The sequence below is a fragment of the Podarcis cretensis genome (genome assembly GCF_951804945.1).
Source record: "Podarcis cretensis genome assembly, chromosome: 16".
Taxonomy (NCBI): domain Eukaryota; kingdom Metazoa; phylum Chordata; class Lepidosauria; order Squamata; family Lacertidae; genus Podarcis; species Podarcis cretensis.
In genome coordinates this window covers 25,671,470-25,774,518 of record NC_137186.1, presented here as the reverse complement: position 1 = coordinate 25,774,518, position 103,049 = coordinate 25,671,470, and the positions used below count along the sequence as shown (strand labels likewise).

Below are 103,049 nucleotides of genomic sequence, written 5' to 3'. Positions count from 1 at the left end.
ATTTGGGACTCAAAATATACTCTCCCCTTTTTGCTGCCATTTCTCTTTCTTGAAAAATAAATAATAAACTTCAATATCAAGCCAAAAAAACAGGAAAAGAGGCTCTGTCTCTGAGGACTCCCCAGCCAGTGTACTAGCGTGGCAAACTGAGCTGACCCTTGCAGCTGCTACAAGCATCTAAGAAACGTTAGGAAAAAATAATCTCTTCCTCAGTTTTGATTAAGACAGTGACAACACTTTGCAGCCGTTCCCAGAGGGACCATCCCTGAGAAGGGAAGTGGGCCCTCCCCCACCCCCACCCCTTTTTCTATAGAATTGTGCAGAGAGACTTCAACCTCCAGACGGATGCTTCCTGCAGAGCAGCCGATTCAATCATGCTGTTAAGGTGGACAAAAACAAGACCCTCACCTGTGCCCCATACTAAATAAGGAAAATGTTTGAAGTGATTGAAATTTGGCTTGCCTTGAAGCAGGTGGGCTCGGGGGAGTGGAGAGGAAATAAAGAGCTTGTGTGTTCAAAGTGATAGGGAGACATGAAATCATGCAGTACTACATCTGTCTTTCCAGAAAAATAGATAAACAGCAACTCCTGCTTTGTTATTTTCCAAGGAGGAACGGGGACCTCCCATAGGTTCACATCAGCAGAGAATTACTCGTTATTCATTAGTTTATATACTGCTTAAATGCCAGATGGCTTCTGAGCAGTTTTTGTCAAAGAATCAGCATTGGAAGGGACCCTGAAGTTCATTTACTCCAACCTCCTGCAATACGGTGGTACCTTGCTAGTTGGAACGGCTTGGCTCCCGAACAAATCGGCTCCCGAATGCCGCAAACCCAGACGTGAGTGTTCCGGTTTGCGAACGTTTTTGGAAGCCGAATGTCCGACGGGGCTTCCGATTGAGTGCAGAAAGCTCCTGCAGCCAATTGGAAGCTGTGCCTTGGTTTTTGAACTGTTTTGGGAGTCAAACAGACTCTCAGCATGGATTAAATTCTAGAACCAAGGTACCACTGTACAGGAATTCACAGCTGTCCCATACAGGGATTGAACCTGCAACCTTGGTGTTATCAGAGTCACGCTCTAGCCAACTGAGCTATCTATAAAATCAATTCTGAGATCCATGCACATTTGAAATACCCAATAACCATTTCGTCAAAGCATTAAAACATCCTTAATTTTAAAAGCAGTACAATTAAATAACATCAGAAGTGCAAGGGCAGGTTTCCCTAAACAGATGCGTCTTCAGGAGCCAGTGACATGCAAATATGGATGGAGGTGGTGTATTTCAGCAGGGAGGGCATTCCAACCACACTACAGCCACCAGTGAAGACCCAGTTCTTTGTTACCGCAGACTGATAATATCAGGCTGTGGTAGAACTAACTGGGTTCTGTCTGGTGGTCATAGTGCCCTTGTGGACTAGTTCCACAGATCAATTTTTTTTAGTGCAAACAAGTTCTAATGGTATGTCAGGGCCTAGCTATGACTTCAGCATCGTGAGGTGGTGACGCTTAGCCAGAATTTGGGTACATATTTATATTTTAATTCACTGGGTCACGGGCATGATTATGATCTGTCATTTTGTTTATATGTGTTTCTGCCTCGCCTCCTTTCATGGACCTCAAAAGCGATGCAGAGAGGTTTGCTGGCCCATTCCACCCTGGGCGCTCATCAGAGGCTTCAGCAAGTGAGGAATATCTTGCACTGTTTTCCACCTGGGCCCTCAAATATTGCAAAGAGCTGGTAAAGGAACAGACTGGAGACTTGTTTCCTGTAATACATACCAGACAAAAGGAATGACACACTCTGGAGAAGAAAGGCAGGCTTCAGACAGGTGTCCTTTACAATATGACCTGCTGCAATGCCTGCAGTGGGAGTCTCCCATTTGGTCCCGCCCAGACTGGGGCACAGAGACCTTATGTCCCTTCGCACCCCTATTGCAGCAACCAGGTGGGGAAAGCCATTGATGGAGTCAAAGAGGGGGGGGGGTGATGAAGGAAATAGAAGTACTTATTTTGCAAAATTCACATCCCATCCTTCAGCCCTTAAAATGCCCTCATGCAGATTCAGCAGAAATGTTACTTCATGCCTGCTCTGTAAGTCCTTCCTTCTGTAAGGAACAGTGTTTTCCTATCACCTGCACGGTGCTTTTATAATTTATTATTTTATTTTCCCAGGAACGACAAAAGTACAGCAGTTACATTTGCAGCATGTTAAAGATCATGGATCAGAGCAAACCAGAAGATAAGGATGAGAATAAGGATTTGCAAAACAAGGCTTTAGTGCAGGTGTGGGGAACCTTTGGCCTTCCATCCGCCCCAGAAAGCACGGCCAATCAGCAGCCTCTGGACAGCCAAGCATTGCCCACACCTGCTTTAGTTGCTCATGAGAAAGGGTTGATATTGGCTACGTCTTGGGAAGATTTAACCAGTGGGAACTTAGATCAGAGGTGCAGTAAAGCATGGCAAACTGCTTTCACTGAAAGAAGACCCTGCTGGATCAGGCCAGTGGCTCTTCTAGTCCAGCATCCTGTTCTCGCAGTGGCCAGCCAGACATCCGCAGGAAACCTGCAAGCAGAACTTAATGCCCAAGGGCGGGGAGGAAAACATGGGACCCAATTACAGCCGCGTGCTCCGGTTTTATTATTTGCACAGATGGGAGTGTGAGCAACTGAGGAGCCATGCAATTAGCTGAGATTATAGGTAGCTGCAGTGACGTAGCGTGGGGGGTGCAGGAGGGGCCGGCCGCACCGGGCGCAACATCTGGGGGTTAGGGATAGGGTTAGGGGGCACAAATCCAGGGTTAGGGGGCGCAAATTACTTGCCTTGCCCCCGGTGCTGACAACCCACGCTACGCCACTGGGTAGCTGCATCTGCCTATAAAGACCATCTTAACTGCCGTCGCTGCAAGCTGAAAGACAAATGCACAATCACTAGTTGATTGATTCCCTTTTGTAGGCTTCCCCAGCTGGGCCTTGCTGCTAAGACACACATGCACACACTCTTTCTCTCCTACCATCATCACTGTACGCTATTTTACAGTGGCTGCTGTGTCCTGGCAAGGAGGTGCAGCTGCTACAAACAGCCCTTGAACTGATGAAATAGCCCCCCCCCAACCTCCTATTGATAAGACGGGCAAATAAAGCCATTTATTGTCTGCAAATGGCAAAGTCCCCCCGAACCTGAGCTCAGCAGCAGCCTCTTCGGAAGGTAATTCTCCCCACCAACCATCCCGCTTTCTGCTCCAAGCTGCCCCCATCACCACAGCAACCTCGGGTGAAGCTGGAGGTATCTCTGCCTCCTGCCAGACATCTGGGCTGGCCGTGTCATTGAGGTTCCTTGCGGAGATAAGCAAAGATTTCTTCCTTTTTCCTACCGACCCCTCCTCCCATCTCTGCAGCTGTCTGGGACCCTGGGTTTTTCCTCCACCGGCAAGAAAGCCTCAGCTGCTGATGTTTTCACCCATGCCAGGAGGGGAGGGAGCTGTGCAGCCCCCCCTTACCCAAACCAGATTTCCTACTTCATTTTGGACACTGGCGCCTTGTTGCACCCCCTTTAAATTCTGGCGTTCCACCTCAGCTCCCTTGGGAAGATGCAGCTCAAAGGAGACAAGAGAGGCATGCAAGTGTTTCATAGGGCAAGGTTCCCAGGGAGGCAGCTTCAGAGGCCTGTTCACTGCTCTCTTCTTGATATACAAGGGAATGCCTGAATGTCTCAATAAACAACACTTGTTTTCTATCACGTAGGTATGAATGAATTTTAAAATGTTTACCAAAAAAAAAAAAAAGGTCTGTGGTGGCCAGTGGAATATACGGCGATAAGCAAGCGATCTTAACGTGGCTTTGCAACATCATTAGTTGTGCAGTATAGTTAGTTCCATAATGTGTTAATTCTCAGCGTGATGTCGGGACGGTGAGACGAACAGCAGAATGCAGCAGAAAGGAAAAGGTGCTGCATGCGACAGGTACAGGACAGAATGGGATACGATGCCAGCACCACCCACGATTTGGTTGCACGCAAGCAGACAGGCAGGTGGGAACGACTGGTGGGGCACCATCCCATTCACCACAATGGACTGGCCTCCACTGCTGAATTGACCCCTCCAACACACAAACTCCATTCACTTAGAAAAGTTGCATGTCGGAGAGAAAGGTGTCTTCCTTGACATGTTAGCTTTCAGTGAGCAAAACGTGACCCACCCACAGTCTGAAAGAGCGCAACCCAAACAGGTTTTCCTGTGGGCAGAGGACAAGTTGCTGCCCTCCCCTGAGCCTTGTGTCTACCACAATCTCTTACACCCCAACGAGTCTCCAAAGCTCCTTTGTGGGTTTGGAGGGAGCTGGCTGTCCCACCAGTTTCAACACTCCCCATCTCAGCCTGCTTCTAACTAGGCCTTAGCATCCCCCCCCCCCCCCCCCCCCGTTACCCGGCTGCAATTCCCCTCTCATTTAGAACCCATTTGCTCCCTTTGGCAGGAGTGAAAGTGTTGACACCAAACTTCCCCTTCTTCCTGCAAGCTTGCAAATGCGCACTTTGTTCTTTGATCAAGAGCATCTGGAGCTGACTGGTCCATCTAACCCAGTGCTGTCTTCTCTGACTGGCAGCTGCTGCGCAAAGTATTGGGCAGGGGTATATTTTCCTGATGACCAAAAGAAAGGGCAAAGCTCAGTAGTGGAGCATCAGGCAGATGGCCTTAGGTGAAACCCCTGAGGACATCTCCAGGTAAGGCTGAGGCGGAACAGGAAGACTCCTGTTTGAAACCTAGAGATCTGCTGCCAGTCAGTGTTCGCAATATTGAGGCAGATGGACCAATCACTAGATTTGTTACAGAAGGCTTCCTTTGTTCCTTTGTAACAACTTCAAGGGGCTAGCCTGCTGTAGCAAAATCATAAAAGCATCTTCTGGCACCTCTAAGCAGAGGTCCCAATAGGCTGTAGCTTCACATACATGCATGCAGTGCTTTTTTCTGGGGGGATGAAGGGGTACGCATACTCCTAAACATTTTGTGAATCTTTGTACTTTTGTCCATTTACTGTATTTATTTTCCCCGATTTGAACTAAAATGGTGATTTTCTTGAGTCAAAATGAGAGTACAGTGGTACCTTGGGTTAAGTACTTAATTCATTCTGGAGGTCCGTTCTTAACCTGAAACTGTTCTTAACCTGAGACACCACTTTAGCTAATGGGGCCTCCCGCTGCCGCTGCACTGCTGGAGCACGATTTCTGTTCTCATCCTGAAGCAAAGTTCTGAACCCGAAGTACTATTTCTGGGTTAGCGGAGGCTGTAACCTGAAGCGTATGTAACCTGAAATGTATGTAACCTGAGGTACCACTGTGCCCCTAAACATTTTTTTAGAAAAAAAGCACTGCACGCATGTAGTTGCTTTGAAACAATGCCAGATTTTCCCTGCCTGGTGCCCTCCTCATACAACTCCCATCGGCCCCAGCCATGGCAGCCATACAATGCTGGGGCTGATGGAAGTTACAGTCTCTAAAACATCTGGAGGGCACCAGGTTGCTGTCTGACATGTTTGTACTCTTAAAATACATAAAGGTAAAAGGTAAAGGACCCCTGGACGGTTAAGTCCAATCAAAGGTGGCCATGGGGTTGCGGAGCTCATCTCGCTTTCAGGCCAAGGGAGCCAGCATTTGTCCACAGACAGCTTTCTAAGTCATGTGGCCAGCAGGACTAAACTGCTTCTGGTGCAATGGGACACTGTGACGGGCACCAGAGTGCATGGAAACGCCCTTTACCTTCCTGCCACAGTGGGACCTATTTACTTGCACTGACGTGCTTTCAAACTGCTAAGTTGACAGGAGCTGGAACAGAGCAACGGTCGCTTACACCCATTGCAGGGATTTGAACCACTGACCTTCTGATTGGCAAGCTCAAGAGGCTCAGTGGTTTAGACCACAGCGCCACCTGTGTACCTGTTAAAATACATATAGTACTGCCTATGCAAAAACAATACAAATAAAGAAATTGTGACCAGTTAGAGCTGAGACACAGGGCTGTTTTGGGGGGAAGTGGGAGGGGACCTGACAAATGGGCCATGTTGGGTGTGGGAGGGATGCTCTGATCTTAGGTAGCAAAGGTGTTAATAGGTACTGGAGGGGTGCTTGGGAGTGAGAATCTAAGATCAATGACTTGAATTATCCTCCCCTATGCCTCCTCAGTGAGTAAAGAAAACAGAGGGCAGGGAGGGCAAACAGATAAGGCACAGGAGGAAGGAAAAGCTTGTCTTCATTCCCTGCCCATCTCCCCACAGGAGAGCAGGGAGGAAGGATTTGGAGCTGAAATTTTTTATAGAAAGACATTTTTGCTGGTATAATCAGCATCTGCTATAACCAGATGAAGGTTTCATTTTGGAATAATAAATTTTTAGAGTAGTTTTTACAGTTATATCAAAAATTACTGATTTGATTATACTATTAGAAATGCATAGATGATTATGAAATTATTGTGAGGTTTAGTAAGTTAACTGTTTATATTTGGACAACTTTTCTGCTGTACTTTATTGGAAGGAGAAAAATAACCACTTCCTTAATAACAATTTAAACCATTTATTTTACTAAAACAGTAACATTATAGCATATGTGTCCATGTTTGATAATGCATGTGGTTAAACAATTAAAAAACAAAACAAAACCAACAGACTGGGTTTTACCACACATGAAATACTTAAATCCTTATTTCCTGATGAATAGCCTTTGGACTATAATGTAACTTAAATAGAAAACTATCTTTAGAAAGATTTCTCCTACAAAAGCATTTTATTTTAAAAATCCAATTTAATTTTTTTTTTAAATCCAATTTAAATTCAAAACATCCTTGAAAAAAAATCATTGCTTTTTATCCAACCTGCCCTTTATGGAGCCGAGCCCTTGCACTAATCATAGATCCTGAGTCAAATTAAATCCTGCAGCTGAAAACCCCAGCAGAGTACTCCAGGTCTAAGAGCTGGGCAAATCTTATCAATGACACTTTCTCTCATCTGCCCAATTTCCTTATATTAAATTCAGTTCTCCACATTCCTGCATCAGTTTGAGATTCAATGAAAATTTGTCTGCATTTTAGTGTGAATTTCTCTCAATACATGTGTTTACGCAAAGCAACTTCTCCAAATATAATTCACCTTTGTGAGCTATTTTCACCGCTATGTGCACACTTTATCCTATCAAATGCATTTTTGTACATATTACCAGACTCTATAACTTCATTGGAAAATTTGGAGCAGGGCAGGTTTTGAAGGACGGTTGTGTTTTGGTTCTCATATTGTTCTGGAAAGTGTGGATTAGGTAGATTCAGCTTTAAATGCAAATTGAATCAAACTTATCCCTCCCCCATCCCTACCTGGTTCTATCTTGGATGGTGCATTCCTTAGTCTGGGTGGGGGACGCTCCTACCTCCACTTCCCAGAGTTTTCTTAGCCCTAGATTGGCTAAGACATGGGAAATCAATCTTTCTTTTCACACAAGAAAGTGACATGGCCCCCAAATCCCTGGGGAAGAGGCTGCCTTCACACCTCCTCAGAGACAGCAGGCTTTGGACTGATTTGCAGAGAGCAATTGGTGAGCTGTTAACAAAAAAGATTGCATTCAATTTACAGGCTTTGAAAAGGGTGGAGGCAGTCTTGCCTTCCCTTAGCCTTTCTCCACCTCTCGCACAACCAAATTTGTTTATGATCTGAGCTGCAAACCTTGAAAGGCAAAAAACCTGAACACCCAAAACTGTGACATTCTTTTCATTAAAGATCTACTAGCTTGGAGATGAGGCATTTGTGGTCCTAGAGATGCTATTGGACTCCCAGCAGCCAGCATGGCCAATGCTTAGGGGCTGATGGGAGTTGTTGTCCAACAATAGCCAGAGAGCACCAGGTTCCACCCCCCCATCCACACTAGAATCAAAGGTGCCTTTTCCCCAGGGGCTAAATCTGCGGGGGGGGGCAGGCCTCTCTATTTGCCCCTTGAGACTCTGCCCAGGCCACACCCTTCATTGACCCTGCCTCACACCCTACTTTAGTGTTTTTGCCTGACTGGAATGGGTCCTTGAAATCTGATCATGCCTCTTCCTTAGGTAGGTAGGGACCCCTGACCATTAGGTCCTGTCATGACCGACTCTGGGGTTGCAGAGCTCATCTCGCTTTATTGGCCGAGGGAGCCGGCGTACAGCTTCTGGGTCATGTGGCCAGCATGACTAAGCCGCTTCTGGCAAACCAGAGCAGCGCACGGAAACGCCGTTTACCTTCCCGCCGGAGCGGTACCTATTTATCTACTTGCACTTTGACGTGCTTTTGAACTGCTAGGTTGGCAGGAGCAGGGACCAAGCAATGGGAGCTCACCCCGTCACAGGCATTTGATCCGCCGACATTCTGATCGGCAAGTCCTAGGCTCTGTGGTTTAACCCACAGCTCCACCTGTGTCCCTAAGCCCCTTCCTTACCAGGGTGGGAAAAAGAGCATTTTATCAACAAAGGTAAAATTTACATTCGATGCTCCACCCACTTTTCCCTCTGTCTCCACCCATCTCCCCAACGGCACATGTTTCCTGGAAAGGAATGTGCCTCTTGGTCTGAAAATTATTCCCCACCAAATATTTTTATTTAAATGTAACACATTTATATGCCATTTTTTTCCTCCCAGGAGCTGAAGGTGGCATGGATGGCTCTCCTTCTCTGCCTTTCATCCTCACAACAACCCTGTGAGGTAGGTTAGGCTGAGAGATGATGACCTACCCAAGGTCACCTAGGGAACTTCATGGCTGAGTGGGGATTGGACCCCTGGTCTCCCAGGTCCTAGTCTGACACACTAACCACTACACCACATTGTGTGCTTGCTTTTCTTTAAATCGGGTGACTAACCTGTGGCTCTTCAGATGCTCCTGGGCTTCAGCTCACATCATCGCTGACCACTGGGAATGCTAACCTATCACTGGTGTGCTTTGACCAGTGGCAGAGTCTGCAAACTCCTTTCAATTGTGGTTGACTGAATCAAGTACTTTGGGCCCTTCTGGGCACAATACATGTTCTCTGCCATTGCATGACAGCCTTTCCCAGGCACTGAATGCCAGTTGTTGTTGTTTAGTCGTTTAGTCTTGTCCGACTCATGAGGTGGCCAAAGTATTGGAGCCTCAGCTTCACGATCTGTCCTTCCAGTGAGCACTCAGGGCTGATTTCCTTCAGAATGGATAGGTTTGATCTTCTTGCAGTCCATGGGACTCTCAAGAGTCTCCTCCAGCACCATAATTCGAAAGCATCAATTATTTGGTGATCAGCCTTCTTTATGTTCCAGTTCTCACTTCCATACATCATTACTGGGAAAACCATAGCTTTAACTATACAGACCTTTGTTGGCAAGGTGATGTCTCTACTTTTTAAGATGCTGTCTAGGTTTGTCATTGCTTTTCTCCCAAGAAGCAGGTGTCTTTTAATTTAGTGACTGCTGTCACCATCTGCAGTGATCATGGAGCCCAAGAAAGTAAAATCTCTCACTGCCTCCATTTCTTCCCCTTCTATTTGCCAGGAGGTGATGGGACCAGCGGCCATGATCTTCGTTTTTTTGATGTTGAGCTTCAGACCATATTTTGCTCTCTCCTCTTTCACCCTTATTAAGAGGTTCTTTAATTCCTCCTCACTTTCTGCCATCAAGGTTGTGTCACTTTTTGGATGACTGCCATTCCCATAATCTCTGATCAATAAACATGTCGGCTGGGGTAGATGGGAGTTGTGGTCCAAAACATATGGAGGGCACTAGCTTGCAGGAAGACTGGCATAAAGAGTGACAGCAGCCCACCAGGACCTTGGAACTAGGACTGAGGCAGGTGAAATAAGGGACAAGCAGTCGGCATAGAGCAGCCGTTCCAAAGTAGGCAGTGCCATCCCCTTTCGGGCAGGGGGATTACTGTGTGTGCGCGCCCAAGGTAGCAGGGGACCGCTGGAAGTGTAAATGACTATCAGGCTTTGGGAGCTGGTACCACTGGATCCAGTTCATCAATTATGTTGAATTAATAACCTTCAAAATTGGCATTATCAGCATCACAACCAACTGAGCTATCCAGGTTTTAATTGGATTTTGAATGAAATTATTGCTGCTTTGATTTTTTTTTTTTTGGGGGGGGGTTATTCCGGTATTCTGAACAATGCTTTTGATAGGGTATGGAGGGGGCACTGGGGACGAATTTACAGAACCAAGGAGGCAGTAGCCCAAACCTGTCCTAGGGGCTTGTTTGCAGCTTTTAATATGGTGAGGTTTGGGAGTGGTTTGATCAGGAGCCCTGGATTTAACAAACCTCATCACCAGGTGAAGAAGAGAAGAAGAGTTTAGATTTGTTATCCCGCTTTATCACTACCCGAAGGAGTCTCAAAGCGGATAACATTCTCCTTTCCCTTCCTCCCCCACAACAAACACTTTGTGAGGTGAGTGGGGCTGAGAGACTTCAGAGAAGTGTGACTGGCCCAAGGTCACCCAGCAGCTGCATGTGGAGGAGCAGACACACGAATCTGGTTCACCAGATTATGAGTCTTATCGCTTTTAACCACTACACCACACTGACACACTGGTGAGATAGAAAAGCAGAGCCTGCAGGAGCTACGATGGTGTCAAATACTGCCCAGTCACCATGAGGTCTAGAAACTTGCTTGTTTTTTTTTAAGAAGTGAAAGTAAGAACTGAAGGGCAACATGGCAGGGGATTGATTGACTGATTAATTGATTTAAACAAGCCATGTGGTGGGTGAGTTGAGAGCTCATGATTCTGGTGGGATTTTTAACCTCTCCATTGCTGCCATTTCCCAAATTTCTAAACAGCAATGAACAGTTGGAAACCTTTTCCAAACCACTGCCAATCAGATTGATAAGTAGATCCCTCCTGATCGTTCAGTCTTCAGCCCACCACTGCTCTCGTGTTGAGACCTGGCCGATGTCTTATAGAGCAGATGCAGATGGCAACCTCCCAACAGATGGACTGGTGTTTGTCCATTAATCACCACCTATTGTCCCAGTTGCTTTGTTCCCTTCCCCTCCTACCCTTTCTTGGCTTCTGGTATACCTTTTGAGGATGTGGGAGAGATTTCACCAAGGGAAGAGGCTGTTGCAACCAGTGCTTATTGTCTGTGAAGTGGGGCGGGCTCCATCTCATGTAAACACCCTGCAATGTCGAAGAAAGCTGGTTCAGCTGGCTGACTGTAAACATATAAAGCTGCCTTATACCAAGTCAGACCATCGGGTCCACCTAGTCCACTATTGTCTACACAGACTGGCAGCAGCTCTCCAGGATTTAAGACTGGGGACATACCTGGTCACACTTGGAGATGCTGTTGATTGAACTGGGGACATTCTATATGCAAAGCAAGTGCTCTACACATTGTACTATGGTCTCCTTCCTGTAAAAATAATGTAAGATTCTAGTCCTCATTGTTCAGAATAAAAGACTGAAATAAATAGCAACACCGGCAGCTGCCTTGTGCTGAGTCAGATTAGTATTGTCTCATTGACTTGCAGCAGCTCTTGACGATTCCAGGCAGGGAGTTTATCCTAGCCCTACCCAGGGAGGTGCCACTGGGGATCTGCTGCAACCTTGTGCATGCAAAGCAAATGCTCTATCACTGAGCTACAGCCCTTTCCAGAAATGCACTCTGCACATGTTCAAAGGCATTACAGTGATTACTACCACAAAGAGAGCATGTGCAACATAATAGTGATTGCATCTGACAAAGCCATAAAAATCACTATCTCTCTGAGACTACCCTGCCTTACAGGATTGTTGTGAGAAGGAAAAGGGGAGGAGGGGAACCATGTACATTATCATGAGCTCCTAGGAGGAAAGATGGGGTATAGATGTTCCAGAAGCTCCCCGGTCCCTCAGCCCAGTCCGCAACATCAGCTGAGATCACATTCGTCGAGGGTTTTTCACTGCCCCTAGCCCGTACCTTCCCAGTTTCCTTGTTTTAAAAAATGTTTTAATCAGACGCGGAGGGCTCTGAATTTGACCAAAGCAGGATCGCTAGGGAGAGAGGGGTTTTATTGGAGACAGACAGACAGACAGACAGACACACACACACACACACACACACACACCGCCCAGCAAGGACCAAGAGATTAGCTCATTTCTTTGTTTTTAAATGGTTTTGTTTTTATTTCATTTTGTATTTTGCATTTTGATGTTGTGAACTGCCCTGTGATCTTTGGTACGCAAGGGCGATATACAAATTTAACAAATAATATTAATAGTATTTTGAAGTCTCTCTGTAATGAAAGGGGCACGTAGCAGGCGATGGATTAAACTACGTACGCTTGAAAATTCGGGTTTTCGTTTGAAAAATCCCCTAAGGCGCAAAGCTATTTGGATTGAAATATTTCGTTTTCACTTAGTCTGAAATGGGTTCGGGTTGCTGCTGTGTGTATGTTTTAATGACCTTCCACCAGCACCTTTCTCTTTCGGTCCGACAAACTCTCGCTCACTCATTCCTTGTCAAGCGCAGCTCAGTCACTCTCGGTCACTACGCGCAAGTTTTTAGGCAAGAAGGGGGAAAAAAAAGAACCAGTTTGGTTTTTTTTCCTGAGGAAACAACAACAAAAAGTATTTATTGATTACAAAGGTCAGAAGCGGAGTCACCCGCCAGAGGGACCTGCCCAATCCGGGGGGATTCTTGGGTCTCGGCGGTGATGCAGAACTGTCCGACCTACTCGGATAGCACCAAAGCGCCAGTGTCCGACATAGAAGAAGCGGCGGGGTGGGGGGGGGGGGAGAGATAGAAAGAGAGAGAGAGACGGGGAAGGGGTGACATGGCAGTGTCCTGAATCGCCCCAGCCCATCGGGCGAGAAAGACGCGATGCCCAAGTGCTATCGCTGGAGAGGGGCGCCTCGCTGTCGGAAGTCCCAGGTTGCGCGCAGGCGCCTCTTCCAAAAGCGCGCTTCTCGCTTTGCTGCCTGCCGGCTCGTGGAGCTGAAAGCCGCCCTTGCCGCCGCCATCAGACGGGACTGGAGAGCTCGGAGTAGCCGTCTGAGCGGCTGCCTCGCTCTCCTCCTCCTCGCCTCTTTCTTCACACCTTGGTGCCCAAGGAGGGCAGCTCAGACTTCTGGGTCTGCCCACTGAGGGTGGAGGAGACGGAGCCGGCCTGGGCGCGCAGGGCCCGGCGCAGGCCGAGCAGGAGGAGACACTGGGCGCGGAAGCGGCTGTCGAAGAAGGCGTAGAGGAAAGGGTTGAGGCAGCTGTTGATGTAAGCCAGGCAGGTGGCGTAGGGGTGCAGGCGAGGGATGAGTTCGAGCCAGGAGCAGGGCAGGTGCAGTACCCCCACCCAGTAGAGCACGTAGAGGTTCTTGAGCAGGTGGAAAGGGAACCAGCAGGCGGCGAAGACGGCCACCAGGGTGACGATGATGCGCAGCAGGCGGCGGCGCTGGCGGCCCTCCTCCTTGCGCACGTGCTGCTGGAAGTGGCGGCTGACGGTGGCGCCGATGCAGCAGTAGCAGAGCGTCATGAGCAGCAGCGGCAGCACGAAGCCCAGCGCCGTCGTGGAAAGGCTCAACGCCGCCATCCAGTATTCTTTTTCCCGCGGGCTGGACGCCACGCTGCTGAAATCCATGTCGCACTCGACGGCGGCCTCAGCAGCCATAGCTGCAGCATCGGCATCGGCATCAGCAGCAGAGGCGTTGCCGTCGGTCTGGTGGGGTGGAAGGCGCGTACGCGTGTTGCGCAGCAAGAGCGCAGGCAGCGCTAAGAGCCCGGCCAGCAGCCAGACGGCGACCAGCGAGAGCAGCGTGGAGGTGCGCGGGCGCGCCGAGGCGGGCCGCCCGACGGAGCGGGGCAGGGCGTGCACGATGGCCAGGTAGCGCTCGAAGCTGAGGCAGCCCAGGCAGAAGGCGGACGCGAACATGTTGAGCAGCACCAGGTAGCTGCTCAGCTTGCACAGCGCCGAGCCGAAGGGCCAGTGGAAGCGCAGCGCCGTGTAGGCGGCCCAGAGGGGCAGCGTCACCACGAAAGCGAGGTCGGCGAGCGCCAGGTTGCCGATGTACGTGTCCGCCGAGCGCCGCTTCGCCGGCGGGCCGCGCCACACGGTGAAGATCACCAGGCCGTTCCCCGACAGGCCCAGGACGAAGACCAGCATGTAGAGGACGGGCAGCAGCGAGAAGGAGACCTCCCAGTCCGTCTCGGCCTCTTCCCAGGCGCACTGCAGCTCCAGGAAGCTGTCGTTCCAGGCCCCCGACGGCTCCTCCTCATACTCGTACTGGTCCCCCGCCAGCGGGTAGTTGAGAGGCTGCTGGTGGCGCTCCATGGCGCAGGCAGCCCATCGACCGGACAGCAGGCGCGAAGGGTCTCGTCTTCCGACGGCTGGCACCAGCGGCTTTCTTCTCCGACAGCTGTCTTCTGGCTAGGGGAAGCTATTAAAGAGCGGCGGGGTGGGCGGGCATAGGAGGAGGAGGAGGGGGGTGGCTTGAGGAGACACCGCCCTCTCGCTGCGCGCCCGCCGGGACAGAGCCAGCCCCTCCCGTCGGGGTTTGAGCGAGTAGTGGGTAGACGGAGCCAGTCTGGGATTTTGCGATAAGTTTTTGCTTGCCTGCTTCGCCAGGGACAGCCAGCACATCAGCCCCAGCGAAAGGATTTGCTGGGAGGGACGGCAGCCGTCCATCAGAGCCTCTTCTCCCAGGTGACAGGTCCTTTATGGGGGGAAATGCCCCTATCCATCTTGCCTCTCTTACCGTTGCAGGAAGCTGCCTTACAGTGAGTCAGGCAGGTTGGTCTATCTAGTATTTTGTAAGCCGTGCCTGGCACTGGGTTTCAAGTGAGGAGTCTTCCCAGCCCTACCTGGGGATGCCCAGGACTGAGCCCCAGGACCGTTTCTATGCAAGGCAGGTGTTCTGACCCTGAGCTACAGCTTCCCCTAAAAATGAAGCAAGATCCCACAGTCACCATAGGATTAAAGGCTGGTTTAAATAAGAACCTAGGAAACTGCCTTCGAACAAGTCAAACTGCTGGTCCATCTAGCTTAGTACTGTTGGCACTGACTGGCAGCAGCTATCCAACAGGGAGTCTCTCTCCCAGCGCTACTTAGAGATCTGGGGGATAAGGCAGCCCCTCCAATGTTCCTATGGCAATTTATGGGACAAACCTCCCTTTCCAGCTGCTTTGAAATAGGTGCGTACTCTTGGACACAGTTCACATTCATTTTAGCAAGGAAGCCTTCCTGGATCCTGACCCTTGTCCATTAGTGAGGCGGGGGGGGGGGTCTGCTTGGGGAGGTTTCTACATTGGGCAACAAAGTGTACATCTGGGCGTTGAACTGCCTCGTTGGCATTGCTGCCCCCTCCCCCTTCCCCAAAGAAAGAAGACGATTCAGCGTCGGAATAAGAGAAGCTGCTGTTTTGTTTCCCCTGGCCTTCATGTGGGAATATTCCAGACCGGATGCTTTGCCAGGGGAGCGCAATGGGTGCTCAGAGGCTCCAGCTTCCCATGAGAAAAAACCACCAGAGATTGCAAACCCTTCTCTTTCTCTCTCACTTGCAAAAAAGTAGCAGGGTTAGGGGGCGCAAATCCACGGGTTAGGGGGCGCAAATCCACGGGTTAGGGGGCGCAAATCCACGGGTTAGGGGGTGCAAATCCACGGGTTAGGGGGCGCAAATCCACGGGTTAGGGGGCGCAAATCCACGGGTTAGGGGGCGCAAATCCACGGGTTAGGGGGCGCAAATCCACGGGTTAGGGGGCGCAAATCCACGGGTTAGGGGGTGCAAATCCACGGGTTAGGGGGTGCAAATCCACGGGTTAGGGGGTGCAAATCCACGGGTTAGGGGGTGCAAATCCACGGGTTAGGGGGTGCAAATCCACGAGTTAGGGGGCGCAAATCCACGGGTTAGGGGGTGCAAATCCACGGGTTAGGGGGCGCAAATCCACGGGTTAGGGGGTGCAAATCCACGGGTTAGGGGGCGCAAATCCATGGGTTAGGGGGCACAAATTACTTGCCTTGCCCCGGGTGCTGACAACTGTAAGGATGTGCTCACAGTGATGCACAGCTGCGGGCTTCAGAATGGTGTGCAGGCACATGGGCACACCAGAGAGGAGTATTGGGGGTTCTCCTCCCCAATGCCCATTGCTTTGCTCATCACCCCAGATGGATAGGGAGGGAGGGGGGTGTCTTTGCAATCCTATCCAGATCTATCTTTGACAGAGAGTCAGGAGCTTCCCAAACTCAGATTATGGATAGCGGTTCATGCACAATAAGGCTCTGTTTGCACCATTCCAGTTTGTATTTTGAGCTACATGGGAATACAGGAAGCTGTTTATACTGAGTGGGACAACTGGTCCATCTAGTTATGTACTGTCTACACTGACTGGCAGCAGCTCTCCAGGGTTTCAAGCAGGGGACATTCCCAATTTGTACTCCCCCCCCCACTCTCATGGGTTCCCAAGCAGCAAACAGATACACAATTTAAAAACAAATTTTGGGGAAAAAATCTAAAACGGATGTAAACATTCTAAAAAAAGATTAAAATTAAAAGCAATTGCTATTAAAAGCATCCTTCTAGCCAATGATCTCGAGGTATTCTTCAGCTACCAAATGCACTTGGATAAACAGGAATGTTTTCAAATTCCTCCTGAGAATGGAGGCAGGCACATCTCACTGATCAGTTTACAAGTGCAAAACCCATTCTAAAAATTAAAATGCTCAATGAAACAACCGCATGATAAAAGGATAGCAATTAAACCAGTTACAACAGCAATTAAAATTGTTGTTGTTACAGTTTATTTATGTACTGCTTTCGGGCCAGAAAGCCCCCAAAGCAGTGAATAGCATATGAAAACATCAACAAATACCACCCCCCCAAAAAAAATTTACTAAAGAAAATGAAATGGTACAAAATTTTGGTACAAATGGTACAAATGGTACAAAAAATATTTTGCAGGTGCTATCATTAAGAGTCTCTTCCTTTAAATTCCTAGGAGTTTTTCCTTTACTTGGAAAATCAATACAACCCAGGTGGTTAAGAAAGCCCAACAGAGACTCCATCTCCTCAGAGTATTGCAAAGAATGATGTCAATTAACATTTGATGATCTCCTTCTACCGGTCAAGAATAGAAAGTGTCCTTTCATACTGCATCACGGTGTGGTATGCTGGTTTGACATCACTGATAGGAAGTGCCTACAGAGGGTGGTGAATACAGCACAAGATATTATGGGCTGTCTGTGAACCAACAGGATAAAGAACAGCTTCTATCCGTGGGCTGTTAGGCTGCTGAATGAAAAGATAACAACAGGGCAACTGACTTTCGGGTTTGGTGGGTGTGCGAGGGGAGTTAAGACTAAGAGAGCTGAGTGGAGGGTGCTCTTGTAATCTCACTGTATACAAGTTGTACAAGTGACAATAAAGTATTTCAAAATAAAGTATTTTAATTAAACAGCTGCTCAACCCTAACTTTCTCCCTGATGTGCCGGTTATTCTGACAGTGCTGAATGCTGGAGGCCCATTTATTGTCCCAGCCTTGTTTTTCCTGTCTGTAAAATGGGAATAACCACAAGTTTCCAGAGCGGGTTTTGATGAGTTCAACTGTTGAAGGCAAAGACTTTGCATTTTATTTTTGTACGAAGGAGCAAGCAATCATGGGGGGGGGGGGCACCACACCTACCTAACTTGGAGACAGACAGTCAGGTCGTGTAACCACAGCAGTGATCCAGAGGAAGAATACTGTAACCACTGGGAGGACTGCAGAGAGAAGAAAATGCCATGGTGCATCTGCCCCAGCTGCAACAAAACATGTCTTTCCTGTATTGGTCTCTACAGCCACAACAGGCATTGTAACCTTCCAATAGCTTGACTTCACCCCAAAAGCACACTCATCCATTGTCTCCCGACATGTTACAGCCACGAGACACATTTATACTTCCAGATGTCATCAGTCAATATGGTGGGGAGTGGGGCACTTATGTCCTTGTGTCCTATCAGCTTAATGCTCCTTGCACCCCCTGCTTTATAACAGGGCTAGGGGTCCAGATCAGGCCTGAGAGCCAGGTCATTTTCTCACCTGCCTGCTGTAGGCCAAATTTGATCACCTGACATCTCAGGTAATTGTGGCCCCTTATCACCTGTGCAGCTTGAGGGCTTCTTGGGCCTGATTAGGGATACAGGCTGGTTCTTCCCACCCTGATGAAAAATTGAATGAATCTATTTTATGATATGTGAGTCAGGAAGCTGTTTTGAGGCCTGATCCAGGCTTGAATTGTAGGATGTGAACTGAACAAATGGATGCTGACCTGCCAGGATTCCATATGGGCGTTCCAGTGAAGTCTGGTCCATTCTTGCTGTTGCCTTGAGGTTGCCATAGGAACAAACTAGGCTGCCGTGGTCCACCCAGTTCAATAATGTCTGTATTGTCTTGCTGCAGGGGTGTATAGGGTGTTAGGGGAGGGGGTAGAACCTCTAGTGGGGGGCATATTGTGCTCCTTCTGGGGCAATTTGTCCATTTTTTGGTCCTCGCCTTACACTCAGCTCTCATCTGTGGCTCTCAGAAGCTGTCAGCATGCGAAGGTGGCCACACCCTGGGAATGGCTTTGATTGGCTGGCTAAACCAGGTAAGGGTAACTGATGGGTCTCAAAACCTTGGTGAGTTGGTGTGGCGTTTGACCATTCTTTGGGGATACATTTGTATTGGGGGAGAGAAAGGGTTAATAGGTTGACCAAAAAGAAAGCCCAGAGGTGGAGCCTACCTGATCTTGAGGCTCAGCCCAGAGGTTTTGACAGTTAGTTCAGTTGGTTCTCTTTGGGGGAGGGGGGGAGATAGAGGAGTCAGAGTGAGTTAGAGACAGGGACAAGGCTCAGAGGGAATAGAGTGACAGTGTTTGGAATACACTCATACCTTGTGTTGCGTTTGCTTCAGGTTGAGCGTTTTCAGGTTGCGTCCCATGGCGACCCAGAAGTACCAGAAAGGGTTACTTCCGGGATTCACCGCTCGCACATGCGCAGATGCTCAAAATGATGTCACACATGCACAGAAGCAGTGAATTGTGAGCCTCACATACGCAGACGTGGGTTGCATTCTGCTCAGGTTGCGAACAGGGCTCTGGAACGGATCCCGTTCGCAACCAGAGGTACCACTGTATATTTTAAAACTTGTTTGTGTTTGAAATAAACTTTAATCTTCATTGTGAACTTTACCTAAGACTCAGTACTTCACTGGGGAGCCCTGCGTTTCCCCCCACAAAATTGGTAGCAGCGGAAGAATAAAGTACAGTGGTACCTCGGGTTACATACGCTTCAGGTTACACACTCCACTAAGCCAAAAATAGTGCTTCAGGTTAAGAACTTTGCTTCAGGATAAGAACAGAAATCGGGCTCTGGCGGCGCGGCGGCAGCAGGAGGCCCCATTAGCTACAGTGGTGCTTCAGATTAAGAACAGTTTCAGGTTAAGTACGGACCTCTGGAACGAATTAAGTACTTAACCCGAGGTACCACTGTAGTGGTGTACAAGTCAATAGTCTGGGAAACGACCGGGGGCTCTTTTCGAACGCCACAGTTGGCAACTTCCCCTGTGTGCAAAGACATGCTCTGGCGGATGAGACCACTAGTGGGCCCAATGACCAAGAAGATCATTTCTGCATGTGCTGAAGAGGTAAGTGAAGGGCAGATAGGATTTGTCAGCGTGGGAAGGTAGCCCATCTAGGAGAAGGAAAACTCTGATCCTAAACCTCCACTGCCTTGTGGGATATCTTCAGGAGAAGAAAAGGCTAAGGACTAAACCCTACACAAATCCAGAGTGGAGTCCCAAAGTTGAGTGACGCCTTGTACACCTACCGCCTGCAGCCAAGCTGGTACCAAACATATTGCTCTGCTTTCCTTTGGACCACATCAGCCAGGCCGAGAGGGGGGTCTTGTCATCTGGGCAGCCCAGGATCTCCCTATACGCTACCCAGGCCTGCGCCCCGGGGAGGTTACCTTGGTGCTCCTAACGCAGCAGTTTGATTTCACCCCCAGAAGTGCACTCCATTGTCTCTTGAGATGGATGCTAACAATGTTCTCCAGGATTGCAGGCAAGACTCGTTCTCCTACCTGGAGACGCTGAATTGAACCTGAGACATTCTGCATGCAAAGCAGGGGCTCTGCCACTCAACTGTGCACACAGAGACACCATAGGGAGCTGCCTTTTCTTTCTTTCTTTCTTTCTTTCTTTCTTTCTTTCTTTCATTCATTCATTCATTCATTCATTCAGGCTTTATTGGCATAATTTAGACAATAAGATCATAAAGGAGAAAGAAAGAAAAATCTATAAAACACTGGTAGTATCAAACTGGTAGTAACCACCATTAAATAAAATTAAGAAAATTTGACTTTAAAAATCTCAGCTAAATATCCCGAAACAATCTCAGTAGTTTCAGAAGCTGCCTTCTACTGGCTGTACCTTTTCTTTCTTTCTTTCTTTCTTTCTTTCTTTCTTTCTTTCTTTCTTTCTTTCTTTCTTTCTTTCTTTCTTTCTTTTTGTGCTGTTTATTTTTATTAAAGATTTTCTTGATTTACAAAAGCATTTGCAATGTCTCTCTCTCCTATTTTTTCCTCCCATGTAACTTTTTTACAAATCAGTTTCATTTGTTGAGACATTAGGAAGAAAAGGGGGAAAGAGGTGGAGGGGGGGAAGATGGGTGGGGTCGGGGTCGGGTGGCGATGTTTCTATTTTACTTACTATATGTGGGGTTTGGTGTCAGCGTTGCTTGTGCAGGTTCTTTGTTGTTCACTTGTGTTCCTTTGGTGGTGTGAGAGGTTGGGGTTGGCCTAGGGTGTGGTTGTTCATTTGTGGGTGGCTGTGGTGGTCTTTGTTTTCATGTGTGAGTGGGGTGGGTGGGTGTTTTGGATCAGGTTAGCCAGATTGATTTGTATGCTGTTGGTGGATTATTGTCATTGTCTTGTTGGGCTGTGTATGTGATAAAGAGCAGCCATACCAGGGTGAAGGTGTCTTCTTCTATTTGTCCCCATGTCAGTTTCAGTTTATTGGTTAATTTTTCTAGTAGGGCTGTTTCCCATACTCTTTGGTACCATTGTTGTTGTTTAGTCATTTAGTTGTGTCTGACTCTTCGTGACCCCATGGACCAGAGCATGCCAGGCACTCCTGTCTTCCACTGCCTCCTGCAGTTTGGTCAAACTCATGCTGGTAGCTTCGAGAACACTGTCCAACCATCTCGTCCTCTGTTGTCCCCTTCTCCTTGTGCCCTCAATCTATCCCAACATCAGGGTCTTTTCCAGGGAGTCTTCTCTTCTCATAAGGTGGCCAAAGTATCGGAGCCTCAGCTTCAGGATCTGTCCTTCCAGTGAGCACTCAGGGCTGATTTCCTTAAGAATGGGGAGGTTTGATCTTCTTGCAGTCCATGGGACTCTCAAGAGTCTCCTCCAGCACCATAATTCAAAAGCATCAATTCATCGGCGACCAGCCTTCTTTATGGTCCAGCTCTCACTTCCATACATCACTACTTGGAAAACCATAGATTTAACTATACAGACCTTTGTTGGCAAGGTACCATTGGTCCATGCTTACTCCTGACAGGTCTCTCCAGTGTGGCTGTACCTTTTCTTTCTCTAGCTGGAGATGCTGCTGGGGCTTGAACCCGGGGCCTCCTGCATGCAGAGCAGATGCTCTGCCAATGAGCTACTGCCCTTCCCAAACTCTGGGGACTTTTCACAGTCAGATTTGTAACCCTCCCATTTATTCCTGCTCCTTGCACTGCAGCCGAACTTGTATGTGATCCAGCTTCTCTCTAGGGAGGAAAAAAGGCTTAGGTTTTCTCCCTTCTGCAGATCAAACTGCAATCCATGTCCCAAGAAAATGCAAACACACACTCTTGGCAGGCCAGAGATGCTTCAGCCTTGCATTTGACGGGGGCAGCGTAACCTGGCACAAAACAGAGGAGGCTGTATTGTTCTTGTTGATAAACAGTGGGTCGCCCGTTGGATCAGAGACCAGGGAAGGTGGGCAGCCCTGGGGTCTCCTCCGAGACAATTCCTGGAAGGGCTGGCTTGTTTAAAGAAGATAAACAGACGGGCTTTCTGCCACTGAGGCCATCCCACTGAGGTCGTGAGTTCCTCGGATGTTGGGGAGAGCCATTAGAGACAAGGAAAGATGCTGCTTTCACTGCCCAGGACTGGCCTTATACCATCTGAGAGTTCAAGCAAAACAAGAACCCCAGGGGGTTCATCCTGCTTCTCATCCAAAATCCTTCCTTTGGAGCTGAGCCAGGAATGGGGAATATTTTTTGAGCAACCTTCCAGTGGTGGGCAGGGTTGAGGCCAAAGGGGGCAGAGCAGGGAGTGTAAATTTCACCTGTGTGTGGCAGGCTGGTTTTTACACAATGTAGGCAGCGTGGGTGGCGCTGTGGTATAAACCACTGAGCCTCTTGGGCTTGCCAATTGGAAGGTTGGCGGTTTGAATCCCTGCGATGATGAAATGAGCTCCTGTCGCTCTGTCCCTGCTCCTGCCAACCTAGCAGTTCGAAAGCATGCCAGTGAAAGTAGATAAATAGATACCGCTGCTGCGGAAAGGTAAATGGCATTTCCGTGCACTCTGGTTTCCGTCACTGTTATGTACTGAGTTGAAGAGGATTCAGAATGCAGCAGTCTGATTGGCCCTAGAACAATAGGATCCAGAATGCAGCAGTCTGATTGGTCTACAGGAGCCACCCAATCCAGCTCCAGGTGGAACTGAATCCGCAACCTGATTGGCCTACAGGAGAATCCCGGAATTAACCAATCACATGGGGCCCATTGTGTAAATAATGTATATAAAGCAGACATTCTGGGGGAACTTCCATTCCTCCTCACCACTATGAGCTGAATAAAGAGCATGGAATCCACTCTCGACTCTGAGTATATTTCAGTCACGGTGTTCTGTTGTGTCAGAAGCGGTTTAGTCCTGCTGCCCACATAACCCAGAAAGCTGTCTGTGGACAAACACCGGCTCCCTCGTTCTGAAAGAGAGATGAGCGCTGCAACCCCATAGTCGCCTTTGACTGGACTTAGCCATCCAGGGCTCCTTTACCTTTTTACTTTTACCTCTACTTGTCACCCACACCAATCTCCAGCCTCCATCCAGACAAGCAGGAATCATGATCAGAGTTCAAATACTTTCCCCAGCAAGCAAAAACACTCAGGAGGCACAGCAGGACCAGTGAGGGACATGGCCTGGGCAAAGTTCTGAGGGCCAGAGAGAAAAGATTCAAGGGCCATATTTTGCCCGAAGTTCTGCCCCTGAACTGTGACATACAGGATATGTCTTACTCCTTCTTGGTAGAATCACTGTAAACACCTTTGATACCATTATGATACACACACACCCATTCCACCCATTTTTGTGATGTTTTTTGTGACATTTCCAGATCACTTCCAGGTTTGGCGCAGTCATGCACGTATTGAACACACGTAAATCAGGAGGTTGGCTGTATATGGAAATTTTACTGATGTTTTCACTTTCCCTGTAATATCCCCACCCCAGGAAAATGTACCAGTTTGTACATTTGTACAAATATGGACTGTAGATCTGAATTCCTCTCATTTTTTTCTAACTACGGTACTTAAGAAGCAGTCACGAAACCTTTTGTGCTCAAGACATACAGAGAAACAAGGCTGGCTCTTGGTCCAAGCTGCCCCCCTCACAGCAAAGGATCTTGCCTGTCCCACAATGAGATGATGCCACTCTCACTTCCATGACTCTTCCTCTGCCCTCTCTTCTGCTTTGATACGGTGGAATTTTAGGGATCATGAGAGCTCCATGGCTCGGGTTTCTGGGCCTGCTGAATACCTTACAGCCCTGGGCAACTGTCCTACAGCGCTGAATACTGGCAGCCCATCTATTCCTCCAGCCTTGGCTTTCCTGTCTGTACAATGGGAATAACTAAAAGTTTCTAGAGGGGGCAGCTGTGTCCCCCAAGGCAACACCTTTATATTTATTAAACTAGTAACACTGGTCCATTTACCAGCTTTGCTGATAACCTGGTCCCTGCGCATCTTCGGTTGCTTGGGCCAGGCTTACTCTGCAAAGGGAATCTAGGTGGATGCTGAAATCACCCCTCCTGGAGTCCAGAGCACAGCCTTCTCCAGCACATTCTTGAGATTCCCTTAGGTTCGTCTGACTCCTGCATTCGGATGTGTGGGTGTTTGTGTTTGCATGCACACACTAACATTCATTTTGCAAAGCAGGAGAACCCTTTGGTGGGCAGTGGAATGCAAATCCTACTTGACTTTTCCATGACCTTTTAAATTGCTCAAAAGCAGTACTGCCTTCTATTAAAGGTTCTCTTCCATTGTGAAGAGAGATGCTGGAAGCTTCTGAACGTTCTGTGATGCCTCTCAGTTCACCCCTTTGACCATGGGAGAGCCAGCAAATACCCCAACCATCTTCAAGGTAGCATCAGTTCCCCAGAAGTCTCTCCCACTCCCAACTGCAAAAATTAAAATTAGAATAGACCCTTTGCTTTTTCGGGTAGGTTTGAAACTGTCCCAGGCTGTGCCCTTTCCACCATCCCATTCAGGCAGGTGGGTTCTGCTAGGAAACACCAGGCAGCTGAACAATGGAAGATTCATGATGGACAAAAGTAAGGGCAGCACAAAGATAAAAGATGGAATCTGTTCTCAGTATAAATAATGATAGCTGGCTACCAGATATATTTTGGTACCTGAGGCAAACCGAAACCAAATAACACCGGTCCTGAAAGACCTACATTGGCTTCCAGTACGTTTCCGAGCACAATTCAAAGTGTTGGTGCTGACCTTTAAAGCCCTAAAAGGCCTCAGCCCAGTCTACCAGCTTTAAAAGAGGATTGGACAAATTCATGGAGGATGAACCTATCAGTAGCTCCCAACCATGATGGCTATCTTCACTTTCAGAGGCCTGTGCACATCAATATCAGAGGACCCCAAATGGGGAAAGCTGCTGTTCTGCTCAGGTCCTGCTTGTGGGCGTTCTGAGGCAACTGGTTGGCCACCGGGAGAACAGGTTGCTGGACTAAATGGGTCTTTGGCCTGATCCAGCAGGGTCTCTGTATATTCAATAGCCATAAAAGGACACATTGTTAGCAATTAATTAAAGCCTGGAAGTACCAGTCGGTTCCCACACCCTACCGTTTCCCTTACGGTAGGGCTGGAAGGAAGGCATTTGGCAACATGACTGCTGGACCTGATGAGCTTTTTGTGAGGATACATATCGCTGTGTTGACTGATGCATTTGCTGCTGGTGCTCCCAGAAGCATCATGATGGGCAGTGGTTCCTTCCCTAAAAAATAGCAGTTGGAAGCGTGTGTATGTGTGTGTGTGCATGCACACTCACCCACTTCACTTTTTAACTTCCAGGATATTTATTTGTTTTGTTATTTTTTTGTTTGGTTTATATCCTGTTCTTCCTCCCAAAGGATACCAGGGTGGCAAACACATCACACACTTTTCAGTACATTTCCCCCTCACTTTCCTAACTGCAAAAAGGGGTTGTTTTAAAGTAGATTTGTTGTGCTAGGGAGACAGAGTGCTTTAACCCACTTTAATTGCCTCAACCTCAATTTCTAGCACCTGCTTGACTCCTTCCTGCCAAATATTATCTGCCTGGAAGGGACGTCAGGCTGTGCTTTTCTTCCAAGGTTGCAGCACACAGTATCCTGGCCATTGTAACAAGATATGATAGTCATTTTCAAATACCTGCAGGTCTGTCGCATGGAAGATGGAACAAGCTTTTTTTCTGGTTGGGGAGGACCGAAACCAATGGATTCAAATGACAAGAAAGGAGATTCTGACCAAACCTTAGGAAGAACTTTCTGATGGTAAGCGCTGTCTCCCTCAGAAGATGGTGGATTCTTCTTCACTGAAGGTTTTAAAGTAGAAGCTGGATGGCCATCTGTCAGTGATTCTGCATTGCAGGGGGTTGGACTATATCAGTGTTTCCCAACCTTGGGTCTCCAGTTGTTTTTGGACTACAACTCCCATCATCCCTAGCTAGCAAGACCAGTGGTCAGGGATGATGGGAACTGTAGTCCAAAAACAGCTGGAGACCCAAGGTTGGGAAACACTGAACTAGATGACACTGGGTCCGTTCCAACTCTATGGTTTTGTGATTTTATAGAATACAGATACTGGATGGAGGATGGAGGATGGATGGCGGCTAACAGATTGAGGTTGAATCCTGACAAGGCAGAAGTACTGTTTTGGGGGGACAGGGGGCAGGCTTATGTGGAGGACCCCCTGGTCCTGAATGGGGTAACTGTGCCCCTGAAGGACCAGGTGTGCAGCCTGGGAGTCATTTTGCACTCACAGCTGTCCATGGAGGCACAGGTTAATTCTGTGTCCAGGGCAGCTGTCTACCAGCTCCACCTGGTACGCAGGCTAAAACCCTACCTGCCCGCGGACTGTCTTGCCAGAGTGGTGCATGCTCTAAGTTATCTCCCGCTTGGACTACTGCAATGTGCTCTACGTGGGGCTACCTTTGAAAGTGACCCGGAAACTGCAATTAATCCAGAATTCGGCAGCTAGACTGGTGATTGGGACTGGCCGCCGGGACCACATAACACTGGTCCTGAGAGATCTTCATTGGCTCCCAGTACATTTCCGAGCACAATTCAAAGTGTTGGTGCTGACCTTTAAAGCCCTAAATGGCCTCGGTCCAGTGTACCTGAAGGAGCGTCTCCACCCCCAGCGTTCAGCCCAGACACTGAGATCCAGCGCCGAGGGCCTTCTGGCGGTTCCCTCATTGCAAGAAGTGAGGTTACAAGGAACCAGACAGGGCCTTCTCGGTAGTGGCGCCCACCCTGTGGAACACCCTCCCTTCAGATGTGAAGGAAATAAGCAGCTATACTATCTTTAAAAGACATCTGAAAGCAGCCCTGGTCAGGGAAGTTTTTAATATTTAATGCTGTACTGTTTTTAACATTTGATTGAGAGCCGCCCAGAGTGGCTGGGGAAACTCAGCCATATGGGCGGGGTATAAATAATAAATTATTATTATTACATTATTATTATACTTGGTAGATGAGATCATTGTGATGTTCTATTTGACATAATTCCACAAAGGGTCTCAGCGCCTAGGACTTGCCGATCAAAAGGTTGGCGGTTCGAATCCCTGCGGCGGGGTGCGCTCCCGCTGCTCGGTCCCAGCGCCTGCCAACCTAGCAGTTCGAAAGCACCCTCGGGTGCAAGTAGATAAATAGGGACCGCTTACCAGCGGGAAGGTAAACGGCGTTCCGTGTGCGGCTCTGGCTCGCCAGAGCAGCGATGTCACGCTGGCCACATCACCCGGAAGTGTCTCCGGACAGCGCTGGCCCCTGGCCTCTTAAGTGAGATGGGCGCACAACCCCAGAGTCTGTCAAGACTGGCCCGTACAGGCAGGGGTACCTTTACCTTACCTTTATTACATTATTATTATACTTGGTAGATGAGATCATTGTGATGTTCTATTTGACATAATTCCACAAAGGGTCTCCATTTCAGTCTAAGACAGGGGAAGGGCCTCAATCTGGTTCCCCTGAACGCCTTACCTTTCGACCACCTTAAGGATGGCCTGCATAAACATCTTTCCCCATTGACTGCCATCTCCTTCATTTTGTTTGAAGGACCCTCCTTTTCTAAGGAGTCACCTGCCCTCCAGCAGGTAGCAATCAGAATGATAGCAATCTCCATCACTATCCAGGTGTGAAACCTTTCCTGCCCTCTTCCCCCTGGGCATTTTTGTTTTGTTTTCGAAGCATATAATCTCTGGCAAATACCTGCATGCCATTGACTTCCCCATCCTCCTTTTCAAGAAGGGCCTCCTGGTCTTAATTGATGCCTAGCTGAAGGGAAGGCAGTAATTTCACCAACATTCATTTCCTAGGCAGAAAGTACTGTCCCTTAAGGGCAGAGCAGAGGAGCCATCCGGGAGAGTTACCTGCCAAAGGGGGTGATAGGATGAATGGCAGGTGCCTCCAAAAATGCAGCAGAATCTATTCCAAGAGCCAGTTGTTTTGAATCTAGACCTGGACACATTTGTTATTGATTCTTTGTACCATTTGGAAACTTAATTCCAATATCTTTTAGTGTGCTTTTATTTTAGAATTCAGCACCAGGCAGCAGCATTATTAGGACCATCCGAAGGTCCCACAGTCGTTGCTAAGCTTTTGGGTGCTTCAGAAGCCTTCTTCATCATGCTGCATGTCCTGAAGTTCTGGAGAACTTTGCTCACTGTTTTGAGAAGATCAGAAGAGCCTTCCTGCTGTATCAGGCCCAAGGCTCATCTAGTCCAGCTTGTAAGGACCACAACCCTCATTAAGAACCCTGATGGATGAAGATAATGGTCCATCTAGACCAGCATCTGCTTCTCTTCTGAGCAGCCCACAAGCAGGACACAAGCACCACAGCCACTCTCCCTACTTGTGATTCCCAGGAACAGGTATTCAGAAGCATATTACCTTCAACAGCAGAGGAGAACATAGACATCATGGCTAGTAGCCATCGATAACCTTCATTCATCTTTAAAATCCTCTTTTAAAGCCATCTGAGTTGGTGCCGTTTTGATTGCTCCTCACGTAGGTTTTTGTCCTTTGGTGGATTTTGATATTTTCTTAGAAGACCAGCGGAGTGTTGGCAGAGTAGCTAAACTGCAGCTAGGATGCCAAATCATGTGCAATACTGACCCTTTTCTTGAAATTAAAGCAATGTCCAAACAACCTGTTGATGTATTCAAAAGCGGCAGAACATACGACCAAATAAGAATATATGAAAATTATTTTCATTCACATGCTTCTCCAAGCATGGGCTTAGTTTTTTTTAGTTGAAGATTACAGCTTCTTCCTTAAGCATTCAGAAAAGCTGTGTTTTTCTCTCTTTCCAATACTTGCACTCAGCCTTAGGTCTATTACCCAGCTAGGCCATGCAGTTCCATCTGAGAGGTTTCCACTTTCTCCTTCCAGCAGACTTGTCCTTACTGCTTCTTTGGGAGAACATCAACTTCTGTACTTTTTTCTGTCACATTCACACAGAAACATCATCATTCCTCTCCTCTATGGCATTTAGAGAGAGTGTTATCTGATACAGTCTCTTCTTCAGTGTTCAGGGAGATGCAGCAGTTACAGTCAAGTCACTCACACACAAAACTACCAATCAATCTTTATTGCGGTCAAAGACCAGTCAGTAACACAGAGAACAAAATGGACAATCTAATAAGATGCCAGGGTTGCCATATGTCCTCTTTTTCCAGGACACGTCCTCTTTTTCATGTGTAGGGTCATCATAGAGATCCACATTTAAAAACAGACGTCGGGAAATGTGTCTTCTTTTTGGCTCTTGGAAACATGGCGACCCTAAAATACCTCCCATGTGACCAGAGTTAACCAATCACACAAGAGTTACTGTGGAACATTCCGGACACACAGTGATGCATTTAAGCATTCCCAATTTCGGTGAATTAAATCACTATACTCAACACAGGGGGCTCCCAATACTTTCTGGAGAGTTGTGAGTGTTGTACTAGGAGGGTCTGAGGTGCCTAACATCCACCTCTGATGGCACCCAAACTCTGCCCCATGAAGATTCTTCCTCCCATCTTCTGAATGGGCAAGTTTGAAACTGCACACTACTCTGATCCTAAAAAGGAGTGTGGAACTTGGGAAGCAGCTGATCTTTGTTTTTGAGGGTGGCGAAATGAATAGAAAGGGGTCTTGGATTCAAACACTCCTGTAAAAGGTGGTCCCCATTTGTGCTGCCTTTGAAATAAGCACCTATGCAAGGCATTTGGGGAGACTGTTTGGCAGGACAGAGCCCCACGCTTGCTGCTGGTGGATCCCCTCCCCTCCTTTATAGGGATCTGATTTCAAAGAGAGTTTGCCCAGGACCATCAGCTGCTTTTCCACCCCCCCCCCCCATCTGCTTTTTGATGCAGAGATGGAGCAGTGAAATTAGCAAAATAGACTCTGGTCACTTGGGATGGTTTTAAGCAGGGTTATCGACACTGAAGTAACATTTCAAGGCTTAACCAGAGTACAGTGGTACCTCGGGTTAAGTACTTAATTCGTTCCAGAGGTCTGTTCTTAACCTGAAACTGTTCTTAACCTGAGGTACCACTTTAGCTAATGGGGCGTTCCGCTGCTGCCGCGCCACCAGAGCACGATTTCTGTTCTCATCCTGAAGCAGAGTTCTTAACCCGAGGTACTATTTCTGGGTTAGTGGAGTCTGTAACCTGAACCGTCTGTAACCTGAAGCGTATGTAACCTGAGGTACCACTGTATTTTAATTCATTTACCATATTTATAGCTCAACCTTTTTCTCCAAGGAGCTCAAGGTGGTGTAAATGGTTTTCCACCTCCTCATTTTAATCCCCACAGCAACAACAACCCTGTGAGGCAGGTTAGGCTGAAAGGCAGGTCACTCAGTGAGCTTCATGGCTGAGTGGGAGGATTTGAACCCTGGCCTCCCATGTCCTATTCTGACACACTAACCACTACACCACAATACCTCTCATGGTAATGTTCACAACCATGGCTTGGACCTCCAGACCAATAAAGTGCTGAGTTTGGACAAAGTTTTTCTTCCTCTTTGCTTATAATTATACTGTATCCCCACTTCGTACATTTAAGTCAGCCTCTGCCAACCAATCTTCTGGCTTCCTGAGGTTTCGGACTACAAGTCCCATCAGCTCCAACCTTGTTAGTGAAACGTATATTTTAGCTCAGCATTCCCAGTAGTGATGTATGGAAGTGAGAGCTGGACCATAAAGAAGGCTGGTCGCCGAAGAATTGATGCTTTTGAATTATGGTTCTGGAGGAGGCTCTTGAGAGTCCCATGGACTGCAAGAAGATCAAACCTCTCCATCCTTAAGGAAATCAGCCCTGAGTGCTCACTGGAAGGACAGATCCTGAAGCTGAGGCTCCAGTACTTTGGCCACCTCATGAGAAGAGAAGACTCCCTGGAAAAGACCCTGATGTTGGGAAAGATGAAGGGCACAAGGAGAAGGGGACGACAGAGGACGAGATGGCTGGACAGTGTTCTCGAAGCTACCAGCATGAGTTTGACCAAAGTGCGGGAGGCAGTGGAAGACAGGAGTGCCTGGCGTGCTCTGGTCCATGGGGTCACGAAGAGTCGGACACGACTAAACGACTAAACAACAACATTGTCTGCACTAACTGGCAGCAGCTCTACAGGATTTGGGACAGGGGGTCTTTTCATGCCCTACCTGGACCCTCTTAGGGATTGAGCCCATGAAGTTCTGTATGCAAAGCAGATGTTTTTTCCACTGAGCTATGCCCCTTCCCCACATCTATCAGTGCTTGTCAGTTCATTATAAGAGACATTACAGCTGTTTGAGAGTTAGTGGTGGAGCTAATCCTTTTTCAAAGCCATCCAAATTGGTGGACATCAACTACCTCTCTCTGGAGAAAATGCCAGAGTTTAACCATGTGCTAAGTGAAGAAGTCTTTCCTTTTGTTTGTCTTGGCTCTTCAAACATCAAATGATGTCCCTGTTGGGTTCTAGTATTCCAAGGGAGGGAGAAAAATCTCCCTGTTCACTTTCTAGCAGACAGTAAAAACCAGCCGGCTTTCTGAGAGTGGGGTGCTGATAAAACAGAAGTGATTTCTCCCTTTTTCTTTTCAAAAGAGCTTCATTGTGATAGTCGCCATTCTCCTTAGCCAGTACAGTGGTACCTCGGGTTACAGACGCTTCAGGTTACAGACTCCGCTAACCCAGAAGTAGTACCTCAGGTTAAGAACTTTGCTTCAGGATGAGAACAGAAATCGTGTGGCGGCGGCAGCAGGAGGCCCCATTAGCTAAAGTAGTACCTCAGGTTAAGAACAGTTTCAGGTTAAGAACGGACCTCCGGAACGAATTTAGTTCTTAACCAGAGGTACCACTGTACATTGCTAAGGAGATCCAGTTCCCTATGTCTTTTTCAGTGGATATTTTTTATTTTTATGATTGCACAAACGTTTCCAATTCTGGGTTGTATGCAGACTCCTAGATATTCGACTGGACTTTCCATGGATTAAAAAAGAAAAATCCTCTCCCCCAAATCTTTATCTATCAAAACAGGTAACAAACAAGAGATAAACATAAAATAATTAAAACATCCAATGCACTGATATAGGATGGAAGACATTTGGCTTGACAGCTGTATACAAGTAAAAAGGAACTAGACCGCAAGCTCAACAGCAGTCTGATGAAGCAGCGAAAAAGTTAATGCATATCTAGGCAACATTGACAGAAGTACAGTGGTACCTCAGGTTAAGTACTTAATTCATTCTGGAGGTCCGTTTTTTAACCTGAAACTGTTCTTAACCTGAAGCTCCACTTTCGCTAATGGGGCCTCCCGCTGCCGCCGCATCGCTAGAGCCCGATTTCAGTTCTCATCCTGAAACAAAGTTCTTAACCTGAAGCACTATTTCTGGGTTAGCAGAGTGTGTAACCTGAAGCGTATGTAATCCGAGGTACCACTGTAGAGTGTCCAGATCAAGGAGAATAATAGTACCACTCTATTCTGCCTTGGTCAGACCCCCACCTGGAGTCCTGGGTCCAATTCTGGACACCACAATGCAAGAAGGATATCGACAAGGTAGTCAATTGAGTTGGGGCATTGCTTAGAGGTTTTTGTTGGAGCGGGGATTGTTGGTGTGATTGATATTATTATTTTTTTATCTTTATTTTAAAAACTTACGATTTATGTGCAAATAGTTTAATGTGGCTGTGCACTTTTTGATGTTTTATTTATTGTTCATGACTACTTTGGGTTATGTTTGTAACCATGTGACATTCCCCCCCCCCATTTTGTAAGCTGCCTTGAGCATGGTTTGAACTGTAAAAAGGTGGCATACAAATGAAATTATGTATGCTTGTATGAATGTGTTCAGGGAAGCCGACAGAGTGAGCTCCCGTTGCTCTGTCCCAGCTTCTGCCAACCTAGCAGTTCGAGAGCACGCCAGTGCAAATAGATAAATAGGTACTGTTGTGGTGGGAAGGTAAATGGCATTTCCATGCACACTGCTTTCCGTCATGGTGTCCCGTTGCGCAAGAAGCGGTTTAGTCCTGCTGGCCACATGACCCGGAAAGCTGGCTGTGGACAAATGCCAGCTCCCTGGGCCTGAAAGCAAGATGAGCGCCGCAATCCCATTGTTGCCTTTGACTGGACTTAACCGTCCAGGGGTCCTTTACCTTTACGTTTCAGGGAAGGGTGACCAAGATGAGGAAGGGTCTGGAAACCAAGCCTTATGAGCAACAGTTGAAGGCATTGGGCATGTTTAGCATGGAGAAGAGAAGGCAGAGATGACAGCCATCTTTAGAAATTTAAAGGGCTTTCACGTGGAAGATGGAGCAAGCTTGTTTCCTGCTGCTCCGGAGAGGAAGTCCTGAACCAATGGAATCAATTGACGAGAAAGGAGATTCTGACTAAATATTCGTAATAACTCTCTGAGCTGTTTGATGGTGGAACAGACTCCCTCAGAAGGTGGTGGATCCCTCTTCATTGGAGTTTAAAATGAGGTTGAATGGCCACCTTTCAGGGATTCTTTAGCTGCATTGCAAGGCAGGGACTAGATTACGCTACCTTTGGGATCACTTCCAACTCGACGATTCTATGATTCTAGCAGCACTTTTCATTAATGTTAATCCCTGATGTTAAACTGGTTCCTTAATTCTATTTTGCATATTAAATGCCACCCATGCGGATTTTACTTTCATTAATTTTACAATCAGGCACATTTACTGAATTGTTTCAATATATGGTCTTCATGGTTGACGAGAGGAAAGTTGAAGACTATCTCTTGATGTCCCCCCCCCCTCTTCTCCCCTTTCTACCTCTACTTTCCTCACACAAGGGTCAGATCCACACCATTCCCCCAAATAATACAGGGAGCTATAATTTATCAAGGGTACTGGCAATTGTAGCTCTGTGAGGGGTAAAGTACAGTTCCCAGGATTCCTTGTGCTTGAAGTGTCCCTTCAATTTGCGAATGTAACGATCTCTCAGAGAAGCTTGTGCAAGGAGTTCTGGCAAACGTCATCATTTGTGTGGTTTGATCCAACAGCCCAACCCTTTGGGAGATTATCTGAAGGCTGGAATTAACTGGGAAAAGGAGCTCTGGTCAATTTCACTATTGTCAAGTAGGTGTGTTTTGTTTTTAATCTCAAAGCTCAGTTCTTGCAAATTTATCTCGCCTGATCTCTTAATTGCAGGTCAGATGGTTTTGGAAACCTTCCTGCAAAAATAAACACATTCTGAAGCAATTTTGTTCCATTTAGGAACATGAGCAAGCCGCTGTGCTCTGAGTCAGACCATTCATCCGTCTAGCTCTGCGCTGTCTTCACTGGTTGGCAGCAGCTGTTCCAGGATCTCTGAGAGAGACATTCCAGGCCCAACTGGGAGATCCTGAGGACTGGACCTGGGACCTGCATGCAAAGCAGATGCTCTGCTACTGAGCTACTTAAATCTTGACCTCATTTCTGAAGTCCTAAATGGTACCCCACCCCTTGCTGGTCCCTAAGCATATCAAGCCTTTGGAGCTGGAGTCATTCTGGTCCTGCCCTTCCAGGTCACATGGAAATAGGCCAAGTATATAGCTTCTTCTTCTTCTTCTTCTTCTTCTTCTTCTTCTTCTTCTTCTTCTTCTTCGATCACTCCTAGCCAAGTAAGATTGTCTTCCATGAACACGGTCTTAACAGTGAGTCCATAAGTGACTGTGGAGAACAGTTCTGGATCCACACATCCTTCCACAGTGGGGACATAGGTTGCTGGATGGGAGTTGATCACGGTGAGGATTTGCCAAGTGTGCCTTCCTCTTAGCGCGTTTCTCCCCTTTGTCCTGAGTTCAAGCGTCTTCAAAGTCCATGACACCTTTGGTAAAGGCTGTTCTCCAACTGGAGCACTCACAGGCCAGTGTTTCCCAGTTGTCGGTATTTATACAACATTTTTAAAGGTTTGCCTTGAGAGAGTCTTTAAACTTATTTTGTTGACCCCCAGCATTACGCTTTCCATTTTTAAGTTCGGAATAGAGTAGTTGCTTTGGAAGACGATAATCAGGCATCCAAACAAGTTGACATCAGTTGCTGAATGCTTGTGCCTGGGTCAGTAATTTTTCTGGTTGTTGGGAATGATGTGATATATCGGCATTGCAAAAGCTGGAGTAGGTTTGTAAGAGAGCTGCATTTCAGTTTGGGTATTGTTTCAGGAAGTGACAAATTTATTCTCTACCCCTCCTCCCCCACACAATCCTTGCCTCCTTGAAGACTTCTTCTTCTTCTTCTTCTTCTTCTTCTTCTTCTTCTTCTTCTTCTTCTTCTTCTTCTTCTTCTTCCTCCTCCTCCTCCTCCTCCTCCTCCTCCTCTTCATATTTTACCTATTGAATTTATATCCTGTCTTTCCTTCCCAAGGAACCTGGGTGGCATATACCATTTAAAACCATTTAAAAACCACAAGCAAAGCCAAAACATTCTAAAACATTCTAAAAGCAATTAGAAATAAAGACATCCTTCCATTCAATGATCTCAAGGTTTCCAGAAATAGTATTCTTCAGCCAACAGATGTACCTGGGTAAACAAGAACATTTTCAAATTCCTCCAGGAAGTTAATAACGATGGACATACTTCAGCAGGGAAGGCATTTCACAACTGGGGAACAACCACTAAAAAGGCCGCGTCAGGGCCAATCCCAGCTCAACATTTTATAATTGGATGCAGGGCCAATAAAAGGATGCAACGTAAAATTATGAGACCAGAACCGGAGAGTCCCTTCAAAAAATCAGTTATAGCTTGCTGGTGGGTGAAATGGTTTATCTCCCTTATGAGGTCAAAGGTTGCAGCATTTGGGGATTTTCAGTTTAGCAAAAAAGTGAGTAAGAGGTGATGTGAGAGAGGTTTATAAAATGATGCACAGCCTGGAGAAAGCGGACAGAGAATTTTTGTTTACCCTCTCTCATAACATTAGAAATCGGGGGCATCCAAGGAAGCTGAATGTTGGAAGATTCAGGACAGGTCAAAGAAAGGACTTCTTTTAAACTGTGGAACTCACTGCCACAGGAGGTAGGTGATTGCCACCAACTTGAATGGCTTTAAAAGAGGACTGGGCTGCATCAATGCAACACTGGAAAAGGTACTATGATACATATGTGGTGGAATTGTTTAAACATCAAACAATTTTGGGAAACAATATATAACGAAATGAAAAAAATGTTTAGATATTCATTTAGGAAAACACCAGAAGGTTTTCTATTGGGAATAGTACCAGGAAGTCTAAAGGAAGAAGACAAGACATTATATTTATATGCAACAGTAGCCGCAAGGCTATTGATTGCGAAAAATTGGAAAAGTGGTATTATACGGACAAAAATAGGGTGGATTGCCAAATTATTGGAGTACTACGATATAGCCAAAACAATGGGAGAAACTGGAAGGATCTCAAAAGAGAAGATAGACAGGGACTGGAAGGTGTTTAAAGGATACTTGCAAAACCATATTGAAAAATCAGAAATCTTATTAGAATAAACAAGTTCCATTTTAAATACTGGAATACTAAATAAGATGGATAACAATGTGTAATAGAAAAAGAAGCATGAAATTAGGTTAAAGGTGTGTGAAAGAAAGTAATAGAAGTGGAAAGAAATTGCAATTAAGTAGATTGGAAGTCTAAGGGACGCAGGTGGCACTGTGGGTTAAAGCCTCAGCGCCTAGGGCTTGCCGATCGAAAGGTCGCGGTTCGAATCCCTGCGGCGGGGTGCGCTCCCGCTGCTCGGTCCCAGCGCCTGCCAACCTAGCAGTTCGAAAGCACCTCCAGGTGCAAGTAGATAAATAGGGACCGCTTACCAGCGGGAAGGTAAACGGCGTTTCCGTGTGCGGCTCTGGCTCTGGCTCTGGCCAGAGCAGCGATGTCACGCTGGCCACGTGACCCGGAAGTGTCTCCGGACAGCGCTGGCCCCTGGCCTCTTAAGTGAGATGGGCGCACAACCCCAGAGTCTGTCAAGACTGGCCCGTACGGGCAGGGGTACCTTTACCTTACCTTTAGATTGGAAGTCTAACACAAAGGTGGGGTGAGGGGTGGTGGATGGTGATGGGAAAAGGAATTATATGTGGGATTGAGTGTAGGTATGTTTGAACATTTTTAAGGATTGTATGAAATGTATGTTTGTATGTTTGCAATATGTGTGTATTAATGCTGAATTATTTTTGTATGTGTGTATTAATGCTGAATATATATTTTTTTTTAAAAAAAAGAGGACTGGGCAAATTCATCAGGCTACTAGCAATGATGGTTCTGCTCTGCCTCCATAGTTGGAGTCAATAATGCTTGCTGGAAACCGCATTAGGGGTGGGGGCTCTTGTGTTGGGGTCTTGCTTGAGGGTTCCCCACAGGCATCTTTTTACGGTGGACTAGACGGGCCACTGGCCTGATCCAGCAGGCTCTAATGTAAATTTGTCCCTCTACGTGAGTCAGAGATTTGCCCTTGTGTTTTCCTACAAATGCCCCTTGCTGGTTCATATCCTAGGCTTCCTCCTTTGCCTTCCACAGAGAGTTCGCTGATCGCAAGGTCTTCCTCTGACTGCGCTGTCCCATTTTTATCCCTGATTGCTCCTTTTTCCAAGGGCATCTTCCTAAGGACGGAGGAGCGGAAAGTGGCGATAGCCAGGCTCTTTCCTGTTTGCTGGGCTGCAGCCGACGGGGGCCCTGACCCACTTGGCCTCTGCATCAAGGTGAGTCCAGAGCAGCAGCCAAAACAGTCCCCGTCTTGGTGCAAAACATCCCTCCCACCCCCACCTGAACGGAAGATGCCCCCCTCCCATTAAAACAATGCTCTTTCCCAGCAGAAGTTTGCTCATCTCCTTCTGATGCTACAGTAGGGATACTGAGGCCTGGGGACTTTTATTTGCTATTGTTTTATTTATCAATTTTTTATCCCACCCCAGCCTTCCTCCCCAAGGACCCCAGGATGGCAAACAGATTTTAAAAACAAAAACAGCTCAAAACTACTAAAGGAAATTACAATTTTAAAAAACATCCATCTGTCCAGTCATCTCGAGGTTGCCAGAGCAGCATTTTTTGGCCACCAAATGCGCATGGGTAAACAGGAATGCCTGTTGTCTTTGTCCATGGAGTTTTCTTGGCAGGGATACTGGAGTGGCTTGCCGGTTCCTGCTCCAGGTGGATCATGTTTGGTCAAAACTCTCCACTATGACCTGTTCATCTTGGGTGCCCTGCACGGCATAGTTCATAGCTTCTCTGAGTTATTCAAGCCCCTTCGCCATGGCAAGGCAGTGATCCATGAAGGGGATCCAGTTAAAGCTGGACCATAAAGAAGGCTGATCGCCGAAGAATTTATGCTTTTGAATTGCGGTGCTGGAGGAGACTCATGAGAGTCCCATGGACTGCAAGAAGATCAAACCTATCCATTCTGAAGGAAATCAGCCCTGAGTGCTCCCTGGAAGGACAGATCGTGAAGCTGAGGCTCCAATACTTTGGCCACCTCATGAGAAGAGAAGACTCTCTGGAAAAGACCCTGATGTTGGGAAAGATGGAGGGCACAAGGAGAAGGGGACAACAGAGGACGAGATGGTTGGACAGTGTTCTCGAAGCTACTAGCACGAGTTTGACCAAAGTGCAGGAGGCAGTGGAAGACAGGAGTGCCTGGCGTGCTCTGGTCCATGGGGTCACGAAGAGTCGGACACGACTAAACGATTAAACAACAAACAGGAATGCGTTCAAACTCCATCATCAAATATCTGAAGGGCTGTCACAAGGAAGGTGGAGCAAGCTTGTTTTCTGCTGTTCCAGAGGGAAGGAGCAGAACCGATGGATTCAAAGAAAGGAGAACCTGACTGAACTTTAGGGAGAACTTTCTGATGGCAAGTGCCATTTGATAGTGGGACGGACTCCCTCAGAAAGTGGTGGACTCTCCTTCCTTGGAGGTTTTTAAGCAGAGGCTGGGTGACCTTCTGTCCATGACCCTTGAGGTCCCTTCCAATCCTATGATTTGAGGACAGGCATAGGCAAACTCGGCCCTCCAGATGTTTTGGGACTACAACTCCCATGATCCCTAGCTAACAGGACCAGTGGTCAGGGATGATGGGAATTGTAGTCTCAAAACATCTGGAGGGCTGGAGTTTGCCTATGCCTGTTCTAGGACTCCTCCTGGAATTGTAATAATGCTGGAAGCAGGCACACCTCACTCGGTGTCTGCTCAGCCAGCGCTGCCTAGACGACATGGCCAGACCTCAGGCAAGAACAGGGGGAGAGAAATATGTGTGTATGTGACCATGTTTACATGATGGGAAGTATTATATACAGTGGTACCTCAGTTTTTAAACTTTTCCGTTGACGAACATTTCGGTTTTTGAACACCGTAAACCTGGAAGCAGTGCTTTTCCCCCCTGAGGGTACGCAGGGGTATGCATACCCCTAAACACTTTGTGAATCTAAGTTTGGTTTCACTGAGGGGCAGTATTTCAATATGAGTAGGAAAATGAGAGTACCCCAAACATTTTTTTAAGGGAAAAAAAGCACTGCCCACAAGTAAATGCTTTGGTTTTCGAACATGCCTTGGAAGTCGAACAGGCCACACGGCTTCTGCTGATTGCAAGATTTTGAAGCCTAGCTGTCGGCTATTGAATTCTCGGTTTTTGAACGTTTCAGAATTCAAATGGTCTTCCGGAACGGATTATGTTCGAAAACTGAGGCACCACTGTACTTCCAACTCTCTGAACCTCTATCTATCTATCTATCTATCTATCTATCTATCTATCTATCTATCCATCCAATCTGTGACAGGGAAAGTATTTCGTCCAGAATGTATTTTGTGCTCATAACTACTGCTTTTGTCTCCAACCCTATAAGACTTGGGACCCTGCTCTGGAAGCTAGGACTCAAACCAATGGCTTCAAGTTACAAGAAAGGAAACTAAAAACCAGGAGAAACTTTCTGACCATAAGAGCTGTTCAACAGCAGAGGCTGTGAATTCTCATTCACTGGAGGTTTTTAACACAGAGGTCGGATGGTCATCTATCATTGGTGCTTTAGCTAAGATTCCTGCATTGTTTGGGGCTTGACTAGACAACTCTTGGGGTCCCTTCCAACTCTCGCAATTCTATGATTCTATGCTTCTATGAATGTGACATTTAAAACACTCAAAAACACACACACACCTTGAGGCACTTTCATTCATTAATATCAAACCTGAGACGCTTGAAGTGAGATGAGTTGAAAAATCCCCCTGAGTGTGTGCAGACTGCATTTCCAACACTACTGAACCCTCCATCCCGAGTGCAGCACAGATTATTAGGTGCAGGATTTGGCACCCCAAGAAGCTGCATGCACCTTTTAAAAGCAGGTTTCTGGTCCTCATGAGGTAGAGGTAATGCCTGATGAAGCCTCCACAATGGGCGGGGGTGGTGTTGCCAGCCAGGGCTGACGTGAGCTGTAGCCAGAAACTTTCTGGTGGGTCTCAGACTGTGGGAGGCTGCTCTGCTCCCTCCAGCACTCAGCTCTTATTCCAAGGAGCGCTCTGCTTTTTTTCTGGCCTCCCCCAGGAATTCCAGAGGAGGATGTGAGTGAGTGAGTGAGTGACAACGAATATGGGCTGGTCCCTAGATGGCCGTGTTTATCAGCGGACCCAAATAGCCAGCTGTTTGCCTGATGTCTTGAAACACTCCTCCCTCCCCCTGCTGCCAAAGCAAAATGGAGCTGGGAATGGAGCTGGGAGAGGTTCCCATGAGCGGATCTGCTCCCCAAGGCTGCCAGGTGAGAGAGTCCCCCTTGTTTAGCATCATCTTGGCATTTTTAACTCCCTGGTCCAAGCCAATAAAAGCTACTGGTGTTCAGGATGGCAGGAGCAGGGTAGGGCAGGGGGAGCCTGGCATCCTAGACAGCAGACACACAAACGTGACTTTTCAGAGGCTGACAAAGCCCATTCCCAATCTGTCGGTGGGAAGTCAAAATGTGGGAATTATTTTTGTGAGGCAGATGGAGCCGGGAGGCATCGGATGGCTCCATTTCAAAAAGGCATGTTGACAAAGAGGGCCACGAGGGAGCAAAAAAAGTCAGTTCAGTTTGCACGTCGACGCAGACCTGCATAATTCCTGCTACCCGAAAATGATATGTGTGCTGAAATCTGTGCTTCTCGGAATTTTGCAAGGCTACCCAAAACGGTGTTTGCAATAAATGCATGCGTTAGAGAAAAGTGTGCATAGATATGTATAGATCAGCGAAAACAACATGCGAAAAGTATTGCATTAGGGGGAACTGCTTGCCCCAAGAGGGTGTTTTTAAGGCAAAATTGTGCTTGAGCTGCCCCGAAGTGTTTTGCTGCCTAAGATGAATGGGGAGCAGGAGGTAAATTGGACTGCTCTACTTTTAATTGCAAATGTTTTGGGGAGCAGATAAAAGGAACTGAATTAATGCTCCTAGCCCAGGAAAGAGTAGAGGGAAAGAGACACAGGTTAGATACTCAGAGAGAATAACAGGATCAAGCACACCCACCCCTGTTGCTTCCTCCCATTGTGTAATGAAGGGGGAGTTAAGGAGAGGATGGAGCTGCACAAACACTTAAGATGCTTCCTTTGGACTTCCAGCCAACGTCCTTTAAAAAAACCCAAAAAATAAGTGGTTATGACAAGCAGGAGCATCAGCTTAGCTCCAGAACTCTATTCTCCTAAGCCAGGCGCTGCTGACTTCAACTAGTATGCAAAAAGCAGATGATTTAATTTTCACAGTGAATGTCAAACATCAGGATCAAACAGGGACTTCTTGGGACTGGTCAACCCCTTCACTCCCAAAGGAGGCCACCCTGGGTGGGTATCTTTCCCCTGCTTTTTTGAAAGCTGGGGATACAGTGACCTTTATGTCCAGCTGGGAACGGGCTGATTTCTGATTTCTTTCTGATTTCTTTTTAAATTTAAAAAAATGTTATTATTTGGATTTGCATGGTTTGTAAATCAAAATAGATCCTGTGGCAGAATAAAATGTAGCCTTTGGGTGAGATCCAGCTAAATCATAGAGAAGATCTAACAAAATCACTGGGGCTGCATCTACTTTATTGTTGTTAGCCGCCCTGAGCCCGGCTTCAGCTGGGGAGGGTGGGATATAAATAAAAAATTATTATTATTATTATTATTATTATTATTATTATTATTATTATTATCATCATCATTATTATTATTATTATTATACAGCTATTAAAAAAACTATACGGATATTAAAAAGCAAGTCTTTCATAAACTTGTTACTTTTCTTGAGTTCCCCCCGGTTTTATTCCACCATTGTCGACAATAAAGGTAAAGGTAAAGGTACCCCTGCCCGTACGGGCCAGTCTTGACAGACTCTGGGGTTGTGCGCCCATCTCACTTAAGAGGCCAGGGGCCAGTGCTGTCCGGAGACACTTCCGGGTCACGTGGCCAGCATGACAAAGCTGCATCTGGCGAGCCAGAGCCGCACACGGAAACGCCGTTTACCTTCCCGCTGGTAAGCGGTCCCTATTTATCTATTTGCACCCGGAGGTGCTTTCGAACTGCTAGGTTGGCAGGCGCTGGGACCGAGCAGCGGGAGCGCACCCCGCCGCAGGGATTTGAACCGCCGACCTTTCGATCGGCAAGTCCTAGGCGCTGAGGCTTTAACCCACAGCGCCACCTGCGTCCCTATTGTCGACAATAGATGCTTGCAAATTGGTAACTCTAGAACAATTATTCCTTTCACCCTGGAGTGAAAAGCAAGGTTCACTCCATCTCCATCTCCAACTCCTTAATTCCCCTTCCCAAAGGAACACCCAGCCCCGCCCCCCTTTCCCCCACCATTGATAGAAGAGTCTCCAGGGATAGGTCCATAACCTTGTAGAAGATTCTCAGGAAATGCCTATGGTTGCTTCTGAAACATCAGCTGCTTTCCTCCCCTGAAAACCCTCAACTCAGCACTGGAAACTTCAAGGGCACATCATAAGAGGCAGTCCCCACCCCAAAAAGAACCCTACCCTGACTAGTATTTACTGAGGAAATCAATAAAACGGTGTTTTGGCAGGTGGTCTTAAAAGTGTGTCTACTCCAGATTCCAAGGCTCAGTGGCAGAATCATAGAATTGTAGACTTGGAAGGGACCCTCAGGGTCATCTAGTCCAACCCCTTGCAATGCTGGAATCTCAACTAAAGCAAAACCTCCAAAGGAGAGGCCACAACCTCCTAAGCTACTACAGATCCCACCTGACTTCTTCAGAGCCCCCCTCTCCTCTTCAGCCCCATTGCACACACAGCTAGCCAGCAACCCTCTCCTCTGCTGACCTCTGGCGCCAGGGGCCAGCCCTACCGTCAGACAGAGAGAGGCAGGTGCCTCAGGAGGCCCAGGAGGCAGGCCTGTGTGTGTGTGTGAATGTGTTGCTGAGGTCCAATACAGGATGCTAGTGTAAGATCCAACTCCTGGTCTGGTTCAGCTTTTGCTCATGGTATAACGGGAGGTGCCATCTTTCCCTTTGCCTCAGGTGGCAAAATGTCTTAGGCCCTCAGGCTGCTCCCAAAGGGCTTTGGGGGCCAGAAGAGGAGTGGGACTGACAATCCTCTTGCTGGTATCATCCCATCACTTCAGTGGAGGGATTTAAAGTAAAAGTTCCTTTTGCAAAACCCATAGGGCACATGAGCTGGATAGGGCAAACCAAATGAGAAATGCACTCTGCACACACTCAGAGGTAATCTCCCCTTTCCTCGATTTGTCCCCGAGAGCTGAACAAGTTCCCTTATTATGGAATGCTGCAAAGGAGGAAAAAGTCTGGCTCTCCCTTACTTTCTTCTTGTCAACAGGCCCTTTCCCCTGATTATTTATAGCTTAAGCAGCTGGGAAAATTGTGCTGAGTTTTGCTCCTTTCCCCTAAATGCTTCTTGGCCCAGAGCAGCTCCAGTCAACAAGAGGAGGGAGGGGTGGTGTGCCCAGGCGCGCTGGGAATCTACTCAGGGCTAAGCAGCAGTACCAAATAGGAAGCAGATTGGGGGTCCACCCAAGGTTTAAAATAGCATTGATAAAGGCTAATTGGATAGACTCGAGACACAGTCCTGGGAAGGCTGTATTTTCTTTTTGATTAGCACATGTGCTCCATCAACGAGCGAAACCTGCATCCCACTCCACTCTTCCTCCCCCTGCCCCCCTTCGTGGTCATACTACGACCCACCAGGATCTAATGAAAGAAAAATTATCAGTTTCTGGAAGCCACATGAATGGGAACAGTTGCTCTAGGGCCAGTGTCCTCCTTGAGGGCTTCCAATTAAGGTTTCTGGGTGGCCACTGTGAGAACAGGATTCTGGATTAGATGGGCCTTTGGCCTGATCCAGCAGGGCTGCTCTTACAGTCTCATGTTAAAATATGTATCAATACCTCTCATGTGAAGTGCCCAGGGGTCTAGGCTCAAGTGAACCCAGATTCTTAATGGATGAAGGCAGTGATTCTGTGTGCGCTTCCCTGGGGAGTAATCCTATTGAACATAATGGAACTTACTTCTGAGCAAGGTTGAATGAAATCTGCCAATTTCAGAACTGCAGTTGGAAGGGGTACCGAGGGTCATCTAGTCCTGCAATGCAGGGATCTTTCATCCAAAGTGGGGCTCAAACCGGCAACCCTGAGATGAAGAGTCTTGTGCTCTGCCGACTGAGCTATCCCAGAGTCTCTCAGTTTCTCATTTTCCATGCTTCTCCACATTTCTGCATCAATTTCTGTGTGTGCGTCTGAAATTCATTGGCATTTCAGCACACATTTTATCAATCTTGTAATTTCCAGTTTTTCTTAATAGACACGTTTTGCACGTAACTTCCGCGGAGCAGAATGCCATTTGGGATGTTGTTTTCACTGATGTGTGAGTTTTTAAATGCACACTGTCTCCTAACGTATGTATATTTGCACACATTCATTTGGTTGGAAAAGCTGCATCATAAAATTTGGAGAAGTGCAGGTTCCCAAAGATAGCTGTGTTTTGGTGCACAAACTGCTTTGGGTAGCGTGAATTTGGCAGGTTCGTATTAAAAATGTGCGCTGAAACACACCTTTGCAAGGCAATAAACTTCTGTGTTATATAAAGGAGGCAAAACCGCCAGGAAATTACTCCTTCAGGAAAATTGCAAGAGGTGGGTCTCTTATTTGCACCATAATAAAGCCATACGTACTCTCCTGTGATTGTTGTCTGGGCACTTCCCCACACCTGGTTTATCTAACATGTGGGCAAAAGGTGTATAATTTTGGATGCTGCCATAAACTGTTCCGTAGCAGGAATCCCTCCCGATTGCTGCCCCTTCATAGACAAAGGGAAAAGACGACTCTTCAGCTGAAAAGGATAGAGTGCCATCATCTGGTGGAAAGTGGCATTGCTTGGATAGATGTAAAGGTAAAGGTAAAGGGACCCCTGACCATTAGGTCCAGTCGTGGCCGACTGGGTTTGCGGCGTTCATCTCGCTTTATTGGCCGAGGGAGCTGGCATACAGCTTCCGGGTCATGTGGCCAGCAGCGCACGGAAACGCCATTTCCCTTCCCGCCGTAGTGGTACCTATTTATCTACTTGCACTTTGATGTGCTTTCGAACTGCTAGGTTGGCAGGAGCAGGGACCGAGCAACGGGAGCTCACCCCGTCGCAGGGATTCGAACTGCCGACCTTCTGATCAGCAAGTCGTAGGCTCTGTGGTTTAACCCACAGCGCCACCCACGTCCCTAGATGTTGGGACTAGTTTAAAAACCTAGCCCCACCTGAGATTCCACCTGTCAGCCCTCACCTTTAAGCACCTAAGATACTTGTCTCCAACAGAGACTTGCCTTTATGCCCAGGGTGGAGGTCCTCAAGTGCCAGGACTGGATGTGGCCCTCCAAATCCCACTATCAGGCCCTCGGGGACTTTGCCCAGACCATGCCCCCCAAAGTACTGGCAGTTGTCAGCAAATTGTCCTTATGCACTAGCTAGCTAGAAAGGTGGGTGTCTGAGCATGCACAGAGGGCCTTCCGCTCCCCATCCAATTAACAGCAGCAAACCATTGCTGGAGTGCAATGGGTCTCTGCAAACCTAGAAGGGTGTATTGCTTACTTAACTGCAACTCACTGTTGTGGAAAATTCTGCGACCTCCGCAGTTGTGGGTCATGATGCAATTCACACACAGGACACTGCTTTTTTTTTTTTTAATCCCCACCCCAGAATTTTGATTTATTCATTCATTTTGAATATCAATGTTGGTTCAGGATCGCATGAGGCACTTCCGCAGGCAACCCCCCCCCCCCCGAAGACGAAAGGTCCCCGTGTGAGCTGGTGTACAATCGCAACACAAATGGTCAGGTGTCACAACCACGGGGTGCTAGAGTAGAAACAAAAGGGGTGGGGGGGCAGGGGAAGGAGGAGCCTAGGAGTCATTTTGGACTCACAGCTGTCCATGGAGGCACAGGTCAATTCTGTGTCCAGGGCAGCTGCCTACCAGCTCCATCTGGTACGCAGGCTGAGACCTTATCTGCCCATGGACTGTCTCGCCAGAGTGGTGCATGCTTTGGTTATCTCCCACTTGGACTACTGCAATGTGCTCTATGTGGGGCTACCTTTGAAGGTGACCTGGAAACTACAACTAATCCAGAATGTGGCAACTAGACTGGTGACTGGGAGTGGCCACCGAGACCACATAACACTGGTTTTGAAAGGCCTACATTGGCTCCTGGTACATTTCTGAGCACAATTCAAAGTGTTGGTGCTGACCTTTAAAGCCCTAAACGGCCTCGGCCCAGTATATCTGAAGGAGCGTCTCCACCCCCATCATTCAGCCTGGACACTGAGGTCCAGCTCAGAGGGCCTGGCAGAAGGCCTTCTCGGTAGCGGTGCCCGCCCTGTGGAACACCCTCCCATCAGATGTCAAGGAAATAAACACCTATCTGACTTTTAACAAAAAATTCCTTCCAGTAGCACCTTAAAGACCAACTAAGTTAGTTCTAGGTATGAGCTTTCGTGTGCATGAACACTTCTTTCTGCATGCACACGAAAGCTCATACCTAGAACTAACTTAGTTGGTCTTTAAGGTGCTACTGGAAGGAATTTTTTGTTTTGACTACGGCAGACCAACACGGCTACCTATCTGTAACTAACTTTTAACAGACATCTGAAGGCGGCCCTGTTTAGGGAAGTTTTTAATGTTTGATCGTGTTTTTAATATTTTGTTGGGAGCCACCCAGAGTGGCAGGAAAAACCCAGCCGGATGGGTGGGGTATAAATAAATATATTATTATTATTATTATTATTATTATTATTATTATTATTATTATCATTATTATTTTCAGTATCCATATCTAGTCCAACCCCCTGCAAGGCAGGAAACCTTTGCCCAATATGGGGCTCAAACCCAAGATTTTCAGATTAAGACCTTTGTGCTTTACCCACTGAGCTATCCCTCATGTATGGGGTCTCAAATAAGACGGGGGTGGGGAACCATAGGCTCTCCAGTTCTCTCTGGTCCTTGGGATGCTCCCCAGATTGTACCTCCTCCTCAAGTTTTCCTCAAGTGCTTTTTCCTGGCTGGGATGATTCCTTGATCTGGGATCATCTCTCTTGCTCACCTGGCTGGATGGAGGATGGAGGATGGAGGTGTGTGTGTCGAAACCTCTGTAGCCCATTGCAGATAGGTAAAGGCCACGCCCATTTCCCCACCCACTTTTGTCTCTGGCCCCGCCCACCACTGACAAGTAGACCCCAGAAGGTTCCCTGTGAGGGAATGTGGCCCTCAGACTAAAAAAACAACAACCCAACCTTCCCTGCCACTCCCTGCAACAAGGAAGTGAGCCCCTGCAGAGCAGCTTCCGTGATAAACAGGGTATCCATGGCAACCGGCCTACCTCTGCCTTGCCACAGTCTCGCTTCTGATTATCAGGCCGCTTGTAAAGACATAAGAGCCCTTTGAGGAAGAAAATGCTGACACCTCTGCACCCCAAATAGTATCGCACCCCCTTCCCTCCCCACCCTTAAAAAAATTGCATATTTCATGACACATTATCCAAACACAATTCAACATTAAAATATTCGTTTAAGTAAGAAAATAGCAGCCTCGGGCGGATTTCACGGAAACTCACAAGGACGGCAAGACAGCGTCAACCAGGAGATTAAAAACAGTGCTGGAGATTGCCAGTTTGGAGTAAGAGGCTTTTTCACAGAATTGGGCTGTGCAAGCAAAGTCCCAGGGTAGCTACATTGCTGCCTTTTTGCTTCAATGTGCAGAAACCATCAGCACTCAGGTATTGTCCCAACTACAGAGTCCACCACTCCAAGCCATCATGGGACGCAGCTATGAAAGGAGGAAAAGACAAATGACCAAATTCGGCACGGTCAGCCGGGATGCCTTCCTCCGCAAGACATATTAAACAAGACTGTGCAAAAGTCTTCTGTTCATGTACAGGAAAACATCCCAGGCAACAGAGCTTTTAATTTTCAGGTGCTTATTTGGGTTTCCCAAAGCGAGAACCTTACAACGTGCAGATCCCTCCAAGCAAGGACCTCTCCGTGCCAACGCTCAAAAGGAACAGCACTGAAGTCAAAGCAAGGAAGTTTTAGGCGAAAGCTTCTTGGGTGGCAAAAGGGAGAGCTGGAGAGAAAATGTCCAACCAGCTTAAATCCGAGCGTCGGGGAAACTGAGGCTCAGAGCAACTGTAACGATGCAAAGAGTCTGAGATGCAAGTCTTCTTTTGGGCAGGTGCAAGAGCACACCCTCAAGGGGCTATTTTGCTTTCTCATTTATTTTCTCATTTCTCGTTTATTCTCAGTCTGCACTTGGAACACAACCCCCTACCCCCGGCCCAGCAATAAGATTTCGGCCAACAGTTTGAAGCGACTACCTGGGAACCGGGAGGGTGCTTTTTTTCTGGGTGCAAAGCAGGTTGAGACAGAAGGGATGAATAAGCAGGGTGCCAGATCTATAAAGAAACAATTATCAGCGGCCTAGTCTCCCAAGAAGAGCCTGGCACGATCAAGCAAAAATAAATAAATAAAGCACATCTTGCACTATGGTGGTGCTAAGATAACCACCAGAGGCTGTGAACGCAGAGGCTTCACCCAACCTGGTGCCCTTCAGGCGGTTTGGGGGACTACAACTCTCATCAGTCAATGCAGCTGTTTTGGACTACAACTCCCACCAGCCCCAGCCAATGTGGCTGCTTTGGACTACAACTCCCATCAGCCCCAGCTGACAGGGCTGTTTTCAACCACAACTCCCATCAATCCCGGCCAATGTGGCTGTTTTGGACTACAACTCCCACCAGCCCCAGCCAATGTGGCTGCTTTGGACTACGGCTCCCATCAGCCCCAGCTGACAGGGCTGTTTTCAACTACAACTCCCATCAACCCCAGCTCACACCATCGTGCGGGCTGAGGCTGATGGGACATGTAGTCCCAAACACCTAGATGTCACCATGCTGCTGGTCTACGTGGAAGCAAGAGCCTCAGCCACATCCTTCAACGCATCGCTCCCATTTACAGCTCAGCTAGGGGCAGCTCTGCCTTCACATATTCCAAAGAGGCCTCACCAGCAGAATTTGCCTCTTCCTTGGGATTTGATGGGGGTCCCTTTCCCCCTCCCTCAACACTTCAGAGGACAATGCCTTACTTTACAGTTTGTAATGTCTGCCATTGGGCGATCTGCCCCCGAAACTCTGGAGATCGACCGATCGGCCCAAACCTACCAGTGTGGAATCAATCTCTCTCTCTCTTCTCCCCTCTACAAAGCCCAATTCCCCTTCTTTTTTTTACAGGGGGTCCTGTAAAAAACCCGAGGTCACATTTGGGGTTCCCAAGAATTCCCTGCTGGATCTTTCTCCTGCTTCGGCTCCTGGAGGTTCAGCAAGAGAAGCGCCCCCACGGAAACCGTCTTCAGGCTCAGCACACTGACAGCCTCGGGCTGGACAGAGGGGACCCCCACGCCCTGCAAACAAGGGCCCCATTCTCCGTGGGCGTTCTCCACAGGCTCGTCCTTCAGCGTGTGGATCCTCTGGTGCTTGATGAGGTTGGCACTCTGGCCAAAGGTCCTGTCGCAGTGGGAGCACTTGAAGGGCCCCTCTCCCATGTGGATCCGCCGGTGCCGGATCAGGGTGGACCCTCGCCGGAAGGTCTTATCGCAGTGTGGGCACTGGTAGGGCTTCTCGCCGTCGTGCAGCCTCTGGTGGCGCATGTATTCCTGCCGGCAGGTGAAGGTGGAGTCGCAGGAAGCGCAGGGGTAGGGCTGCTCGCCCGTGTGGATCCTCTGGTGCCAGTAAAACTCTTGCTTGTAGCGGAAGCTCTTGTCGCACCCGGGGCACTTGTAGGTCTTCTCCCCGGCGTGGCTCCTCTGGTGCCAGCTAAACTCCTGCTTGAAGCGGAAGCTCTTCTCGCACTCGGTGCACTTGTAGGGGCGGTCCCCAACGTGCGCCCGCTGGTGCCACATGAACTCCTGCTTGAAGCGGAAGCTCTTCTCGCACTCGGCGCACTTGTAAGGGCGCTCCACCGAGTGCGTCTTCTGGTGCCAGGTCAGCTCCTGCTTGAAGCGGAAGTTCTTCCCGCACACCCCGCACTTGTGGGGCCACTCGGCCGTGTGCGCCCGCTGGTGCCACATCAGCTCCTGCTTGTGGCGGAAGACCTTCTCGCACATGCCGCACTTGTAGATCTTCTCCCCGGCGTGGACCTTCTGGTGCCACGTGTATTCGTGCACGAAGCGGAAGCTCTTCTCGCACTTTCCGCACTTGTAGGGCCGCTCCTCCTTAGGGACTCTCTGGCGGACGCCAAGCCCCGAACAGTGGCTGCAAGAGCAGGGCTGCATCGTTGCGTTGTGGCTTCGCGGGTCTGCTGCGGCGGGAGTGCCCTTGTGCCCACTGCTCCTCTCGCACTCGGGGCAGACTTGCGTCACTTCTCCCACGGAGGGGACGCCGTGAGCTGAGCGGGCAGGGAAACATTTCTGACACTGGGTGCAGATGAGCAGCGTCTCCTCGTAGGTGCTAGGTGGGGGCACTGTGACACTGCCAGGCCAGAAAGCGCTGCCAGAGACCCCTGGGTGCCCCCCCTGAAATTCCATGGGGGGCACCTGCACATTCTGCCACTGGAGCTTGGTGGACCAAGTTGGCAGTCCGGCCATTCCATTTGCAGCCGAGTTGGCCCCAAGGTGGCTCCCTGGCCATGTGGAAAATTCACCGAAGGTCCCGTTGTTCGGGCCTGCCTTCAGCACCTCTGGGTGCCCCACACAGCATGGTGGCCGCTCCTTGAGGCAGGATTCTTTCTTAATAAGGATTTGGCCATCTGCAATGACAGGAGACAAGAGCGAAAGGTTGTATGTGAGCCAACAGAAAATTGGTGAGATCACAACAGAAGAACTGACTATGTTTTGATCAAGAAGGGTTAAAAACCTGCCTTTTTACCACCACCCAGTGTGGAGAGGTCCAGCCTTAGGGACCATGTTACAGTAGCATAGCAGCAAATCCAGAACTGCAAGGGCCCTTCATAATAGCCACAGCAACTCCTCCTCACACCCGAGTCCTTCTAAGGTTATACAATAACCTTCTAATTTAGGGTTGCCCTATTTCAAGAAGTAAAAGTACAGACACAGTTGCTTAGTTGCTCAGCTTTTTGCGGGGCGATTGGCAGAGGCAGACAGAGGACACCAAATTAGCCCCTATCCCCTGGACATTACTAGAATTTGCACACCATTCTCTTGAAAGTGAAGCCCCTTGTCTTTTCAGGGTTCCTAAATGCTTAGCTTTTGGAGCACACAGAACTATTTCTTCTTCTCTAAATGACTTTTCGTGAACATTTGAACCCTTTGAGCCCTGTTTCAGGAAACGTTTAATATTTGATGTGTTTTTTTCTTCTGGTCCCCCCGTATTTTGTTGGAAGCTGCCCAGAGTAGCCGAGGTAAACCTGTCAGAGGGGCAGGGTAGATGGATAAATTAATTCATTCATTCATTCCTGCACACCTTCTCCAGAGTGGCCCTAGGAGCCAATCCTCAGTGGCTGACCCACCTCCTTACACTCTGATTGGCTCTAATCAGCACAAAGGACGTGAAGACTTCATGCTGATTGGGCAGCTCTAGGGCCCTGGAGTCAAGGCCCCTGCTGCAGAAATAGTAACAGTAATGTTCCCTGAATATGATGTATTGCTATATGTTGTTTTCACTAAGGCATGCACCTGTACTGTATGCAATTTTGTACATGTCACATTGCAAAATTCAGAGATGTGCGAATTTCGAGGGGCAGGAACTGTGATTTGGTTTGTGTATTGTTGCAAAAAACACAAATTCGGAAGGGTTCCCCTTTCAAGGCAACCCAAATTTCTTCTTCACCCATTCCAGCATGTGGCCCCTGGAAAGCTGCTCTGGAAAGCCTGTTGCCCTTGAGGCAGAAAGGGGTCTCCGTCCTCCTCTTAAGCAAAATAAAACATTTAGCCTCCAACACCATTTGCTTCTAGAGACAAGGAAATCTTCAGTACACTTTTCTTCCCAGTAACGCCATGCGAGCATGCAATGTAGAGCAGATCTCCCGCCGCACTGGCACACCGGATTTGGCAGCCATCTTCAGATCAATCAGAAGCTGCCAGTATTCTGATCTATGAGCTTGGGACTCACCAAAGATGCTGTGGTGTGTAACCTCTCTTGCCTTTGAGGTCTGGAGTCTCCCAACGCAAGGCTCCTCCCCTCGCTCGATTCTCAAAATGATGTCGGGCTTCTGTAAGGCGAGGCCTAGTAAAGTGGAGATGGATAGGGCACTTGAAGACCAGCCCAAGACATTATGTAACCTGAGGCAAAGAACAAGATGGCATACCCCCTCATTTTTTGCCCCTGCCTCAGTGTCTCTCTTTCTTTTTTAAGTACAGTAGTACCTTGGTTTCAGAACAGTCCTGTTTACGAACAATTCGGTTTACGATGGGGATGCCCAATTTTTTTCCAAAGAGGGCCAGATTTGATGAAGTAAACATGCGTGAAGGCCAACTAAAGCTGTTGAGCTTTTTTTAGAATTGAAGTTGTTGATCTTTTTTTGAGATTTTACCCCAGGAAATAAACTGCCCCAGGAAATAAACTGCCAGGGCTGGATTAAACTGACCGAAGGGCCGGTGGAAGGGAAAGCATGCCTCGGTTTAAGAACAGTTTCGGTTCGGAACAGATTAAGTTCGCAAACTGAGGTACCACTGTATAACTATTGTTTCTTTTTTTAATATAATAATTTTAATTAGTTTTCAATTACAATAATCCAATAATAGCCTCATTATATCAATGCCAAATTATAATACAATTCCTATTACCAATCATTCAAATACCAAATTATATAATTTAGGTGGCTAGAATTTAGGCATGCTAGAATTGATGGTTTTATGATTTACTTTATTTCTGCATTCCAAAATCTTATTAATTTCAATCACATTCCAGTCAGAACAGTAATCCCTTATACAACAGCTGCAATCTTTATAACTCCTATTCATGTTAACACATTAAATGATTTATAAGACTACAAGTGAAGATCTCATACTGTGTCCTTGTTTTTCCTGTGTGTGACATTTATTCTGTCCATATTGTTTCTTCCTGTTCTTGTAAAATATTATGTCTATCTTTCCCCGGTTGTTGCTGCTGTCTGTCAGGCCTTGCGCAGAGCTAATATCCCGATGTTATTCCAAAAACTTCTCCCTCACTCAGTCCCGTGCTTCTTTGTTTTTGTAACTTTTAACAATAATTAAACAATTGTTAAAAGATGCCTCACTGTGTCTCATGGCCTGTGGTAGTTAACTGCCTAACCTTTTTAGGATTTTGAGCAGGCCAACTCACTGCCCCTTCTTCCCACCCCTTTCCTTAAAGTTCCTGTCAGGAACCTAGCATAAAGCAACTTCCAATGTTTCTGGTTCAAATCCTTGGTTCCATTTGTTTGTTAGTTATATTTCCCTGCAAGAAGTAAAGCTACAGGGAACAAGGCAGAGTGCCTTTTTAGTAGTGGCCCCCACCCTGTGGAACATCCTCCCATCAGATGTCAAGGAGATGAGTAACTATATAACCTTTAGAAGACATTTGAAGGCAGCTCTGTATAGGGAAGCATTTTAATGTGTAATGTAATGTTCTTATATATGTCAGAAGCCACCCAGAGTAGCTGGGGCAAACCAGTCAGATGGGTGGGGCATAATGATGAAGATGATGATGATGATGATGGTATCCCACCTTTCCTCTAAGGAGCTCAAAAAGGTGGAACCACTTCTCCCCCTCTCCATTTTATCCTCACAACAACCTTGTGAGGTAGGTCAGGTTAAGAGAGAGTGACTGGCCCAAGGGTTTTGGGGCTGGGTGGGGATTTGAACCCTGGTCTCCCAAGTCCTAGTCCAACAGTCCCAGGGGTCTGCAAACTAAGGGCTGGGCCACATCAGGTCCAATTACCTTCAGGATCCTGCTCACGGACTGTCCGTGGACCGGTGTGGGGATTCTGTTTGTTCGGGCTGCGCCATTTCATTCCCCTCCCTCACACACACTGCGGCGGTGCCTCTTCCCTCCCTCCTGGCTTCTCCCTGCCCTGCCTAGAGGAGGAAGGGGCTGGCCTGAGGTGGCTGAGCGCCATTTTAAGCAGCCCCTCCCCGGAGCCAGCCCTTTCGCGCTGCTCATCTTCCCTCCACTGTCGCCGCCGCCACCCTGGTGCTCCTGTGGGCCAGAGAGCGGAGTGGACAAGCTCCCTCTGCCTACCCATGAGAAGAAGCAGCAGCGGTGGGAAGGTAAGCGCAGCAGCTGGGGCTGGGGTGTGGGGAGGAGGACTACTTGCCCTCCCACTTCTTCTTCCAGCTCCACCCCCGTGTTGCTTCTCCAGCCCACCACAAGGTCTGAGGGACAGTGGACTGGCCCGCAGAGAAAAAAAAAATTGCCGACCCCAGCTCTAACCACTATACCACATGGTCTCTCATTGATCAGTCTAGCTGGGTATGGTCTACAGCAGGAGTAGCCAACACAGAGTCCTCTGCATGCTGCAGAACTCCTGCCATTCCCAGTCAGCAGGGACAATGGTCAGGGCTGGTGGGAGCTGTTGTAAGAGCCGCAAAACTACAACAGCACAGCTTTGACTGCTCCGGAGATACACAGCTCTGAGAGGTTTGAGGTGGGATGCCAAACCCCATCAGTCCCAAACAACATGGCCAATGGTCGGGGTGATGAGAGTTGTACCCCAGCAACATCTGGAGGCCCAAAGCTTTCAAGGTCCAAAATGGGATATTACCGTATTTTTCGCTCTATAGGATGCACTTTTCCCCCTCCAAAAACAAAGGGGAAATGTGTGTGCGTCCTATGGAGTGAATGCAGGCTTTCGCTGAAGCCTGGAGAACGAAAGGGGTCGGTGCGCACCGACCGCTCTCCAGGCTTCGGGCAGCTACCTGCAAGCCTTCGGAGCCCGGCGGGAGTTCTTGCCGGGCTCCGAAGGCTTGCAGATAGCAGCCCAAAGCCCAAAGCCCGGGGAGCGCAGTGCCAACTCCCACTGCGCTTCCCGGGCTTCAGGCAGCTATCCGCAAACCTTCAGAGCGCTCCCCCAGCCCGCAACCTTGCCTCCGCTCCTGGACCTGTTCTGGGGGCTGGAGTCGGGGGAAGCTTGGGCTTCCCCCACCCCAGCCCCACGGCTAAAAATGAAGCCACGCGCAGCCTCTCCCGGCTGGAGAGGTTGTGCAAGGCTAAAGAGGAAGCCTAAAGAGGATGGATCCCGCTGGCTGTCTTGGCTTCTTTGCTCTTTGGGGCTGGGGGGGGGGATAATTTTTTTTTCTTTATTCCCCCCCCTAAAAACTAGGTGCGCCCTGTGGTCCGGTGCGCCCTATGGAGCGAAAAATATGGTGCTTATAACTGAAGTGAAACACCTCTTGCTTTATGAGCCTTCCAAATTCATCGGGTGAGCACAACCCATGAGCCATCCAATAAACAGCAAATGGCTTACCTAATGAAACCAGCATCTCGTAGCTGGCTCTCGTCACATCCTTATAGAGATTCTTCTGCCAATCTGCCAGCTCCGCCCACTCCTCTGGGGAAAAGTAAATGGCCACTTCGTCAAAAGTCACTGGGTCCTGAAAGAGGAATTCGTTCGTTTATTGATTTATTTGCTGCATTGATATCCTACCTCTTTCTTCAAGTAGCTCAAGGTGGCGATAGCTGGTCTTCCATCTCCTCACTTAATTCCCCACAACAACCCTGAGAGGTAAGTTAAGGTGAGAGCCAGCTTCATGGCTCAGTGGGGGATTTGAACCCTGGACTCTCCCAGGTCCCGATCCGACATTCTAACCTCTATGCCACACTGGCTCTCAAAGCAGTGTCAAGCCATGCTCCACGTCTCTGTGGCGACCCGGGGGCTGGATCCGGCCCAATTGCCTTCTAAATCTGGCCCGCGGACGGTTGGGAATCAGCATGTTTTTACATGAGTAGAATGTGTCCCTTTATTTAAAATGCATCTCTGGGTGATTTGTGGAGCATAGGAATTTGTTCATTTCCCCCCCTCCCCCCAAAAATATAGTCCGGCCCCCCACAAGGTCTGAGGGACAGTGGACCAGCCCCCTGCCGAAAAAGTTTGCTGACCCCTGGTCTCAGGGTTGTGGGTTTGAGCCTCAGATTAGGCTAAAGATTACTGCATTGCAGGGGGTTGCAGGAGGAGTCTCGTGGTCCCTTCCAACTCTACAATTCTATAATTCCATGATAATCCAGGTATTTTCTAAATGTTGGGGTGTGGATTTTACACACACACACACACACACAATGTTGGGGTCTTTTGACACCAAAAACAGATGTGAAAGTGACGCCCCACTTGTATGAAGCTCAGTCGATGAGAACCTTGACTGTACTCATTGAGGTAGGGACCTGTTTGTTTTTTGCTTCCATTACAGGTAATTACAATGATGGCACTACAGACATCCTAACTGATAACATGCTGAACTGACAGAAGCTTTTACACAAAAGGGCAAGAGCCTCTTACCCAGAGTGTGGGCCCAGCAGCCTCAGCCATCTCTGAAGTCAATGCTCCTCTGAACAGGGCGGTCAATGGTTTACCTGCCTCAAAAAAACCGTGGGGAGGTCTTGGGTGGAGTCACCAACGAGGGCTAGGTGGGTCCATTTCTGCGGGACGTCCTTCAGTAGCAGAGGGGAGCATCAAGAGGAGGGCTCTAATTTTAGTTTTGATGCCTGGGGGTGGGGTGGGGGAGAGAAAACAGAGGGGAGGGAGGGTGGGGAAAAGAGGCAGGCATGACTGCAAATTGCAAGTTTCAGAAACTCAAAGGCGTTGGTGGCTTTGAATAAATTTGCATGAAGCTTATGCAAATCGCTCCCTTGCTCCGGGAGGAAGAAGAACTTGTTTGCATAAAGGGAATTTGCAAATGCTTCATTGCATCACGTGTTCTCTCTGTCGCTGCATCAAAATGATTCTGCAATGGGGCGGAAGGAAGCAGATGGAGACCGTTTCCTGGCACGCAGCCCCACAGCAGGGATGTTTCTCTTTGCAGTGGGAGGTTGCCGACTTGAGTCAAGAAGGAGCCCCAGGAAGAACCGGATCCTAACCCCAGGCGACTTAACACACTCCATGATCTTTGCTTACCCACCAAAGCCCAGCTTCCACATAGCACTATTCACAGGGCCCCCTGGCTGGCCTGGCATCAGTAGCCAGCTCCCTCAGGCATCTGCCAGGGTCCAGTTTACCCCCATGAGACCCACAGATCTTGGACCCTCTGACCTGGTCAGCTGGATCTGATTGCCACCATTTTTATTTGTTGAGATGCTATATCAGGGGCATTCTGGGAAATTAAAATGGCGGCAGTACCACTGGTGCCCCCACTAGGGGCCAGTTCACATATTCAGCTGCCCGTCATCAAGGCTGGCATAAATGCTATTTATGCATAAAAGTATTTGTATACTGCCCTCTCATAAAACTACAGTGGTATACGTCAGCATAAAAGAAACATTTTCTCAAAAATGCTAAAAGCAGTGCAGAACAATCGTAAAAAACTGGCTGCTGTCAGACATGAAAGTGCCTCTGGGCACGTAGAGAAGACTGTAGAATAAGGTGTGTCCTACTTTACAGAGAACAGTCCTCTGAGAAGGCTGCCACATGGGTGGTTCTTTAGGCGAAGGCATCCCCCATTGTTAAAGCCCCAAATGATCGATCCCCTCGGGTGCTAAGATTGGTAGAGCAGGTCCTCTTGTTTCTTCCTCCACCCTCAGAGACTTAGGGAGTAGCGGCCTGGGGGAGGGCCTTCTTTGTGGCAGCCCCCAACCTGTGGAACTCCCTGCCCACAGAGGCGCACCTGGCACCTTCAGCTTCTGGTGAATATTATTAATAATAATGTCAATATTTATATGCCGCCCATCTGACCGGGTTGTCCCTGACATTCTGAGTGGCTCCTGACAAAAGGTTAAAAATACAGTAAAACCTCAAACATGAAAAACTTCCCTGTACAGGGCTGCCTTCAGGTGTCTTCTAAAAGTGAAATTGTTGTTTATTTCCCAGTGGGAGGGCGTTCCACTACTGAGAAGGCCCTCTGCCTGGTTCCCTGTAACTTCACTTCTTGCAGTGAGGGAACTACCAGAAGGCCCTCGGAGCTGCACCTCAGTGTCCAGGCTGAATGATGGGGGTGGAGACACCCTTTTTTACCCTGGCCTTTGACACTTGAGATGTGTATGGTATCTTATTTCTGTGACTGTAAGTTGTTTTAAATTGTTTTCAGTATTATAATGGTTGCAACTTGCCCTGGGATCTTACAGCAAAGGGCAGGTAATTAAATAATAACCATAATAACCACAGTAATATGTCACAGAGGATGTGAAGAGCCATCCACTCCAAATCAGTTTTAAAAATACTCGAATGTGGGAGAGCGTAGCAGGGGTTCAAAATTGACCATCTACAATTAAAAGGTCAAGGACCCCTGGACGGAGAAGTCCAGTCAAAGGTGACTATGGGGTTGTGGCGCTCATCTCGCTTTCAGGCCAAGGGACCCAGCGTTTGTCCACAGACAGCTTTCCAGGTCATGGACCAGCATGACTAAACAGTTTCTGGCACAACGGGACACGATGATGGAAGCCAGAGCACACAGAAATGCTGTTTACCTTCCCACTGCAGTGGTATCTATTTATCTACTTGCACTGGCATGCTTTCAAACTGCTAGGTTGGCAGGAGCTGGGACAGATCAACGGGAGCTCACCCTGTCATGGGAATTCAAACCGCGGACCCTGGTCAACAGACCCATACAGGCCCACAGCGGCACCTGTCCACAGTCTTCCCTGGGAAGAATTGCATTTCTATTGAAATTGCAGTCACAGAATCCCCCTCCGAATCCTCGCCCTCTTGGATTTCTGACCCATATGTCCATTGGAGGGTGTAAACATTGTGGTTGTAGAGCAAGGCAGCGAGAAGTCTTCAAAAATAGAACAGGCAGGAAAGTCGATCGGTGGTTGGAGAGCAACTGTGGTTGCAACTTACAGCATTGGAGAAAGGGAGGACAAAGGGAGAGGCAGATCTGTGCAAAAACTGCATGTGCTAATGCATACGTAGGGATGCCAGTTTAGAAATAATGACTGTACAGTGGTACTTCGGGTTAAGTACTTAATTCGTTCTGGAGGTCCGTACTTAACCTGAAGCTGTTCTTAACCTGAAGCACCACTTTAGCTAATGGAGCCTCCTGCTGCTGCCGCGCCACCAGAGCACGATTTCTGTTCTCATCCTGAAGCAAAGTTCTTAACCTGAAGCACTATTTCTGGCTTAGCGGAGTGTGTAACCTGAAGCGTCTGTAACCTGAAGCATATGTAACCCGAGGTACCACTGTAGTTCAGGCAGAAGTAAACAAAACCCTCACCATAACAGGGAAGGCCAAAACCAAGAGGTCTCAGGCTCAGGCAGTTCAAAGCCCCCTCCTGCTCTCCTTTCTCCAGGGCTCTTTATCCTGAAACCAGACAAGCCTTCAGAGAGGAGATGCTTTCAAGGTGAGGGCTGCTCCCTGTCAAGGAGGCCACCCTTAGCAGTGTTGCAGCCCGTCTGTGCATGCATGACATGCTGTCGGGTGCACTGATATCCCCTTCAACACTCGCCTTGTCTCCTCGTCCTTCTTCCCATCACTACAGGAGAAAGAAGCAGGCGACGTTCACACATTCACATTTAAAGCGCTATGTGTCATGGCTTCCCCCAAAGAATTCTGGGAGTTGTAAAGTTTGCTGAGACCTGTCAGGAGGTGCCCATTTCCCTCCCCAGAGCTACAATTATGTAAGAGTTCCTTTGAAGAGAGATTGATTGTTAAGCCAGTTTGGGAATTGTAGATCTGCAAGGGAAACGGAGGTCTCCCAGCAATTCCCAGCATCCTTAGCAAACGACAGCTCCCAGAATTCTTTGGGGGAATCCATGACTGGTCCACGTCAGCCAGCTTTGAACTGTCAGGGCACCAACATATGAGATGTCTGCAGCAGTCCTTCTATCAGGCTGTAGGAGAAATAAATGTACAGTGGTACCTCGGGTTGCATACGCTTCAGGTTACATACGCTTCAGGTTACAGACTCCACTAACCCAGAAATAGTGCTTCAGGTTAAGAACTTTGCTTCAGGATGAGAACAGAAATCGTGCAGCAGCGGCGCGGAGGCAGCGGGAGGCCCCATTAGTTAAAGTGGTGCTTCAGGTTAAGAACAGTTTCAGGTTAAGTACGGACCTCCGGAACGAATTAAGTACTTAACCTGAGGTACCACTGTACCTCGGGTTAAGTACTTAATTCGTTCCGGAGGTGCGTTCTTAACCTGAAACTGTTCTTAACCTTAGCTAATGGGGCCTCCCACTGCTGCCGCGCCGCTGGAGCACGATTTCTGTAACCTGAAGCGTATGTAAGCTGAAGCGTATGCAACCCGAGGCACCACTGTACAGCACTTTCCGTGAATATAGCCCATGTCCTTACAGCGCTACAGATGGAGAAGAGGCAATCCTAAATTGTGAGTCTGCTTGCCACTGCCCCTTTATAGCATCAGCAAGGTGAATATGTCTTCATTTTAATAGACCTGTTTCTAAAGCATCTTAAGAAGATTGCCCTTTTTATATTAAAAAAACAAAGCTTCCATCCTTGAAAAAAAAGCTGCAGAAACCAGCCTCACGCAACCAGTCGGCGTTTCAAAAGCCGGGCCCTATGTCCAGCTCATTCATGCAAATTGCACACAGAACAGCATGAGCAATGCACAAGATTAAGCATGCAAATAAGTCACAGCTCTCTGGCTGCCAAAGCATTTCCATGGCGGCCTTCCTCCATGTGTAGCCGGTCAGCCGGCCATCACTGGGAGCTGTAGTCCACAACATCTGGAGAGAACTGTGCTGATAATCCCTGAACGGAAAGTAGAAGCAATGATGTTCCGTAGGATGCAATCAGAAGTCAAGAGCTGCCTTCTTCCATTTACTAAAGAAGCCCCCCTGACTCTCTGGTGCCTTATCTGACATCCTGCCCACCATCACCCTAACACTCCCGAAGCCAGCTAAAAAGCACATCCATTCCAGGTACGCCCAGCACCTAGACAGAATCAGGACCAGCTGTGCTTCAAACCTGCCTGACAGGGTCCCTTCCCTTCCCTCCCCTCCTTTCCTCTCCTCTCCTCGCCCATCTCAGCATCCTTGTTCAGGGAAATGTAAATATGCACCCATTTAAATGTTCTATGCCAACAAAATATGCACCCATTTACATGTTCTATGCAAACAGCAGCGTCTGCCTCCCTCTCTCTTTCTCTGGACAAAGTGGCAAGCCCCAGTCTTAGACAATAGGCTGTTTTAAAAATGTGCATACATTTAAATGAATTAACATATGCAAATAAACAGCTACTGAGTTCTCCTTTCCGCCTTGCTATTTTGGGTAAGGCTGGCAAAACCCACACATTTACATCATCAAAAGGGCTGCAAAATCGCAGGTACTGGGGATTAATCCCCGCTGAGCTCAGCGGGAGTTGTTTCTGAGTAAACCTGTTTAGGATTGCTAGAAGTGTGACATTTCCTTAATCCAAGCTTCGTTCATCTGGTGCCTTCCAGATGTTTTGGACAATAACTGCCATCAGCTTCAGCCAGAACCTATGCCAGGTTTGAGAAAAGCTGAGTCCCAAAATTAATATTATGAAAAGGCTGGAAATTGGAATATTTCGGAACATATGCACATCTTAAGATTCTGAAGTTTAATAACTGCCGCAGGGCCTGGGAATTGTAGCACTGTATTGGGAGAGGGGGTGTAATCTTCAACTGAGTTTGAAACACCCTCATCAAGCTGCAGTACCCATGAGTCTCAAAACAATTTAAATCTGTGGTCCATTCCATAAGGAGAATCTGCTGGCCAGTGGCCAATCGAGTCCAGCATCCTGTTCTCACAGGTGCCACCTTCTCTCAACAACCTTCTCTCTTCTTGTAGTTTCCAGCAACTGATCTCAGGACCTGGAGGCACAGCAAAGCCCATGTGGATAGCTGTCCCCTCCATGAATTTGTCCGATCCTCTTTTAAAGCCATCCAACCTGGTGGCCATCACTGCCTCCTGTGGTAGTGAGTTCCACAGTTTAACTATGTGCTGAGTGGAGAAATGATTTCATTTGTCCAGCCTGAATTTTCCAGCATCCATCTTTGTTGGATGTCCAAAGCTAGAGAAGTAAGGGGCCACATGTGAGAATGGTAATTTTATGAGAGAGTGTTATCAATAACATTACTGATATACAGTGGTGCCTCGCAAGACGAAATTAATTCGTTCCGCAAGTTTTTTCTTCTTGCGAGTTTTTCGTCTTGCGAAGCACGGTTTCCCATAGGAATGCATTGAAAATCAATCAATGCGTTTCTATGGAAACCTCCTTCAGACCAGATCTGGGGACAGTCTGTCCCCCGACCTCTTCTGAAGGCTGGGGGTGGGGTGGGACAAGGGCTTTTCCTTCCACCGCCAGCCTTCAGAAGGCTGTTCTGAAGGCTGGCGGTGGGAAGAAAAGCCCTTCTCCCCACCTCCCGCCCCGCAAGCTCCGGGGACAGGAGGGCTTCACTGCCGACCCCCAGCATTTTAAAAGCCCCCGGGACAGCGGAGGTCTTCTGAAGGCAGGCAGTGGGCGAAAGTCTTTGCTCCCCCCCGCCTGCCTTCAAAAGCCGTCCGGGATAGCGGAGAAACGCGCTGCGCTGCGCTTCTCCGCTATCCCGGGAAGGCAGGCGGGGGGGAGCAAAGACTTTTGCCCCCCGCCGGCCTTCAGAAGAGGTCCAGGAAGGCCGGAGGGGCGCGAAAGGCTTTGCCCCCCACCGCCAGCATTTAAAAGAGGTCCCCGGAGATTTCCCTATGGGCTTTCTTCTTGCGAAGCAAGCCCATAGGGAAATTCGTCTTGCGGAACGACTCAAAAACGGAAAACTCTTTCGTCTTGCGAGTTTTTCGTTTTGCGAGGCGTTCGTCTTGCGAGGCACCACTGTATAATCTTGGGTTAGCTATATGTCATAGTTTTCATGATGCTACAACATATAGCTCACCCAAGGGAATATAAACTGGCTGGAGTTTGTGGGAGCTGTAGTCCAAAATGTCTGCAGGACACCAGGTTGGGGAACGTTGTTCTAGGCCAGTGCCTCCCAAACTTGGGTCTCCAGCTGTTTTTGGACTACAATTCCAATCATCCCTGACCACTGGTCTTGCTAGCTAGGGATGATGGGAGCTGTAGTCCAAAAAAAGCTAGAGCCCCAAGTTTGGGAACAACACTGCTCCAGGCAGGCAGACAAAAGGATGCTTTTCATGCAAAGCATCGCTCACTTATGGCAAAGTGACAAATAACTTCATGCAATGCAATCCATCTTTTCCCCTTGCAAGTTTTCAGTGGTTCTTCTGGTTCTTTCTTTTTAATTCAAAATTTCTTTTTAAAAATACGGTGTTAGTCATTCTGGAGCAGAAAAGCAAGATACGTATCTCAAAATAAATAATGAACTGCCCTAATGGTCAGAGGCAGTAGATAACCCCGAATATTGCCAGATATTGGTATCAGACCCTATTCCCTAAAGTACCATATTTTTCGCCCTATAAGACGCAAGACCATAAGACGCACCTAGTTTTTGGAGGAGGAAAACAAGAAAAAAAATATTCTGAATCTCAGAAGCCAGAAAAACAAGAGGGATCGCTGTGCAGCGAAAGCAGCGATCCCTCTTGCTGTCCTGGCTTCTGGGATAGCTGCACAGCCTGCATTCGCTCCATAAGATACACACACATTTCCCCTTACTTTTTAGGAGGGGAAAAGTGAGTCTTATAGAGCAAAAAATATGGTAGCCTGTCAACATACGGACAGATGCTAAGAGACAGGCTTCATCAACCTGGTGCCCTCCAGATGTTTTGAAAGACAACTCTCATCAGCCCCAGCCGGAAAGTGGCTATATCAGGTTTCTCTATGATGTGTTTACTCAGGAGTAACACCTAGTTGAGTTTTTATTATTTTTATTGCATTTAGACCCCACCTTCTCTTCCAAGGAGCTCAAGGTGGCATCCATGGTTCTCCCCCTCTTCAGTTCCCACAACAACCCTGTGAGGTAGGTTCAGCTGAGAGACAGTGACTGGCCTGGGGTCATCCAGTGATTTTCATGGCTAAGTGGGGAGTTGAACTGTGGTCTCTCAGATCCAGGTCCAACACTCTAACCCACTCTAACTGCTGCAATACAGTGGCTCAGTGAGTCTTACTCCCAGGTAAGTGCTTGACTGCAGCCGATAGAGCTACAGAATTTGTTCCCAAAGACCAGCTGTCAACAATGTACAACTACCACATCCCCATAAGTGGGATGTAATTTTTAAAGGGGGGAAAAGTCAAGACGCTGTAAAATTAAAGCGACTCAAGTAAACCACACACCTTTCCTCATATTGGAGCTATAGCTGCAATTTGTAAATGAATTTGTAGGTGGGCAAGTGAGTGAGTCTTTAGACACCTACCAAAAATTAAGGTTTTTGGGTTTTTTTAAAGGTAAATTAAACCAGGTTTGCTTTTCATGTCCAGGAATGTTAAGAGATTTCTCCCATTTTGGTGGGATGCCTAACTCAGAGAGTTTTTTGGAGTGGACTAGCCATCTCTGAAAGTAAACCCAAAGTCCACCCAAAGTCGCCGACACAGCTTCAGTCAGATGCAGGCTTACTCAGGAGCAAGCCCATCTGGACTCAGCGAGACTTTTCATTTCGTTTCCTTTGATTTTAAAGAAAGCCCACCTTTGCTGTAAACTGGGGCCTTCCCGGTCTGCCAGCTGAGATGATCAGCACTTACCCACGAGTAGTCCCATTGCGCGAGGAAAAGCATCCGCTTTGCGGATCGGGGCCGCTGTAGCTTGCAACCCGCTGCTGCTGCTGCTGCTGCTATGCCAGCGGTTGTCTTAACCGCTTTTGCAAAAAGTGGTAACTACAGTATATATATAAAAAAGGGGAGTGATTGCGTTCACATCACACCGCTTGGCTCAATCCGGATCGGAATCCCGACCAGCCCTTCTAAAATAATAGCAGACCAGAGGAAGCAAGCGGCGTAAAAACCGCTCCCGATCGCTCCTCCGTCTCCCAAGCAGTGCAGGTTCAGAGTGAAAAGGCGGCGGGGGTTTTCCGCAAAGCGTACAGAGCTTTAACCCCTTCCTCCCCGGCGGCAGCAGCAGCAGCAGCACCCCGGCAGGCAGGCAGGAGATCCGCACACCGCCACCCCCTGGCCGGCAGCCCCTTCTCCCGAGCAGGAGAGGCGCCCCAAGCGCAGCAGCAGCAGAGCCGGCTTGCGGTGTTGGGAAGGGTGCGAAGTTGTACCCGTTACGTGTCTAAGTGGGGGTTAGGAGGAGATCATTCAAGTCCAGAGGCCAAAAATTGCATAAGGGGCCAGAGACAATAACGCAAACAAAATGTCATTTTTGCTGGAAAATCACCCCCAAGTGGGGACAGTTCATTTTCTGCTTGCGTTGTTTCCCTTTTGGACATCTGCTTTGGACACCGTGGGAACAGGATGTTGGGCTAGAGGGTCTGATCCAGCAGCCAGGCTCTCCATATAGGAAACCAGTCAAAGACAGGTCATGTTCTGCTGCTAAACTGGGAGAGACACACGCAAACCTCCCAAGGATTGCATCCGAGCTTAGTCCCACCCAAATCAGAGTAGACCCATTGAAATCGATGCACACGTGACTTATTTAGGTCCATTCAGTTCAATGGGTCTTATATATACTTTCAGCAGACTCCTGACCATGCCTACTCAGAGGTAAGTCTTACTGAATTCAAGGGAGGGGGTCACACTTTTAAGTTAATCCTGCATTAGTGTGCTGGCTTTGTATTTCAGGTAACCTTTTGCTGATTTCCTCTTTTTATGCTGTTGCTGCTACGAGAATTCGGGCAGAACAGTGCATTATTATTATTATTATTATTATTAGTAGTAGTAGTAGTAGTAGTATTATTATACTTGTTTTGATTCTTCCGTGCCCTGTGTTTTATTATGCAGTACGAATGTGTTGTGTGTTAGCCCGCTGACGAAGGGCGGTACAGTATAGAAACCCTAATATAATAAATAAATGGGTGGCTGCACTTACCTTGCAAAACAGCCGTGCTCTTTCCTTTTCCTATCTCTATGCCTCGCCTTTGCTTCTAATATTTTGTGGGTTCGGGGAGGGGGCAAGATAAGGTGCTATTATCCTATCACAGCTGGTGCAAAGACAGCTCCCCCCCCCCCACGATTCTCTCCCACCCATCATAGTTTTCTATTGGGGCGGTCGTGGAGAAACTCCAGAAGGAACCAGGAAGTTCCGTCTCCGGCAGAAGGCGTTGCTAATCCCTTTTTTTCTATCTATAGTATCTCTACACACACAAAAGCATCTCTACGCATGCGCCGCTTGAAGCCCCGGATGTCGCTTTGCTTCAGGGGCCGCCTCCGCTCACTTTCAGGCGAGATACCGGGAAGCCTCGCGGGAGCTGGATTCAGCGGGAGCCGGGAAGGATTGCCGCCATGACCTCCGCGTTGGAGACCTATATTAACCGTATCCTTCCGCGGGCGGCCTTTGTGTCGGGGCGGGGGGGGGGGGAGGCGCTGCATCATGAGACCGGGCGGGGGGGGGGGACACTGGTTTGAAGCGGAATTCTGCAGCTGCGCGTTAACGCTCCTGCTTTTCCTCAGTTACACGCGAGAATTTCCATCCCTTTGTGGGCTGGGTTGCCTTGGGTGGGATGCGCGCAGCCACTTCCGCTGCTCTTTTATTCTTTTTTTAAAATGGTTTTTAACCATTTGAAACCAGCCTCCATCCATCTCTCCATAAGGTTTGGGATACAGGTACTCCCCGAGCGACACAAAAGAGGAGCTGTTTTGGACTACAACTCCCATCAGCCCTTGCTACTTAATCATCCAAGATGGCTGGTCTAGCTCGGGGTCAATGGGAATTGTGGTCCAGGGTGGGCTGCACTTGCTAGGGGTCGATGGGTATTGCATAGCTGTCAACTTTCAGATTTGAAAATAAGGGATCAGCAGCCTTGAAAATAAGGGATCAGCAGCCTCACCTGTCCCGGGGACAGTCTACGGGATATCTAACAATCCGGGATAGCGGCGGGAAACGGCGCTGGAATAAGGGAATTTCCCGCAAAAAAAGAGAAGGTTGACAGTTATGGTATTGTAGTCTAAGATTTGCATCTCAACAGCAAGGGCACCCCACCCCCCCACAAAAATTCCTTAAAACAGGTGGGGCATGGGAAACCTTTTCTATCAGCTTTGGTGATTGCAAGAGGTTGAATTTCTCACTCTTTCCTCAGTTCTTTGTGTTCTGTGCCCTCCTGGTCTACACACCTCTTCAACCTCCCACTCAGCTTCTTAAAAGGCACTAAATCCAGAGGAAACTCATTTTCCTGTTGTTTATATGTATGTTGTTTCAAATATTTCTTTAACTTGAGTCTCAGGTACTGTTGCTGTAATTACTTCAGACGGCCGAATGATCGTGGTAAGAATTGCCTGTAAATATAAGTCTTACCCTGTTTTTAAATATTTAAATAATTGGAAATGTTTCGTACTAGATTATACTTACGTGGGAAAATAAAGCCCTGATCTTTTAAAGGCTGTTGAGTTGTATTTACAGGAATACACAAGTAGTTCTGTAAGCAGAGTGGCACTTAGGAACACAGGAAGCTGCCTTCTACTAAGTAAAACCATTGGTTCATCTAGATCAATACTGTCTCCACTGACCAGCAGTGGTTCTCCAAGGGTCTCTGAAAATGACAGGGATTGAATGTGGGCTTTTCTTTATTCAAACAGATGCTCCAAACACTGAACTATGGCCTTTCCCTCAGACTTTGAAGTAGATGCTTAGGCTTTACACATATCTTGGCTTTTGCTGGACTGCAAGTTTAATTGTAATACAATTCATCATACATATCAAGTAAATATGTTCTGAATTAGGTGCCACTGACCTTGGTGCTATGTGGTTATAGGCAATTTACTAGAAGTGAGTATTTTGCCCAGAACCTTGCTGTAAATAACTTAATATTACTTCTGCAAAACATGTCTACCCTAGAAGAGCTGGAACCTGTTTGAGAGTTGAACAGATGAAAATTTTGCAGGGGATATATATATATATATATATATATACACACACACACACACAGTGGTGCCCCACAAGAAGAATGCCTCGCAAGACGGAAAACCCGCTAGACGAAAGGGTTTTCCATTTTGGAGGCGCTTCGCAAAACGAATTTCCCTATGGGCTTGCTTCGCAAGACAAAATGTCTTGCGGGTTCCCCCCCCTTTTTTCCCACTTTCCCTAAGCCGCTAAGCCGCTTATCAGCTGATCCGCTGATAAGCCGCTTAATAGCTGATCGCTAAAAGCCGCTAAACCGCTAATAGCGCTAATCCGCTAAGCTGTCAATGGGCTTGCTTCGCAAGACGAAAAAAACGCTATACAAAGAGCCTCACGGAACGGATTAATTTCGTCTTGCGAGGCACCACTGTGTGTGTATATATATATATATATATATATATCAATAGCAGCAAGTTGCAAATCAATGACCACTGTTTTCAAAAGCCTTATCTTCCTACTTTTTAAGGCTGCTGTTTGGGAAAGACAAAAGAACCCATGGAAAAATGAATTGCATTGTGTCAGAGCTGCCCGAGGTCCCAGCTCACAAAGGACCAACGCCAGTTCTTGTTATGTACAAAAGTCTTTATTGAAGATCAGTTTCGATTTCAAAGCCGCGGCGCGCAGCTCTACGTCTTGGAGTCTAGACCGCTGAAGCTCCGTCTGAATCTCCTCCCCCCAGACACCAGTTTAAGACTCTAGCCTTGCTCCACCTCTTCCTTTGTTCTTTCCTCCTCTGGGTCCGCCTGTCCGCTGGGGTCTTGCCCTTTCTAGACTCTTCTGACGCTGAGTCCCCTGAGTCTTCCCCCTCCCTCCGGCGGGCTTTAGGACCTGGTTCCCAATCCGGGTTACCTGCTGTGCCGCGCGCCTGTACATTCGAACTTGGCGCGCGCGCCCAGCCGGCAACCTTCCTCCTGACCGTTACACTGCTCCTGTCGCTGCTTCCCCCTTCGGAGAGGCTAGCTGGACCTGACCTCCCCTCCGTTCCCTCACTCTGCGATGGAGGCGTGGCCAGCCCTGATTCATCTTCTCTCCCTGCTGGAGGAGAAGCTGGTCCTGATACATGGGACTCTTCCCCCCCACTACGCTCTGGTGGAGGAGCTGGTCCCGATCTCTCGCTGCTGCTTTGGGAGTCCCCGCTGGCCCCTTGCTTCTGGTGTGTCCCCCCTGGGACCCCCCTTGCCCTGGCCGTCGGCGCCCCCCTCTGGGAATCTTCTGATTCGCTGGAGAAGCTCATGGAATCTCTCGGGCCACTCTCATACTCCCCTACGCTGCCCTCAGATTCTTCCCCTTCGCTCTCCATTTCCTCTCTCCCCTGTGCCTCTGCTCCTGAGCCCCTGACACATTGATAATTTAAAGTCAGTGTAGGGAGTTCCTCTGAAGGGTTACGTAAAAAATCTTTTAATCATTAAAGTTTTATCATATTAAGTGGTGTAATGTTGTGTTTAGGACGTGTTTAGGAATCGAGATAAATGTTGAGAATTTGGAGTACTTCATTGTTTTTCAATTTACATTTTTATTTCTTAAAGGGAACTCTCAAGGGTTTTGATCAGACCATCAACCTGATTTTGGATGAAAGCCATGAAAGAGTGTTCAGTTCTTCACAAGGAGTGGAACAAGTAGTATTGGGATTGTACATTGTAAGAGGTGATAACGTGTAAGTTTGCCTCACCCTCCTTTTTAAAAAATAAAATAAAATAAGGTAGTGCAGTCTGAGCTAAAGTAGCAAAGCATTTGCTTAGCTCTCAAGGGGCCAGATTCAACTAAACAGTTGTTTAGTTAAGGTCCAGCACAAGTAGTCCCACCAGCACAACATACATTCACATACTTGTCCTCCTTCTGTCCCCCAGGTTGGCTCTGATGGGGTCAGGAGAACCCCCAGAACAGCACATGGGGTGATTGTTCCACCTGGCAAAAAGAAGTCAAGGACCTTACATGTCTGATGAAAGTGCAGTCCATTCTTTTCCAGGTGGATATCAGAATCAGAGTTGGAAGAGACCCTGAGGGTCATCTAGTCCAACCCCCTGAAAATGCAGGAATCTTTTGCCCAACATGGGGTTTCAACCCACAACCCCGAGATTAAGAGCCTCATGCTCTTACCTACTGAGCTATCCCAGCTACTGTAGCTTGACATTATTTCAGAAAGTTTCCCTTTTGATGTCTGTGTTTTATAATGCATAAGTAACGATAACAATAGATTATATATCCAACAAAAGCATGTCCAGAGTAGACCAATTGAAATAACCTGTTAAGTTTTTCTGTGCTGTATGTTTGTATGTTAGGATAAAAAGATACCGTACTTTTCTGTGTATAAGACTTATGTTTTTTTTACTCTAAAATAATGTTCAAAATCTGGGCTCGTCTTATACACGGATAGTATCTCCCCCCATTTTCTTAAATGGGAGTGTCTTATACATGGGGGCGTCTTATAGATGGAAAAATACAGTACTGTGGTACCTCTGGTTACGTACTTAATTCGTTCCAGAGGTCCGTTCTTAACCTGAAACTGTTCTTAACCTAAAGCACCACTTTAGCTAACGGGGCCTCCCGCTGCTGCTGCGCCGCCGCCGCACGATTTCTGTTTTCATCCTGAAGCAAAGTTTTTAACCTGAGGTACTATTTCTGGGTTAGCGGAGTCTGTAACCTGAAGCATCTGTAACCCGAGCTACCACTGTACTTACTGAGTGGAAGAAATATTGTTTCAGCATATCAACTTTGTTTCAGAGCTGAAGCATTTCACTTGCAGCAATTGCAATACAGTACTTTTCTTTTCTTATAGGGCTGTAATTGGAGAAATTGATGAAGAGACGGATTCAGCCCTTGACTTGGGAAATATCCGAGCAGAACCTCTGAACTCAGTTGTACACTGAAGAAAGAAGTGTGTATAAAAGGACTTCAGAAATATCTGGCTGTACAAAACTATTTATAGGACGGCATGGCTACTTTTCGTACAAGCTGAGGGTAATTTTGTGTGTTATGGTTTGATATGTATAATAAAGACTACATTTTATTGAAGCATTGTGAACTTTTTAAAAAAAAACAACCCACGACGCATTAAAATAAATAGTAACCTTTAAAGCAGTCTTGCACTACATTTCTGACTTCATACAGTAAGCATGCACCTGGTGTGTGCGCTGGCTGGGGCTTATGGGAGTTGTAGTCCGAAACATCCAAAGCACACCAGGTTGGCAAAGCCGGAAATAAAACGCAACAACACACTCTGCTTATCTCACTGTGACTAAAACTCAGGACTGGGGAAGAAAAGGGTTCCCTATCCCTGCATTATAGAGAAGAGGGTGAGCACATGACTTGGGACGATTCTTGTTTTGACATCTCCACACCTTTATCAGAACTGTAGCGTTGGAAGGGACCCAAGGGTCATCTAGTCCAACCCCCTGCTATGCAGGAATTGCAGCTAAAGAAAATCCCTGACAGGTGCCCCCCCAATCTCTGCTAAAAACCTCCAATGAAGGAGATTCCACCACCTTCTGAGGGATATCGTTCCACTATCCAACAGTTCTTACTGTCTAGTTCTTGTTCAGCATCATCAATTTGAACTCCTTTTACTTCCATTTCAAAAATTTGATTAGAAATCCTACTATTATTTTTTAAAGACACTGTAAAGGCTTATTCTGACAAATTTTTCACTACTTGCTAGGAATCTCTTAGGGACCCTTTGCCATCCTTTGGTTGCCATTCCCCCACCCCCACCCCCACAGCTACAATAGTTACTCTTTGCTTTAAACCTCTGCCCTGCTATGAAAGAGTCATAGCACAATTATAGCCACAATCACACGACTGACCAGATTAGCTGCAAACAGCTGCCCAAACTCAGCACTTTTATTTTTTTAAAAAAAGTTCCCCATCGCATCATTTTATGTGTTACATTTATATCCCACCTTTCTTCGAAGGAGCTCAATGTGGCATGAATGCTTTGACCCCTCTCCATTTTTTCCTCACAACAACCCTGTGAGGTAGGTTAGGCTGAGAGTCAGTGATGGGCAGGGAGGTTAATGGCTGAGCAGGGATTTAGAACCCTGGTTCTCCCAGGTCTAACACTAACCACTATACCACGCTGGCTCTCTGTTTAGTATTATAAAAATGAATTTCCTACTTGTAGATGGCACATGTGTTTGCGGAGCAGTCTATAGCCGATGAAAGCTTATGCCAGAATACATGTGTTAGTCTTTAAGGTGCTACATGATTCTTTGCTGCAAGAGACTAGTATCTCAGGTCCAGCTTTCAGGCTTCCCAGAGACATCTAATTGACCACCAGAGACATCTAGTTGCCCAATGTGAGAACAGGAAGATGGGTTAGTTGGACCTCCAGCTTCAGAGCTCTTGTGATGTCCTCAAACCAGCGGCTTCGAAATCTGCTCTTCCGGTCATGGTTATTCCTTCCTCTGCTGTTCTCCACACAAAGAACCATTACTGGGTGAAGCTTTTCTGACTTCCTCGCTGTTGGGACTCCTCCTCCGTCCCACTCGGACTCTTCTACTTCCAGCTGCTCTTCCTGTGCAGCTGAGACGAGGAGAGCTCTGATGTCAGGTGTCTCTGAAATACAGGAAGGGGTGTGGGATACAGGATGTGTAAGATGATGCGTATGTGGAGAAGGTGGATCAGGCAGAAAACTATGATAGCTAGAATTCAGGGCCAGTCAATGAGGTGGAATGGTGGAAAATACAGGAAAATGCAATATACTACGCACACACATGTAAAATAACACACTGCAAAATATAAATAAATGCATAATTTTTGTTTTGCTCGTCACTCAGAGCAGTGAAGTGCTGTGGATAGCCATTCAAAATCTTTAGTTTCTCAGCTCTCCACAGGCTACTTTCAAGCATGTCTTCTGCCCCATATGGACTAGAAACTTGCCTTAAAAACTGAAGCAGCTTCTCAGTAAGCCAAATAATTCTCAGTAGGTTTCCCCCCCCCCCAAGTGCTCCTGCGGAATTAAGACCTTGTCCTTTCTACTCCCCTGTCCCCCAAGAGCTGAAACAAGCTCTTACCTTGCTTCTGCAGGTGAGATCTCCCCGCAAATGGCCATAGCTACTTGTGCTGCCTCTGCAATACAGGGCATTCTCCGCCCTCAGTTCTCGGATTCGTCTCTGCAGGTGCTGCAGCAGTCTTGGGGTGCTGAAGAGGCGCTGGCTGGAGAAAGGGTCTGCATTCAGTGCCGGAGAACAGAGTGGGCCGGGGTGCAGGTATTCATTTCGGCCCTGCAAAAAGCAGGTAGGAGAGAGGAAGGAAAAGCTGTAAAATGCAGCAGAAAGGACTGAGGTCATCAACTAGGAGAGACAAACGTCAGAGGGGTGAGGCCCTCCAGGGCTCAGTCTGGCCTGCCAGACTCTCCCCAAGGATCCAGCACCCTCAAGTGCTTTTGTCTAGCTAGAGTCTGTCCTGCAACTGTGTCCCTTGGGTGGAGGGCAGAGAGTGGAAACTAACCTACCATACAAAGGTAAAAAACTCGTGTTGCCCGGCCCACTTTTGCCTTGGGCTCTGCCCACCACTGGCATGTGGCCCCAAGACATAGCTGTCAACTTACAGATTTGAAAATAAGGGACCAGCAGCCTCGAAAATAAGGGATCAGAAGCCAAAATAAGGGATTTTAGCCAACCAGCTGAAATACAAAGTTAAAAGGGACCAGATAATTTTGGAGAGCAGCGCCAGTTTTTAGCCATTCATTTCCAGAGGTTGCTGCTCAAGACACCAGCTGATGAAACACTGCAATTAAATAACTACAAGCAGCAACCACTTTTTGCGCAAAACGAAGTTCAAGCTACGAAGATGCTGCTGCAGTTCTGTATCTTTTCTCTCATGCTCCATGTGCAGCTCTCAGTTCCATCAGGAGGGGCGGGAGGAAGAGGGGGGGCGAAATAGCGCCCGAAGTAAACCCACAGATCAGACCATCTATGCTAGTCTACCACTACAAATCTATGGGAGAAGCGCTTGCGGTCCTTTCTCCGCTTTCCCCCTCTATGGTTAGCCCTTGGAACACCTGCCAGCACCTTCTTCTCCTCCTCTCTCTTGAACTGCTTTCTCTATAGTTGCCCTTGCTCTCCTCTCAAGGCTCCTCAGCAATTCATAGGCCACGCCAGACTGCCCATCTCATCCGGATCCTTCAGTGGCACAACCGCAGTACGGCCTAGCGGGAGCGGCGGGCAGAGCGGAGGCCCCAGGCACAGACGCTCAGTTTGGCGGCCGCAAGGAGGATGGCGGCGGAAGGGCCAGAGGCTCCCGCCAGTCCCGGCGGGAAGGGGCTCCCGGGCGCCGAGGCTGGTGAGAGGAGGCCGGAGGGGGGGCGGGGCGGGCAGCCAAGCAACACAGTTGGAGCCTCCCTCCTCCCTGGCCGGCAGGGAGGGAGGGAGAGGAGCTGCTTCCTTTGAAACCCGGGAAATTTAAGGGACATCATCAATAAGGGACAGCAGTGGGACACGGCGCTGGGATAAGGGAGTTTCCCGCCAAAAAAGGGACGGTTGACAGCTATGCCCCAAGATGGTTGCCCAGACTTCATACCCAGGTCAGACCAGTGGCCCATCTGGATTGGAATCCTCTGCACTGACTGGCAGCAGCTCTGCAGGATTTCAGATGGAGTCTCTCCCAGCCATACCTGGGATTGAATCGGGGACCTTTTGCATGCAAGGCAGATGCTCTGCCGCTGAACCACACCCCTTCCCTGATGCTCTAGCACTGGACTGCAGCCTTGCTGGACAAGAGAGGTGCATGGAGGCAGTAGCTCAGTGTGCACAGAGCAGGGGTCCCAACTCTCACATTGCCCAAAGGGGGCAAGACTTTGCCAAATGCCTCCCAAGTGCCCCTTCCCCTTTACCATGCAGAACTGTCTGAATTCCAAACCGGCTGCCTCCAGGTTCCTGTGAAAATCCATGGGCTTGTCCCTGGACAGGCGCCTGCAAGGGGAGAGAGAAACCGCAAAACCTCTCACCATGGTGTAACCCGTTCTTCCAACTGACGTGTACTTTCAGATAGCTCCTGGGGTCCTCACCTCTCCACCTCCGCGTCCAGCTCCTCCTTAAACTCACTGGCCAGTTGGCAGGATGTCCGGCCCTTCCCACTTCTCTGGCTTTGCTGCTCTCCATCCTTCTGCAGCTGCTGGCACAGCGATGCATCTTCCTTCCCCGCCATCTCCTTCACCCAGCTGCTCTGCAAGGTGGCGATGTCTTCCAGGTGCTCCTGAAGGGGAACCGGATTGCCCTGGCTCAGTGGCAGAGCTTTTCATGAAGAAGGGTGCTAGATCTGGAATGCCCCCCCGCCTGAAACCCTGGAAAGCTGCCAATGGTCTGACTCCCCAGCAGAACTTGCAGGCTTGGCAAACATTTTCACCACCAAGCATCAACCCTGCTCCATGTTGCCACAGATGGTGGCCGACCTTTGTCCAGAATGGTTGGCTGATGTTCCATCAAATGGGACAGGAATTGGGCTCCTGATAGCTGGGAATGGCTTCCTAGCCTTTGGAATGAGATTCCCACCAGCTTACAGGGATGTGTTCAGCCCCACCAAACAACGGCACCTCTCCCCTCCTGCTCCTTTCCTTCTGACCGTGGAGCCACCCTCTCCTCCATGAATCTGCCTAATCCTCTTTTAAAGCCATCCAAATTGGTGGCCATCCCTGCCTCAGGGCCACCAATGAAGTTGGAAGGTTCCAGGTAGAAAAGAGAAAATATCTCTTCAAGCAGTGAATAGTTAGAACTACGGAACCTGCTCCCACCAGTTCTAGCATTATAGAAGAGGAACTTTACTTCACTGACTATTTTATAATTTGTGTGTGCTGAACATTTCTTTTTCTTTACCTGTGCAGCTGTGGATAGGTGCTCTTTTAAAACCAGGTCCTCTGATCAGAAGGTTGGCGGTTCGAATCCCCGCCAACCTAGCAGTTCAAAAGCACATCAAAGTGCGGGTAGATAAATAGGTATCGCTCCGGCAGGAAGGGAAACGGTGTTTCCGTGCGCTACTCTGGTTCGCCACAAGCAGCTTAGTCATGCTGGCCACATGACCCGGAAGCTGTACGCCGGCTCCCTTGGCCAGTAAAGCAAGATGAGCGCCGCAACCCCAGAGTCGGCCACAACTGGACCTAATGGTTAAGGGTCCCTTTACCTTTACCTCTGACATTGCATGAAACACAGCGGTTTAAATCCAGAAGAAGGCAGCCACAGCTGCACAGAGCTATTGGGCGCGGGGGGCGGTTTTTGCTCACCTGGACTAGTTGCTCCTTCAGAGCATCTAGAGCCGACTGGTTCTCCAGGTGTAGCTTCTCCTGCTGCTGCTTCAGCTCCCGTTCCTGACATGGCAGAAAAGTCACAGCAGTTGGCCAATTAGAGGACTGCACTTGGAACGGATGTATCAAAAGCTGCCTCCTACTGAGCTGGGGCTATATACTCCACTCTGGTGTTCTGGGCTCTGGCTGGCAGCCAATTTCTCTCCCATCATTAATGGAGCAAACCTGTTTGATCCCACACCCTCCTTGCTCAGTGGCCCCCAGGCTGCCTTAATTATATCCCACCCCCAGGCAAGAGATGGCAGCTCAACCCCATTCACCTTCTCCCTCTGGGTCTGAAGGGCCTGGTGCCTCTGCGCCTCTGCCTCGTGCTTTAGTTCTCGGAGGTAGTGCTGAGTTTCTTCCGTCACCTCTTGCAAGGCCCGGAGGGCGTGGCTGGAGGAGAGGAGCGCTGGCTTCCTTGGGGGGTGAAGAGAGGCAGCCTCAGATAGCGGCCAGGACTTCCGGGGTCTTTGGGGGAAAGTGAAGTCACTTAGCAGGTCAAACCCCCCCCCCCAAAAAAAAATTCACACTCCAGAAGCATTTTTACTGGGCATTGTAGGAAGTGATATAAATAGAAAGGAATGTAAATTGTTTTTATATGCAACTACGGCAGCAAGAATATTATTGGCACAAAAATGGAAGCAAGAAGAATTACCAACGAAAGAAGAATGGAGGATGAAATTAATGGACTATGCAGAACTAGATAAACTAACAGGAAGGATTCGTAATCGGCTGGACCAGAAATTCACAGAAGACTGGAGTAAATTTACAGATTATATGAAAAGTATTTGTGATGATCAGACTACATTTGAAGGTTTGCAAGAAGTTTTGTGAGGAGAATTATTGGAACTACTGCAAAAATGGATTAAGGGGAAGAGGGTTAGTTAAGACAATTAAAGGCAATATGCATTTAAGAAATGCATAAAATGTGGTTAAAATGGTGGATCATCAGAGGCGCTGATGGAAGTCCAAAAAAAAAAGATTGTATAAGTGGTGAAGTTTTGTGGTATGTTTTATAATTTATATGTTAAAACTAATAAAAATTACTTTTTTAAAAAATTCACACAATCCCTTCCTCCGTGTAAACGCAACGCACGAACAGGCCGCAAAGCCACAGGCCAACGCGAGCCTGTAGAGAAAAACAAGGTACTCCCATGGTTTAGCGACTGGACTGTTGGACTCATCCCCAGCTGGCTGTGAAAATCACTGGGTGGCCCATTGGCTGAAAGAGAGAACACAACTGTCCCGGCCTGTCTCACAGGGTTGTTGTGAGGATAACATGTGGGGGGGGGGGGAACTGTGTGCCTGAACTCCTTGGGGGGGGGGTGGGATGGGCAGGCTAAACATGGGCCATAGATAAGACACCAACTCTCTGATAGCAACAAATAGTATTTTAAGGACTTCGAAACCGGATTTGGCCCCCTGGACCTGAGGTTTGCCCTCACTCCAGTCAATGGGGATTGTAGTTAAAAAAAACAACTTTTTTTAAACACCCAAAAGACCAGAAGTAAAACTGGGATATAATAGGTTTTGAATTACCCAAGAAAGATGTAAAGTTACTTTTGTATGCCACAACTGCTGCTCGAATTTTAGTAGCCAAGAAATGGAAAACACAAGAATTACCAACTGTGGAAGAATGGCAGATGAAAATGATGGAATATATGGAGTTGGCTGACCTTACTGGAAGAATCCACGACCAGAAAGAAGAGGAATACCAAGAAGAGTGGAAGAAATTTAAAGACTATTTGAATAAATATTGTAATATTAAAAATTAGAAATTACTTGAAAGTACCAAATAGGCCTAGGATTAAATTAGGAATTAGTTAAATAAATGAGATCTAGAACTTTAAGAAAAGTTAAGAAATCGGATTTTAATTGGAATATTGTGTGTTAATAATGATATTAGAAAACTGCTACATTCAAATACAAGGAAATTCAGATGGGTGGGCCCACAGGAAGTCAAAAATATGTTTATGAGGTTAGGGGATTAATTAACCAACTAATTTGTGTTGTTTAGGTGTTTGTTGTTATGTTTTTATTTTCTTTTTTGTTTAGATTTGTGATTTTGTTTCTTTTTTCTTTGTTGTAGTATGTGTTGTATTTGTAAGAAACAATAAAAATTATTTTAAAAAAAACAAAAAACCCTGTAAACTGTATATGCAGACAACAGGAAGGTGTGAAGCTATTTTGGAGAAATAAAAGCAAAGCCTCGCCACCCCCTGAAATCAGGTTGCAGAGCTAAAAAAAAACAAAACCACAAAGACAAAGGTGATGGGGGAACCATGTGCTGAGATTTCCGCATTGCAGGGGGTTGGACTAGATGACCCCTAGGGGTCCCTTCCAACTCCGCCATTCTATGAGTCCATGAAAAGCAGGAAGCTAGAAAGTGGCTAGGGCTGGTGTAGGCGAGATAAAATGCAAAGAACTAATTTCAACCCAGGAAGAGTTCCGTGTTTCTGCAAAAGCAGTGCCATTCAGCTCCCTCCCCACTGGATCCAACTTGTACCCTTGCAGCGTCTGCGGCAGGCCAGCCCTTTGGGGTAGCAGGTCCCGGAGTCTCTGGCATGCCAAGGCAACCTCCCTGGCCAGAGAGCCGTCAGCCCTTGCAGTCTGTGCCTGGGACGTCTCGCGCTGCTCGGCCAGCAGGAGGCGCTGCTCTTCCTCCGTCCGCTGCAACTGCATTCGCCACTTTTCCTTTTCCTAGGCAGAGAGAGAGAGACAGAAAGCACGCTGCCTGGATCAGAGATCGCTGATACACCCCAGGCTTGTCACAGCTAACATTTACAGTGGTACCTCGGGTTACATACGCTTTAGGTTACAGACGCTTCAGGTTACAGACTCCACTAACCCAGAAATAGTACCTCGGGTTAAGAACTTTGCTTCAGGATGAGAACAGAAATCGGGCAGCGCAGCGGCAGCGGGAGGCCCCATTAGCTAAAGTGGTGCTTCAGGTTAAGAACAGTTTCAGGTTAAGAACGGACCTCCGGAACGAATTAAGTTCTTAACCCAAGGTACCACTGTACACGGTATCAGTGTGGAAAGGCTAAAAGGTCCCAGGTTCTTTATTTTAATATATGTAAGCTTTATTAAATTTTCTGTTTTACCATTTCAAGTACTCATTTTTACATCCTTAAGATATCAGTGACTTCTCTTCTTCTCTTTCCATGGATCATTTTACATATCATAAATACTTGCATATTTTACAGAAACTATACCATTCAGTATTCCATTATTGCATCCATCATAACTTATTTACACTGTTGAATTGATCTTAATTGCTGACAGCGTTTTCAGCTGTACACAGTTATTTCCCATATATTCAACAAACGTTTTCCAATCTTCTCTAAATACATATACTTCTTTTTCTCTTATTCTATATGTTAAGCCTGCAAGGTGCGCATATTCAGTCTACTTAAGTTGCCATTCTTCTTTGGTTGGGACCTTGCTCGTTTTCCATTATGGGGCTAACAAAACACAGGCCGCAGTAGTAGCATACATAAACAACCTTTTTTGACACCTGGGAATTTCAGTCTGAATTATCCCCAATGAAAAGGACTCTGGTTTTTGGGGGGGAAAGTACTTTTAAACATTTTTTTTCCCAATTCATTATGGATCATTTCCCAGTACTCGTTTACCCTTTTACAAGTGCACCACATATGGAAGAACGTTTCCTCCACCTCTTTACATCTCCAGCACTTAACTGATTCAGTCTTATGCAAGGTCCCAGATTCAGTACCCAATGGCTAGGAATGTCCCCTGCCTGAAACGTGGGAGAGCTGCTGCCAGTCAGTGCCAACAACACTGAGCTAGATGGACCAACTTCCTATTTAATGCAACTGCTTTTTTTAAAAGAACCATAAGGACTAGAATCTTGATCTATTTTTAGGCTAAGGGCAGTATAGTTCAGTAGAAGAGCACTTGCTTTGCATGCTAAAAAGGTCCCAGGTTCCATTCCCAATGGCATCTCCAGGTAGGGCTGGGGAAAAACTCCATGCCCAAAACTTCTGGAGAGCTGCTGCCAGTCAGTGTAGGCAATACTGAACTAGATGGACCAGTGGGCTGACACAGTAGAAGGCAGCTTCCCAGGCCATATCTGGCATCAGCCCAGGTCTGTGCTCTCCTTTCTGCCTGACTACTCCTCAGGCTCCCCACTTCCATAGCAGGTTGTGGGACTTCAGGGCTGTGCTAAGGTGAGGTTTTGAGGAGGAGAGAGGCGGAACTGCAAAGCCAAACTGTTGTTGCTGTTATAAGAATTCTAAGGTCCCAAATATAAATTAAATGTTCATAAATGCACCAAGGCAAACACACACGTAAGTATATACACCACGTGCCTGAAATAGTACAGGAGAGAAATCCTGAAGCCATTTTGACTCTCCCAAATTGACCTCCAATATTTCTCTGGAAGGAGGAAGGAAATGGGCAAACCTCCCCATTGTACTTTTGCTTACAAAATCCTGTCTTAAGGGCGTATTTGTGTATGACTAGGGTGAGCCTGAGTGGAAATCAGCCCTGAGTGCTCACTGGAAGGACAGATCCTGAAGCTGAGGCTCCAATACTTTGGCCACCTCATGAGAAGAGAAGAATCCCTGGAAAAGACCCTGATGTTGGGAAAGATGGAGGGCACAAGGAGAAGGGGACAACAGAGGACGAGATGGTTGGACAGTGTTCTCGAAGCTACAAACATGAGTCTGACCAAACTGCGGGAGGCAGTGGAAGACAGGAGTGCCTGGCGTGCTCTGGTCCACGAGGTCACGAAGAGTCGGACACGACTAAACGACTAAACAACAACAACAGGGTGAGCCTGGGACCTGGGACCCCAGAACAAAAGTATTAACTATCACAAAAGAATAGCCAGGCTGCCCAGGTAATGTAATCAGCGGCCAGTATCAGGTATCCTTGCAGGATTTCTGCTGTAGACCACCTCCTTCTGTGATGTATGTATGATGTTTTAGAAGGGTGGTCTTGTTACAAGGGAAAAGAAGGGACCCTGTTACAACAGTTTAATAAAGATCAGGCTTACTAGCTGCTTTGTTTCTCAATATACTCTGGTTGGCCCCTATTATTTTCTCCTAAGGACACTGTACAGGCTCTTGGATACCCCATAAGGGAAAAGGAGCAGGTTTTCCCCTATAACATCCTGAAGCTACAACTCTTGTTTCTAGGGGAAGGGGATCTCAGAGTACACAAAGTCTTCCCCGCTCACCAACTCCAGCTCCTCTCGCAGCCTCCTCAAGGCTTCTGCTTTCTCCGCTTGCAGCAGGGCCCGGAGGTCTTCCATGGCCCCCTTCTTCTCCCGAGCCTCACCCTCCAACACCTGGATCCTCTAGGGCAGGAAAAAAAAACACATCAGGAGAAGCTCCGGGGTCACATGCCACTAGAGGGCGGGGCAGAAGGCAAAAAAGTGGATGGAGCATCGACACTTAACTTTGGACATTAGGCCATGCACAAACCAGGGGTTCCTCAGCTCTCCACTCCCCGCAAACACACACACACACACACACACACTATATATATATATAATTTGAAATGAAATCACTGCTTACAAATTCCAGTGATCATGCATGCATCACCATCCAGGCAAGCAAGCATGTAAAGGTAAAGGTAAAGGGACCCCTGACCATTAGGTCCGGTCGTGACCGACTCTGGGGTTGCGGCGCTCATCTCACTTTATTGGCCGAGGGAGCCGGCATACAGCTTCTGGGTCATGTGGCCAGCATGACTAAGCCGCTTCTGGTGAACCAGAGCAGAGCACGGAAACGCCGTTTACCTTCCCGCTGGAGCGATACCTATTTACCTGCACTTTGAGGTGCTTTCGAACTGCTAGGTTGGCAGGAGCAGGGACCGAGCAACGGGAGCTCACCCCGTCGTGGGGATTCGAACCGCCAACCTTCTGATCGGCAAGTCCTAGGCTCTGTGGTTTAACCCAATTATTTCGCAATGCTCTTTTACCCTTTTAATTGATAACGCCTCTTGGTGGTCTGGATGAAGATGTGTGTGCATAGGGGAAATATTAGCACGGCTGAAATGTTGCCTACAGAACGGAGGTACTGTTCTTCTGTCCCCCACTGGCATGCAGCTCCATAGAAAGGAATGTGCCCCTCAAGACTGCAAAAGTTTATTCCCTCCTGGTCCATGTGCATCCTTTTCCCACCATCCTGCTCCTTCTGCCAGCGGCTATCACAGAGACCACAGAATCACTCTCCTCTCTCAACAGCTACCTTGCGGAGGTCGGCTGCTTCGTCCCGCAAGGCCAGGTTGAGTTTCCTCTCCTTCTCCAGGGCTTCCTGGAGTTCCCCCTGCATCTTCCGCTCCTGCTCCTCCAGGGCCTTGCGCTGCCTTTGGAGGACGGCCCTCATCTCAGCCTCCCGACTCTTCCATTCCTGGAGCAGCGAGTTCTGAGCCTGAGAAGAACAAGGCAGAGTAATGATCCCCAGAGCAGTTTTCACCATCGCTCCCTCTTCCCAGGGAACTCTGGGGAATCGCAGTTCTGCGAGGGGAACAGAAGGCCTCACCTAACAACTCTCAGCACGCTTTAAAAAAAAATTAAAGCTAAAACGTTAATTACGTTAATTAAAGCTACAGGACTTTATTCATCATCAACAATGTGGATTTTTGCCCAAAAGACAGTTAAGAAATGTGTTAGATGTTTTGGAATATTTGAATATTTGTAGTTGTTTTTCAAATGTTTCAAACTGTTTTGAAATGTTCTTCCTTCTTTTCTATTTTAAAATATGTTTGGAGGAAGAATGGGCTATAAATGCAAAATAATAATAATAATGATGATGATGATGATGATGATGTACCCCTACCATTTCCTGAGCTTCCTGCTTCAGCTCCTTGGCTTGCTGTTCCATAGCTTTCTGCTGCTGGGCAATTTCAGCATTTCGCTCCTGGGAAGAGAAGAAAGCGGAAAATAATAATAATAATAATAATAATAATAATAATAATAATTTATTTATACCCCGCCCTTCCCGGTTCAAAAACGGGGCTCAGGGCAGCTAACAACAAATTTAAAACACTTAATTGTAAAAGCAGCATAAAATACAGTATAAAAACATGAATAACAATAAAATTCAAAGTTCAGGAATCAATTTAGGGGAAATCCATCTAATAAGCATTAGATAATCACCAGGGCTAGCTGGCCGAGTTAGTCCTAGTTGGGCCAGTGAGGAGGCCAGGGGAGAATTAGCTGTGGGGCCTCAGAGTGGGAAAAGCCCACAGAATTAAACCAGACTGGCGGTTAAACTTAGGATAGGGTCGAGAAGTCATTGCCAGCCTGAGAGACGCATTGCTATGTGAGCAATCTTCTGGGTGCTGCATGTGAGTGGTGGGCAGGGCCAGAGCAAAAGTGGGTGGGGCAAGATAGCTTGACCTGAGGGCCAGATGGATAGGCATGAGGGGCCACATTGGGTCTCTGGGTCTGCAGTTCTCCACCCCTGCCTTAAGAATCTAAGAATCCAGTTTGGACTGAGTCAGGCTTATGGTCCATCTAGCTCAGTACTGCTGGCACAGTTGTAAGCTTGTTGTGGGGTTAAAAGGGAAGACACCCCACCGAGCTTCCAAATTAACCCCTTGAGGAAAAAAGGTTGGGATACAAATGTTATTGCTAGTGCAAGAGCAGCCCAGTAGCAGTCCATGCCTCAAGGCATCGTGGGTAATAGCCACCTTTATGGTCTTGCGAAGGTCTTCTGCTTCTTTCTGAAATTTGGCCGCTTGCTCCTGGAGGGCTCTGGCTTTTGCCTGCTTCAGGCTCTCTGCAAGCTGAGAGAGAGAGAAAGAGGAAAATCAGACAGAACATGCCACATTTCACCCTGCTTTTGGTCACCACTGCAAATAACAACAACAATAACAACAACAACAACAACAACAACAACAACAGCAATAACAATAATAAATTTATTTATGCCCTGCCCTCCCTAGCCAAGACCGGGCTCAGGGCGGCTAACACCAGATATAAAAACAAGTGAAACACAACTTTAAAAACAAGATTAAAATACAACATTAAAATGCAGCCTCATTTCAGTAGAAACTCAAATCAAAAACTTTTTGGGGATGAAAACATCAAGTCTTCACCAAGGCTAACTATCCAGACTGGTGCTACGTGGGCCAGAAAAAAGCCAGGGAAGTCCCCAAATAGGAGTTCCATCACAGAAGGAGAAAGGAAAAAAGAAAAAGGGGGAGGGGGTCAAGTTAATTCCAAGCCAAAGGCCAGGCGGAACAACTCTGTCTTACAGGCCCTGCAGAAAGAAATCAGATCCAAAACAACAACAGAGAAATAATAATAAAAATATGCCACTCTGGGTGGCTTCCAACAAATTAAAGCAAAATACAACATCAAACATTTAAAACTTCCCTAAACAGGGTTGCCTTCAGATATCTTCTAAAAGTCAGGTAGTTGTTTATCTCCTTGACATCTGATGGGAGGGCGTTCCACAGGAAGGGTGCCACTACTGAGAAGGCCCTCTGCCTGGTTCCCTGTAACTTCTCACAGTGAGGGAACCACCAGAAGGCCCTCGGAGCTGGACCTCAGTGTCCGGGCTGAATGAGTCAAACAATTAATCCAATTAACTCAGTAGTGCCTACACTGGCTGCCAGCAGCTCTCTAGATTTTCAGACAGAGAGTCCTTCCCAATTTTCCCTGAATATGCTGGATATTGAACCTGGGACCTTCTCCATGCAAAGCAGGTACTCCGTCACTGGGCTACAGCCCTTCCTTCAAAATAAAATAAGTTCCCAGTCCTCAAAGTTCTGAATTAGAGGGATGATTAAAATCGGAAGCTGCCTTACACTGAGTCAGACCATCAACCTGTCTAGGCCAGTGCTGTCTACACTGACTAGCAGCAGCTCTCCAGGGTTTTGGACAGGGGAAACTGCCAGGGATGGATCCTGGAACCTTCTGCAAGCCAAGCAGATGCCCTGCTCTTCCCACCAGAAGCACCCACAAAAAGATGGTTAGCAAAGGCAGTAGTGGGGCCAGCAAATTCATGCTGTATTTGGCACTTGGGGGGGGGAGCCAACTTTATTTTTTTGCAGAAAATAAGAAGCAAAAACAACTTCCTAGCTCTAAGGACTGTAGAGAAAAACTCTGGGCACGACTCTCAGCCTACAATGAACTGCCCCCAAACACCTCCTGGCGATACCAAAGATGTTGTAAGATACAAACAGGCAGCTGCTGGTTTTAATTATATTTCGAAATGCTTAAATGTCTGTTTTTAACTTTGTAATTTATGGAGAATGTTAATGGGTGTTGGGTATTTTTAATAACCCAAGTTCTATTTAGAACCTGTCTTAAATAAAATAGCAATTAAAACGGCTTAATCCAAAGGCAGGATTTGGGTTTCATGGTTGCAGCCACAAACCACACCAAACCCCAATTACGGTTAAGGCAATAAAGCTCAGTCCGTTTCCTCCTTGCAATGGGGCTCAAGAAAGGGGAATTCTTGAGGGGAAGGAGCCAAGGGGAGCTGCCATGCCTACCTCTCGCAGGGCCTGCTGCTTTTTGCCCTCCAGCTCTTCCTGCAGCTGAGTAAGTTCTTCCTCCTGCAGGTGGACAGAAAAGATGCCTTCACAGCTGTCTAGTGAGGGGTTCCCTAAGGCACATGTGGCGGTACCACCCTTTTGCATCTACACTGGTACCTTGGTTCTCAAACGCCTTGGGTCTCAAACGGCGAAAACCGGGAAGTAAGTGTTCCAGTTTTTCAACATTTTTTGGAAGCCGAACGTCCGATGAGGCTGTCGGCTTTTGTTTCCGGGGCACCTGCGCCAATCAGAAGCTGTGCCTTGGTTTTCAAGCATTTCAGAAGTCAAACCAATTTCTGGAATGGATTGTTTGGCGCTTTGGTTTTGCTATTTTTGAGGCTTTTTCGTTTCATTTCTTTTTGTGACTGTGTGGAACCCAGTTCAGCTATTGATTGATTGATTGATTGATTGACTGTGTGACTACAGAAATGGATAAAAGCCTCCTATCCAAACAATAACTATCATCAGTGCAGGTAAGAAAAAAATAATTTTAATTTTTATCATCTACAATACTGTCTTATTTATTTTATAGTACAGTACATTGATTTTTGCTTTCATTTTATAAATTGCTGTTTTAGGGATTGTTTTTAAAAGTCTGGAACGGATTAATCTGTTTTGCATTACTTTCTATGGCAAAGCGTGCCTTGGTTTTGGAACGCTTTGGTTTTGGAATGGGCTTCCAGAACGGATTGAGTTTGAGAACCAAGGTACCACTGTACATAAGAACCAAAAAGGAGCCTGGCTGCTGCATCTGACCAATGGTCCATCTAGTCCAGCATCCTCTTCTCACAGCAGCCAATCAGATTCCTCTTCTGGGAAACCCATAGCAGGACCTGAGTGCAAGAGCCCTCTTCCCTCCTGCAGCTTCCAGCAACTGGCATTCAGAAGCATTGCTGCCTCTGGCCATGGGGTCAGAGTGCAGCCATTGTGGCTAGTAGCCATTGATTGCCCTCTTCTCCTTGAATTACAGTGGTACCTCGGGCTACAAACACTTCAGGTTACAGACTCCGCTAACCCAGAAATAGTACTTTGGGTTAAGAACTTTGCTTCAGGATGAGAACAGAAATCGTGCGGTGGCAGCAGCAGGAGGCCCCATTAGCTAAAGTGGTACCTCAGGTTTACAACAGTTTCAGGTTAAGAATGGAGCTCCAGAACAAATTAAGTTCTTAACCCGAGGTGCCACTGTAGTCCGATCCTTTTTTTTAAAGCTAGCCCAGTTGGGGCCACCCCCACCTCCTGCAGCAGGGAGTTCCCTAGTTAGACCGAGCGACAAAGTCGCCACACACACAGTTGCCAATCCCGCCCCCCAACAAAAAGCCACCTTCTGTTGCCGCAGCAAGTCCAGCTGCTTCTTGCGCTCTTCTGCCAGGCTCTCCGCAGTGGCGCTCCAAGACGCCTTTTCAGCCTCCAAGGCAGAGACGGTCTGGCGCAGCCTCGAGAGCTCCATCTCCTTCTCCCCGAGGCTTGCCTGCAGAGCCGAGATCCTCCGCTCCAGCCCCTGCACCCGCCGCACGCCGGCCTCACTGGCCCCTGGAGCAACCTGTGCTTGGAGGAAGTCACACAACAGTGGCCTCTCTTGGTGTGAGCAGGCCGCAAAGCTGGTGCAGAAGACCCCTGGGAAGATTGACACATGGCAGGTAAGACCTGGGGGAAATTTACGCAGCTGCCGCCCTTCCCCAGATGCACAGCCAACCATAGGGCTGCCGTACACCGGGATTTCCCAGATATATCCAGGATTTGTCCGTTGGAAATAGCGTCCAGGAGGAATTTCTGAAAATCGCAAAAAATGCCTGGGAGAACCCGGTTGTATGGCAACCCATGTCAGAAGTGTTGATTTTTGGGGGAAATTTCCTTAAAAATAGCTCAAAATAGTCCCCCTCCCCACAAAAAGAAAAGGTCAACAGCTTTGCCAAAAAAAAAGCTCAAAAGTCTTTGAGCTATTTTTTCTTCAATTTATTTTTATTAGTTTTCCAAATTATTACAAATCAAACCAAATTACTTAAATTTAATACAAGTTTTTTTTTTTAAAAAAAGCAGGTTTCCCACTCCTGTTGCAACCATTTCGTTTTGGGCTATTTTTAAGGGAAATTGCCCAAAACGACATGTCTGACATAGGTTGCCATACCTCCAGATTTCCCCGGACATTTTGCGATTTCCACCTGGAAATACTGCTTCCGAGTGAGTATTCTGAATATGCCTGGGAAATTCCAGACCTATGGCAACCGTAGCTTAGCAACCCTGGTGACTGGGCCTCAAAGATGGCTGCCAAGGTCCAATGGCATGAGCCCAGAGCCTGCCTAGCATTCCTACCTCCTGCAGTGGTCCTGCTCCGTCCCCTAAGGTTTCCTTCACAGAGGCCAGCTCTACTCTGGAGGACTTCAGCTGATGCTTCAAGGAAGACAGCTTGCTTTCCAGCTGGTTCACCTGGAACTTCAGCTCTTCCCTCTCAGCGGCTAACCGAGACACCTGTTGGAGAAGACAGCAGGAGTTCAAGAGGCCCGTTGCCTGCTAAGGGCATTCAGGTCCACACACTGGCCAGCCTTCCCACAGCCTGGCGGTTGTCAGCTTGTGGCAATGCAGGAGACAGCTTTCTCACTGGTGAAACTGGGCTTATGGAACACACACCTGGTGTCGAAGCAATGATTCTTCAACATCAACTTCGTTGGACTGTTCATGTTGTGCGGATGCCTGATTATCGTCTTCTGAACCAACTACGCTACTCGGAAAAGGGTAAGCGTAATGCTGGTGGTCAACAAAAGAGGTTCAAAGACTCTCTCAAGACAAATCTTTAAAAATGTAGTATAAACACCAACAACTTGGAAACACTGGCCTGCGAGCGCTCCAACTGGAGAACAGCCTTTACCAGAGGTTCCACGGGCTTTGAAGACACTCGAACTCAGGACGCAAGGGAGAAACCTGCTAAGAGGAAGGCACGCTTGGCAAACCCTCACTGTGATCAACTCCTGCCTGGAAACCAATGTTCCCACTGTGGAAGGACTTGTGGATCCAGAACTGGCCTTCAGTTACTTATAGACTCACTTTTTCAAACCATGTTTATGGAAGACAATCTTACTCGGCTACGAGTGATCGCCAAAGAAGAAGAAGATGGAAAACACTCCCTGCTGAAAGAGCATTACAGCAAACGGGCAAGTGTACCAACGATGCTCTTGTTTGCTTGCATTGAGAATATCGTGCGCAGAAACGTCTGCATGGCTGGACTGCCGCACACTGCAGAACAGGTATGGGGACAGCCATGGCCCCGCCCAGTTTTGCCTTTGGCCCCGCCCCAATGGCATCAGACCCCCTCCAGAAAGTTGCCCTTGAAGAAGCACGGCCCTCAAGCTAGAAGAAAGCTTCCCAACCCTCACTCTTCTTCTGTGATGGAACTCCTATTTCGGAACTTCCTTGGCCTTGTTCTGGCCCACGTAGGACCAGTCTGGATAGTTGGCCTTGGTGAAGATTTGACGTTTTCATCCCCCAAAAGTTTTTTGATTTGAGTTTCTACTGAAATGAGGCTGCATTTTAATGTTGTACTTTAATCTTGATTTTAAGTTGTATTTTAATCAATTGTTTTTATACCTGGTGTTAGCTGCCCTGAGCCCAGTTTTGGCTGGGGAGGGCAGGGTATAAATAAAATTTATTATTATTATTAAAGAGATTCCTGTGAAGGGCAGTCCAAATACTTGAGTTGTATCTTTGCTTGATGCCGATAGAAGAGATCCCATTGAAGGCTTTGCAACCCTTGCTACTCACGTCTGCCTGGGCAGCCCCATGCTGGCTTCTCTGGCTCCTCAGCACGCTCAGCTCCTGCTCCAGCGCCAGCAGGTCCCTCAAGCAGGCTTCCCGTTTGTACTCCAGGAGCAACAGGTCAGCCCTGAGTCACAGAGAGCAGCAGGTCAGGCGGCGGAAATGGGAAGGAGAGATGGGAAGGGAGAAGGACCTTGTGGCCTCAGGTCAGCAGCAGAGGAGGAAAGGGCGCTGGGCTCAGCATTCTAAAGTACCTCCATAATGATTTCTTATTTTGATATCTGTGCCAGTGTATTTTAACAGATGCAACTGTCTCGTATAGGGCTTTTATTGTGAAATCGCTTCAAGACCCTACATAGGAAATCGATACAGTGGTACCTCGGTTTTTGAACAGCTTAGTTCACGAACAACTTGGAACCCAAACGCTGCAAAACCGGAAGGAGGTGTTCCGGATTTCAAACTTTTTTTCAGAAGCCGAACGTGCTCCGTTATGGTTCCCCATTTCCTGTTGCACTTCTAATTTGTGTCCCCCCCCCCCCCAGTAATTCAAGTCTTCCGTTTCCAATTGCAGTGTTCTAAGGTGATACTTGGAGCTTATATTTGGCGCTTTTGTTTTTGCTATTTGTTTTGAGTTTTTTGTTTTGAGGCTTTTTCAGTTAATTTGTTTTTGTGACTGTGTGGATCCCTGTTCAGCTACTGACTGATTGTGTGACTGCGGAAATGGATAAAAGCCCCCCATCGAAGTAATGACTAGTTGTCCCTGACAACTATCATCAGTGCAGGTAATAATTTTTTTAAATTTTAATTTTTATCACCTACAATACAGTCTTACAGTGGTACCTCTGGTTACATACTTAATTTGTTCTGGAGGTCCGTTCTTAACCTGAAACTGTTCTTAACCTGAAGCACCACTTTAGCTAATGGGGCCTCCTGCTGCCGCTGCGCGATTTCTGTTCTCATCCTGAAGCAAAGTTCTTAACCCAAGGTACTATTTCTGGGTTAGCGGAGTCTCTAACCTGAAGCGTATGTAACCTGAGGTATCAGTGTATTTGTTTTATAGTACAGTACAGTACACTGATTATTAGGGACGCAGGTGGCGCTGTGGGTTAAAGCCTCAGCGCCTAGGGCTTGCCGATCGAAAGGTCGCGGTTCGAATCCCTGCGGCGGGGTGCACTCCCGCTGCTCGGTCCCAGCGCCTGCCAACCTAGCAGTTCAAAAGCACCTCCGGGTGCAAGTAGATAAATAGGGACCGCTTACCAGCGGGAAGGTAAACGGCGTTTCCGTGTGCGGCTCTGGCTCTGGCTCTGGCTCTGGCCAGAGCAGTGATGTCACGCTGGCCATGTGACCCAGAAGTGTCTCCGGACAGCGCTGGCCCCTGGCCTCTTAAGTGAGATGGGCGCACAACCCCAGAGTCTGTCAAGACTGGCCCGTACGGGCAGGGGTACCTTTACCTTTACCTTTTACACTGATTATTGCTTTCATTTTATGGATCAATGGTCTCATTACATAGTAAAATTCATGTTAAATTGCTGTTTTAGGGTTTGTTTTTAAAAGTCTGGAACGGATTAATCTGTCTTGCACTACTTTTTTATGGGAAAGAGTGCCTTGGTTTTGGAACGCTTTGGTTTTGGAACAGACTTCCGGAATGGATTATGTTTGAGAACCAAGGTACCACTGTAATGCCAAGGATAATCATAACAACTGAAACAACAAGATTCCTGCATTGCAGAGGCTGGATGACCCTCGTGGTCTCTTACTGATGCTGACTCCTTACACCTCTGTGTGATCACTGAGGTGTTTTGCAGAGTCAATGGTTCCCCACTCCCCCACCCTGCCATGCAAGTTATCTTTTATTAAATTTCAAAAGTTTCATCTATATACTCCAATACATAATAAGATTTTACAGTGGATGCTCGGGTTGCGAACGTGATCTGTGCGGGATGCACGTTCGCAACCCGCAGTGTTCGCAACCTGCAGCGGCGTGTCTGTGCATGCGCGGGTTGCGATTCGGTGCTTCTGTGCATGCGCAAAGCGCAATTTAGCGCTTCTGCGCATGCGTGACCCCCGAAACTCAGAAGTAACCCATTCCGGTGCTTCCGGGTTTCGGCACATCCGTAACCTGAAAAACAACAACCTGAAGTGTCTGTAAGCCGAGGTATGACTGTATTTTGATTTTTATCAACTTCCCACCCCATTTTCCACGGTATTGTTTATTTCTCCCCCTTTGCTGCCCCCTATCTTCTTTGAGGGAAGCAAAACAAGAGAGAGATAAAATTTCACATCCTCAACTTTGCTTGGAGAGCAACCTTCTCCAGGATTTCTCTTTCGCACATACCGTATTTTTCGCTCCATTGGACGCACAGGACCATAGGAGGGGGAGAACAGGGAAAAAATTTTTTTCTTGTTCTCCCCCTCTAAAACAAGGTGCGTTCAAGGTACATTCACCAGAGCTTGTGGGGCTGGCGGTGGGGGGAAGCGCTGCTTTCCCCCACCGCCAGCCTCAAAGATCCCTGAAGCCTTTGGAGCGCTGCCCTGCAGAGGCTTTGCACAGAGTCGTCCCCAACCTAGAGCAGCAAGACGGAGCCCTCCGTCTCGCTGTTCTGGCTTGGGAACAGCCTTGCTAGCTTCTGCAGGACAGCGGGGTGCCTTCACCCCGCTGCCCTGGAGAGGCTGTGTGCGCAGCCATCCCCAAGCTAGAGCAGTGAGACGGAGCACTCCGCAGTGCTCCGTCTTCCTGTTCTCGCTTTGGGCTTAGCGGCGCAGCCTGCATTCGCTCTATAGGACGCACACACATTTCCCCTTAATTTTTGGAGGTGAAAATGTGCGCCCTATAGAACGAAAAATATGGTAGTTCCAAAAACAGACGCGGGGGGGGGGAGGGGGGAGGAAGATTGTTTTCTAGGTTTTCCTGCTTCCGCTTGCAAATTAGCATCCCTCCAGTGCTCAGCAGCTGGACTCTGGAGTCACAAGAAGGGCCCATGGTTGGAGGAAGCCCCCCCCCCACCTGGCCAGCTGAGAGCCTCAGTGGTGCCCCTCTAGAGGCTTCACCCAGATCTGAGACCCCAGCTAGACCCGACCCCCATTAGCTACGGCCCTGCCCTAGCCACCCCTGCCCCACATACCTGGCCTCATCCGCTTGGCTCCGCTTCTCTTCCATGATCAGCTGCAGCCTCCTCGCCTCCCTCTGGCTCTTCTCCAGGGCCTCCCGAAAAGTCTCCAGCTCCAGAGCGACATGCTAGAAAGAGGAGGAAAGTCATGGGTTCTGCTCCTCTGCCGTCCCCCTCCAGGTCATGGGTAGTTTAGAGCAGGCTGTGCAGTGATTAGACCACGTCCTTTGCCTGTGGGACTCCCTCCCACTAGAGTTTTGGCTCTGTACCTTTTTCTGCTGGAGGACACTCTGCAGGGACACGTCAGCTTCGCGGATCTGGGCCCTTTTCTGCGACAATTTTTCTTCTTCCAATTCCAACTCCTGTCGAACAAAGGCTTTTATCATTATTTTTAAGCCCGTTTGCCTGCCCTACAAAAAGCAAACAAACCCATAAGTCCCGCCCTAAATGTTGGGTTTCTTTTGATCACACTTTCGTCCGTACTTTGCAGTCTTACCCAACTCAGCGCCCCCCAGTCATTTTAACATTTCAAAACTCGACTTCCTTCCTCCTCTTTCTGCGGTTCCTTAAATTGATTTTTTTTCATCACACCTATAAGCAATATTTTTCCCCCCTTGTGATGTTATCTGAGTTATCAATATTCTTCCTTGCTCATCTTTAAATAGCTGCTGTGGATCCAGTTTAGGTTTTATATACATTACCACTCCTCTCTTCTTTGTTACATCACAGGCTACAAAGTCCTTTCCCAATCTTTTATTAATCAAAACCCTTCTGTGTTTCTTCGCAATGTGTGTTTCCTGGAAGCGAATCACTTCCAAATTTAACTTTTTTAACCACATGTTCAATCTTGTTCCTTTGGGTTTTATTATTAAGTCCATTTACATTCCAAGTTAAGATTTTCAATGCCATCTTGTTCTTCATTTATTTGTCTCTCGTCTCAACCTCTGTTGATTCTTCTTCTTCCAAACCAAATGCCCTGTCTCCTACTAATTCTTTTCCATATTTTCACCAGAATTTGCCTGCTTCATTGGGATCCCGACACCTTTGTTTTCTTCCTTTATTTGTAAAAGATACTCCTTCAGGATATTCTCAGCAATAAGGGGTTTTGTTATATCTCAGTGCACCCATCAAATATTTATAATTTACTCTTTTCTTTAACAATTTCATCAGGATTTCTTTCAAATTTTTCTGCTCATCGACCTGAAGGTTTCTTTTCCTTCCCTCTTAGAATTCTAGCCCAGAGTATCCTGTAGAGGACCTTTGTGAAGGGATAACTAGTAAGTTAGAGTCTCAGACAAGTTTTCTTTAAATAAACAATAAAGATTTATTTAAGGCAAGATAGTATATAACACAAATGGATTAAACTTAGGTTATTTCAGGAATACAGTGTGATTTCACGTTAATTCGTCCTCAGTTGTTTTTGCGTTACAGGTTTGGTTCCTTTATACGGTGAGACGTTCTTTCAGTTATCCACCCTGTTTAACAATCCTGCTCCTGAGGTACTTTAAGTAATAGACCAAAGGGCTCTCCACACCATCTCCCTTCACTGGGTTTGGGAGTTTCTTCTTTTCCTTAGAAGAATCTCTCCCCTCCAGACTAGATTTGAATCCCAAGTAGGCTGTTCCTTTCCAGCTCCTACTTTTCCTGGCTCAACCTCTGCCTCCCAGTAAAATTCCAGTCTATTCCTTCTACAGGACAACACACTCTGTCCTTCACAATATGCTCAGAGCAGAAGTTGTTTTTCCAGAACCCACTCTTTCTCCCATTCACTCTTTGTACCTCAACCTGTCTCCTAACCTGTCTACCTCAATTCCAACCCTCTCACTCCCTTAACTCCTAACCCCTTAACTGTCTCTCCTCAAATCCTCTCCTTTTAAACTTTCCCTCCCAGCCAATCAGAGGCTGCCGTTCATTAACCGTTTGCTGACAGGGAAAGAAAGAAAAATGAAAAATTTATTGTTCCATTCTGTCCAGCAAAACCAATTTTTTTGTCACACCTCTCCCTTCCCAGCTGCACATACCTCAGTAGAGAGCCCCTTTCACCTCTGACTTTTGTGATGGTCTGCATCCACCAGGAGTTACCTCGAGGTTTCTGTAGCCTCCCAGCTCAGCTCTCTTCCCACCGGGTTCTGATGCTCTGCTCACATCCCACTTCCATGACTCGCTGGCCCTGCATAACCTGGCAAACTCCTCATCTTCCTCTTTGCTGCCTCCATCACTGCAACTGGGGGACCTGAAAGGCCACAGAAGAAGAAGAAGAGGAGGAGGAGGAGGAGGAGGGGGTGGAGGAGGAGGAGGAGTTTGGATTTGATATCCCGCTTTATCACTACCCGAAGGAGTCTCAAAGCGGCTAACATTCTCCTTTCCCTTCTTCCCCCACAACAAACACTCTGTGAGGTGAGTGGGGCTGAGAGACTTCACAGGTCCCCCAGCAGCTGCATGTGGAGGAGCGGAGACGCGAACCTGGTTCCCCAGATTACGAGTCTACCGCTCTTAACCACTGCACCACAAGAGCAAAGAGCACTGTGATCACCTTGCTGCCTTGCCCCAGAAAGCACACCAGAGAGGGACAGCAGAATTAAGGGCCACAGCATTTGTTGTGTGATTTATCCAGAGCTCAGAACCCCAGGTGGGAGGATTTGGGCCCAGCAGCTAAGATGGACATACATTCCTGGCCAGCATGCACTGCAAGGATGCTTAATAAATGCCACCTTATTTCCAATTGCCTGAAAGGTTATATAGGCAGGACTTGTTTGCTCTGTGCCTTATTTACACACACCGTTTAAATTCCTGCATTGAGAAAAGGCGGATTCTGTGACCTGCGTGAATCATGCAAATTGTGCACACATTTGCATACTTTATTAAGGTTTCGCTAGCTCACGGGAGGAGCAGGGATACTGAAGTCCTCCTGTCCTCGGCTGCCAGCAACTTATCCAGTCACCTCCCCACCTTTTGTGATTCCAGCAGGCATCGCCCGTAAGCTTTCGCCACCATGAGGGCTAGTGCCTTGTTCTCCAGAAGAAACAATTTAACAAAGTGAAAGTTCAGTTTCACAAGATGTGGAAATGGGAAGAACTGAATTTGAGGCAGGAAAAACGAGAAACTGAGATAGACCCCAAAATGTACCGTACATATTTGGCCATCTTTATCTCAACAGTCCAAGGCTCAATCAATATTTACCTCAGCAAATCCTGCTGCGGCGGCAAAAGGATCTTCTTGACACTGAGGCTGGTGGCTATTTAGAAGACAAGAAAAGCACTTGATCCCAGGTTTTCAGACACAACGGGGAGAGGAAAAGCGCCACCCTGTATTCCCCAGCCCCAAATCCAGCATTTTCCGCTAATGCAAATACTGACACAGCCCTTCCTGGCTCCAGGTAACCACACCTGCCACAGGTTTGCCCTGAAAGGATTCCATCCAGCCCTGGTTCAGCTCAGACTGGGGATCATGGCGCTGAGCCCCCAAACTGCCACCTAAAGAGAGGACCAAAAGGAAAAATGTCAGAGAAGTTTCAAAGTGGCCTGGCCATGAGAGTCCTGAGGGGCTCTCTCTCTCTCTCTTTTCAGAGGATTAATTCACCCAGAGTGAGCGCCCTGGGGATTTCTAGGTGTTGCTGAACTCCCAGCTCCCATCAGCTCTAACCGGTATGGATAATGGTCAGAGGGATGGCAACTGCAGTCCAGCCAGAAGTGGAGGGCTGTGGAGCCGGCACTCCTGGGCTAGGGTGTCGGATGAGGCCCTGGGAGACCCATGCTGAATAATCTTCAAACACCCACGAAGCCCACTGGGTGACTTTGGGCCAGTCACTGTGCCTCAGCCTACTCTACAGGGTTGTTGTGAGGATAAAATGGAGGGGATTGAGCCATCTACACCAGCTTGAGAGCTGCTTGCAGGAATGGTGGAATATAAACATCACAACAGAAGGTGTACTGTATTTACTCCAACGTTGCCTCTTCAAGATCAATACAGCAGATTCTTTTGCTCAAACCACTACTAGTGGAGCCAATGTCACTTTGCCAATCCACTCTCAAACTAAAGTTTAGGCATGCATCCTCACACCTTCTCTCTCCTGCAAAAAAAACCAAACCCATTTTGGATTATTGCACCAGCAGAGTACAGATATAAATCCCTAACGTGGATTGACTGGAAAACAGCAGCTGGCTTATCCAAACATCCTTGGAACCAAAAATCATGGGCACACAATGAGCACAATATCGCAGCCAGACCCGAGTTCAAGTCCCTCATCTGCCACAGACACTCTGTGGTGCTGGTCATGTCACCTAACACTTTCAGCCTCAGTTCCCCCCCTTAGTTAAAAGGCAGAGTGACCTGATCCAAAGAGTTGTTGTAAAGACGGCAGAACCCTTAAAACACACACAAATCAGGGCTGAGGGACACCTGGCCAGCCAGGTGTTGTTGGACTACAACTCCCATCATTCCTGACCATTCTAGCTGCTGGGTCTGATGGGATTTGGAGTCCTACAATATCTGGAGGGACACAGGCTCCCCAACCCTAACCTAAATGAGGCAAGGGAACGATCCTGCTCCAACTCACACTCCTTTGATTCCAGAGCCTCATTGTGCCCATCTGTGCAATGGACATCCATGATCCATTCCTTCCTGCATCCCATACAGCCATCATTGGCTGAGCCTGGAGCCTTGTGGGAATACACAGTAGCCCGAGTGGCACCACTGTCCATGCCGATCCTTGACAGAGCCAGCCTCTGTGTTTTACCTGAGTCCCAGGCTCCCTGTGGATAAAGACACAAAGGGTTTTTTGATCCACCTCCATCCTCTTCATTAGAGGGTACCAAAGATGCTCTGATGGCCACATCCAACGAACCCCTTGGGCAGCTGGACCGCTCCACGGGGTGGCCGCATCCTGCTGTTCCCACAGATGGGGACCCACCATCCAAAACAGTTTTTACGTTAGATGCTGGGAGCAGCTGGGAAGGCCTCAAATCTTCCAGGAGCAACGGGCTCTCTGTATTTTCGTGAGCATCCTGAACCCACTCAAAAGAGTCCTCTGAACCTCTTTGCTCCTGCTGTGGCCCCAGGAAGATGCTTCGTGGGGAGATGTCCGAGCCCAGAGACCCCTCCCCAGAGCTCAGGCCCCTGAGCTGAAGAACCCTCTTCCATGTCTCGTCCGTGGACCACTTCCGACTAAGCCATGAGATCTGCTCTCCTAGAGACTCTGCGCTCTTAATTCTGCGCGGAATACACAACGGTGGAGCATCTCTCGAACTGCCAGCCAGCTCCTTCTCCTGGTCCCATTCCTCCTCAGACCCTCCCTTAGGCAACTGGGCGATTCCTTGCTTCCTTGCTGAATCTATCGAGAGACAATCCGAGGCCGCTTCGTAGTGCGCGAAAGGCGAAGAAGTATTAACCGGATCTCGAGTAGCGTGTTTTAGAGGCCCCGAGTCAAGAGCCAAGACACTGCTCTCCTCTTCAGAGCCAGGCAAGGGATCCACAAGGACCTCCTTAAACTTGGCCGCAAAGTCTTCCGTGCAAACCGAGTCCGATCTGCTCCTGTCTCCTGGGGCGGCCCCCAAGTCGAGGAAACGCACCGGCCACCAGGCATAATCCTCTTCCCAAGAGGACGGGTCTTCCCCCGGAGAGGCCTCTCTGTCCCTGACCCCAGAGCATCCGTCCAGATCTGCACGGAGGAGAAAGCAAACGAAGAGAGCAGTGAGCTTCCTCCCGGATCAGAATTCATACCTGCGAAATCTCTCCCAACGATGGCGCACCTGCGCTAGCAAGGAGGCAAGTTTCTACTCCGGCAGAAGATCTTGCCAGGGTCACAGGATGGATGGAGCTCATTTATTTGGCGATCTAACCAGGGTTCAGATTTGCCCAGCGGGTGAAGGAGCAGAGCACAGCCAGTGACCAAAAACCCCATAGATTCAGGACCACAAATGAAACGTCCATTTATTGATGCACAATGCTTCATTCAAAGGGTATGATTATCTTCATCGGGAAAGTCAATTCTGTCTGATGCAGAAACTCTTTGCAGCGGGGAGGCAGAAGAAGGCACCGATTCAAGTATTAACTAAGTATTAACACCGATCCTGGCAGCAGAAAAATTCAACGTGATGGGGTGTTTCTGCTCCCTCCAATGTAGATTATTTTAGCGTTCCAATGGATTATTTTCCAAATTTGAATGTCCGACACAGGCCAGACTACTTACGTATACACTGTCCTCCCACCCCACACCCTTCCTTCCAAGAGCTGAAGTTGGTGAATGATAAGGTTTTCCTATTTTATCCTCAAACCAACCCTGCGAGGTAGACTAAACTGAAAGGAAGCTGGCTTTCATCACTGAATGGGAATTTGTGACCAGGTCTCTCCCTGGCTTAAGTCTTACATCAAAGACATACAGACCAATAAGTAAATTGTGCCCAGTTTGCAGAAGGGAAGACTGAGGAAAAGAGGCTTGGGACATGATTAAAGGTCAGCTTGCAGAGAGGGTAGGTCTTACCTGATGTGGAATTAGTGCCCGCAGTTTTCTTGAGAGAAGCCTTCCCACTGTCACCGCTGCCCTTGATTATTCCGCTGGGTTCCTGAACATAGGGGTGGAGGTGAAAAACACATTGTTGGTCTTGGATAGGGAGTGATGCAAGAAGATTCCCTATACTGTGTGAGAAAACTGGCCCATCTTGTTGAGTATTGTCTGCACTGACTGGCAGCAGCTCTCCAGGGTTTCAGACCAGGGTTATTCCCAGCCAGGGATTGAACCTGAGACCTTCTGAATGCAAAGCAGATGCTCTACCACTGAGCAATGGCCCCTCACCATAGAAGGTGGTCTTATATGGAGTCAGACCAGCTGGTCCATCTAGCTCAATGCTGTCTACACTGACTGGCAGCAGCTCTCCAGGATTTCAGGCAAAGGGACATTCCCAGTCCTACTTGGAGAAGCCAGGGATCGAAGCTGGGACCTTCTGCAATCAAAGTGGATGCTGTACCCACTGAGCTAAGCGCACGGGTCAGAAGGACAGCACTGGGACTGCCATGGATAATAGGTCTCACCCTGGAAAAGGCTCCCTTCGTAATCCAGGCTATCTTTCAGTCAGGGCTGTATAAACCCAGCGTTGCCCAACGAACAACTCCTGACAAGCCCATCCCTTCCCTACCTACTTACCTGGAGCTGGCTGAGTTGAGCATCAATGGAATCTAGCAGGTAATCACAATGATCCTTCGCCCAAGGTCCTGGTCTCTTGGGAACGGAAGCCATTTTTATCACTCCTAGGAAGGGGACAAAAGGCAAAGAATCTGGGCCCACAGGAGCAAGGAGGCTCCCTTGGCCCTACAAAGAAACCCAACGTCCAGGCCCTGGGGGACAGATTTGTTTATTTTTATTTTATTGATCAGGATTTATGTACTGCTTAATCATTGATACCTCTACATGAAATAAGACATTAAAGTTATCAGTAAAGTCGGGTGTTTAAAACAAGGCCCCCTATCGCGCAGCTTTAAGAAGCCTGCAAAAGAATATTAGGAAATGAAGTTGCTTGCAAACGAACGAGAGTTTTCAACTTTATGGGGACGATGGGGCGGGAGTTTCCTCCTGCGCGATGGAGTGGAGTAAAAGTTTCTGCCTGCGAAGCTCCTCCTTAGGAGGAAATGTGGGCCGGGTGGCAGCTCCGGGGTCCGTCCGAGGGTCACTCACGGCAGCTCGGGGCTCCGCATCACTCCCCAGCCGGGCGATCAGGACTCAGCCGTGGCCCCGAGGCCGCGCCGCGCATCCCTCCGCTGCGCCCCAGCGTGGGGCCGCCTCTCCAACAGTGGAACGTCCCCGGCCAGGGTTGCCAGGCAACCATAGAACGCTGGGCGGCCGGAGCGCTCCTATTGGTGGGGAGTCGTGCCCGTTGCCAAACAACGCGGCTCGGCGGAAAGTTGCAAGAGGCGGCGGGAAGGGGTGCGTCTCTGTCGCGCTGCAGAGACCCACCATTGGGGCGGGGGGAGGGAGGGCAGGCGTTAATGGTAAAGGGTGCCTTTGTGCACGTGCAAAGCGCTTCTCCTCGGCAACCCCCGAGTCTTTAGTATTAAGGGAAAGCAAGGCTATAAGCATGGGCGTAGCCAAGGGAGGGGGGCAGATCCGCAAAAAGTATTGAAAGTACTCAGTTACTTCCCCCTAGATGCCTGCCCTCCCCCGCGCCCTAGGAAGCTTGCTTCCCGTAATGTCGTCTTTTGGGGGTATTTTAACCTGTGACTGCCCCCCCCCCCACAAAAAAGCGCAAGGACTACTTGAGGGGGCGGTATCTCCTTAAAAAAGCTCCTAAAAGAAATATTTGGCTTCCCAACAAAAATCCTGGCTACGCCCGTGGCTATAAGGCTGTAGTCTACAGATCCAAGCGTCAACTATGATCTGTAAATAAAGGGGGAAATGCGCCACAAGGGGGTACTGTTGGTCTTATACCTCCACCCAGCTTTCCCCTGGGACCACAACCATTTTGCAAGCGCACCTCCCATCTATACAGTGGTACCTCGGGTTAAGTACTTAATTCGTTCCGGAGGTCCGTTCTTAACCTGAAACTGTTCTTAACCTGAAGCACCACTTTAGCTAATGGGGCCTCCTGCTGCCACTGCTCCGCCGCTGCACAATTTCTGTTCTTATCCTGAAGCAAAGTTCTTAACCTGAAGCACTATTTCTGGGTTAGCGAAGTCTGTAACCTGAAGCGTATGTAACCTGAATTGTATGTAACCCGAGGTACCACTGTAATGCAATGTAGAAAGGGATTTCTGTGTAGGTGGAGACCTGGAGTTCTGCACACGCACACCTGCCCACAAGTACTTTGCTCCTTCCTGTTGCATGACCGCCGCCAACTGCAGGGGCCTGAAAAGAGAGGACATGAATGAGGTCTTCCTCCATAAGCCTTGAAATGAATGGTTGTGCTGCACAGACAGTGTTTATTTCATTTGAGTCTTGCACAGGCCTTCATAGAAGATCAAGGCCCCTGCAAAAGGAAAAGGTCCCAGGTAAAGCTTCACTTGTAACCCCCAAAATTGGTGAGATTCATTTGACATTGACACAAAACCAAGCCTTTAGTGTCATTGGCCCCGGGCCTCTGGAATGCTCTTCCAAGAGATTCAGGAGGTGCACCTTCTGAATAGCCTTCAAACATGTTTTTTTTTTTGTTTTGTTTTTTTTAAATGCTGCCAGGCTTATTCTAAAAATTAAGAAAAACATCTATAACAGCTGGTTGATGATCTGCAATCACACTTTTTATGTGATTTTGTGTGTGTATTTGTTGTATACTGCTTTGGAATTTTTTATGCAATTGCAGAATAAATGTATTTTATAAATAAATATGCACCACCTTCAGTTCCATGATGGCGGGCAGGATAAAAAGAAAACAGAGTTTTAAAAGCATCCCACTAAAATGGTCCATCTGTTCCTGAGGTCAAGAGCCCCCCTACATCCTTTTTCAAAACTGGTAGCGATGAATGGAGCCCAAGAGAAACTGCCTTCCCCTGACACAGCAGTTTCTCCAACCTGGTGCCTTCCAGCTGTTTTAGACTACAGTGGTACCTCGGGTTACATACGCTTCAGGTTACATTCACTTCAGGTTATAGACTCCGCTAACCCAGAAATAGTACCTCGGGTTAAGAACTTTGCTTCAGGATGAGAACAGAAATCATGCTCTGGCAGCGAGGTGGAAGCAGGAGGCGCCATTAGCTAAAGTGGTGCTTCAGGTTAAGAACAGTTGCAGGTTAAGTATGGACCTCTGGAACGAATTAACCCGAGGTACCACTGTACATCCAACTAGCATGTCACAGTTAAAAACCAACTGGAGCGCACTAAGTTGTAGAGACGGCTCTAGCAGCTGTGATGCCCATCACATCCTGAGGAGCTGGTACATGGAGTGGTGCCAGCTAGCTTCAGCTGCTAATGGAGGAGGAAACAAGGTCCCCTTGGAATCCAATGAGTGGCCACTCAGGCAATTGCAGGGATGCAGTGAAATTTCCTTAAGAAACAGTTCATTGCCTATCATTGTGATTAGGCT

At 47.9% G+C, this 103,049-nt stretch overlaps 4 protein-coding genes across 8 annotated transcripts; 1 reads left to right on the top strand and 3 right to left on the bottom strand.

Moving 5' to 3' along the window:
* Positions 1–12,534: 12,534 nt before the first annotated feature.
* Positions 12,535–14,388, bottom strand: LOC307205389 (apelin receptor-like). Its single transcript, XM_079957693.1, has one exon. It carries the CDS (start codon positions 14,261–14,263, stop codon positions 13,034–13,036), a length of 1,230 nt encoding a protein of 409 aa, XP_079813819.1. The 5' UTR covers positions 14,264–14,388; the 3' UTR covers positions 12,535–13,033.
* A 33,527-nt stretch (positions 14,389–47,915) lies between these two features.
* LOC307204799 (uncharacterized protein) lies at positions 47,916–66,637 on the bottom strand. 4 transcript variants are annotated; one of them, XM_079956782.1, is made up of 6 exons: positions 65,088–66,123; positions 61,816–62,474; positions 56,827–57,032; positions 55,801–55,927; positions 52,488–52,601; positions 47,916–51,165 (listed from the first exon to the last, which is right to left on the bottom strand). In XM_079956782.1, exons 3-6 carry the CDS (start codon positions 56,854–56,856, stop codon positions 49,676–49,678), a joined length of 1,761 nt encoding a protein of 586 aa, XP_079812908.1. In that variant the 5' UTR covers positions 56,857–57,032; positions 61,816–62,474; positions 65,088–66,123; the 3' UTR covers positions 47,916–49,675. The 4 variants fall into 4 exon arrangements, with proteins under 4 accessions (XP_079812908.1, XP_079812907.1, XP_079812906.1 ...); XM_079956781.1 differs by lacking the exons at positions 61,816–62,474; positions 65,088–66,123 and adding an exon at positions 66,373–66,637; XM_079956780.1 differs by lacking the exon at positions 61,816–62,474.
* Positions 66,638–66,674: 37 nt separating this feature from the next.
* Positions 66,675–71,409, top strand: LSM8 (LSM8 homolog, U6 small nuclear RNA associated). The gene is made up of 4 exons (XM_079957332.1): positions 66,675–66,816; positions 67,724–67,764; positions 69,924–70,051; positions 71,174–71,409. Exons 1-4 carry the CDS (start codon positions 66,786–66,788, stop codon positions 71,262–71,264), a joined length of 291 nt encoding a protein of 96 aa, XP_079813458.1. The 5' UTR covers positions 66,675–66,785; the 3' UTR covers positions 71,265–71,409.
* An 839-nt stretch (positions 71,410–72,248) lies between these two features.
* Positions 72,249–100,796, bottom strand: LOC307204679 (uncharacterized protein). 2 transcript variants are annotated; one of them, XM_079956427.1, is made up of 24 exons: positions 100,762–100,796; positions 100,184–100,288; positions 99,524–99,605; positions 97,601–98,701; positions 96,432–96,518; positions 96,226–96,280; positions 95,128–95,278; positions 93,315–93,407; positions 93,061–93,173; positions 89,945–90,065; positions 88,502–88,657; positions 87,513–87,731; positions 86,150–86,212; positions 84,338–84,433; positions 83,482–83,562; positions 82,891–83,073; positions 81,876–81,995; positions 79,179–79,372; positions 76,951–77,089; positions 76,610–76,693; positions 75,401–75,588; positions 75,227–75,305; positions 73,407–73,616; positions 72,249–72,948 (listed from the first exon to the last, which is right to left on the bottom strand). In XM_079956427.1, the coding sequence occupies exons 2-24, from the start codon at positions 100,274–100,276 to the stop codon at positions 72,889–72,891; spliced, it is 3,768 nt and encodes a 1,255-aa protein (XP_079812553.1). In that variant the 5' UTR covers positions 100,277–100,288; positions 100,762–100,796; the 3' UTR covers positions 72,249–72,888. The 2 variants fall into 2 exon arrangements, with proteins under 2 accessions (XP_079812553.1, XP_079812554.1); XM_079956428.1 differs by lacking the exon at positions 97,601–98,701.
* Positions 100,797–103,049: the final 2,253 nt, after the last annotated feature.

Coding starts and splice junctions, on each gene's coding strand:
- LOC307205389 (XM_079957693.1), bottom strand. CDS start 14,263: ATGGAGCGCCACCAGCAGCCTCTCAACTACCCGCTGGCGGGGGACCAG.
- LOC307204799 (XM_079956781.1), bottom strand. CDS start 56,856: ATGGCTGAGGCTGCTGGGCCCACACTCTGG. Junction 55,928..56,826: donor CTGCTGGGCCCACACTCTGG/GTAAGAGGCTCT, acceptor TTCCTCTTTCAG/GACCCAGTGACTTTTGACGA. Junction 51,166..52,487: donor TACACACCACAGCATCTTTG/GTGAGTCCCAAG, acceptor CTGTCATTGCAG/ATGGCCAAATCCTTATTAAG.
- LSM8 (XM_079957332.1), top strand. CDS start 66,786: ATGACCTCCGCGTTGGAGACCTATATTAACC. Junction 67,765..69,923: donor CAGACGGCCGAATGATCGTG/GTAAGAATTGCC, acceptor TATTTCTTAAAG/GGAACTCTCAAGGGTTTTGA. Junction 70,052..71,173: donor ATTGTAAGAGGTGATAACGT/GTAAGTTTGCCT, acceptor CTTTTCTTATAG/GGCTGTAATTGGAGAAATTG.
- LOC307204679 (XM_079956427.1), bottom strand. CDS start 100,276: ATGGCTTCCGTTCCCAAGAGACCAGGACCTTGGGCGAAGGATCATTGT. Junction 98,702..99,523: donor GGGCACTAATTCCACATCAG/GTAAGACCTACC, acceptor TCCTCCGTGCAG/ATCTGGACGGATGCTCTGGG. Junction 83,563..84,337: donor ACCTTCGCAAGACCATAAAG/GTGGCTATTACC, acceptor TTCTCTTCCCAG/GAGCGAAATGCTGAAATTGC.